The sequence below is a fragment of the Dryobates pubescens genome, chromosome 8 (genome assembly GCF_014839835.1).
Source record: "Dryobates pubescens isolate bDryPub1 chromosome 8, bDryPub1.pri, whole genome shotgun sequence".
NCBI lineage: Eukaryota > Metazoa > Chordata > Aves > Piciformes > Picidae > Dryobates > Dryobates pubescens.
The window spans coordinates 382,739-525,380 of record NC_071619.1 but is presented as its reverse complement, the minus strand read 5'-3'; the positions used below and the strand labels follow the sequence as shown (position 1 = coordinate 525,380).

Genomic DNA, 142,642 nt, shown 5'->3' with positions numbered 1-142,642 from the left:
GGTGGTGGTTTTTATCCCATGAGTGACTGGTTGCAAACTAATGGACTGCTGGGCTTACTTCTCCACTTGGTTTGGTACAAATCTCCTGCATGGCCATGCTTGTCGTTTCATGACCTGCTGTGTGCTTTGCCAGCCTGGGAAGCGCTCCCAAGCCTCCTTTCCCAAGTCACAGAGGAAAGCCACTAAACCCTGTAATTTTGGCCTAGTTGAGGACCTGTCTACTTTTTTGTTGAGAACCTTTGCAAGGGTTAATTAAAAGCCCTCAGAGTCTTTTCTCTAGCTTTTTTTTCTGTAAGTCATGCTAATAACTTCAGCAAGTCCAGGATCAGACCTTAAATCCTGCAGCCATAGGGATGGAATTCTAAAGTGAGTAAAGGCAGGAGGGTGGAAGTGACATGAATGAGAAATGCTGCTGGTTGCAGAAGAAAGAATGACCTAAAATACTGAAACCTCAGTAGCCTTCTGCCTTGCACCTCCTCCCTGTGCTGCACATGACAGCAAGGCACAGCGGGAGCAGTCTTCTGTCTAATCTTGACAGAGTTGCTCAAGAAATATCTTCTGGGGGGGATTAACTGTTCCTGAAGAGTTTTTTCAGCATATTAGATGAGAAAGCCTCTTTTTCTTTTCTTTATTTTTTTTCCATGTCTTTCTAACCTCTGAGATTTTATTTGGAAATTCCCCACCAACCTTGACCCAGAGAGTGCAGGCTCTCAGGTCCTGTTGGAAAACACCACATGGAGCTTGTCCCTTTCCTCTGGCTGCACTGAGGGAGCCAGCGGAGCTGCCAGCCTGCTCTGCAGACTCTGCTCAGGGAGCAGAGAAATCACAACCACAATACCCTTCTCATGAAAGCCCCAACCCTCTCAACAGGACAGGCAGTAAATCACTGAAGGAGGACTTCATCATGGGGGGCATCTTCCTCTGGTAGAGACAGCTATGGTGACTTCTGCAGCTGCAAAGCCTGGCTGCCTGCACTCAGGAATGATCCCAGGGGATCCAAGGATGTGGCTAGAACACATTTTGTGAGCACAGCTGGAAGTCTGAGCAGATCATTGTTGCAAGGTGTCACAATTCCCAGCTCCCTCACCCATCTGTATCTCCAGGTGCTCCCATAAATTCAGTGCTTCCTAGAATCCATGCTCCCCTGATACACATCTGGTCACAGTCTTCTTTGGATTCCTCTGGTGGCTCTTGCAGTACACCCAGCCCAAGGGTTACTGAAACTTGTAATGGGGCACTAAAGAAATGCAGGCAATGAAACTCAGAGCTTTGCTAGCAGAGGCTCTTAGATGATTTAAAGTTCAGTTTGCATAATGTATTGCCTCTTAGAACTCTCACTGCAGGTCCTGGGCTGCATTTTCCCCCGTGCCAGCTTTCTCTGGTGAAAGCCATCTAGCACAGTAAAGCTGCACAGCAAGCAATCCTGTCCTCTGGTGGGTACAAGTTATATCCTGCAGCATTCCTGGAGTTTATCTCTATCTCTCTCTGTATCTCTGTCAGTCTATCCATCTACAGGAACCTACCAAGAAAGCAAGGGTTATTATCATGTGCAGGAAAGAAAGAGCTGTATGCTGTTAGGAAAGAAAGAGGAGAATGAACAAGGTGACCAACGCAGTTTTCCTGTTCTCAGCTCAGGAATGGAGGACAGAGGCTGGTTTTCTGCCTTTCTCATTGTGGGATCTCTGTGGATAACTGGGAGGAGGCTGAGACTGTCAGGAGCCTCCAGCCCCTTGTGGGACAGTAGCAGGACAGGGCTGCACCCAGCACAGCCCCTGCCTATAGGATCTGACCAAGCAAGAAGCAAGAAATGGCCTCATCCAAACCACGGTACTTTCAGGGGGGTGGCTTACACTCTGCTACACCCCCTTTGCCAGCACAGATTGGACCATGTTATTTCCTGTCAGAAAACCATACAGAGTCATAGAATGGTAGAAGTTGGAAGGGACCTCTGGAGACAGCGAATCCAACCCCCTTGAAAAGCAGGAAATAAAAGCAGCCACATCAAGCAGGTAAAGCCTTGGCTCAACTCTGTTGTGGGCTGAACTTCCATGGGTCGACCTGACACAGGCAAGATAGTTTTTGTGGGACACACATGTGGCAAGCAGAGCGATAGAGATCCTGCAGCTGCATCCTCCTGCTTGTGGGGCTTCAGCATTCTGCCTTCCCTTGCACCCCAGAGCCCTGCTGTCAGTGATGCCTGGAATGGTGCTTGCAGTGCTGAGATTGAGCAGGGCAGTCCTCGTCCTGCGAGGCTCATAAGCAGCAGCTCATACTTCAAGACAACACTATTGGTTTGAGCTGATTCCTGACTCAGTGGATAGAGCTGAGCTCTTCTGCTGCCCGAGGAGCCCTGGGCACGCAGGGCTTGGATGTCCCTGCTGCTGGGGGAGACGGGCTGCCTCTGCAGTTACGCTTTCCCTTTATCAAACCAAGCCAGCTCTTTGTGGAGAATGTCCCTGAGCTTGCTGCAACAGTGCTTCATCATCCCCTCCAGCTCAAGTGGCCCAGAGAGTCTTCTGAAGGCACTTTCTCCTTGTCCCTAAGATGGGCAAATCCTTACAAGATTCCCTCTGGAAGTCATGCCAGGGACTGCAAGATTTCTTTCCCTGAAGAAAAGATAAACAGTCAGATGTTGAGAAGATCTACTGAGGGATAATAATAATGATAATTAGAAAAAGTATCAGAGTGTCACATTTTGGTTATTCTCCTCCACTGACTTGTAAAAAAGATTAGAAGAAAACCAATTCAACATCCACTGAGCCCTTCCATAGCTGGGAGCAATAAGGAGGAGAAGCCTGTGTACCAAGGAGAGAAATTAAACCAGATGGGAAGCCCAACTAGCAACAGGGCTTGCAAATGGGGACACAGTGCAGGGGATGTGTGCCCAGATGACTTGAATTTCTCTGCATCTAGGCCTTTCTTCAAGGCATTGTTTCAGTGCAAAGAAAACGCACCAGAGGAGGAAAGCAGTGTCAGTACTTAAAGGAGAGATTTGGACTAGCTCCAAGTAAGACAAGGGAGGGTGGTGAAACACTGGCACAGGTTACTCACAAAGGTGGTAGATGCCCCATCCTTGGAAACATTGCAGGTCAGGTTGGATGAGGCCCTGATAAATTGCTCAGTTGAAGCTGTCCCTGCTCACTGCAAGGGGAGTGGAGCAGATGGGCTTTAAAGGTCCCTTCCAAACAGAGCACTTGGATTCTCTGACCAAGGAGCTGTAGGACTGCAGGGACACTGGCTCTGCCTCCAGGCACAGAGATTCTCCTCTGGGCTGCAGGGCTTTCTTACCTCCTTGGGGATGGTGGCAGAGGAGGAAAAACTCCTTGAAGCTAATGGAATTATGCTGGGGTTTAGTGAAAAGAGAATAGAGCTGTTGGTAGCAAAAATGTTTCTTTCCCTTTCACATAAGAGAACACGTCAGCATCTTGTGAGGAGAGGGAGAGCACATTCAGAGCTTCTGGCCAAAGCCTTGGGAATTTCAGGTTCCCACCAATAACAACGGTGAGGACTTTCTGCGATAACACAATCCACCTGAATCTTGTGCTCCAGAGCAGAAGATTCTCAAGACAGTGGAAAGAAATCAGTCAGCAACTCCTTTAATTTTTCCTCTTGTCTGTCTACCAGATCAGTGAGATACTCTTGAATGCAGAGGAAATTCTGACATGAGGACTGCTGAAGCATTGCCATTGCACAGCCTGCCAAGGAAGCACAGGTGTCCCTCCAGCCCAGGGCTGCCGGGGCTGGCTGACAGGTACTCAGCACCAGAGGAAGCAGCTTTTTGCAGGGGAGCTAATTGCCAGCAATGCTTTATTATGCCCAGGGTTGATAAAAATCAGAGAGTGATTAAGAGCATAGACAAAACTTCATCCTGCCTTGGAATTAGGTTTCCTAGCTAGACTCTCAACTGCCAGGTGGATTTGATATAAGAAAAGTCAGAGATGTTCTAAAATATCATGCTGTGAAGGATATAAAAGACCACTTCAGAGTCTCTGTCCTCACTTGCTCCTTCTACAGATCTGAAGTATTTTTCTGTGGTTGCTCTGAACCTTTATCAGAAAGGTGTTTCAAAGAGACAAATGGATTAGGTAGCAGACAGAAAAGAAGGCATATGGGAGAGGATTAAAGGAGCTTTTCCATTGTAGGAAGGAACTCACCTGAGAGCAGTCAGGAGAAGCCCTTGGTAAAAATAAACCCAAGCTGCCCTTGTTTGTTTCCAGCTAATGACTGCAGAGTGCTGCTGTCAGCCGAGTGCTTTCCCCAACTCTTCCATCAGGAGCTTGCTGATGTGGGACGCCAGTCTGGCTCTGCCTCTCTGTAGAAGCTTTACATCAGTTTCTCTATCAGTAACCATCTGGAGCAGGCTAACTGCTAAGAGCAGAGGAGAAAGCAGCCAGCGCTGATTTCACTGCTTGGGTTCATTTTAAACATTTACTGCATGGACAAAAATAACCAAAGGAGAAGCCAAGGCACAGTTGGAACACAGAACCACAGAACTGCTGAGTGTGAAAGACACCTTCGGGATCATCAGGTCCAACCTCTCACCTAAAGCTCACAATCCCACTACTGCTGCTCAGCCACTGCCACTGACCCATGGCCCTCAGCACCACATCCATGCAGCTTTTAAATCCCCCACTGCCCTGGGTGCTGTTCCAAGGCTTGACAACCCTCTCTGTGAGGACATTTTTCCTACTGTCTAACCTGAACTCTCCTGGCACAACTGGAGGCCACTTCCTCTCACCCTGTCAGCTGTTGCACTTGAAAAGACACCGATCCCCACCTCTCTCCACCTTGCTCAGAGCACAGAGCACCTGGACAAGCCAAGGGAGGTTGTCCATCTGTTGAACACAGGCTGTGGTGGCAGCTAAGTATCTTGGGGAAATATGAAGCTCCACATCACCACCAGATCTCAGCACTCTTCTGGTGAAGCTATTTAAAGAAAGACTAATCCTGGTGGAATTTTCCTGTGTTCAGAGGAGAACAGTGGCAGTGTGGCATTTTGGCTGCACAGACTCTGCTGCAGAACTGACTCTCCTTTAATGTGAGACTTGTGTTAGTCAGAGGCCTAGGTAGGTGGGGACAGTGCCCTGTGCTTTCGTGGGGTCTTTCAAAATGGGCTTCATCTGGAAATGAGCAATTCCCTGAGCTTGCTCTTGGCAAGGAGCTGCTGTGTCATCTTCTCTAGTAATGCAAATCCAATGGAAATCAACCAGGTTTTGTCCTTGTCTTGCTGCTTTGCTCTCATTCCTCCCTCCTGTAAACCTACTTGAAGCCTGGCAGGAAAACAAGACCCTAGCAAATACATGAATGCTTTGCCACCCAGCAGAAGCAGCTGAGGGAACTGGGGCTGTTAAGTCTGCAGAAAGGGAGGCTGAGGGGAGACCTCTACATTACAACAGGAGACAATGAGGACTGGATCAGAAGACAAAAGGGTTTAGATCTCTTCACCAAGTAATTCATTCTTCCTAAGAAATAGCGTAACCCTTCCAGAAATTGCTAATACACTGAAAGCTTTCTCCATCATTAGACAGTTTTGAAGACCTCTTTTAAATCTAAGATACTAAATCAATAACTTTGCATTTTATTGGCTATGCACATAAATGTTATCCAAGCCAAATGAAATTAACAGGATGCAATTAAAGAGCTCAGTTTGCTCCAGCGACTCTCTTTCTTAGTAGAGACTGATCTCTGGGCACTTTCATCTAATGCTTGATGTGCTCCAAGCATCCACACACTGCAGTCTGAACGTGCTCTACAGAAATGCAGAAGATGTTGCTTAATCCTTCAGTGGCAGTCATTGAATCATAGACTAGAGGAATGCTTTGGGTTGGAAGAGACCTTTAGAGGTCATGTAGCCCAGCCTTCTTCTGTGAGCAGAGACATCTTCAGCTAGATCAGACTGCTCAGGGCCCAGTCCAACCTGACCTGGAATGCTTCCAGGGATGGGGCTTGACTAGCTTTAGTGGCTTTCTCAGCTATTAAATATGATAATTTCTGCTATCTTGGGGCCTTAAGAGCATTCTTCTGTTTCCAGCCTTATTTTATCATTATGTACATTAAGCAGTACATTAAGTTCTGCACAAAAATGGACTTAAGTGGTGCACAGGGCTGGGAAAAATGCCTGATATGCTTCAAGATGAGCACAGTCTAAAGGAAGTCACTCAGAAGATGCTGCATGTTCCTGCCCAGCTCGGCATCCTCTGTGTGATTATTGCCATGCACTTGCATGTTGCCTACATTCATTTACAAGCCTGCAGAGCGTTCTGACTCCTTGACTCCAGCTCCTCTGTGAGCTCTCGTAGGTCAGATGCACCTCCTGCTGCTCCAGCCAGGATGCAGCACCTGCATACACCAGCTGCAGCAGCTCACTCACTTGCTCACCAACTAGTTTTGCATTTGTACTTCTGCAGCGTGCTCTGCTGCGGGCCTGAGCAGAACCATCACACCAGCAATGCAGTGAATGCTCTAGAAAGCAACCAGTGAAACTCCAACCTTGGTAATACAGTGATACAGGTGGGAGAGCTCAGAGATAAGGTCATTTGTGGCACCAGTAAAGGATCCTGGAAGAAGGTTATCATGATCTCAACAATTTGATGTGAGAAGGCAAGAATGCTATCAAACAGGGGCTGGAGCTCCACCTTTCTTAGATACAAAGCCAGTGCCAGCCCAGCTAGGTTTGAGGTAGCTGCACCTGACAATCCATCCAACAACCTGCCTGCTGTGCTTGACAGGCAAATGATTGCTGTGGATGAACACAGAAACCACGCAGGGTTAGTGCTCAGCTCCTTTCTGGGCCCCATTTTGATTGTAAATGGTAATCCAGAGTCACAGTTTTCATGCTAACTAAAACCTTTTCAGCTACCAATGTTCCAAGAGGAAGAGGCTGAATGGATAGCAAGGGCATGCTGCACCTCATTAGTGGTGCTTCCCAAGCTATGGGCCTGGAAATAACACATCTATTTTAGAAAGGCTGCCTGGGCTTGTCGAAGGGCTTACATAATTCCTTCATTACCATGCTAAGCCAGTTAGAGAAATAATTAAAATTAGAATTTCAAACTCCTTAAAGTTAGTGGACCTGGAGAAAAGCTTGCAGTGGAAAAAAAATATCTGTCTAAGACCTTATCAATACAGCACAAATCCAAGAGGAATCTCAAACCCAGAAGAGCTGTTAGAGGGAAATAAGCCTTTAATAGACTGCTTTGCAATGAGTCTCTTAGTCTCCTGGAGACCTGTGAATTGAATGTTGCCTTCCCTGAGCTGAAATACCATTAATAAGCTTTCCATATATTTAAAAGAGTTAAAGAACCAGGCAGAGCCTTTGCAGGTGATACACAATTGGCTGAGCTCTGAAGTCCACAATTCCAGCACAGCAAGGGAGGGCAAAGCCAGAGCAGGCTGTGTGCAAAAATGCATATGGCTATGTGCATTTAAAATAGTGCTGAACCCAAACCCTGCTCAGCCTGAGGCAAGGATCCAGATATCCCTTGTTAATCAGCAGACACACAGATGGGGATGATCTAACCAAACACAGGCCGTGCTAGAAATAGCAGAAGTGGTCCTCTGCTCGACACAAACATGATGCAAAATGAATGCATTGCAGTCCCAGGGTAGCAATTACAGCCATGCTCATTTCATAGATGTGGCTGTCCATGGACAACTGATGGACTGGAAGCAACTGGAAGAAGTGAAATACCCAGCTAGTTGCTGGCAAGTTCCTGGCTGCCTGCCCACGCATGGCTTCTCGCGCAGCAGCAGCAGCAGCAGCAGCACTGACATCCACGCAGCGTTAGCAGCCTGCTGGCGCAAGCCTCTATTTTTGCCTCTGCTGAGTGAGAGAGAGCTGGCCCAGCTTAAAACAAGAGGAAACTGAATTACTGCACATCTAAAAGGAGCAAGTGTGACAGAAGTGATTTCTGCTCTGACGCTTCCAAGAGCTGCAGGGTGAAGAGAACAACTTGTGTCTGGAGGAGGGTAGATGTGTCAGGTGTCACCTGGGTATCAGAACACAGGACCAATATAAAACATCCTGCCTGGCAAAGTTAACCCTGCCTTTCCTCCACATAAACTGGGGATTAATCTTCAGTTACCCAAGAGCATTTGGGGACCTTTAACAAGTGACTTTCTTCTTCCTTTCAAATACAGTCCCTGCGTTTCACGCAGTCGCTGCTTTTCTCACGGCAGTTCACAGCCCTGCTGGCTGTCACCTCCCAGGTGGCATTGGGAGCAGTGGACAAGTGGTCACTCCTCAGCTTCAGTACTTTCCCCAAACGAGTTCCTTCCCACTGCTTTCTCATTTGGACACAGGTCTCTAAACCTTGCCAGGTACTTTGGAAGTCACCCGCACAGGCAAGAACTTCTCAGGACAAAGCTTTCCTGCCACCTGTAGGCAGAAGTAGCTAAGATGACATCCCTCTGAACTTGGAGCCTTCCAGCATTCCCCCTGCACATTCACCACACAGTAAGATGAAGTTGCCTCTCTGAAGTCAATGAGCAAGAGGAATGGCATAGCTGGACCTCTGCCAGCCAGGAGTCTGAAATGCAGCTCTACCCGAGCTGAGGTGGCTGCATCAGCTCACAAGGCAGCTCTGGAGCTTGTCTGAGGAGCTGTGACACATGCTTATGGCAAGCCTGGGAAAGAAGAGGACGTTGCCATCAGTTGTGGCAGCCGAGCTCTTGTCAAGGGGAGAAGCACTTGTGGGTAAGTGATGGACCCCTTTAACCCAAACATCAGTTTCCTCTCACCCTTATGACAACATTGCCAGGAAAGCACAGGAGTAGCTCAGAGCACTAACAGCAGTTTGCTGGATTCAGTTGCTGCCTGAGTGACATGTTTGCATGGGAATAACTCCAGAATAGCTATGCAGCTTGCAAACAACGATGGCATCCCCTGAGTAGGTTATTAAATGCATCAATTCCTTTTCCCTTGCTTTTCCAAAGGCAGTTCTCATTCAGCTGGTGCAAGCCACAGGTTTCAACTGCTCCTGGAGACTGGAAATCAGCCTTTCTAGAAATAGCTCCCAGGACTTGGGTCAGGAAGTGTTGGGCTGTGCTGAAGGATTCTGACCTCTGCAGATGTGTAGGCAAGAAGAAGAGCAGGGAAAGAGCTGATGGGAAAATTTCCTTCTTCTCCCTGGGACTATTGATACTGTTCTAAAGGTTGCAATGTTATGGATGTGCTAACTTCATTATAATTTCATTTTCTTTTCAGTTTTAAAAACCATGTTGATTTTCAGATTAGTTATTCTCTTACTCATTTGGGAGCAGTGAGAACAGGCTGAGAAGGGCCAAAAGGGAAAAAATAAAATCAGAGCACAAAGCTAAGATTCTTCATCATTCAGAAAAGGAAAACCACAACAAAACTGATTTGTCCTTGTTAAGAAATATTCTTTCCTTGTGTGAGAAATGACAGTGCAGTTAAAATCCATTGACCAAGCTTTGCTTTGGGCCCTCCCTGCTGTCTTTATAGGTAAGCCAAGTAGAGCAGGTTCCTCCACACACTCTCTGCTTTGGATGAACACTGTTCTGGTACAGCTCCACAGGAAGTGTGACTCAGTGTCTGCATCACTGATGACACCAACGTGGAGTGACTGCCAGCTACAAACTGTGACCCAAGCCTGGTGCTGGAATGTGTCATCTAACATCCTGCGTTTGAAGGAGTAACACAGAGGGACGAAGTTACTCTCTCCTACTAGTTCCAAGTGGCTGAGCTTCTTCATCAGCTAACTGGTCCCCAGGAAGAAAGTTCTCACCTGGTTCTGAAGCTGCTCAGGGAAAAGGAGAGCTGTGCCTTCCACCTACACACAGCCACGCATGTCCCTGACTCGAGGCTTCACGGGGCTTACAGCTGCTGCCTTCACTTCAGTTCCTCTGCTGCCCTAGAAGCCCTTAAAACCCCAGCTAGCAGGCAGGAACACCAGGAGCACCAGCCATCTGCCTCAGGGCCTGATGTTTCTCTAACCCCGTGATGCAAACTCCCAGTGCCCACCTGAGCATGGAGCATTCCCCAGCAGGGCTCTGGTGAGCAGCATTTCCGCAGCTGCTGTGGCGCTTGCAGCACAAGGGGTGCACAGCAAGGGAACAGAAGGTTTCCCTCCACAGTTCCCCAAAGTGGTAACCTGTGAGAAGCTCTCTGCCTGGCCAGTAGCCCCCAGTTGGTCCCAGTGGACCATGCAGCTTTCTCTGAGTGCAACACATGGCATCTGCTGGAGAGCAAGGGACCAGGCAAGAAACCACAGTGTGATGCTGGTTACTTGAGGAAGGAAGAGTGGAAGCTGCAGTAAAATAACTTTTGGTCAGTGCAGGTGATGGAGAAGGTTTAACAGCTGCCTCTGTACCATGACAGCCTGCCAGTCAGGGCCAGAGTGTCAGACCAGGGACTGCAAGAAAGACACTGACTTGCTGACACGTGTCCAGAGAAGGGTTCCCCAGGGACATTGGTTATCTTTGAACTCACCAAGACACAGGCAAAGCAGAAACAATCTCTGCCATGTCAATACTCCTGTTGTTAAAGTCCTGTAGAGTTTACACACTGCTGATCCAAGGAGGAAGGTGAGACAACAGGAGAAGGTAGGTGAAGTTAAAAGCATCAAACTGAGATTGCTCAGTTTTGACAGAGAGAAATTGGAGAGCTCCAAACTTCAGTGGCCAGGCAGGGCATCAGATCTCTAAAGCACGTTCAGGCTGTGCTCTCTCAGTGGTGCAAAGCCTTCAGCAATAGTGTCCTGTCTAAGGAGTGCCTTAGATGCTTTAGTCAGCTCATCAGGACAGCCTCCTATCTAGGATATCTAGGCCATACCTTTGAAAATGTCATTTATCCCAAGGAGCTATTTCATCATCCCAGTGAGACAACACGCCAAGGCATTTTTCCCCTTCGTGACAAAGACAAATCATCCATCCACGTGGCACAGACTGTTTGAAACTGAAAGGTCAACCCAAACCAGTGAAAATTTAATCAGCTTCGTGCCTTCATCCATTGCCAAATATAGACAAATATGTAAGAGGAATGGCTGCATGGAGAGCAATAAATTCACCCCTTTGTCTAGAGGAGTTCCATGCTGCGGCGATATCCCTGCTGTCTGGTACAGTATCAGCACAAATCATGGCTCTGTCAGGGGGAGCTGCTGTGCATGTGGTATGTAGGTCACAAATCCATTAGCTGGAGGCTGTTGTAGAGGCATGGCAGGAGATTTGGGTGATCCCTCTAAAAGTGGTCATTTGTGGATGGAATTAATCATTTGATGATTAGGACTGGGGCCTTTCTGTGTACAAATGCTTTGCCCTGGTGCCCAGGAGTTTATGAGGCAAAGTGAAGACGAGAGAGGCTCGGTGAGCTGATATCCTCTTTAAAGAAAGAGATTCTTCACGGTGGGGAGGCACTGGAACAGGTTGCCCAGGGAGGTTGTGGATGCCCCCTCCCTTGAGGCTGGATGAGGCCTTGAGCAACCTGGGCTGGTGGGAGGTGTCCCTGCCCATGGCATTAGGGGCTGGAGCTGGATAATCTTTAAGGTCCCTTCCAACCCAGCCCATTCTGTGAATCTGTGAAGGGGAAATAGATGTTCTGTGGCTTTGTGTGCTTGATAACAGAGCAAACACCAAAGGACTGCAGATCCCAGACCTGGCACTGTCACAGCTCACTGCTGAGAGCTGCTATTTATTACCAGTGCTTACTGCTAATTCATGATGTGGTTTGCCATTGAAAAATCACAAACCAATCTGGCAGTCCCTGCCATCAGGGACTCACAGGCAGCACATTCATCCCCTCAGCAGGGATGGAACGCACTTGGCATATCCTTCCCTCCTGCTTTGTATCAAATGAAGCTGTTGGATGGATCAGTCTTGCTCTCTAGGGTGTGCAGGATCAATAAATCTCAAAGCATTCAGCGAATCTCCTCAGGTGCAGGGATTACCCTTACATTGTTGAAATTGCTTGGGCCTTTAGAGTTGGACACACCAAGACTCAAATCAGTCATCAGGAGGAAATTTCAGCTTTCTCCTCAAATCTAGAAAGCTTTTCCAGTGGATTGTAGGTGTAACCCCCTTTAGCTGATCCGTTTTCCCTGCAAGCCCTGAGAGTTTAGCCTTACTGGTAATAATGTTTTCTTTATCTGGAAAACTTGTGCAACACAGAACTGCTTGGGGTGTGTGTGTGTGTGTAATGGAACAGAGAAAGGCAAAGCAATCAGCAAACTGTGAAGCATGGAACTAGGAATGTTCCACTTGGAGGCTGGACTAGATGACCTCCAGAGGTCCCTTCCAACCCAGTTCACTCTGATTCTACCATTCACTTAGGTCAACACTTACTGACTACCTGCCAAACCTGCTGCTTTCATCTCTCTCCTACACTGATGTGAGTGATAGCAGCACCCTATCAAACTCTGAGCCAAAAAGGGCTAGGTAAAGGAAGGGTAGATTTCAGGTCTTCAAAGAAGGAGCTCAGACATTATGCAGAGGATGCAGTAAGTCTACTCTTGATTATCCTGCAGCTGCCCTGCAGTGGAGAGCCAGTGGAGAGCCAGTAGAGCCAGTCCATAGTCCTGATGGCCTCTCCTGCCCTTCAAGATGTTTCCACCACTGCCCCTTGTCCACTGTTTCCTCTACATCAGCTCCACACTGGCCCCCTCACAAGGGGTCCACTGCAGTGTCCTCCCCATGCCATCCACAAACCTGACCTTTCATATTCCATCACAGAACCATCTTCTTCTGCCTCCTGTTAACTCACATCAATCCATTGCTGTGTGAGAATTGTCTTTTCTGGACTGCAATCCCTAATCCTTTATATCCTGATAGGAATTTCCACCTTCCCTGCCCACCCATGCCTGACACCAATGCCAGACCCCCTGATACACCAAGACAGTACTGACAAACAAAGCTGTTGAATCCAGGAGGCACCACAGCTCCCTGCAGGGCAAACAGAATGCCACTTCAGGAAGCCATCCTGGTGACCCCACAGCCTCAAGTGCTGCTAGGCAGAATAAGTGACTGAATTAGTCAGTGCCTGTGCTGCTGGGCCTTGGGTGATTTGTGCAGGATTGAACTAAGCCAAGGAGGAAGCTGAGCATAGGAAGGAGTCAGGTATCACCCTGACACCAAGTCTGCATGAGATTCTCCTGTTCCTGCCTCCCTGTGGCACCAGGATTTCCTCTCTTTTCCCTCTATCCTGCCTATCTCCAGGTAAGTCTCCCAGCTCACATGGTTTCTTCAGAGGGACTGCAGCTGTCTGTGCTTGCTGAGCTTTCAGCTAGGTCCTGATCAGGCTGTTGGTGCTAGGACACCTTTTCCAGCCTTCTACCCAGCAGGGAAACCTGACAAGGTTCTGGTGCTGTGCAGCAACAGCAAGATCTGCATCTTCTTTGGGGATGGACTTTTAGCACCACCTTTTGTGACAGGACAAGGGATGATGGCTTGAAACTAGAAGAGAGAGATTTGGACTAGATAGAAGGAAGACATTTTTCACACTGAGGGCAGTAAAACACTGGCAAAGGTTGCCCAGAGAGGTGGAAGGTGCCCCATGCCTGGGTCAGGTTGGATGGGGCTCTGAGCAACTTGATGTAGCTGAAGATGTCCCTGCTGACTGCAAAGGAGGGGTTGGACTACACAGCCTTGAAATGTCCCTTTGAACCCAAACCATTCTATGATTCTCACTCACCTCCTTATCCTACCTCTCCTAAGTGGTTTGGAACCTGTCTTGCTTAGAGAAGGGGTCACTTTTCAGCTTTGTTCATGTGGCTTTGGATGACTGCCACTCAGGAAAAGACCAGACCTATATGAGGACATGTATTGGTGTTCTGGAGATAAGCTGCTGGCAGAGTTCACAGGTAGGCCTGGGCTCTACAGCCTGAGACACTTCTCCACTGAGAGGATGTGTGGAGGTGCTGAGTACCCAGCTAAACTGTCCTGGAGAGTCACAGCTGTCCTACATGGAACCATACAATAGTAAGGGCTGGAAGGGACCTCTGGAGATCATCTACTCCAACCCCCCTGCTACTACTGCAGGCATGCCTAGAGCAAGTTGCAGACTAACATGTGCAGGTGGGTTTTGAAATTTTTCAGAGGAGACTCCACAGCCTGTCTGGACAGTGCATTCCAGTGCTCTGTCCCTCTCCTTAAGGAGACATAAGTTGCTCCTTAAGCTCGAGTGAAGCCTCCCATGTTCTATTCTGTATCCACTGCCCCTTGTAGTCTCTCTCTGTTAGCCCTTTAAAAGCCTGGTTTAAGACAACAAAATAAACCAAAAGTGGGACAGAAGAGGCCTTCCTGCAACACTTGAAGCTCTGGCAGGGCTGAGGGTGACAGCTCTGCTGCTAAGCAGATGAGCTTGGATGTCTGCAGCAAAGAGCTGCTGCACATGCAGCCTGCACAGCACTGCCAGGGCTGCGGGCACAGGGGAGGGAGCCGGGAGAGACCTGCCAGAGCACCCAGCTGCTGCACACCTGCAGAGGCACTCACCAAGCCACCAGAGATCTGCTGCAGGCTGTCTTCTGCCTCCTGATTGTGCAGGGGTTAAGGCTTGGCTGCCGTGATGGGAAAGCTGTCCGGATCGATCCTGGTCTCTCAGCATTCCCAATTAAAACTGTTTTAAAGAGACAGGAAAGGCAAACGGCTCCCTCTTCACCCTTAAAACAAGCTTAATTTTAGCACCTAATTATGTGCAACACGGACAGATTGCTGCTTCCTTTGCCCAGCTGCTGCTTGGGTTTGCTCTCACAGGATGCTCACCCTCACTGGGATAAAGGCTGTGCTGGGGTGGGGAAGAAAGGCTGTCAGAGGGCAGCAAGCCTGGCTGAACAGCGAGGCTGGCAGCATGCTGCTGGCTCTGCCACTCACCTGCTCTCTGACCTGGGGCTTGTGACAGTGGCACTTAGGGCTTTGCTTTCCCTGCCTCTAAACACAAAGGGTGATTTTCCTCCTGAGCATGGTGCTTAGAGACACAGGGCCACGAAATGCTAAACCAGAGCAGTAAAAGCATTCTGGTAGCCTAATGACAGCTCCAGAGAATGAAGAGAACCCATCCATTCCCCCCACCCCTCCACCCCCCATCTTTTAAAACACAGCTAATGAAAAGAAAGCCCCAGCCCCGGCTGGGAGCAGGCAGTGACCGTGGCAGCGATGCAGCGAATGCAGGGAGCGGGCTGCAGTGCTGGAATGTGGTTACACGGCTGTTTGCAAATTAATGGCTAAATCAATTAAATGCAAGCAGGGGATTTCTCCTGAGGAAAGCCGTCTCCACCGCCAGCAGAAGGGGAGGGGTTGTGGAGCAGGGATGACACAGTCAGGCTCGCGAATCACCAGCAGTGTGCATGCTTTAATCCATTAACGGGGGGGGTTTATCTCTGATCATAAAAAGCAGGTTACACTCGGCCGGGAAGGGAGCGAGGCTTGGAGGAGAGGGGAGGGGAGAGAAAAAGAGAGACAGACAGAGACAGAAAGCAAGAGGCAAAGAGCAGGATTCGCTGGGTGGATCGCCTGAAAGCCGGGGGCTGGCAATGAGGGCTCTCCGGAGAGCAGTTCCTCGGCACCCCCTGCGCTCCCCCGGCGGGGCCGCGGGCAGGCAGCGGCTCGGCGCTGCTGACAAGTGCTAAGCCCTCCTCGCAGCTTGATGGGCACCCCCGGTGCTGCTCTGCACGTCTCGGAGAGCGTTGACGTGGGAAGGAGCGGCGAAGGGGGGGCTGGAGGAGCGAGCTGCGGCTCCTCTAAAACTCCGGAGGGCATGCGAGGCTGCGGGCAGGCTGGGGAGGAGGCCGAGGCCAGCGCGCCCCGCACCATGCGCCCCGGCCGCCCGCGCCGCGCCGTTCCGGACATGCCCCTCCTGTGAGCGGACGCACCATGAGCATCTGGGAGGTGATCCTGGCTTTCGTGGTGGTGGTGCTGATGCTCGTGGCCCTGCTGGCCAACGTGCTGGTGCTGATGTGCTTCCTGTACAGCGCTGACATCCGCAAGCAGGTCCCAGGATTGTTCATCCTCAACCTCACCTTCTGCAACCTGTTGATGACTGTTCTCAACATGCCCCTGACCTTGGCTGGGATCATTTACAAGAGTCAACCGGCAGGAGATCACATCTGCCACATTGTGGGCTTCCTGGAGACTTTTCTCACCACGAACTCCATGCTGAGCATGGCAGCTTTGAGCATTGACAGGTGGATTGCTGTGGTCTTCCCTCTCAGTTACCACTCCAAAATGAGGTACAGAGATGCTGCTCTGATACTGAGCTACACGTGGTTGCACTCCGTGTCCTTCCCCATAGTGGCAGCGTCTCTCTCCTGGGTGGGTTTCCATCACCTCTATGCCTCCTGCACCCTGTACAACAAGAGACCAGAGGATAGGACACAGTTTGTGATTTTCACTGTGGTCTTTCACACCCTCAGCTTCCTCCTCTCCCTTGTAGTCTTGTGTTTCACATATCTCAAAGTGCTGAAGGTGGCACGGTTTCACTGTAAGCGGATTGATGTGATCACTATGCAGACCCTGGTGCTGCTTGTGGACATCCACCCCAGGTAAGGTGCTGTGTGTTCAGCACGGGGGACTGCTCACCGCAGAGGAATCGAGGACGGGCTGCAGGGTTACCTTAAATACAGTCTGATCTGTGGCATAGCAGAGGATGGGGAGGGGGAGGAAAACAGCATCCTCCTTCTGTTCTGCATGTTTCTTTTCACTCGTGTTGGGTTTTCTGGCTGCAGAAGCAACTCCGTTGTTGTTGTTGTCCTTAAAGGTTTGCTTTGACTGAGCATGCACTGTCCCTTGAGACAGCCATCAGGTCGCTGCCCTTGTTCTCTGCAGGGGGACTTAGCGGTTGATAGATTTGTGTTTTTTCACACTGCCAGCCCCAAGGGTGCTGGATCCCCAGGAGGGAGCAAGCTGGGATTGCACATGTCCCTTTGGTTGCAGTTCAGGAAGGGAGCTGGGCGCTGTGTGCTCTTCCCTTGGCAGCTCCCAGTACAGCTCCCTACCGCTGTACTCTCTCTAACTTTCCCAAAGGCAGGATTGTAGGGGGATAACCCCTGCAAAATTCATATGCTTGGATGCCCCAACTGAAATCCGAGCCAGAGAGACCTCAGTAGCAATGCCAATATGACAAGCAAGGGATGTATAGAATCTGTTTTAAATGAGAGCCCCTTGTGCCTAGGCAGAGGAGGAGAAAAGTCTCTGGGAGCTGGGATGAAAATAGGCTTGAAAGCAAGCACCAGGCAGGATGAATGTGTGCTGGGATTATGCACAAACTATACATCTTGTCTGAATAGGCTGTGTCTGGGTCTGGAAGGGCTGCAGATTTGGCTGGAGGAGGGATGGTGGGAGAGACAGCTTGCCCCGGGTCAGTGGTGAAGCTGGAGGAGAGAAAGTCTTGCAGGGTGTAAGTTCAAGGGTGCTGCTGGGCAGGGAGCAGTGCTGGTGAGGAGCTGGGGAAGATGCCCAGAGTTCAGGGGAGGAGGAAGTCAGAGTGGGCTGTGATGGCTCTTCCCATGAGATATGGAAAGAAGGAAACAGAGAGGACTGAAACAGGCACAGCTGGAAGGATGTGGGACCAGGCTGGTGGGAAGGGAGCAACAAGATGTGCCAGAGTAATCTCCCTGGGAAATGGGAATTTGAGAAATGAATCTGCACCACTGGGGCAGGTCAGAGAGGCATAGTGTGGCTGATGGATCAGCATAACCTGGCTGAGGGGCTTGGATTTGCTGGGGCAGATGGGACTAAGACCCATCCAGGACTGGCATAAAGCGTCAGAGTCAGCGAGGGAGCTGTGTGAAGGGGAAAACCAGAGACACTGGCCTCGGTGTGGAAAGGAATCAGCCTGGTTTGCTCAGGGGTGCTGGTTTGTCCTAGGGCTTATTGTGGCTGGAGTGAGTGACTGGAGAGGGACAGGCCTGATGTATTTGCCTGGAAAAAAAGGGAGACAGTGGTTTGGCTAAGTAGGGTGACAGAGCAGCTGTGAGGAGTGCATGTGGTGCTTGGGAGAGAGTCAGAGGCAGGATCTTGAGGTTCAGACTTTCTCTGTAGAGGCTGAAGGGAAGGGAAATGTCTTTCAGGAAAATGCTGGCAGTGCAGGGATATGTCTGATATAGGGGAAGAAGTCTGCCTGGAAGAGAGGAAAGCCAGGGCAGTTGAGGAGGGCAGTCCCATGCCAGGCATCCCACCTGGACATCCTCTCTCCACTTACTGTCCTGCGCTCTGCAAGCTGGAGGCAAACATCAGCTCTCTCCATGTGCAGCCAGCCAGGAGCAGAGCTGCAGGACTGAGCACATGTGTCTGTCCTCAAAAAAAGGGCACATTTTGGGGATTCCTAAGCCTAAGGCAAATAAGTCTGAAAGGATCAGAGCAGGACAGCACACTGCTAGAAGTGCAGAAACATTTGCTCAGGGTTCTCCAGTTAAGCTGTTTGATCTGATCTGTCTCTTGACCAAGAATGTGGGAGCAGACCTTTGGGCAAGCCCTGCTACTGTTTCTTGAGAAACACGTGTGTAAATCTTCCCTTATCCCCCGAGGCAGAGGAGGAAAACACTCCCCGCTCCTCCGCGCTGTCTGCTTGCTAAGCGTGCCCTGGCTGCCCTTGACTCCTGCAGCGCCGTGCGCTGTGGTGGTTGCCCTCGGGGCAGTGCCGTGCAGCTGCCGGGGCTGCTGGCACCATCTCTGCTAATGCTGGAAGTGTGCCTGGGCTGCACAGCAAACTTTGAGAAAAAGGACCAAAATCTCCGTGGTATTTATCCTCCTCTGCATTCCTTTCCTGGCCTTAGGTTACTGTGAGGGTGTTTGTGCATTTTGTGGTCACCTCACTGAGGAGTGGATTCAGTGGGGCTGAGAGATGCTACCTCCTTTCTTCAGAGCAGACGGAGTGGTACAGGCACTTTCCTGGCAGGAACCTGCATTAGTAACTCCTCTCTGTTTCTCACATCAGATTATTCTGATGCCTCTCTCTAAGAAAGGAGAGTTTTAGCTTCTGTGCTAGACTACAGAGCTGTGGCCAACTTGATCTGTAGTGGTGCTGCCTTAACTGGTGACGGCTACCATCGCTGAAAGGGTCAGACCTCAAACCCCATCTGGAAGCATGCCTGTGCAACCTGATCCAGGCGACCCTGCTTTAGTGGGGTGCTTGGACTAGGTGACCTCAATAGGTCCCTTCAGGCTCCCACCATTCTGTGATTCTGTGATTGCTTTCCAAAGCTCTGGCACTGCAAAGGCATCACCTGGAGGATGGAAGTGGTGCACCCCAGGGGCAGCTTCAGTGTTTGTTGTAGTGCCCAACAGTACAGACACAGATGATCCGAGAAGGCACACCAGAGAACAAAGTTTGTAAGCCCACCTTAGACTACCCTGGCTGCTCTGGCTTTTTGCTAGGTCTAGTTTCAATGCTGAGAAATGTGGATGGACAATTTTCTGCTTCCTGTGAGTCAGAATCTGCCCTCAAGGAGGCCTAGTGACAGGCGTGGTGACAGATGGCTTTATTACCTGTGACTTGCAGAGACACGAGTGAGCTTCTGAAGATCATTGGAGATGAGCACAAAGCAACCCCCTAAATCCCACACAAACTGGTGTGAATGTTGAGGGCACGTGTCCTTTCAAGGCAGCTAAGGCATTTGTATGCAGTCCTGATTTTTCTGGGCTTTGTTCTGAAGACCAAGAGACCCTTGGTGCTGTGAAAGGTCTGGGCAAGTTGCCTAAGCACTTGACCCATGTATTTCTCCACTCAAATTATCTCTACTCCCTTGTGGTGCATCCAGGGCTACACAGCTTACAGTCCAGTATCTCATAAACTTCGTTTAAAACACCAAACCTTCAAAGGGATACACCTCAGATTTTCCAGGACATGAAGCTCTGTAAAGGAAAGCTTGGTCAACACCCCAGTTCTAGTGCTAGTGTCGTTGCTGGAGCCTGCATGCATGTTCTTCTCTTGGTGCATGAGAGTGTGTGCAGCAGCAAAGCACCCAGCTGTGGACACGCTCTGTGTGAAGCGGGGGGATGGACTGCCTGCCTCTGTGCTCCAGGGTTTATTAGCTACGTTTGGAAAGGCTGAACTAAAGAAATTGCTTGAAGTCTATCAGGACTTCTCAAACCAAGTCAGGAGTCAAAGACGGCTTTGTATGTGTCAGTAAGTTATGGCTGGGGAAGCTGTTCGAGGCAAAACCACTCCTGCCTCTACACCCCAGCATCGCTTTTCCTGTATTGCCATGTGCCTGGGATACTATGAACTTAGTAACTAAGGTCTTAAATGAAGCTGTCAGACCTCTAAAATCATTTCTGCACCTAAAACCAGTCCAAGTTCCCCAGTGCTTGCAGACAGGAGAGCACTCAGGTTCCCCTGAAAAGGTGCAGGTGTTTTCCCTTGTCAGCTCTCATCTCTAGCTGCAAATGGCTCAGACGCAGAACACAGAACCCCAGGACAGAAAGGACCTCAAGGATCATCTGGTCCAGTCTCTCTTGGCAAAGCACAGTCTAGACAAGACAGCCCAGCACCCTGTCCAGATGGATCTTAAAGGTGTCCAGTGCTGGGGACTCCACCACTCTCCTGGGACATTATTCCGAGGGCTGCAGATTCTCACTGGGAAGTTCCTCCTCTTGTGTCTGGCTGGAACCTCCCCAGCAGCGACTCGTACCCATTGCCCCTTGTCTTCCCCACCTGCCTCCTTGTAAGAAGGGAGGCTCCATCTTCTTCTTAACCACCCTTTAAATACTGGAACATGCTGATGGGTCTCCTCTGAGCCTTTCCTGAGTGCTGAACAAACCCAGCTCTCTCAGCCTTTCCTCACATGGCAGCTTCCCAGAACGTGTAGCACTTCTAGATGTGTTGTCATTCTACTTGGACACATTCCTTAAGAGTAAGGTGGTTTGTTATTTCAAGCATGAAACCCTTTTTCTCCTGTATTTGTTCATTTTGCCAGCATGGTAGCTGCTCTGGGGACTGGCAGTGTAAGACCATGTGTGAAACAGATCAGAGGAAACCTTTCCTCAAACACAGCCAAAAGATAACAAAACTCACTGCCATGGGGGCCACCAAAGAACACAGAGCCTCAGAACTCAGCATGCATTTAGGTGATGATCAAACCCTTGCAGGTACCGCAGGCAGTATAAAGTCAACTCCTAGAGGGGGATCTCAGGAGCACAGTCTGGCTTTGGCCTTGCTCTTTCCCAAAGGGACAGTTTGGGTACAGATGGCTCTGGAGCTCTGGGAGATACAAATGCTGCTGTCCATCCAGACTGGATCCACTTCCTTCAAAATGCACAGGGGTCACACAAGCAGGCAGAGGAGGAGGACGATGGGTCCTCATGCTGTCACTTTCTTGGGAAGCAAATGTGCTGACCTCAAAGATGATTTACCTGCAGAGGAAATGTGGCCTTAGCCCCATGCTCCCATCACCTTCCCAACACCACACCAGCCTAAGCAGCTCTCTAGTGGCCTGATGAGACCACCACTGGAAATCTCTAAGGAGAAACGATTATGCTAAAATGTCACAGGTAGGAAAAAGCCCCAAGGTGTGAGAAGTTTGTGTCTGTTTTGACAGGAACGAGACTGGTTTGAGGTGAGGACCTGGACCATCACAGCTCTGTGGCTTTGTTGTGCAGTTCTGGGCTTGGCAGAGCCTTGTCAGAGCTGCCGCCCAGGGATTTATGGCCACCCAGTTCAGAGCTATGGGCTGCAGTGATTTCTCCTGTGCTGTGCTGCATGTGCAGAAGGTGGTTTTGCTGTTATGATTTTATTGTGGCTTATTGCTTATCTGGCTGGGAAGTTTCTCCTCTCTAGTACAGTGGTGTTGGAATTGGTGTTTCCAGGGAAGCAGCATGCTGCCTACCCAGCACTGCATATTTCCTACAACTCTGAACAGCATGAGGCAAACTCTGCCCTGCAAATACAGCCCACAGGAACTCAGAAAGGGGCTGCAGCTGCATTCCAGGCTAAACTGCACCATTTTGACTAGATCCAAACTGACGGAATGGAGTTGTGTACCACAGTGGGTTTGGAGGAGATGATCCCACAGTGCATCCACACTTGGTATCATCCCACATAAGCCAACAGTAGGTGAACTGGTGAACTTGTGTGAACACAGCACTTGTTGTACTGATTGATTTCCATCATTCCACAAGTAAAGGCATTGCAGTCTGCTACCTGATGTCATGATCCTTGTTCTTGTTTGTGTTGACTGTCACGCAGCGTAAGAGAGCGTTGTCTAGAGGAGCAGCGGCGGCGGAGGCAGCGAGCGACCAAGAAAATCAGTACCTTCATCGGTACTTTCATACTCTGTTTTGCACCTTATGTAATTACAAGGTAAGTACCCACCTGCAGCCTGGAGAAGGCTGCTGAGATGCACTCTTCATGCAGAGAAGTAGGGCACTATGAGCCATGAAAATGGCCTCCTATGAAAATTTGATGTGCTCTTTCCGCTCCTGAGGCAGATTGCATTTGCTGAACTAACAACACCCTCTGAAGTGTCACAGCACCTGCCCAATGCAACCCTGACGCAGTCTGGGGGTCAAAATCTGTTTGATTGTCCCAGCTGAGATGTTGGTCTCATGAGGGTGATTTAGGAAGCTGGTCCCCAGGATTTTGCAGACTTTTTTGGATCAAGGGATCAACTACTCCTTGGATTGCCTCCCTTCTCAGAGGTGATCTGCAGGGGAAGATATTTGTCTGAATAGGTCAGACTATAAAAATCTGGTCCCCAAGGTCCAGCTGAGGTGGAAACATGGTCCATGGACTTAAATGATAGTTTTGTCTGACTGGATAGAGTTTATTAGTCATAAACATCAGCTATCAAAGCTGTTCTAGCTCACAGCTGAAATAAATTCTTGTGATTTATGGCCAGATGTCTGCCTCTCTTCTGGCTTATCTTTGGAAATGGCTCCTGTGGGAAACACAGAATTACTCCTATGAAACAAACAAGAAATATTTAAAAGTGAGTGTATCCAAAGACTGTTGTGGAAGGAAATTTACAGCTTGCATTCTTTATTAAAAGCCTTAGGGGGAAATGCAATGCTGCTCTGCAGGCCACAGAGAGGGGCAGGCAGTTTTCAAGGATTGCCCACACCAGCGCTGTCAAGCAGAAATTATTTGGGCTGACTTTAGTCAAACTCAGATCCACCATGAAAAATCTTTGGAAAACTGAATTAAGGCATCACAAGTGAGTTGTGGGCACAGAGCCAAGCCCAGGCTTTCCCAGGTTAATAAAATATCCTGGATTCCTAACAAAACAGTTCCCAAGGTCTCGTAGTCCCTTAGTGGAAATGGCAACCTGCATGTCCATCGGTTTTGTGGTGCCGATCATAATAGCTAATTGATTCCTGCTGGTGGTGTGTAACGGCTTTGCAAGTACATTGCATTTGACTCTGCTTTTACCTAGTAGTCAGAAAAACACATTCCCTGCCCCACACTCTCCAAGGGTATGAAAGGAGTTACAGCCATGGACCTGTACCCTCAGTTCTCAGGCTATGAGGCATTAGAGTATTTGCTTCATCACAAATGGTTACATTTCATTTTGTGTTGGGACTCTGGAACATCATCAACAGTCACAGAGTAGCTCATGGCTTTGTCCTGAGTGATGCCAAGAGCTCTAACCAGGACTGCCCAAAGTACTCTTGTGCTTCTCCACAGGCATCCCAGCCCAGCATCCATGCCCCATGTCCCCACCTCCTCTTAACTCTCTGGTGTCCTTGTAGCCCTAAGATACAGAGGAGAGGCCAGAAAAATCCTGATCCTCCTCCCTTCAGTCTATACAAGGATCACTTACATGTTCTGAGCCTTCAGCCTGTTGAGGACTAATAGCTTTGCCACACAGAGAGAGAAGAGTCAAGATCTAGGGCCTGCAATGCATGAAGGGCTGGGCACGTGCCAGGTGTGCCAGAGGGTAAAGGCCATCATCTTCCTGGCTTTTCAGCTCTGACACCTTTAGAGGGATTGACGAGCAACAAGATATGGGGAAGTCACTCTTCTGCTACTTGCTGGACACCACACTACATGCATGGGGGTGCATTACTGTCCCTCCCTCTGCCTCTCACACAGCAGTTGAGGGGGATGAAGCCCAGGGGATTAGGAGGCTTTTGAGCTTAATCGTATAAGGAAATATTTTCTGGACTGTGTCCAGCTCTTTGCATTCACGAGACAGAAGCAGTCAATCACAGCTCAAGGCAGTGAGCAGGAGCCAGCTGAATTGCTCAGCCTCTCATTTGGACAGCCAGCTCTAATCAGCAGCATGCCTAACTTATGTTTTTCAGTGCTCCATGAAGTGAGCTCTGAAGGCTGCAGAACACAAGGTTTCACTGTAACAACAGCTTGCTGCTTATCATAGAATCATAGAATTGTCAGGCCATGGGCAGGGACACCTCACACCAGAGCAGGTTGCTCACAGCCACATCCAGCCTGGCCTTAAAAACTCCCAGGGATGAGGCTTCCACCACCTCCCTGGGCAGCCTGTGCCAGTCTCTCACCACCCTCATGGGGAAGAACTTCTTCCTGACACCCAGTCTGAATCTCCCCCTTTCTAGTTTTGTTTCCACACTAAAACAATGAGTTGTCTCTAGCAGTCCCATGAAGCAGTGAGGCAGCTGATATTACAACCCCGGCCAGATAACATCTGCTCCGGGTAAACCAGAGATTTCCAGGTTACACTCCATTGTGTATCAACACAACACCCTTCTAATTGCTTCAGTGGCTGACCTTAAGCAGTGCTCCACTAGACTGTGGTTCTGCTTGGCTCTGTTGCAGTGTGCCAGAGGTGTTATCCCATACCCTGCATTTCTAGGGAGAGCCTGGTTCTGCTTTGTGAAACTTCTGTTAGCACACCCCTGTTCTTTTGCTACATTTATCATTATATGATTAAATAACATCGCTCCAAACCTACTCTTTCCAAGGAGCTTTTCACAGGGGAAGTTAAACTAAGTCATGCCAATGTCTGATATTAATTTCCAAGTGCGGGCGTTTCATCCTGGCACGCAGGGCTGTGCTCCTGGGAGCTAATAAGTGCTGTCACTGTGTGAGGAAATTGGCTTGAAATTAAAAATCCTGAAGTAATATCAGAAGGAAATTCATAGTTCCAAGCCCTTGGGTTACAGAGGAGGATGGTGGAACAGGCAGGAGATTAAAATTCTCTTGTATCATCTCAGGGGAACAAGGGGTGAGCAAACTCTGTGTTAGAGGGGTTCCCTGCTCTCCGCATGCAGATCTTCCTGGGGTAGAGAAGCAAGTTCAGGATTCCCCTGCAAGCTTTGTTCTTACCTGTGTGTGCACATAAACACACACAGTCCCTGATGTGTTTGGTGGGAGTGACCTCCCAGTCCTCATCAAAAGCCTCAGCTGACGTGAGGCAGAGTTATTGTCCTCCTGAACAGAAAAGCTTGCAGTTGCAGTCTGGCTCTGCTGCTTGCTGTCATCACATCTGCCTCACGTCTATGTGCTGACAGGGGGCTCCTGCAGCTCTGGAGCACAGCAGAGGCTAGAAGCAGTGGATGGCAAGATTTATTGCAGGAGATTTAAAAGATTAGGCACAAGAGTTCAAAACCAGCTGCCCACTGTAAAGTATGCACCACGACCTAACTGCCAACCTGCCAGCAGGCACTGCCATGGCACTGTTGTACCAAGAGGGATTTTTCACTGGCAAGAAATATGAAAGATTCACTTTACCAACCAATAAAGTGAAAATAAAGTTGAACCAGCATCAAGATAAAATCCATGGTCAGCTTATTCATATCATAAACACCAAAGAAACAGCTAAGGCCTAATTCTGATAGCCTGGGATTTGTGTGGGGAGAAGAATAATCATAACTAGAATCATAGAATCAATAAGGTTGGAAAAGACCTCAAGTCCAACCTGCCACCCAACACCTCCTGACAACTAAACCATGGCTCCAAGTGCCACATCCAAGCCTTTTTGAACACCTCCAGGGATGGTGACTCCACCACCTCCCTGGGCAGCACATCCCAATGGCCAATCTCTCTTGCTGGGAAGAACTTTCTCCTCACCTCGAGCCTAAACTTCCCCTGGTGCAGTTTGAGACTGTGTCCTCTTGTTCTGGTGCTGGTTGCCTGGAAGAAGAGACCAACCCCCACCTGGCTACAACCTCACTTCAGGTAGTTGTAGAAAGCAAGAAGGTCTCCCCCTGAGCCTCCTCTTCTCCAGGCTAAGCAACCCCAGCTCCCTCAGCCTCTCCTCACAGGGCTGTGCTCCAGACCCCTCCCCACTAGACTCAAAGAGGAACGTTAGGAGCACAGGCTGACAGGACTGAACTTACTCTTGGGAGAACTTTGTCATCTGCCAGCTCCACAATGCAGAGCCAGCTTTGTTTCACTTCTGAACAAGATGTTTGAGCTTGTCTGAGACCCTGGGTTGTTCAGAATGCTCTCCATAACTCAGTTAGGGTCTCAGGTGCAAGCAGTGCACAACAGTTGGTCACTGGATGTGCACTTGCTCAGCAAAATATTTCCCTGAAGTGCTAAAATGCAGATGTGTGTAAAGGGCTCCCAGTGTGTGATACCTGTGGAAAAGAGCAAGGTCTGAGTCTCCAGAGCAGCACCCTCATTGGTTTCCTGGGTGTCTGTTTGAAGTGGCACACACCCCAGAACAATACATTCCTACAACATTAACAAGGGATCACAGCAGAAGAGCTTATAGCTGGGAAATAAAATGACATTGAAGAGCAGGCAGTAGAAGAGTGGCTTATGAAGGCAGGATAGGGAATTACATAGCTGATACAGTAGGATTTCACTTACCAGGAGCACTGAAATATTAATGCTCCTTCCCTGAAAATGTCTTCTTTTTGGCTGAAACTGCTCATGAAAATGGAAGCTATGCATCTAATTTCCCTCTCAAATGAGAAACAAAACCTTCTTTCAAAGGCAATAATGTGATGTGCCTTGAAAGGCTGACATTTAATTGTGCCTGAAACGGGATCGCAGGGCTCAGGCTTTCATCTGCACGTCTGTGTTGCTGCCTGGTACCTGTGAATGTCATTCACTACAGAACATAACACACAGGAAGTGCAAAATGTGAAAATATCAGGGACAGGGAATGTAATCAAAGCAAATATTTCAATTTCTGCCCATAAAAATGTAAGCTTTTACTGGAGCAGTCGAGGAAGGCAAAATTCACAGCTCTGGGCAGGCAACCCTGAAGAGTCTGTTTGACATGCTCCAAATGGAGACCGCTAACGTCTTGTGGAGGTGATTGACAGGGACTCAGGCACACATTTGTCAGATTTTGGTCACTCAAAGCATCCTCTGAATTTAATTAAACTTTATCAAATTCACATCTGTAAAGCTTTCAGTAAAAGAACCTTATGAAATTCAACATAGGAAATTTAAAATGCAAAGAAGGCATCAAATCTGTGACATGGAGAATAAGGAGAGGAAGGATGGCTCAGGGTAGATGACAAAGTAAATAGGACTGGGTAGGTAATTAATTTCCAGAGTCTAATCTCATTTTAAGGCACATTAACATTGGTGGTGCCAGCTACATTTTATTAAACAAGGGAGAACACACCGGATGGGACCCCCAGCAGCTGGAGTAGGTGATCATTACATCCGAGTTTGGGTCCTGCTTTGGAAGGGAGATATCAACCCTGAGTTACAAGCAGAGGTTGGAAGAGCAGCATTTGCTTAGTTGAGCAACGGGACCGATGGGGATGCTTTGATAGCTCAGAGTGCTCATGGTGATCACCTAAGCCAGGCAGCACCAGTGAAAGGGCAAGAGCAGCTCCCAAGGGCTTTATGGAAGATAGCCTGGTCACCTCAAGTGTCCCACACATCTGTGAGCCCCAGGAGAGCTGTGGCTGGTCTCACCAGCCCTAAAAGCACCACGGCACAGGTGCACCTCACTGCCAGTGGAAGGGATACACAACAGAGCCAAGTAACTAGCACAAGGCAGACAGAACTGTGCTGGATCACAGAAGTACCAATACTGCAGCTAGCAAAAGCCACTCTGAGTGGCTAAAGCCCCAACACTGCCTGCAGACCCATGGTGCTGAGCATGTGCACAGATATCTGGGAAGAGACTGACCTTTTGCCATGGAGTTTGCTGTCCAGGCAAACCAGAACAGGGAGGGAAGACAGAAACTTGTAATCAGCAGTGTAAAAAATGAGGGCTGCTTAGTCCCATTTTTGTGCTCAAATGACTGAGGGTTGGAGCACACCTCTCCTGTGAAGAAAGGCTGAGAGATTTGGGGGTGTTCAGCCTGGAGAAGACAAGGCTGTGGGACACCTTATTTTAGCCTTTCTGTAATTAAAGGTATCCTTTCTGTACTAAAGGTATCCTGCTGTGACAGGACAAGGGGTGATGGCTTGAAACTAAAAGAGGTAGATTTAGTGTAGACAGAAGGAAGAAATCCTTTACAGTGAGGGTGGGGAAACCCTGGCACAGGCTGCCCAGAGTGATGGTTGCTGCCCTGTCCCTGGAAATATCCCAGGTCAGGTTGTCTGGGGCTCTGAGCAGCCTGATGTAGTTGAAGCTACGGCTCTGTGAAGTTCCACTTTTGTGCTCAAACGATGACCAGCCAGTACTGCAGCCAGTGCTGCTCTGAACTACATGATGTACTGAAAGTTTATGGAATGAGAGAAAAAAGGCTGAGGTAAAACATCCTCAGCTCTGAGCTGCCTGAGGTACCAACGCTCCGGTCGCTGCTGCTGCAGGAGTTGCATGCCACACTGCTCCCTGCCTTGGCTGAAGAAACTGCATCAAGTGAAGTATTCTGCAGGAAGGCTTTAGGAACAAAGATGTTATTTGCCATCCCATAGTGGGCCTCTCCAGCAGCACGTGCAGCTGTTTGTCCCCTAGAAACATCAACAGTTTCTCAACAGCTGCAGAGTTACATTGACCAGAACTGCCCTACAGAGCTGCTCAGAGAAATGGGGAGAGAAAACCTGGTGGAGCTACCAACACTTCACTGCCAAAACCACTCAGGGTCTTCTGAAGACTGCTTCATATCCTCATGGAGCTACCCCATTTCGCACTAAACCCTTCCGTATTTATTGAGGCAAATGGTCAAGAGAACCCTTTAGAAGGCAACACATCCAAGGGCCACTCTCAGCCCCTCAGTAAATGCAGAGCTAAATGTGCAGAGCGCTGAGGCCAGGATGCTCTCATAGGGGCTGTGGAGTCCCATCCTCCAGCAACAGCCCTCAAGCTGCCCTCAAGCAGTCTTAGGTTTGGGCAAGGGGAGGGCTACGTCCTCATGCTCATGAGCATGGCTTGCTTTCATTTTCTCTTTTCCCCTTGCAACTGCCCAGGCATAAATGGAGGTTTGGGGGTGGGGGTTCATGGGTTACAGTGTGCTGCTGCTCTCTTTTAATATGAAGATTCACTCCTTTGACCTCCCTCTCTCCACAGGCTTGTTGAATTATCCTCTGTGGTCCACATCAGCTCCCACTGGGGAATCATGTCCAAGTGCTTAGCTTACAGCAAAGTGGTTTCAGACCCTTTTGTGTACTCTTTGCTGCGGCATCAGTACAAGAAGACATGGAAAGACCTCATAAACAAGATCCTCAAAAGAAGCTCCATCAACTCCTCTGCCCTCACAAGCGAGCCGCACAATCGGAATGTTTTGCAGCTGAGTGAGTGAGGAGCCTGGTATGGGACCTGCAAGGCACAGCAAACAACACGTGATGGGAAACAAAAGTAGCTGGCCTACCCCTAGTAGCTATCCTCAGCTGCCAAGGCTTTGGGAGGCAGTCAAGGACATGCTGAAGCCCAGCCTGTGTCCCTCCAGTAGCCCATCTGACACCCAAGGCAGGCGGGCTGCCTCCAGCTCTTGCCTCCGACTAAAAGAGTGCTATTGATCTGTGGTCCTGCTGGCTTTGCAAATACAAACCTCTCATTGATTTCCATCAGCACTTGCACATAAATAGAGGGTAAAAAGCTAGTCCTCAGCAAAAGGACTCATGAAAGTCATGGGAGCAAACTGATGCCACCACAAGGTTATTCTGCAAAGCTGCACAGGGATATTTGTGCTGCAGGTAAGGCTCCCTCCAAGGCAGCTGCCAGCCTGGCCTTACAAAAACCACCCCAACCTGGCTGCTTGGCTATGTCATGTGTAGAAAAACACTCAGTAAGACAATTCTAATGGAAAAATCTCTACCTAGATACTCACACAATGCCCAACATGGCTTTCAAGTTCTTCTGACACCTGTTTTGTGAACACTCCTGTAGAACAGAAGGAGATGCCCAGTTCTGGCTGGATTCAGCCCTCTCTTATCTAAGGGTTTGTAAAGTCATTTCCACAGAATCCCATTATTCCCTCCTGATAACATTTCAGGAAGGTCAAGCCAGTGGATGAGATGGAAAGGTCACAATGCCTCCTGCCTACCTTCCAGCATATCTGAGCTCTAAAGAGATGCATTTTGCCCAAAGATGCAGAACTGGGCCCTGTGCCCAGGGGAAAAAAGTAATCTATTTTTTCTGAGGTGTTATTAATCCTGTTGGTTGGTTGGGTTTTTTCCTACAGGTATGCTACTTCAAGGAAAGATGAGCCTAAAATTGGGTTTTAAAGTATAATTTTCAAAGCAGGGATGCAAAGCCAACAGATTCCTTCTCCACCGTGAAAGTGCAGCCAATAAACTGCAAGTGCAGCTCCCAGAGCTCTGGACTGCAGCCATGCAGAGTAATGCTGCCAGGAACTGCCATTCATTCACTTCAGCCTGCAGCTAGCCCAGGCCTGAGCACCAGTGAGACTTTCAAACCAGGACAATCCTGGGTGGCACACCTCCTCTTCATTTTTGTTAGGTTATTTATTTCATTGTAAGCACAGCTACAGCTGGGAGATGGCTGCACAACTGTCGCACAGAGATGGGATGCTGAAGCCGTCCTCCAGCCTCTCAGGAAGAGTTACTTTCCTGGACGCTTTAAGCTTCTCTCAGTTCAGCAGAAGCACTATGGAATGGGAAAGCTTCCCAAGTGTTTTCTTATTGACTTAGCCCTAGAATAGCCAAAGCAATAACTAGTCAGTTGTCATTTCTGCTGCTATGACTTTTAGGAATGACTGAGTTCTGAAACAACTCACACCAATGCAGTGTCTTGTCCTTACAAACCCTTAAAATTCCTTTCAATCCATTGGCTTCAAATACTTCACATTTGTAATCTGACTGGCAAAAGACTTAACTCCAGTTCTGAGCTTAATTCTGCATGTGTTTTTCCCCCCCAGAAAATGACTTACAGTCCATAAGACATGAGAAATTAACTTTGTTTTGGTGTGGGTAGGTCAAGAAAGCTCCTGCTCCAGTGGCCATGAGGTAGGATAATGAACTAAATTAGAGCATTTCCTATTGCTTGTGCCAAGTGACCACCAGCAGTCATTCTGCAGGCATCAGCACATCCCATCTTGCAAGCTCTACCACAGACAGCAGTCTCCAATAGGACAGACATTCCATTTCTTTCATACCTTACACACTGGTACAGTTAGATAATGGCTGGGCTTGGGGAGCTTCAAGGTCTTTTCCAACCCAAACCATTCCATGCAGAAGTGTCCAGTGTTGGAGTTTCTGGCCAGTTACCTTTCTGAGGTAACTCAAAGTGAGGATGAACACAGCAATGAACATGGGGTAAGACCTCAGCTGCAGGTCTGGAGAGCTTTGCCAGGGTAAGATAAGGGTAAGGGCAAGCCCATGGCTGGTACCATAGCTGCCAGGAACCAGGTTAATCTGGAAACTCACATTGTCACCTGCTTTAGCAATGGGAGAATTAGTATAATGCTGATCATCATCTACCATCTAATAACAACTTGCAACATAACTACTGCTTTTACTTATAACCTCCCCTATAATTAGAATAAAATACACACATGAATATAGTCATAGAACTTAAGTAAGTTTGAACAAGACTGCAGTCACAATTAGCCCTTGGCCAGACAAAAGTCTACCTCATCTTCATCATGTCACCTCTTAGGCTTTGCTTAATTTTCTCAGGTGCATAGATAAAATCACCCAGCCCCTTACTTGGTCCTTAAGAAATCAAATCCCCTTGATTGTATCACAACACAGGATATTACAAATCTGGTTATTAGGGAGCTTAGACTGATAAAAAGCTCTCTGGCAGGTTGTTGTCTGCTTTGCTAACACCACTTTTGCTGAAGTAAATTGCAACAAGCTCATTGCTACAGTCCGGAGCTGTGCGCAGCTCATGCCTGTGGCTGCCGCCAAAGTCAGTGGGAGGTTTGTATGTTGATGAACCCAGTCCCAGAAGGGTTTCAAACTTCACATCGATTACTCAAACAGAATAAGAAAATTCCACCCCCCACCCCCCAAAAAAACCCCCAGCCAACAACAAAAAACCTACAACCCAACCCCATTCAGGGTAGCAGAAAGCTGGAGAGGGCTACGGCGCCGGACCTGCCTCATTCCACTCCTGTACCGCAGCCAGCCCCTGGCTGATCTGTGTCTCACCATCAGCAATAAACCTCTCCCCTTGTACATGTTCCTACATTTGTCTTTCTTTCGTGGTGCCTTTCTTCTAGAGCTAATCTTCTAACAGAGGATAACTATAGCTTCCCCTCCCTTACATCAGCTCTTTGACACATTGTCATATTTCCACCATCTGAAGCAAGCGGGAGGTGCAAACGCTGGTGCCTGGCAAACTGACTCAGTCCACAGAACAACAGTCAGAGCCCAACACTTCCTGCTGACGTTTTATAAGGTACTAGAAATACACTCCTGTGGCTTGTCAAGTGCTTGATATTCAGCTGAATTCTTATAGGCGACTGGCAAACCTTCCTGAGCTAAGTGATGAATGTGGCTGTGAGTAACTATCTGCTGAGTATTCTATGTGCTGTACACCACTTTGACTCCAGTGAGCTAGGGCAGTGATGGTAAATGTAATGCACAATGCTTTATGGTCTCTGCTTGTGAAGCAGAGCTGTTCTCTTCTCTAGCACCAATCCCTCTGTCTGTGATTTCCCATTTGTTATTTAAATATTTTGGCAAACTTTTGTAAAGTGTGGCTACAGTGTGTGCCCCAAATAGAGATCTGCATGAGCAAAACCCCCTCTGCAGCTGCTTCAGGCACCAGGCAGCTCCTCGCTATCTGCCAGCCATATGCAATATCTATTTCTCACAGGCATGCTCAATTAACATTCTCTTGCTGTTTGTGAATTTGGCAGGCAGAGCACTGGCAGATGATTAAGAGAATCCAGTCCACTGTGTCATCTTGCAGACTCTGAGCTTTCCCTTCCTTTGTTTCAATTACGTAACCTCAGAGCCCTGACAGTGAACTAGGATCCTGGGTATGCTCTGGTTTTGAGCCAGTTAGAATGTGAGGATCTGGGTATGTGCAGTGGGCCAAAACCACAGGAGAAAGATAAGAGTGTCCTGGAAAAGGGTTAAGTACCAGAACCTCCTTGCCATACATCAAGGCAGCAGTTGTTGTTTCACCTGAGGGCCAGGTCCCAGCAGGCAGCTGTACCCTGGGCTTACGAATCTCTCCTCTAAACTTGCAGGGCCCTGTTTTAATGCTAATTACCAACACATAGGATGTGGGCAGGACTTGGTGAGTCCCTCGGGTGTGCAAGTGTCTGTTTGCAGTGCCAGGCAGCCACATCCTTCTAAATAACCTTTCCCCTTTTCCCACTCTTTGGCTCAGACCCCAGCAGCACTCCTCTCACTGGCCCTTCATCAGACTTCTTATAACCACCTTTATTTCCAAAAGAAGGTCAAATCTAGATATGAAAAATGTCCCAGACAAACCCTCATGAAGCCTGATGGCTTTTGCAGCCATAGCTGTGTGTGTCACAGGACCACAGGCCAGCTGAGGCTGGGAGGGAACTCTGGCAATCATCTTGTCCAGCCCCCAAGAAGTACCTCGCTGCCTCCTGCCATAGCTTACTGCCTCAGTTTTGCCAGGGCATTTGTTTGCCCTTCAGTAGTGCAAGCAAATGACCTTATTCTGCTTCAAGGCAACAATAAAATCTTCCTGTAAGAGAGATTTTTATTGTAAAGTATTGATTATTTCAGGGAGTCATCTTAGACTGAACTTCAAACCCAGCTGCTTCAGAACAACGCCTGAGGTTATAAAGCTGGGGCAGCAATGTGAAGGGGATGCTCAGGAGGCCTGGGAAGGGTTTGCTCCCAGTGATATGTGTTACTCTGGCTGCAACAGGCTTTCCCCAGGGGTTTATTTTCCCAGAGAGCTCTCCATGTCTCTCAGGCATCTGCTCACCCCAAAGAGAAAGCTAAAGCTTCTGTCCAAGCCCAGTATCTGCCACAGAGTGGGCTGAGGCACAGCCTCCATAGCAGGATCCTTGTTGGCTTGGGAAGACTAAGGCATGGGCTCTATGGGAACTACTTACACTGCTTGAGTGACCAGAAACCACCTACACCTACAAGAGCCTTCGCTCAGCTCTGATTCTCAAAGCCCAGGAGGTTTAGGCAGCTTGCAGAGTACTTCCATTCTGGACCTACACACCTAAGGTTTCATAGTTCCCTTACCCCTGCCAGTCCCAGATGAAGACAGCTCTGGTTGTCTTATCCCCCACAGTTTGACATGTGAATACCCTTGAAGCAACCCTTTGGAAGCCACTTCCTTTTCACAGCTGTTAGAGCTGCCTCCTGCCTACATTAAATGTTCTTGTCCTCAAACAAAGCCTAAAAGCAAAGCCAGAGGTTTTGCACCTGTGTCAGCTCACTGTTACCTGATCCTGAAATCCACTAAACTTTTCAGGACCTCACATCCAAGACAGAAAGCTCAGTTAGATCCTGATCTTGTGGCCACTCTATGTTTGTTTCAGCAGGTAGCCCTGTGTAGCTGGAGCTAAGCACAGGTTTATGTGTTTGTAGAATCAGGGATTCTATCTTTGTATCCTACTCAAGTCTGAGGAAGTGAGAACAAAAACATTTTAGCCTTAAATATGCTCCCCCCCATACTCTCCCCCATTTTCTTGTTATGCTCTCAGCAGTCATCATATCAAATATCTCTGATGGGTGAAGTTTCTTTCTGAAAACCACCCTGATGGCCCTTTTGAGTGGGTATAAAAGTTTACATGGAGGAAAGAGCTGCTGCAGTCTTTGTGAAATGTCTGCTTCTTCCCTGTAGTCCTGGTGTGTAGCATGTCAATATCTGTTTAGGCTGGTTGTTTTTAAGCAGGTAATGGTGAGCTGGAGAGGTTGCTCTGCTTTACCATGGATGTCTATATTTGCAAGAAAGAAGGTCAGCCCCATAGGCTGCAAGTGTACTTCAGGAACGTGTGTGTTAATGTAGCAGCTGCATGGCAGCTTGCACGTGTGGCAGCTGTGCAGTAACACAGCATCTTTGACTGCTGGAGAAATACTGCTGCAGGTGGGCTCAATGTGCCCAAAGGCACCAAGGCATCTGGCTGATTAATAGCCTATGGAGTTGTGTTAGGAAAAGGATCTCCACCTGGAGTTACCACCAAATACTGGGAAACTGTTCTCTGGCCACTGTAGATGTACAGCCACAGCTTTAAAGCAAAATCCAGACAAATAGCAAAAAAAAAAAGGAAAGCCTCCACCCCCTAGGATTTGGATCCAGCAGGAGTTCTTAGGGAGGCAGGAAAGTGATGCTTGTGCAGGAAACCTTCAGTGCATCCTGGTGAGATGTTGGTGGGAATGCAGCCTGGGCCAGGGTGCAAAGCTGGCTGGAGCCTTCCTCTTGCTGACCAGCACAGGGAGTCCTCTCAACTCAGATTGCACTGCTGCTGCCTTGGGTTTATGAACAAGAGTTGAAAGGAACCCTGTTGGATATCAAAGTGGTTTAGATTGCCTTCTGACAAGGAACTCCTCATGCAAAGTCTCAAGCTATGCCAGGGGAGGTTTAGGCTGGATGTTAGGAAGAAGTTCTCCCCAGAAAGAGAGATTGGCCATTGGGATGTGCTGCCCAGGGAGGTGGTGGAGTCACCATCCCTGGAGGTGTTTAAGAGGAGACTGGATGAGGCACTTGGTGCCATGGTTTAGTTGATGTTGGGTGATAGGTTGGACTTGATGATCTCAAAGGTCTTTTCCAACTTGGTCTATTCTATTCTATTCTATTCTATTCTATTCTATTCTATTCTATTCTATTCTATTCTAAGACAGGTAATTACTAATCCTCTGCTTTGCTAAGGTGATCAATGAGCTACAGGGAGGGGAGAAGAAAAAAAGCCAAGCCAAGCAAGCAACCTCATGAATCATATGGCTTTTGATAGATAGTGTCCTTAGGGTCACACAGGAAACACAAGGCAAGGCTGGGGACAAGTCCTCTGTGCACTGCCTCACTTCAGTGAGAGAAAGCTACCTGCATCAGCCTGAGTACAGCATGGGGCTCTTTGGACCAGACACCTTAGAGCTTCCCAGAGAAGACATGTGAAACACTCTCACAGATTGCCTTGGAGAATGGCAGCAGATAACTAAGAGGTGCCTTGAGTCACTTCCATTTATACACAGGGCAGTTTTATAAAGCTTAGAGTTAATATTTTTTCGCCCCAGCATTTTTATTTTTTGAAGATCATTTTAGGACTAAAAATGTCATCTTTGTGGCAGTCACTAGCCCTCCCCTTCTGAATCCTTGCAGCACTGCAATGTACCAGCAGCCCTTCCAGGTACAGACAGACAAACATTTTCACCTGGATTAGATAATCAGATGACTGTTTGCATTTAAAAAGACCCCAAACCTAAACCCCAGTAAATTAGGGGCTGGTTTTAGAATCCCTGCTGTAGGGACAGTGGGGCTGCTTGGGTGAGTAAGGATCATTCATAACATGGAAGGTATCAAAAGCCAGCCTGCCTATTTAAGTGTTTGAGTTTGGTTTGCAGCTAATGAGAAGCTGAAAGCAGCGAGCATAGGTGCTGTGCTACTTCCAAAAGCACCTGCCCGGGCTGGAGGGAGAGTGCTGAGGTCACCCCAACCCCAGCTGCTGCAGGCAGGGCATGTTTTGATTGTGTGGTTACAAAGATACCTTCAGACTTTCTTGCACTTTGCTTTGTTGGTTTTGGTGTATCCCAGTGGGAGGTAATTCCAGGGGCTATTCATCTAGTTTGAGAAAGAGATTAAACAAAGAAGGGCAATCTAAATAAACCTTTCCTGAGCTGCATGAACAGAGAGGTGCACAGACTGACCTGTGGTGACTCTGTGCTCACAGGTTGGCACAGCCTGGAGGGTCCCAGGTAAGCTCAGCTGCAGCAATCTCCCAATAGATAGTTCTGAGAGAAAGATTCATGTAGAATCCTGCTCTGGCAGCAGCCACACTTCAGAGCAGTGCTATGAAATAAGCCTGGAACCCAAATTCCTGCCTGATGGGGCCTGTGCTGCCTATCCTGTTTACAATGGCTTCTGCTCTGTGAAGGCATATCCAAGGCTGTAATGTATTTTTCTTACATAGAGTTAATGGTTAATACAAAGTGAGAGATCTATGTATATATAAACATACTACATGCATATTGTGGTTTTGTTACATTCATGTGAATGAAATGTGATCATGAGAAATGACCTGGTGTGAGCTAGTTTTTCATATAAAGGTTACTGTTTAAAAAAGTCTGTTTCACTTCATTGCTGCCAAAGTCCAGCCTGTGGTCTCCCTGCAGTGATGGATGGGACCTGGGCAGGGATGGGACCTGAGCAGTCCTGCTCCTGTTTGGAAAACCACTACCAAGTCCACTGCAAGAGCACATTGCTGAAGGTTGGGCTAGATGACCTCTACAGGTCCCTCCCCTGCCAAGCATTCTAGGATTCCATGATGTCTTCACTGCAATGTGAGCTACACAAGTGAAATCATTGGAAAGCCTCAACATCTGCTGCATGTTTACTCTTCCTACACACAGTCCTAGGACGCTGAGCTCTTCCCAGGCATCTTGAGTCGGTGTGAAACCAAGGCTGGGGTGAGCTGGGAGTATGGGGTTCTCTGAGCATCCTTGCCCAATGAAGTGTTCATAGAAAGCTCTCTGGAGGTTTCAGGCTCCTCCTGAACAGCACCCAAGAGGCAAGCCCTGCAGAAAAGAATTCTTCTATTGACTAAATAAAGTCCAAAGTCTTAGTCCCAAAATGTGCTCTTCTGCTGGCTCACAGGGTTTAATCATTAACTGTGCATTAGTCACAGCATCACAACTCCAGTTGTGGCTAAGCACTCACTGAAATCACAGCACCTCCAGTCCTCTCCCTGTGATCCCTAGACAGAGATTTGAGGTGAAGATTAAATGCCACACCAGTGCACAGATTGGGCCTCTTAAGGGCTCCTTTGCTTCCATTCCAGGTGTGAAATCTCTGCTGTAGAAAAGCAGAAGAGCCTCCAAAAGAGTTCAGAATTCTCAAGCATAGAATAATTGTTGATATAAAAAAGTGATTGCTTTGTGCTGTATCTTTGGTTCCCACCACCCTCACCCTCCCTGGATTTTAAACAGCTCAGCAAAGAATTTCTGTTTCCCACCCTTCTGTTTGTGCCCTCCCTTGTCAGACACACACACACATTCAGATGGTCACCACAGCTTAACACCATGCTCTCAGGAAGGCTGACAGAGCTGGAGAGGTAAATAATTTATTCACCTTCGGCTCTTAGCCCCTTCCAGTTTGTTGCCAGCAGAAGCATAATTCCATGAGAGCAATAATTCCTGGGGCTACCTATTGAGTATCCTGACTTACATGATATATGGAAAAACTAATGGTGACTTGGTTTATTCTGTTCTACCTCTGTGTCTGAAGTTGTGTGCTTCAACCCCACCCCTGAAATGTGTTAGTTGTCCAAAGTGACCCTCACTCACAAGGTTTCACTATGTCCTTTGGCTAAGCCTGTCATTCTGCCAGTGTTTGAGGCAAAGTCTCACCAGGGCGAGACCCAAACTGAACTATTTCTATGTTTATGTTCCTGCTTCTTTCTCCAGTGACCCCTCCACTTCCCACAGGCAGCCTCCCTAGATCAAATGGCTTCATTTAAAGGCATGTTACTCTGGAGCCTCACACTGCCCACAGTGATGGGGATGCTCACAGCCATTCTGGCAAAGCCAGCCCATCAGAGCACACCTTACTCACCACCTTTTCGACAAAACAAAGTCTGGTATCTCAGGAAGTCCATCTGCATTTTCTCCCTCAAAGGCTGTCAGTCATCTTCACTGTTCCCACACTCACCCCAGGACTGCCCACACTGGGTCCACGGCTTGTGCAGGACACGGTGCCTAGGCAAGGACCCAGCTTCAGGATGCCCTTGCACATCTGGTTGTACACCAGGCTCTCTCTCTTTGAACCTCTGTTTTGCAGGGAACGTTTCTGCAGTTTGTCCTCTACATGACCACATCCTCAAGATGCCACTCCAGAGCCACCCTGCTTCAGAGGGCATGAGATAGGACAACATATGTGAAGTGCATTTTCATCTTCCTATTCAGTGTAGGAGTTGCCCAGAGCCATAGGCATGTAAGATACAGTTAGTGTCATGACAATTTTGGAAGCCACTTTTCCTGCTCCTTTGAGGCAGTCTAATCTCAATAAATTATTGCAATCTGGCCTACTGACCATGCACCTGCACAAGAGTCTTCACTGGTGTTTAGGTGAGTCTACCTTGCAGGGCAGTTTTCAGCAGGGAGTTTGGCTTCTCTGGCTTTGCCTCTCTACCAGGGAGATTTCCCCTCCAGTGGACGTGGTGATCCATCCTGCCTAACACATCTCTGCTTTTCAGAGAATCATAGAATCCTGGAGTGGTAGAATCACCCAGGGCAAGCCACTCAGGTGGGTTTCAAATCTCTCCAGAGAAGGAGACTCCACAACCTCTCTGGGCAGCCTGCTCCCATGCTCCAGCACCCTCACAGGAAGGAATTTTTGCCTCAAGTTGAGGTGGAACTTCCTGTGTTCCACTTTGTGTCCCTTAGTCCTATTGGGGGTTTGCCAATCAATGGAGCACACTTCTTATTTTAGATATAGCTTCTGTTACAGCTGTTATTAATAGCAAGCAGTTGGAAGTCTTCTAGGCCTGTAAGGAAATATTGAGACCAAATTGCTACAGACAAGAGGAGCAAAAAGTTGTTTAGAGACTGCCTGAAGGCATCTGATTGGCAGGATATTGTAGTGACATTCCTCTGAGTCCAGGGAGCCTTGGAGTAAAGCCCCAGGTCTGAAGGGGTTGGACTATCCAATCCCCTGTTTGCAATCAAGAGAACATCAACACTGCATCCACAACCAGACCTCATCTGTACACCAACAGAATCACTTCCAGCTGCAGTGCCTGGGACTGGAGCATAAGAAAACAATGGTCAAAGGAACTATCCCAGTGAATCAGACACCCAGGGCTCCCTGACCCCAGGCTCCCTTGTGACTGAGCCAGCTCCAGCACACAAAAGCCTCACCTGTGGTTTCAAGCTCCCAGCGAGGGCTGCTCCACAAATCCTCTGTCCTCTTCACATTATGTCAGTGTTTTACTGCTCCCCTAGCCCTGCTGCTCTCTATCATGACCCAATTCTTGCTGCAAACTAAGTAGCTCTTGGTCTCTTTTGTTTGTGTGCAGATATAGCAGGAAGCACTTAGTCAGAATGTGAAGAGTCAAAGCTGTGTTTGCATGAAACTGAAAGGACAGAGGAAACTTTCAGATATGCCCTGCCATGAAGTTCCCCAGCCCCTTCCTCACACAGAACTCCTCTGCACAGTCCTGTCTGCAGGCAGAGGGATGGGATGCTGGCACAGCTCAGCTGCATCACTCCCAAATGCTAATGAGGCACCAGGAACAGTGCCACAGGAGGTGCTCATAAAGACCTCAGGGTCTGAGGAAACAGAAAACCTCAACAGCAAACCAACAATCAAATCCCCACAGCTTCAAAACTTTGCTTACTACCTTAGTCAAAATCTCAGCTTTTCCCACTCAGTGCTCTCCAGGTGATTATTTGGGGTGGTATTTTATACTTGATGATCTCAAAGGTCTTTTCCAACCTGGTTAATTCTAGTCTATTCTAGTCTAGTCTATTCTAGTCTAGTCTAGTCTATTCTAGTCTAGTCTAGTCTGGTCTATACCATTCCATTCCATTCTATCTGGAATACACAGAGTGTCAACATTTCTGTTAGGTGTAAAACTTGTTGAGACACAAAGAAGGGCAGCACTGTGGGGGTCCTCCTTGCCCCTCTAGGTGCTGGGGTGTCTCCAGCACTTCCCATGCCACTAGTATCAAGTAGTCAGGAAACAGAGCAGCTAAATATTCCCCTCGACAGCAGCTAGGAGCTCCTTTGCAGCTCCCAGCAGCTGGGACAGGAGTTCATCTCTTCCAAGTGCTGTCAGCTAGCAGGTCTGAAGCACTGCAGTGTGGTTTCTATAAGCAACACGCTTCTCCTTTCTCTGCATGTCCTTAGAGCAGCTCCCATTTTGCTCTTGGGTGGACACCCTTGTCTAAATGTGGGGAACATGTCCTCAAGGGGCATCATTGCTTTCCCAGGATGTTTTTAGAACATCTACATCCCCCTTTGCTTTATGAGATGTGTGAGTAGTGGCATCTCCAAGACTTCAACCAGAAACCATCTCCAAGACTTCCATCCCAAAGTCCTGCAGGAGCCACCTGCCTGCCAGGCTCTACTCCCACAGCTCTTCAGGGGAAAATGAAGGCTTCCCCAGGCCAGCCCTGTACACCAAGGCCCCAGGACAGAGCTGTTCCTAAATCACCCTCTAAGGGGATGTTTCTCTATGGTCAACCTAAATCTAGTCAATTCCAGCTCCTTACAAAGCACAGCTCCCATGCTGCCTTTGCTTCTCAGATCAGCCTCTTGGCAGTTCCAGACGCTGAAACATTGCAGGATATTCTGGAGATCAAAACAGTAATTACAAAGGGCAGGTGCTGCTCAGGAATGGTGAGATACTGGCAGAGAAAGCAACCACTGTCACCAAGCGTTAGAGAAGGATCCACCTGCACACTGTGGCCTCTAAAGTCAACAGCCAGCCTTACCAAAATGCCAGCAGCAGAACAGACCAGAAGGTGACACCAAACCTGGCAGTCCTCTGGAGGCTCAGGCTTAAGCTGAATTGAATTTCAGGCTTAGGCTTGGGCAGAAGAGCAAGAGCAGGGTTGCACTTTGCAGCGCTGACTGCTCACTGAGGTCTACAATTGCTGGGGATTTCCAGTTCTTGTTTTACCACTATGAGAAAAACATCAATAAAATCATGGATGCTATTTTTTGACAGGGTTGCCTTTCCCTTCCATTTTTCTGACACAAAGGTTGCTTTCAGCCCTTTATCCTCTGTCCTCGTTTAATCCACTTCAGCCATGTCCCTGCACCACGAAACGCTGCTGCTGATCTCATTAAGTGGCTTCTAATAATTGCAGGGTTTTAGAAAGCTAAAGACAAAACCTGACTGAAATTAAGCTTGCAATGAAAAAGAACAAGAAAAAATTTGAGTAGGAGTATGGTAATTACATGCTTATGACTGTGGCAGTAGGCAAAGGAAAACACAGCAGCAGATGGTATCTAAATGTAAAGGGAAATATAAATGATGCTGAACACAGACAGCTCTCTACATAATGAGGTACTTGGCAGCAGGTAGATCTTCCACCTAAAGGCGTGTGCCCTGACAATTCAAGGACAGGCACTTTGTCTAGGAGGGACACAGCATCCTTCTTTACTTAGATGAGAAATCTTTTTAGCAGTCCCTGTGTGCTGCAGGATGTTTGCCTCCCTTTCCCAGTCATCCCTACAATGCTGCTTGTCAATAAACTTCCCCTGGATCTGATGTTTCTCACTGGTAGCCCCACAAAACATCACCTTCTTCTGTGACCTTGGCAGCCCTACTATGGCTGCCTGCAGCACACTGAGTCAGCAGAGTTGGCCTCTTGCTTAGTGGGGAGAATAAACAAAGCACTAGCAGCCAAACCAAATGATCCCCAGCTTTTCAGGCTGTGCTCCCAGGAAGGCTGCTTAGCAATATAATACAGGTCTCATGTGAGTAAGTGCAGTGGAGGAATCAGGTCTCCCCAGTTTCTCCTATCTGTGCCTGCAAAAGAACCTGAAAGGGCAGGAGCAGCCAGGCAGGAGGTCCAGACAGCCAAGTGCTGACTTACAGAGGAGGTTATTTAGAGACGGGCAGAAAACAGGGCACGTGTGCAATCCAAATATTTCATCAGGGAAAGCTTGTGTGTCAGCTCTGCTGAGCTGCTGGCTGCAGCTCCAGGCAGCTGCCCAGACTCCTCTTCCCAGCCAGGAATTGCTGGGGGTGTGCAAACACAGTTAATAAGGTTCTTGGGCCTGGCTTTGCTCATGGTGTCAGAACTCTGGGCCACCCCGTCAAGCCAGGCAGCATCCTGCTGAAGGCATTTTCACTCGTGCTTTATTCCTCCTTTGCAAGGCAAAAGAAGAAGGGGAAGAGCATCTCCATCCCTGCACTGTCCATATTTGCAGGCAGAGGTATTTATAGCACATGTTAATATGGATGTGTTCCACAGACGCAGTCCCCCAGGGGAACACTGCCGAGGCAGCAGAGGCTGTTCGCTGTTCAAAATTTGTCAATTTTTTTCATTAAAAAATGTTAGTATTTGTAAATTATAACTAATTGCACTTCCAGTGTCAAGAGGACCCAGAGAACATTGCTGCCTGCTGGCAAGCAATGAATGTGCAGAGGCAGTGAAAGCAGCATCTCAGCAGAGCTTCTGATCACTTTAGGTTGTTTCCTTCTCCATGTTTTGGCCAACTTGCAGAGAGTTCCTCCAGGGCCTGAGGCAGGTCCTGGCCTATGGTACAAATGAGCAGATGAGACTGGGTTGAGCAGGTGGTGAAGATCCTACCTACACCTTTCTAATGTTACCTCTTCTTCCTCCCAAATTCCCTGTGTGTCCCAAACCCTGCACTCATTGTAAAGAGTTTCCTGAGGGAGGTATCACCCAGTGTGGCCCATGTGGGTGCCCAGGCTCATACTCCTTGCTCAGCTCTTGCACCATTGTTGTGTTTCCACACCACAACCTGGACCAGCAGCATCCTTCTGTGTCTCTCATCGTGCTCAAGGCTTCCTCACAGTCTCAGGCTGCCTTACAACATATTTCTCTTCCCCCTTTGAATCCCTGTTCCCACCAGCCCCTGCCATGGCCTGTAGATGGGCTGATGAGCTGCTCTTTGTTATTCTGTATGTTTTACTTCTTTTAATAGATGCAGGTGCACAGGCTGCCGAGATGCTTTCCCCAGGAGCCCACAGTTCTCAACCATCCTATTAAAGTGATTGTGTGTTTGCCATAATTTTCACATCATCAGCTGTAACTGCATGCACAGAGCTGTTGTGAACAGCTGGTTGCATTTAGCTCCCTTGGCTGTTTGCAAATTGTCCTCTGCCTGCTCACAGTATTAAGGAGCTGCTGAGTCACTGAAGTTGTTGGAGATATCTCAGATATTTTTCAGATACTTTTCAAATAGTTTTTGAGACATTTGGGGCTGGGGAGGCAACCTTCAATGAGCTGACCTGAGTGTACAGCTCCTAACGTGCCACCAGGACCTTGCAAACCAGCCCCTCCGCTGGTGGCATGCCTGGTTTTCAGGAGGCTCTGGGAGCTTCTCTCCTCACTGAAGCATGTGTGCACAGAGCCTTCCTACAGCAGCAGCCTCACAGAACAGCCTGGCTGCTAACTTGGCAGCAGCAGCAGCCATGGATAGAGTGCTGGAGCATGAAGTCACCAGACACTTGCCCTGACTCCTGCAGAGCCTCTGTGTTTCTGTCTTTCCATACCATGTTCCTCAGTCTTCTGGTGCAGCTGGTTGCTGTGCTTCAGACAGGGGAGCTTGCAGGGAGCTGTTTGGTGTCACTTGCTGTGTTGCTACTGCTTGCTTTCAACACCTTGCCTGCCTGGGCAGAGTGGCTGTACCTCTGCACTGCTCCTGCCTGAGAGCAAAGGGAAGAGGACAACCTCACATACAGAATCTCAGCAGTGTTTAGGTTGGCAAAGGTCTTTAAGATCATCAAGTCCAACTGCTAACCCAGCACTGCCAAGTCCACAACTAAACAATGTCCCTCAACACCACCTCTTTTAAATCCCTTCAGGGATGGGGGCTCCACCCCTTGCTGTGTTCCTTGCCTGTTCCAGGGCTGCTGCTTTGGTGAAGAACACTCTCCTGGTCTCCAGCGTCCCCTTCCCCTGGTGCAAGCTGAGCTAATCTCATCTTGTCCTGTCACTGGTTACTTGGGAAAAATTACTGACCCCCACCTGGCTCCAGCCTCCTTTCAGGGGGTTGCAGAGAGCAAAGAGCTCTCCCCTCAGCCTCCTTTGCCCCGGGCTGAACAACCCCAGTTCCCTCAGCCACTGCTCACAAGAGCTGTTCTCCAGGTATCCTCTGGTGGCTCTTAAGAACCAGTGGTAAGAACGCAGCCATTAGCCACCGCGCTGACTGGTGACCTGTCCTACCCTGTTGCTTCTTGCCTTGCTGAGATGTGAAGAAACCTGTAGGGTTTTGCCTTGCAGAAATAAAAGTGCTTGCCCATGGGGTATTTGAAAGGCTCTGTAGCTTTAAGAGACTCTCCTGTCTAGGAGTGCTTCCCATGAATTTCTACTCAAGAAAGATAGCTCTGGTCTCAAATTAGTCCTTTAGCTCTTCCAACACGGAATTGTTTATACCAGGCAGATAAGTGCATTGCTGGAACTAATTTAGCTTGCAGGAGTTTGAAAACTCTGCCTCTGCTTTGGGAGCAATTTGTCAGTGACTTGAAAACTACCCAACACTGCTGTGACTGCTGCTGCCACCATTCCCATCCCCTCCCTTCCCAGCCTCTGCTCACAAGAAAATAATAGAGAGGCAAACCCTGGTTATGCAGTTTCTGTGACAGTCATCTGCAGCACCCCAAACAAGTGCTGAGTTTGTGCAGATGGCTGCTGAAGGGAGGCAGCCAGAGCTGAGTTCTAGGGTCTGTGCTGTCCACTCCACAATGACCATGCCCTGCTGGACACACCAATTCTCCACATCAGTTCCCCTGCCTGACCTCTCTCTGCTGGGACCGATGGGTGTCTTTCCCCCTTTTGCCATCAGAACAACATTACAGACCCTTTCCCCACCAAAACAGAGTGACTTGGACCAGGGGTCTGTCTCTGGAGGTTACTGGCTGGTGAGTAAGATACTGTGCATGCAACTTAGAGGGGGAAGAAGGAACAAAGGCAATAGGGCATCATGTGCTGCACGATCACAGGGACCTCCAGACCAGATTGTTTGCATGAGGTCAGTGGTAGTCAGGTGGGAAGGATGCTTAAACCTCTGCTTTGCATTTAAGTTCTTGGGCTGCAGCTTCCTCGCTGAAAGGAATTCAAGAAGAGCTACTCCGGGAAGCTGATAAATACTAGAGCCTCCCACGCTCTGCTCTGATTGTGGCTGTAACGAGGCTATTCTCCTGCAGTTTGCTTTGCCTAATGTCCAACAATTGGCAGCTCTGCAGGGCTGATGTGCCCAGGGGCTGCCTACTGAAAGTCAACAGGTGAAGTGTACACAACATGCCCACACGAGGCACACAAACACAGCTCTGCTGTTCTGGTGGGTCACACAGACTCCTTTCTGCTAATTTTTAACATCCTTATTTGCTCCTTCCTCTCCCTCCAGAGGTTACTGTTTTTCTTCTAATAACAGATATTCATTTCATTTTAAACCAGGAATGGACAATTCCAGCACCCTCAGCACTTCCTGCTGCTCCTGCAGTAGCTTTCATAAGCTCAAGACCTCTCTCCATATTCTGTGCTATGGGACAGCAAGGGTTTGCTGCCTGGTGTGGGATAAACACTCTGGGAGACACGAGGGAAGCAGAGCCCTGGTTCATCTTACTCCAGGCATGCTTCATTGGCTGTCCCTCACCCTGCCTGCAAAAGGCTGTGAGGACATTGCCTCCTTCCCACCGAGCATCAGATCCATGTCACAGCACAAGCTCATCACAGGAATGCCGCTTCCTGCCCTGAGCTTTCACCACTGCCCTTCCAGTCCCCAGGTGTGTGAACACTCCATCTTCTCCTTGCTGCCAGACCCCACACCCAGAACAATGTGCTGCTTGAAAAACATGGAGGGAAAACAACGTGCCAGCACCTGCCTTGGAGGTGACTTGGACTGGAAACCTCCAAATCCCACTGCTCAGGCTGTGCTCACTGCTTTCATCCCACTGACTGCTCCAACAACAGGGGCTAGCTGAAAACTCAGGAAAAGGCAAGTCCAGGGAAGATTACTCAGGACAAGCAGAGGAGTGGAAGATTTCAGCTTGAATTCTCTGCTCTGTGCTTCAGGTTTTCTCTGAAGAAGCATTTCTCTGTCTCCCACTCTAATTTCATGCCTTTTCTAGTCTCATTTCCCAAACATTAGGCCCAAGAAGCTGGAGAGTTCTCAGCAGATTACCAGGATGAGCTCCAGTGAAGCTCTGTTGCTGTATGTTCTGTGCTGACCTGGCCCATAGTATTTTATTTATCTCACTCAGCATTAATTCTGCATTCCAGACATGGGGGGAAATTTGCTTTTGTTTATCATCCCCAGAGTCAGTACCAGAAAACCAGCAGCCAAGTGCCCAGGTAGAACCCTGCCTTTCTCAAGCACCTCCTACACTTGATTTTCAGTCTTCTATCAGCAAATCAAGACATCAATAACACGCCTAAACAATGTGATCATCTGAAAAGTACTCTCTGGGGACCAACACTGCCTTAAAAAAGACAGATTGCTGTTGAAAGCAAGATGAAAAATCCATCCATTGATTTGTGTGGAGCCCTTCATTAGCAAGAAAGTGACTGCACCGTGCTGGATGGCTCTGTACCATGCATGCCCTGCACATGACCCATTGCTGGAGCTGGCATGGTTACTGACCATACACTGCCACTGGCACTCAAATTTATGGTGCCTCCAAGCCATCAAACTGAGCCTTGGAGACCTCCTTTGAGCAAGAGTGGTGCACAGGGAGCAAGGAAGCATTGCTGTTGAATTTCAGTACCACCGGCACTGCACATCTCTGAACCATGGAGCCACAGAACCATTATGGCTGGGAAGGACTAGTGAGATCACCCAGCCCAGCTGTTAACCCAGCTCTGCCAAGTCACCACTAAACCACGTCCCTCAGCACCACATCTTCATGTCTTTTAAACCCCTCCAGGGATGGGGACTCCAACACTGGCCTGGGCAGCCTGTTCCAGGGCTTGACAACCATTTGGGGGGAAGCATTTTTCCTAATGTCCAACCTAAACCTCCCTGGCACACTCAAGGAACCTAGTTCAGCATTTAAAAGTTACAATATAGCAACAAACAACAGCAAAATGATTTAGGACTAAACTAAACAGGTAGACTGAAGAGCTTACATTTTGGCTTTGGTTGATGGTCTTGGTCCTTCAGTGCAACAACATGGAGTTGAAACGTTACTAGAAACCATGATGCTGACTCCAGTGGCCGTTCCCTGGCCAAATAAAAATGACCTCTTGCATTTGAGTCAATACCAAGCAGATCATCAAAGCAGAAGCTGGTTGTCACTTCACTTCCCATTGCTTTCCAGGTTATACTGCAAAGCTGCCAGCTCTGCTTGGGAGGGCCCGATCCACCCTCGCCACGAGTGGTTTGTGAGGCGGGTGAGAGCTGAGGCATGCCACCACAAGACAACCACACTGATGATCCCTTTCACCTGTGAGCAAGAATGCTCAAAGCAGTGTAATAAATAGGAAGGGGATTTTAACACCTTGAGCACTGAGGCCACGTCATCAGATCCCAATCCTTGCAGTAAGAGATAGATCTCAAACTCACATCCCCCTGCTTCACTCAGGGGAGATGATGCTGCCATTGATCCTTATTAACCCAGCTATTGAGCTGCTGTCACATCCAACCCACAGAAAGTAACTTCTTGTGCTTGCACTTGCTGACAGTAAGGCTGTGTTGCATTAGACCTTGAAGTGATGGCTTGTTCTGAGGCTCTGGTTTGTCCCTCTTGGGACAGTACAGAGCTAGTGAGAATGGGTGTGCTGCTGACAGAAGTGGGGCATGGAAGTCTAGAAAGCAGCTGATGCAAATCAAGTGAGAATTAATGGCTGAAGTAATGGAAATATCAGATGGCTGATATTGATTCAGCTAATAGAGAAGAATTGTCACTAGCAAACACCAGCAGGGTCTCAGAATGTATGGGCCAGGCTTGGAACAGAAGAGAACTCCAAAGAGAAGAGGAAACTTTCTAGTCATGGTTATCACATATTGCTGCTCTGAGACATCATGTATGTTACCTCAGGCACGCAGGGGAGGTGCTTCACTTCCTTCTTTGGCTGGCATAAAGCAAGGGGGATCCAGGAGAGCCCAGGTTTGGGCTTTGTTGTGTTTGGCTTTGCATTTTAGTTTCTTCTTTGTATGTGTGGTTTTGGTTTGTTTTTGTTGCTTTGGTGGTGGTGGTTTATTATTTGTTTATTTTTATCAGGGGGTGTTGTTTGTTTTGAGGTTTTGGATTGGTTTGGTTTGCTTTCCAGGTGGTTTTTGTTTGCTTGCTTGTGTTTTGCCTGGTGTCTCTGTTTGTTGAGTCTCATGGAGCAGCCAGTTCTGCCTGTGTATTTTTTGTCAGCAGCCTGGCTGGGCTCATTCCATGCCACAGAATCACCAAGGCTGGAAACGACCTCTGAGACCATCAGCTCCAGCACTTCCCTTTCCTATAGGCACTTCCCTGTCTGCTGTGCCTGAAGCTCCATCTTGGGTCTCTTTATTTCTATATGTCTTTAGATCTGTATATATTCAAAGTACCTGCTTCTAGCCTTGAAACCCACTCTGCACACTGATATTTCACCTCTGAGATGCTTCCATGCCCTGTCTGCAGTGGACATTGCAATTCTTCAGTACAGGACGAAGTGCAGAAGGATTTATTATTTAAGCTACTGGGGAGAAGCACTGATTTCACCTGGAATTTATGGGTGTTGCAAGGCAGCTTTAAACACAGCAAGAGCTTCTTCACAAAGTCTGGAAGAACTGACCAGACCTGAATGCAAGGGATGGAGCTATCCTTGCATCTCTTTATCGTTTCTCAACATCTGCTCTTCATCAGTCCTTCAGCTTTACCTACACACTGCTCAGAAAACAGAGCTTTCTAAATTGCACATCTTCCCTTAGAATACTGTGAAGCTACAAGAGGGACACTGGCAGGGCCCTGCAATGCTTTCTGGTATTTTGCTGGAAAAAACTACTTTCAGAGGTGCTGAAGCACCTTGAGAGGCCAAGTGCCATCTCCTGATGTGGTGCTGGCACTCCACCTATGCTCTGGTGACCTTCACAGGTGAAGGCTGGGCCTTCACTTGGGAGCCTGGTCCCTGAAGATCAGTTTAGTAAAGAGAGTCAAGTAAAGCACCCTGAGCAGGAGGCTGTGGGGTAGTGTTTGACCCAGGCTGTGCCAGTCACCAGGCGCAGGGGAGGGGACCATGGATTTCACTCACCGAGCCTGGCGCTGCAGCGGAGGGCTGAAGGCACTGGGAGAACTGAAGAGGCAGACGAAGGATGCAAAGCTGCAGCTGCAGGCACCTTTGTGTTCACTGCCTAAACCTTTTCCACAGGCTTGCCAAATCTCATGGTTGGAATTTTATCCTGGCAAATACACTCGTTTCACTTAGCTGAAACGTTAGAACAGAAGCTGTCAATAGAACCCCTCTGAAACTGATGGAAGGCATCAGAATGTCCTTTTCTTTCCTGCCTAATGAGCGAGGAACAGATAATGAGCACGACAACACTGATTACAATCCTCATGTGGAGCAGCAATTGAAGTCTCCATCGGAATAAGACGCAGTACTTAATCAGTTCAAGAGGCCAGAGAAGCCAGCACACCAACTGATCAACAAACTGTCCTGCAAGTCCCAGGATGGACTTGTTGGTTTGTCAGCCTCACTGAAGCTGGCTCTGCATGTTGTAAAACTGTGGCTGTGCCACTGACAGATGGCACAGAAAGGTTATGTCTGGTTCCAGGCAGGAGATTGTATCACCGTGATGGCTTCGCTGAGCATACATTTGTGGCTCAAAATCAAGTGACAGGGTAAGTGACATAACAAAAGTGTTACCTCAAGCCAGATAACCCTTAGAAAGAAATGGAAGGCTGGCAAGCAGATGGGACTGGGTGTGGGAGGGGGGTGCAAACTGGGAAAATCAAGGAAATAAAAGGATTGAGACAATACCAGAATGAAGGAAGAATCAGAGTACCATCAGGAAATTCCAGAAAGACCTAAAACTTCTGTAAGTTAACCACCTGGAGACAAAAAGCACTTCCAACTGTTTATTGAGGACTGGGCAGGTCTGGGCAAACTGCTTGGAACTGTGATAGCACAAAGCAGCACAGGCAAAAGGGCCACAAAAATGAGCCAGGAAACCACCTGCAGGAATCACTGCCTCTCTCTGTGTACACACCTGCTCCTCTAAGGAAGGATAAAGACAGTTGAAAGGCTGAATCCTCTCAGTGAGGATGGAATGGAGGTGCTGTGGGCTCCAGCTGGGTGGCTGGCAGGTGCTGTGGCACAGAGCTGTTTGTCCATCCATACTGGTGCAGCAGTGTGGTGCTGCTGCAGGAGGTGATGCTGCCACCATCTATGCTGCTTCTATGTGCTTTTACACTTCCTCCCTCAGGCTTATGGCTGCAACCCGACTGAATGGCAAAGAGAAATGGCAAAAAAAGCCACTTTTTCCTCCAAACTCAGGCATTTCCTTTCCCCCAGCAAATAGATGACAAGCCCACCTTTAAAGGTTAAGCAGTGAAAGTGCTCTGTTTCGAGTGAACTCATCTCTGCTCCCCTGTTCCTCACAAAGGTCACCCACCCACCACAGCCTGACACAACAGGCAAGGAAGTCTGTCTGGGAAACTGTCACTGACTGCTGAAATCCACACTTTGGGAAGATGTCCCAAATTCACTGAGAATAGTGAGCAGAAGTTAGAGGAAAAAACCCACAGTTGTACATTGAAAAAAAAAGAGAAATATATATATATATAAAAGAAGGGGAAGCAGTTGGTGACAGAAGCCAAAAATATGTGACAGGCTTAAAATATCCAACAAAAACTGCATTTCTTCACCAGCAGAGTCACTAACTCCATTTGCATTCATTTCCATCCCTGTGCTGTGCCCACACAGAGCTCAACCTCCTGGTAAAAGTGATACTCACATACTCCTGACAGACTTCTGGCACCAGCAGATTGAATTCAGGTTAGAGATTGCCAGGATTCACTACTCTTACCCCAGCGTAAGCAGATCATAGGATCGCTGGAACACCACAGAATGGGTTGGGTTGGAAGGGACCTTAAAGATCATCCAGTTCCAACCCCCCTGCTCTGGGCAGGGACACCTCCCACCAGCCCAGGCTGCTCAACCCGGGATGGTTTCAGTGGGTACAGTTTTCCTGGCTCCAGTATTCCCAGGCTGATTTGCAGCTACTGGAATCTGAGAAGCAAGGGTATTGTGGTGACCAAGATGGATGGGGAAAATGGAGCTATGGGGTGAGTAAAACAGTGATAATGAAACAGGTAACAACTGGACAGCTGGAGAGCACAGTGTGGATAGCCAAGGAGGAGCCAGCCAGCTCCCACTGCACCTTCTGACTGCCAGGGCTCTGCAGAGCAGCGGGTGACTGATGGTTGGTATTATCAAGGAGAGTGGAATATGTCTTGTTTTAGCCTTTGAGTGGTTTAACCTTTACTGTGTGGGTGAGACTGTGCAGCTGAATTTCTCATTACTTAGCAGAGACTGTATTTTCTTCTTTCCTATCAGGGATGATCAGAGTTTAGCAAAGTCCTCATATGAAGGAATCACCTCCATCCTCAAGCTTTATTTCCTGCCATCCTTGCAGGGCTGCCTGTTTGCCTACAACACTGAAAGGAAAAGAGATTAGCAACACAGAATTTAGAAACAATTCCCTGTTCTAAAGGTGTGGAAAGGGTTGATACAAATAGAAAGAACTGCTGTCTAGATTTATTGGTTTGGGGCTTGGATCTGACCAGGGGTTAAGCAGGGCTGCTGAGTAGTATCTCAGAGAAAATGAACATTTTCACTCCTGAAAGCGTAACTGTAGCAGGAAGCAGGACACTCACCGGCTCAGCACCAGACAAAACCTGCAGATGCCAATGAGCAAACCACATTCAACTGCTTGCAAACTGCCTGCTGCCATTCCCCCATATCCCAGAGCTATTCACACTGCTACCTGCACAAAGATATCAGTAATCCCTTCTCAGCTGCCAGAACCAAAAACCCCTCCCTCAGCAGCTGCTATACAGCAGTAGATGGCATAAAGGATGTTGTAAGGGTGAAATCAGTACAATAGAATTCCAGATGTCCATGGAATGATTGCATTGTTTGCCTCTATTACTTAAGTGCTGCTAAGAGGGAGCTGGGGTCCCACCCTGTCAGCTGTGGAAAATGATGTAGGCACTCTTGTGTTTGGTTGGAGCCCTGGCTGCCAAGCACATCGCTGTTGTTTAGTGGCACCTGCAGAACAAGCTGCAATTGGCTAAGACATCTTAGAATATGATTTTATTATGCAAGGAGCCATGATTATTAATTCTGCAGTCTTTTACCTCTTATGTGCTGATGAGATTTGCTGACAAGAAAAAGAGCCCTCGCACAGATGGCACCTGGTACTCACAGTCAGTGTTCTACTTGCACTTTATTTCTGCTCAGGTTTGAAGGATGCTTTGGTGAGAGTCTTTTCCAACAATCACAGCAGACAGGCAAAAACTGCAAGAGAATTCAAATGTTTCAAGCAGAATCGTCTTGGGAAGTGTATGCCACAGTTGCTGCACCAGGCTTGTGGAGAGCTGTTGGTCTAGCCACAGAATTCTGCCTGGTTGCAGTCCTGCTGCTGGCCCTTCATTTGGTGTCCTGAAGGTCATAACTTTGAAGCTGCTGGAGCATAGTTGATGTTCACCAGCTGATACTTTGTCCAGGGTTTCTTTACTCCCTTCTTCCCTAGCTCTGATCTGCATCTTTTCTGTATCTCAGTCCTATCCTGCTGCACAACTTTGTTACTTACAAGCCAACAATAAAGCCCAAATCCTACTTCCACAGAATCCTGAGGCCAGGAAAGCAGCAGCTGCGGTAGCTAGGTGAGCAGCCCGTGCATGTCACAAAAGATAGTGGCACAAGGTGTGCATGAGCACAAAAGGCACTTCCAGGCAGGCAAAAATTCAAGATTGCATCAGTGGACTTGTGAGCTGTGACCACATTATTGACCAAGCCTCTCCTCTCCCAGACATGATACAACTGGCTGTACCCACAGCAGAAGCTTTATTTCACATCCTCCCCCCAGCCTGGAGCCGTGCCACAGTGCTGCAGTGGTCCTTATCCCATGCCCTTTTAATGAGGTTTAGTTCACAGAGTGAAAATGCAGCCCTAAAAACCCAGAGCAGAAGCCACTCCTGGGCTCAAAGCCTGGACGCGCAAGACCTCTGTGACTACAACCAAGCTGAGAAGGAAAGCAGAGGTGAGCCACTCGCTTCAGGGGTGCCCCCAGGTTTGGTGGTGCTCGGTGAAAGGGCTTGCAGCATAAAAAGCAGGAGTGACATTTTGACACCACTCTTTATGCTGTTCAGCAGAAGCTGTCCCCTCTCAGCTTTCCTCCCACATGAGAATAAAATGCAGTCTGCCAAAACCTTTTCTGAATTGCAAGAATACACCAGCTCTGTGTGGTGGAAATGAGTTTCAGGTTTTCATTCCAAACCCCCCTTCTTTGTAGGGAGTTCTTTTTCCTTCCCCCCCACCTCCTATCCCCCCCATTTAAAAGCAATCAGAGTTACAAAGGATTCAATAACCCCACAAACGAAAACCTCCATTCCAGGTTGATGTCAAACACTTTCCCACATACCCCCTGATTCTCCTCCCGACCCAGGGCTTCTTTTGGCTCAACTCGAACGTTGTTTCTGATCAACCTTGGTGATTCTGTGATTCTGATTCTGTGATCTTCCACCAACCCGACCCCCACCCCCCGCCCCCGATCCCCCCCGCCCGCCAGCTGCACTACGAGCAAGGCACAGAGCAATATGCATGAAGAGCTGTGCTACGGAACTCTGACTACGACTAGAGCCGGGCTGGCAGGGGCAGGGCTGGCAGCGCCGGGCTGGCAGGGGCAGGGCTGGCAGGGGCAGCGCCGGGGGGCGGCGCGGGCCGGGGTCTATCGCCGCTGCCGCCACTGCCGAGCCCTCTGCCGGAGCCGCCGCACCGACAGGCTGAGAGGCTGCTTCCCAAACTTCCTCATGATCTCCTTGATCCTCGCCAGGTTGGTCTTGGAGATGGTGAAGTCACACTGCGTAGCTCCCATGTCGTAGCCAACCTCGCAGGTCTTGGTGGCCGCGGCGTAGCCCTCAGCCTTCACGCCCACCACGTATTCGCCCGGGTTGAGCAGGCGCCAGTAATCCCCGTCGGCTCCTGGGGGCAAAAGAGAGGGCTTTCAGGAGCCTTTCTCCTTCAGGAAGGCGTCCATGACAATACAGAAATGCCTGCGCAGAGGCGATGACACCACAGGCAGCATCCCTGCATCCTCTCATCAAGAGGGTGCCAAGGAGGCCGCTCCCCATCACATGCACCCCTCCTGCTCCTGCCTACCCCACGGCAAAACTCACCTCAAACCTCTTTTTCAAATGACAAAAGAAGGACAATGAGCTTCAGGCTGCCTTCAGCCTGGTGAAAGGTCTAGAGCACAGCTCTTATGAGGAGTGGCTGAGAGACCTGGGGGTGTTCAGCCTGGAGAAAAAGTGGCTGAGGGGAGACCTCATTGCTCTCTCCAACTCTGAAAGGAGGTAGGGGTGAGGTGGAGGTTGGTCTCTTCTCCTAAGTAACAAGAAATAGGACAAGAGGAAACAGCCTCAAGCTGCACCAAGCAAGGTTTAAATTCTATATTAGCATAAATATCTTCCCCAAAAGGGTTGCCAAGCCCTGGAACAGGCTGCCCAGGGCAGTGGTGGAGTCAGTGTCCCTGCAGGTATTCAGAAGCTGTGTAGCTGTGGGGCTGAGGCACATGGCTTAGTGGTGACCAGGCAGTGCTTGGCTGACAGTTGGACTGGGTGACCTTAAAGGTCTCTTCCCACCAAAACCACTCTGTGATTCTGTAAGACTTCTGTCATCTGAAGTCAGGAAGACCCTGAGGCAAAGGGCTGCTTTGTAAAGGTTGGTGATTCCTAAGGGGTATCAAGGACCTTCTCCAAACTAATTCTAACTAATGGATCAAGAAGAGTGCCAGTGGGGTACCCACACCACACTTATGATCCTGGCCAGATCACCTGGGCACATGTGTTTTGGTGCTATTTAGGATGCAAAGAGTGTGAAATATGATGTCAAGTCTCTTAGAGAGTCTCTCCTTCTACAGCACCTTACACTGGCTTTTATCACACTGATTTTCCTACAAGGATCAGTTCATCAGGGTGCTTAACCACTTGCTTACCTCTAAGATCCACCAATAGCGCTCCTGTAACCAACTACAATACCCATGCACGAGGCAGGATGTGTTTGGACAGTCCCCAGCAGTCTTTTTTCAATTGAGACTTTCGATTTTCTTCTTATTTTCCTCCACAAATATCTCAGGTTCCCCAAGCCTACATAAGGTTGCTCTTAGGCTTCTTCCACAGTATAATGGTATCTAGCAAGTATGCTTAGCTGTGGACTGGGAAAGGTGAAGCACTCAGATCTACCATTAGTTTTGCACTGTCCTGGGAAAACCCAGAGTGGAATGGAAAGGCATATTCAGATCTGCAGCTCTCTATAAATAGAAATGCAGCATCTCTGGGAAGGGGCTGGGTTGAGCTCTTTTAACACTGATGAGCACTGACAGCATTACTATCACTAGCCCTGGGTTGCTTGCAGTGCAGTGTGCTGCAAAAACTAAAGCTGATTTGCACACAAATGTTGTGTTTGGGTTGAGCTAGCCAGCCTCTGCTTAAAGCAATAGGGGCTTGATTTAAGGGTTGGCAAAACAAAAATCATCTTTGCAAGCAGCAAGCCTTAGTGAGAGCCATTGTCGACTGTGCCCTGCAGTCCCCAAATGCAGGTGTGACATCATGTGCAATGTGTTAGTTCTTGTGTGCAACATCAGGGTAGTTCTTGCACATCAGCTTGCTCCAGCTCTTCTTTCAGCCCCCTTACCCCTCCTGGGCTCATGGCCATTGTCCAGACTTCTATTTATCAGGATACAGTCATTTTTAGGAAGGGGTCTGTGAGAAGCTCTCTATTCAGTTCTCCCTTCTGTTGAGTCTGTGGCACCTTAACCAACATAAAGCATTCCCAGGCTTCTTGAGTTTATCCCTAAGAGCTGGTTTTGTAGCTGGAGCTGCTCTGGTGAGGCTACAGGGCTGGCAAAAGGCCACAGATCACCCTGTGCATGGCTGTGAACACATCCTTGCTGGGAGCCCCTGGAGTTCAAAACTGACCCACATTCTCCTGGCACATTTATAGGCAGCTCATCACAACCCCACACAGGGCCAGGGAAAAAATATTTTCACACTCACAGACCACAAGGAAACAATTAGAAAGCTGCTAGCAGGATGCACTTTACCTCCTTCCCATTTACTACTGAGCAGACATTAGAACTTCTGTCAGCTGTCATGGCCCAGAATTCAATACCAGACTGAAAGGGGTTTGGGTTTGAAGAATCAGATTAAATGCAGGAATAATTTCAGAGCAGATGGCAAGAGAAGCATAATTAAAAATACAGATGGATTTAGTAAATAACAGGTTTGCTAGAAGAATAAAATCATAGGCTGCAGCAGGAGCAGGCTGGAGGCAAACTACATCTGTCTGCACCTGTTAGGTCTGGATAAGGATTGCCACGTCTGCTTAGAGGCAATAATCACACATGGACTATGACAGCCGCGTCGCGAAGCCGACGTGTCAGACGGCCCCATAAACAGCCCAGCTAAGAGCAGCACTCGAGAAGCGTGCTAGCACAGACCTTGGTGCCATCACATGTTGTGTTTGCACGCCAATGGGCCTGATTTTACTCAGTTCAATTCATTATAAAGATCTGTCTTAATGCTTTGTTACAAAAGACTTCCCAGGAAAGGCAGCCGCAGTGCTGCTTGCTGTAACTTACATTTGCTCTGATGAACAGGCAGCCAGCAATGAGGCTGCAGTTGTAACAGACTAATTATGCTTAGCTTGGGCTGAGGTTATTAAATATTGCTGCTTCAAACTGCTTGGCTTTGGCTGCAGAATGTGTACAGAACCCAGATGAAACCTATCAAAGTATGAATGAAACTCTCTCTGACCATTGTGTGAAACTGATGTATGCAAAGCATCACACAGAAACATGCACCTGTCTGGAGCCTGGCTGTGGCACAGAATGGTTTCCTAGAGAGAAAATGTGCGTTCCTTCATCAGTATTTGCTGTGAGACTCCCAAAAGGGGCAGCTGCAGGAAGGAATCCACAAAACTGCCTCTGCACCGCCAGGGTAAGAGGTGTCTGGGTGACATTTGGTCATCCAATCAATGAACTCTTTTCCAAAGGTTATCTCATAGAGCACAGTCCTCATCTCCCCATAGCCACATGTAATCACTCAGACTTAATCAATAGTTACATCTGCATCCACAGAAAATGGAATCATTTTCCACACAGCACTTACTCTCACGATCAATGCCTTCAATTAGCCCATTAATATCATTAGCTTAGTGTCAGCAGCCTTCTCTGCACAGCAGATACATTGCATGGCCAGGAGAAAGTGAGGGGAAAAAACAGCAAAATACTTTCCATGCCTTTTGCTTGGTTGGTTTTGGTTTTATGGTGAGGTTTTGTTTGGGTTATTTGGTTGGTTGGTTGGTTTTGGTTTTATGGTGGGGTTTTGTTTGGGTTATTTGGTTGGTTGGTTGTTTTTGGTTTTATGGTGAGGTTTTTGGGTTTTTTTGGTTGGTTGGTTGTTTTTGGTTTTATGGTGAGGTTTTGTTTGGGTTTTTGTGGTTGGTTGGTTGGTTTTGGTTTTATGGTGAGGTTTTGTTTGGGGTTTTTGGTTGGTTGGTTGGTTTTGGTTTTATGGTGAGGTTTTGTTTGGGTTTTTTGGTTGGTTGGTTTTGGTTTTATGGTGGGGTTTTGTTTGGGTTATTTGGTTGATTGGTTGGTTTTGGTTTTATGGTGAGGTTTTGTTTGGGGTTTTTGGTTGGTTGGTTTTGGTTTTATGGTGAGGTTTTGTTTGGGGTTTTTGGTTGGTTGGTTGGTTTTGGGTTTATGGTGAGGTTTTGTTTGGGTTTTTTGGTTGGTTGGTTTTGGGTTTATGGTGAGGTTTTGTTTGGGGTTTTTGGTTGGTTGGTTTTGGTTTTATGGTGAGGTTTTGTTTGGGGTTTTTGGTTGGTTGGTTGGTTTTGGGTTTATGGTGAGGTTTTGTTTGGGTTTTTTGGTTGGTTGGTTTTGGGTTTATGGTGAGGTTTTGTTTGGGGTTTTTTGGTTGGTTGGTTTTGGTCCACAGGGAAAAAACCAGACAAATTTTCTGCAGCAAATGTTCTCAGAGGGCCTTTACATATGATTTCTGTCTGTCTGTAGAGGGTAGCCAGCCATCCTAATGTATCAAAGAAACACTGGAGACCTTCCAGCTTAGCTGACTTGATACAAGACTTGCGTGAACAGTGGCCATTATTCTTCTCCTGTTTGGCCTATTTTTCTATCAAGCAACTCAGAGGTTTAAATGGATCCATTTTTCACTTTAAAAGGTGTAAATGAAAGAAGACTGCTGACAATTTGCCTCCTTCCTCCGGTGCTATAGTTGTCATTTCAGCTTTTTGGCTCCAGCACACATCCTCTATTTCAAAGACTTGATGAGACATACATTGTTATCTGTACAATACAGAACAAGAGAGGGCTTTCATGCTCCCACCTACAAAGTGATTCCCAAACAGGGTGGCAGCCAAAGCCTCTCATTACAAATGAAAAATCAAAAAGACTGAAATAAATACTTTTGGTGTTCACCACCAAGTGCAGATGGCCTTGAGCTGCAGAAGCTCAGCTCTAAGTCTGGATATAAAGAGCTGCAACATTCTCCCAGGCTTGCAAGGTGGACTCTGGGATCTGGCACATTTACTGCACTTGCCACCAGGACTCCTTTCTGTGTGCAGGTTTGCTGTTTGTAAACTCCTGTTTGCTGTTTCAGGTGGCAATCTGAGAGCTGGAGATTAATCACCTATTGCATTTACTCAGCCCCGACCAGAGCAATAGATCAGTTCTGTTAACAGAGTCACACAGCCCACAGTTTATGGCAGGCTTCCAAGACTGCCAAGGCTTCCAAGACAAGGGAAAGGCAACTGATGATTTTAATTCCCTCCATCATTCCCCCGTGGTCGCATTTTGAAGTGTTTAAGGCAGAATCATTATTGCCTAATTAAATATCTGTCACTCAGTGTTTTCTTTCGCAGCAGAGACACAGCAGCACCAAAATAAAATTAATCACAAACCACGTTAGTTCAAGATTGATTATTGGCTTGGATAATCTACACTGGCAAACATTAAAGACTTGGATGTCTCTTATCTAAAGCTCTGTGATAGTTCATAGCCTAACATCAGTCACCAGGTGCCATTTTGTAGCTCAGTGGCAGAGCACATCAAAGTGTCAGCAAAAGAAAGACCTGGAATACCAATTAGGATATAAAAACAACAAACCATATCATCAGTGTTTCTGTTTCTAATGTTTAACCAAACCCAGAGGATACAACAATATGAATTGTCTGATGATTCACCACTCTGCCATAACCATACAAGAGAAACCTCCTTAACCTCCTGCAGCCAGCAGCACTTTGAGTGCAATCAATCACTGCAGGCTCCTGCTGACACCTTGTTTTGCTCTTTCTTTCCACAGGCTCCTCTCCTTGCTCTGTCCCTCTGTTGTTTCTCCATCCAAGGTGACTCTGTCTTAAATCATGGTACAGTGCCCTCACAAACGCAGCAGCCCCTGGACACTACCCCACTGCTACCTGGCAACATCAATTTCCAGCTATTACTATTAATCTTGTAATTGACCAGTGTTTATCTAAAGCAGTTCTTTATTTGGTGCCATAACTACTTTCCAGGCCATTAACCAGGCTCAGAGTTGACTCTGGGAGCATCCTGCCACATGCCTGTGCCTGGCTCTAGATCCAGCCCATGACAGCAAACAGCCATTTGTCAGTCGTTTTAGCAACACATATTGGAAAGCAAATCCCTGGGCTGACAGTCACCTGTGCAGGGCAGTGGCTCTTCTGAGCCCCATGAAATGATCTCCTGAAAAGCTCTGGTGCTTTGGCTCTTCAGGCTGTGAAACTCCCTTTGCCCTGCAACAGCTGTTTCTCCTCTGGACACAGGTCCAAACCACATTTCCGACAGGCTCACAAAGCTGTAACTGTGAACAGCCAGAGAAACACTTTCTGCCCATCAAGGCGTCACTGACACCCTTGTTTTCCAGGGCTGGAATGCTTTGGGGTGAGAGCTGCACTACCTCTCCATGAGAAAAGGAGCAGTGAGAGTTCTGACACAGCTTTACTCAGGCTACTCATTTTGAGCAGCCAAAAGGCTGTTTGCTCCCAATTTAAAGAGGTGGGAAGAGGAAGAGAGGGGCCTGTAAGAAAGATGGAGACAATCTTTTCATCAGGTGGAACTGGACTTCAAAATAAATAAAGGGAGATTTAGAAACATTCCAGGCTGCACAGGGCTCTGAGCAAGCTGCTCTACTGGAAGATGTCCCTGCTGCCTGCAAGGAGGATTGGAGTAGATGACTTTTAAAGGTTCCTTCCAACCCAAACCATCCCATGACTCTTGCCTACACAGCTGCACAATGGAAAGCAGTGGACCCCTTCTTCATGTGCCTACTTCTGCGGCACTGCCCTTGGGCTATGCACCACCTGCTGGCTTCTCTCGGACATGAGTTCCAAGCTGCAGTGAGTTCCTGTCTCTTGCTTTCAAGCCCCAGACCTGCTCTTGTGCCCTGCTGCTCCGGGGGGCGGCGTTGGTGTTTCTCACCTGTGCGAATGTCGTGGTTAACGCCTTCCACCGAAATGACAGCACTGGGGATCCCCTTCCCGTGCACATCCCTCACTATGCCTTTGATGCCCCGATGGACCTGGGAGAGGATAAACAAACAGCCCAGCAATCAGCAGCGCTGTCATTAGGAAGACTCAACAAATCATTAGTTGGATTACACTTTATTGTCTTCCCACTTCATCATTCATGCAATTTCAAAGCATCATTATTAACCCAGTGTCAGCCTCCCAGGCATCAGCTGCCTATGAATCAGCTTACAAATTCCTGAGGCATCAAATCCCAGAGACAGATAAAGGCAGCAGATAAAGCACCAGCCATAGGTGCTTTTCTTCTGGCAACGTTTTCTAGCAACCTGGGCACTCATGTCAAATTTTAGCAAGCCTTGTTGTTTTGTTCTGCTAAGTCAAGCAAACCTGTCTGAAGTGATGTGCCACTACTGCTTGTAGGTAAAGTTCCTACCACAAATACCAATAATCCTGCAATTCATCACCCAGGGAAAGACTCAGAAGCCTTAAAGTGCCTTTCAATCTGAAAGGAGCGGTCAAAGGGTTCAGAAGCGCCTCCTGTGTCCAGTACCTGCTCCATGAAGACAATGAGGGACTCGCGGTTGTTCTCCCACTCCTCGGGCAGCTCGCTCTCGTGGGGGTACTTGTCACAGCCCACGTAGATGGAGAGCTCAAAGCAGTTTGTGTGCAGGTAGCTGAAGTCATTTATGCCTGTCAATAGAGGGGACAAGGGAAATTATTTGATAGCTTCTTATAGTCTCTGGAGGAGATCTAGCATTTGATGCAGAACAATACAGGGCATTTAACCACAAGCTGGGCTTTTATCTGGTGGGCTCAGACCAGTTGTTCTCTGTCACATCCTGATTAACCTGCTGTGATTAGATAGTGTTGGATGACAGGTTGGACTCGATGGTCTCAAAGGTCTCTTCCAGTCTGGTTAATTCTCTTCTCTTCTCTTCTCTTCTCTTCTCTTCTCTTCTCTTCTCTTCTCTTCTCTTCTCTTCTCTTCTCTTCTCTTCTCTTCTCTTCTCTTCTCTTCTCTTCTCTTCTCTTCTCTTCTCTTCTCTTCTCTTCTCTTCTCTTCTCTTCTCTTCTCTTCTCTTCTCTTCTCTTCTCTTCTCTTCTCTTCTCTTCTCTTCTCTTCTCTTCTCTTCTCTTCTCTTCTCTTCTCTTCTCTTCTCTCTTTTTCTTTTCCTTTTCTTTTCTTCTCCTTTTTCTTTTTTCTTCTCTTCTCTTTTCTTCCCTTTTCTTCTTTTTTCTTCTCTTTTCTTTTCTTTTTTCTTTTCTCTTTTCTTTTCTTTTCTTTTCTTTTCTTTTCTTTTCTTTTCTTTTCTTTTCTTTTCTTTTCTTTTCTTTTCTTTTCTTTTCTTTTCTTTTCGTTTTTCTTTTCTTTTCTTTTCTTTTCTTTTCTTTTTTCTTTTCTTCCCTTTTCTTCTCTCTTTTCTTTTCTTTTCTTTTCTTTTCTTTTCTTTTCTTTTCTTTTCTTTTCTTTTCTTTTCTTTTCTTTTCTTAACTGCTCAGTGTTAATATGTGTGTTTAAGAAAATTACTTCATGTTGCCAGGAGCAATTCTGTGCAGTGACTGAAGATGCAAATCACTGGAAACAAAATGAAATTAATCTTTGCCTCTGTGGAGGTCACCCAGTGCAGTGACACTCTGTGTAACACTGCTGAAGAGCTTGCACTCACTGCAGTCCAAGGCATGTGCAGGGAACACTGGGGCTGGGTTCCAAAGGCATGTGGAGCTGTTTGGTAGCTGTGGTGCACACACTTCCCAGGGACTCTCTGGTGTGGACAAGGATTAGAGGAATACCTTGTGAATTTCCCTATGAACAGTATACATGCATGGTCACCACAAGGCCAAGAGTAGGGGGATCAGGAGAGAGGTGATGGGCAGCTTCAAACTGTGATGCAGCAAGGAGATGCCACCCACATCAAAGGACAGGTGGGGCTGCTCTCTGCCACCAACATATTCTGAGTCACCTTCAGGTCACACATTAAACACACAGGGGTTTAGGAGAAGAAAGTGTTCTGTGTTCACCAGAGAAGTAAAGGAACAGAGAAAGGGGAGTAAGCTATAAAACTGCATCTGTGTAGCCATGGAATTCCAGAGGACAAAAATGTAGGAGACATCTGCCTTTGGATCTGGAATGGCATTTGGACAAGGCTTGACAATGCAGGTGCCAGCTGCAATAGAAACAGCTCTGTCTAATACACCTATCTGCAGCACACAGCACTCTCTTCCTTTCAGCTAAGCACAGAAGCTCCGAAGCCATCCTGCAGGTGGGAGGCCCAGCTCAAAAGGAAACATCCTTTGAGGTTTCGTCTGGAGTCCAAGGTGTAAGGAATCGAAAATGGAAGCAGCTTTCCAGCACTTTCCCCAAAGGCCATCTTGGAAATCTTGCTATAATGTGAGAAATCAGGATGCAAAGCATGATGAGAAACAGGACAAAGCCATGAAACAAATCAGATGAACCAGATCCAGTATGCAGCTGTGAATAAGAAATCAAGAGGCTGCTCAGCAGCCCTACTGCACATCATCCATTAGGGTGACAGCTGTTGGCAGCACAGCCAATGTCCTCTTTTCTGGATCGATTCATAATCATCTTTCTAATAACACTTAGGAAAATTAAGCTCATCAATTGGATAATTAAGCAGCCAAGCTAGCATTTAGAGGTTCTTTTTAGTATTTGCAGAGATAGATGGAGCTGTGTGGTCAGGCATTGCCCTCAATCCTTCCCCCAGCACTACTTACCTCCTGAAAAAGTACCTGAGTTAACTCTTTAAAGGCTGCTGAGCATTGACACTACCTGGGCCAAGGGAAAAGCCTTTAGGCTGTGCACCAAAGTTAGACACATCCCTGCAGTGAAGCTGCCTGCAGGTTACACACATGCTCCAGTGAAACAGGGTCTGCACAGACACATCCCCCACTAGCTGCTGCCCTGTTCTGCTGGCACTGAAGTGATGGCAGAGGCACTGCTCACCTCTCAGTTCCACAGAGCATGTTAACCAACCAAGGTACTCACACAAGCAGAAGATTTTGAGCAGAGCTGTGATGAATGGCCCTGGTTCCCAGTCTGTGCCCCTGTTAAATGGGTGCTTCTCACTGGGCTCCCCTGCAAACCGATGCTTTGACTGCACCACAGCACACAGCTTCCCCCTGTGCTCCTTCACAGGGGTCAGGCTTAGGCATACAGTGAATGCTGCAGGCTGTAGTTGATTTTGGCAGCAGAAATAGCTGTGGAGCCCATGCACAGCTGAAGTATAAGGTTGACCAGGGCTTTTAAAAACAGGACTGTGGCATGCACCAGCTTTTGGTGGCATGTTTATACAGCTTGAAGTGGATGTGAGTGGAGGCTGGTCTGTGACTCAGCTGACCAAGCTGGAGGCTGAAATTATCATTTTCTTATCCAAGGGTCACTGGAATCTCTCCCTGCTGTTAGTGCCCTGGCTCTGACACCAGCTACCCTTTGGTGTTCAGAGGCAGTTCTCTGCTGGCACTCTGTGAGATGGCAAAGGCCTCCCCCTCCTAGTGAGTCTGGACTGGGTTGGTTTTCTCCTTGGACATACAGAATCCATAAAACGACATGAACACTTTTGGGAACCAGGAGTAAATGAAATGGTTACCACTTGCTAATGGTGCAGTCTCCTTCAGTCCTCTCATACCTGATGAAAGGCAGTGAGCAGACTTTCAGCTGGGGAAATACTCCTCATGGGATAAGTTTTCACCACCATTGCCCCTGCGATGTACACCAGGCAGTGATGCTACCACCATAGTCAGCAAGGCTTACTGCGAGAGTGGAGAGCCATTGGGACAGGTTTGCCTGGAGAAGCTGTGGATGCCCCCTCCCTGGAAGTGTTCAGGGACAGGCTGGTTGGGTCTTTGAGCAGCCTGGTGTAGAGGAAGGTGTCTGGATGAACCAGACTGGATGATAGGGTAGCACAGCTCTGGTTCTCAGTACAGAGAGCTGTGTGGAGCGCTGAAGTGCATGTTCGGGAGCGATGGGGACCTGCTCTGGGGGACCCTGCTCTGGCAGGGCAGTTGGACTGCATGCTCTCTGGAGGTCCCTTCCAACCCCCAGCACACTGAGGAACTGTGACACGAGATCCCCCCCCCGAAGCTCCACGTCCCCTTACTTCCAGCCACGGTGTGCCAGGAGGCGCCGTTGACGGTGCCGTCCTCCTTCTGGAAGTCCTGGGTGTGGCAGGCCCTGCGGCGGGCGTCGGCCATCAGGCGGTGCGTGGAGGCGTAGGAGTAGGCCAGCCAGCGGAAGACGTGGTCGTCGGGGGTGGCCGTGTAGTCCTGCGTCTTCCACGCCGACCGCGCCATGTCGTAGGGGTAGGCCACCACCAGCTCCCCTCCCTGCAGGTTGCCCCCCAGCACGAAGGGGATCTTCTCCATCCAGGCTATGATGGCCCTCGTCTCCACCGCCACCTGGGGAGCAAGGAGAGCGGGCGGCTTCGGCGCAGCCTGTGCACGCCCATCCTCCCCTGCCCGGCACAGCCCAGGCGCGGCAGCCCCGCTGCCAGCTGGGAGTGGGCAGCTGGCACCAGCTGCAGCCGGGGAGGAGGCTTCTGTAACTGACAGCCTTGTGTGGGGAGCCACCAAAGCCCCATCAAAATGAACAAGCCCTTCATGACAGCAAATCGTGGAGCAGGAGCAGCATAGAGCCAGAATGGCTCCAGTCGGAAGGGACCTTTAAAACCATCCAGTTCAGCCCCACTGCCATGGGCAGGGACACCTCCCGCCAGCCCAGGTTGCTCCAGACCCTGTCCAACCCGGCCTTGAACACTTCCAGGGAGGGAAGAAGGGAACCCGGGTGAGGACAATCCCAATCACAACTACAGGCTGAGCCACGAGCGGATTGAGAACAGCCCTGAGGAGAAGGACTTGTGGCTGCTGGTGGATGAAAAACTGAGTGTGGCAAGAATAGCACAGAAGATCCACCTTACCCTGGGGGCTGCATCAAATGGCCAGTGGGTCAAGGGAGGTGATTCTGCCCCCCTGCTCTGGGGAGAGAGTTAGGGTTAGATGTCAGATGCCCTTCAACAGTCCCTTTGAACCCAAACATTCTTTGATTCTACCTGCTGCTGCCTAATAGTTTGGCATCAAGTCCTCCAGGTTCTTCCCACAGCCCAGGGAAAAGAGGGTGCTGCAGGAAACAGTTCCCTTCCTAGGGGCTGCCTCTGAGCTATGGGGATGAATGATACTTCTGAGGTCCATTTTTATTTCCACTGACCAAAGTGAATAGCTCAGTCAGCTCTGCAGCTTTACCCACACCTTTCCCTCTTTAAGCAAGCCCCAGCCTTTGTGCTCCCCTCTCTCTGCTCTTACTCACAGTGGCATTTTCAGACAGGTACCAGTCTGGGATTGGGATGTGATGGTTTGGAACTTTTCTTTTACTCTTCTTCTGGTCTTCTGACTCCCACAGCAAAGAGTTTAAATCAGGGAAATTATTGTTGATATCGATCCCATCCTGAGTCCATCGTCCTAAAGACCAGCCCCCCAGTTCTGAACCCTGAAATTAACAAAACAAACCAACCAGGTCATTTAGAACAGAACCTAGGAGCCCTCAGCAGAGTGTTTGAGGTTGTGTCAAAAGCAATTCTGTACAGAGAAGTGACAGGATGCATGATTTCTTCAGCTGAAATGAATAACTACCTTTTTATTATTACTAGTTTGTGTGAAACCTTGAATGAGGTGAAGCAAAACCCAAGGAAAACTCCCTGAGGTTAGCCCAGCAGTTCTGGTTTGTTTTCAAGGTTTCTATTCAAGACTGGCACTCCCCTGGGTCTCACATTCCCTCCCAAGGCTGTGACTGTGACTGCTGTGTCCCAGTCTTCTACAGACTGCCCTGGAAGATTTTCCAGTGCATTTGACCAGCTCCTGCAGCTTGTCCTCCTGGTGTCTGTCTGCACTGTTCCAATGCCCAGCACCCGGCACTACCCTTGCAGCTTTGTGTGCAGGAACACGAATTTTCACGTGCTTATCTTGGTTTCCCAGGAGAAGCAGACTGCAGGGATTTTCCATAGTGGTGTTCCCATTGACCCGTGCACCTCAGCACGGTTTGTTCTGGCAGCCTTTGCAAGCTCCCTTTCCACACACAGCTCCCTGCTAGCCAGTGTCAGGTGGGATACTCTTCCTTTCAGCTTTTCTTCTCAGTAGGATGTTTCAGAGGCTGCTGTTTGCTTTGACTTATTCTTGCCTCATTTGTTTAGTTGAATGGCTTGTACAATATGATATTTGAGGGAAAGGTGATGACAACAGAAGCCTTTTTCACTCCTCTAATCGAAACCGGCTCATTGCTTGGTGTGCAGGCGAGCAGCTTACCGCTTTGTAGGCCTTGTCGTACCCGTCGGGGTTGACCGAGGGCAGGAGGTGGATCCTGGTGTCCTCAACCAGGTGCACGATGCGAGGGTTCCCAGCCAGGTATTCCTGGCACATGAACTGCATCAGCAAAAGGATGAGCTCACGGCCAAGCACCTCGTTGCCGTGAGCTCCCGCGATGTACCGGAATTCTGGCTCTCCTGTTGGAAACACAGGGAGAGAGTCAGGGCAGCAAACCAAACACCTGACGCAACTTCCCCCATGTCAGCAACATTCACTGCAGGAGAGCTGGGAAATGCCTGACCTGAGCAAATGACAGCTGAAAACATGACTGTGCAGAAGCAAATCATTACTCTGTTGCCATTTCAGAGCAGGCTCGGGGACCAGTGATGTCTGAAAGCCACTGTGTAAAACCTCCCAAGCCCACTTTCCATGAAACAGATGTTTGATGATGCTCACAACTTCAGCTTGCTACAGGCAGATCTGAACAGTTCTGATAGTCTAGAAATTACCAGCAAAACACGGTGCTGGTAGTTCTTTGGGACTGGTGGTGAGGCTCTTGAAAGATAGCCTTGAAAGGTAACACAGAAGTGACTTCTGACTTCACCCCCCCGTTCACTAACCAGAACCCAGGTTCACATGCATTGGCCAGGCTTACACTAAATGCCACCACACTGGCACTCCCCTACAGACCCCTTCAGAGGTGGTCAGGAATGGTGCCACATAACGGAGCTGCCCTCGGTCTGAACAACACTTGCAAACAGCAGCTGGAGAGACCCAAACTGACCGGGCTATGGCCTGTGGCTGGAGTCACCCTCCCAGCTTGCCTGCCCCTTTCACACTCCTTGCATGTGTTGTGCAGTACTCTCAAAGCCAGCTAAGTGGACAAGGCAGCTGAGTCATGCTGGTGTTACCACCTGAGATCCAGAGATGCCAGTCTAAGGGCAGTCCCAAGCCTGCTGAGACACCCCAGCTATGGTGTGTGTCCCTTATGGCAAAGCAGGGGCAAGCCTCAGGAGCACATACTGCACGCATGCCAGGGGGTTTATGGGCATGTTCCTTTATTCCAGCAGTGGCATCTTTATTTTCTCCACAGCAGAACCACAGACTGAGTAAGTTTCTGTTCTGAAGAACATCTCAGTAGGATATTGTATCGCAAAATCCGAGAGTGAAAGATGATTTGGGACCTCTGACCTCTCCTTGCTTGCAGTGCAATCACCCCATTAGGAAAAAACAAAGGGGGAGGGAAGCTAAACTTCTATCCGAAACTACACAAATCCCACAACTAAAATCCATTCCCCAGCATCAATTCACTTTCATTTTGTCATCACAAAGAATGAAACTCATTATCATTAAAGAGTTTGATCCCACATCCAAAATGCCTTCTATTTGTGTCCCCCCTCCTCTGCCCAGTTTAGAAACACAGAACTCAAGTTCCCCCCACGTGTGTTTGAGATCTTTGCTGCCACAGATAGAATTCCACCAGTGACAGTTATTGCAGATACAGAGAATAAGGAGAAAAAAAGGGAAAAGAGCCAAATCCCAACACCCTTCACCAGATTTAGTTAGACTGAATCCTAACCAACTTCGTGCTCTCCTGGGTTGTCCGAAATCTCCACGGCATACAGCTTGAGTCCTTGGTTGCTTTTTCCGATGTTGTAAATTCTTGTGATATTTGGGCACATTCTATTCACAGTTTTCATCAGCTGCCAACAAGAAAGCCGTTAGATACAGAGTTAGACAACACAGCATCCAAACACATCCATTATTAATCATTGCATTCCTAACTGGCTAGGGCTAAGCCTCTCTTCCGGTTGCTTCTGAGCTGCAGAAGTATTTTCAGCTCATGAACAGGGGGCTCTGCTGTCACACAAGGTGTCTGTTCACCTGGAAAAAGCTGAATGCAGCCTGCTGAAACACCACAGTGTAGGTGAGGTTCAAGACCTTTCATGAGAGGTATTTGCTGCATTTTCACAACGTGAGGGAAAAGCCCGACAGGAATAAAAGCAGAAAAAAGTATCTCCTGCTGTGCTGCCAGGAGGTAGTGGAGAATGATCAGCCAGCTGGACACTCCTTCCTGCAGCACGCTGTCACTTACTCCAGCCAGGGCTCCCAGGGAGGGGCTTGAATCCCCATCCCTGGAGGGGTTTGAAAGACACAGAGATGTGGTGCTGAGGGACATGGGTTAGCAGCAGCCTTGGCAGAGCTAGAGATCGGCTGCACCCCACCATCTTTAAGGGCTTTTCCAACCCAAAGGCTTCTGTGATCCTGTAAGTGACTTAACATGACCCAGAGTGTCAGTGGCATGGCCAGGCACACACAGTACAGGTTGCCACAGACACCCTCTGCCCAGTAAAGCAGATTTCTCTCTCCTTTGCCCTATGCAGCAGAAGGTTGTTCCAAAACAAATGAAAGTGAAAAAAAAAAAGAAGGCAAAGCTGTATTTAAACACTTTCCATAGTGACTTCTGGAGACACCTGCTTCTGCTGAGCCAGAAACCAGCCCCACAGGCAGAAATCGGACAGGGGAACATCATTAGTTAAAGCAGTGTTGATGTGGTGAAAATGGTGAGATAGATAGAACCTGAATGGTGTCACAAACACAGCAGGATCTGTGCCTTCAGCAGACAACAGATCCCCCAGACTCTGCTTGCCAAGCTTCAGTACAACCAGAATTAGCAAAGGAAATGCCACCAGCCTGGCTGGATGCGGCTGCCAGCAGCAGCCAGCCCAGTCACTGGTGCTGCAGATGGTGCAGGACAGTCAAGATATAACCAAATAGCCTCAGTGTTTATTGAAGTGCATAGGGAAGCTCATGCCTAAGGGCACAGACTTGTTTGAAGTGAGGGAGTGACACAGATGTCACCCAGAGGAGGATATCTGGAGCCTCAATTGTGCCGCTAACAATCACTTCCTCGGGGCGTTCCAAGTGAATGCTGAAACTTACAAAGAAGGCTGAAAATTCATGTGTTAGTGACAAAAAGTTATTGCAAATAGTTTTAATCTGTCTGGAGTTTTTCATTGCAAGATATTAAAGAAAGAAATAAGGACTTCACTGCAAACTGGAACCCTGGGGACTGTTAATTAGGCAAGCTTATTATAAGCAAGGGTGCATACGTTACTGAAGAAATATTGCAGCACAACAGAACTCTTTGCTTGCACAGAGCTAACCTAGAAGCAATATTGGATTATCCCAAGGCTGATCAGTTCAAAAATGCAACCCTTAGGCATATCCAATTCCCATGCCACCATTTAGCACATCGAAGCAGAAACACAACTCTCCTTGCTAGGAACAGCACGAAACTTCCTCTTGTGAAAAGCTTCACGTTTGTTTGTAATCAGCTTGCAAAGAAACTGACAGGACGCTGGGCTTGGACCTTTCTTCTCACTTGTTGGTTTCATACACAGTTTCCTCTGCAACTCTAAACACTTGTCTGAGAAACACAGGCAGTGCTGCCCTCAGTGCATTGCCTGCTTTCACACCTATGTTTCTCACCCCTGTCATCATCAGCCGTGGTGCCTCTGGTACCATGCTAGTCCCATGGAAGCCTTTCTAATGTCATGGGCTCGCAGAAGTTGGTTTGTCAGCATTTGTTGTGCCAGCTGAGACACACAGGGGAAGCCAGAGAACACTGTCTGGCATTTGATAGCATTGGATTTAAACCAGTTAATGATTAACATCTTGAGACAGACAGCCTTAAACTTTGATGGGCAACCTGCTCATAACCGACCAAAGATATCATCAATGGATATGGAGCTACGGACCTCTTGCCTCGGCCTCACAGACCAAAACTTATCCAAGGTCTGCTGTGTGGGGGTGATTGGTTTATGCCCTCCTGGCAAGATGAGAGAATGAATTCTTGTTGGATCAGACATCACATTTATCTCCAAGAGAGGCAAATGCTCTCTTATTCACCCTGACAGGGAGTACATATTACATCAAAAGGAGCTCTGTTTGAGCAGGCTGGAAGCATATTTCTGTAGAAATGTATAAATAATATTATTGCCTCAGCACTGTGCTTACTAATTCCTCTCCTCACACCCTCCTTGAACTGCAGCAGACTCCCTCCTGGCTGAAGTATCAATCACTGCATCCACCCAGCTCCCCAAGAAGTGAAATAGGGAACCTGAGCCTGTCCTCTCAGAGCTGCCTCTGAAACCAAGTTGCAGAGCTGCAGCTCTCCAGACGTGGCTGGCACTTCATGCCACACAGGATACCAAGCACAGCAATTCAGGAAAGCAGTGAAAAGTATGTTAAATGTGCATTACTAGTGAGGAAAACGCCAAGTTCAGAGTATAGTACAATCAGTGGGGATATTTGTATTGGCTCCAGTAAACTCCCCATCCCCTCTTTAATTACAAGCATGATTACTGAGTCAGACAAAGAAACTTCCTTGAGCTAGGGCCTCTGTAGTAGCCTCCACTGTGGCTCTGTTGATAACAGTATGGATATAATAATGTAGTTAAATGTTTACATGTAAATACACACTGAAAATAAACACACTCCCTCTCTGCTTTTCTCATACCCACTTCCTACAGCCACACCACAGGTCACCTGAAATGTCATGCTTTGTGCAAACTGTCACAGGCAATTGATGCCAACAGCCAGGCAGGGCTCTATTAGCAGCCAGCAGGGCTGCACAGCACTGCCACAGGGACGCTCACTAGCAGGTCCTAGTTGACAGTCCCTGTTTGTTTGTCACTACCAATTATTTACCCTATTAGTGCCTGGAAACAGACTGCGTGCAGCCTTTGAGGAAGCCTCTCAAAACTGGTCTCTGAAGGGTCAAAGTCTCCATTTTGCAGAAAAGGTGAATTAAACGTAGGTCTAAGTGGCATCTACGCTTAGAGGAGGTCAAAGGACTCTCAGTTCATCACAGTCACCTATTCTTTGTCTCCTGTGGAGATCATAGAATCATTTAGGCTGGAAAAGACCCTTGAGATTGAGTCCAGCTGTGAACCCAGCACTGACAAAAGTCACTGTATTTCTTGTTCTGCTGTAAGACAAAACAGAATTTGCCTCCTCCTTGAGCTTGGAGACTCTCAACCTGGCACTCCATGCAGCCCAGGACATTTGTGGAGTTGCTTTAGCCTTCTACATTTGGCTGTCTCCTCCTCAAGTAGAGATGCTCAGCTGGCAACACAGACAGTGCACTTCAGTTTGCTGTAATGTCATCAATTCATGGCCATAAACACAGATGACCACAAGAATCAACACCAGACTCCAGGAGTGCTTGGAGTCTGGCTTGTCCAAGGATCTGAGTCACATCCAGTCACACAGGTTTCAAAATTAGCACTCCTGTCTCCTGGGATCTGGGCTGCCCAGAGAGGTGATAGAACCATTCCAGGTCAGGCTGGGCAAGGCTCTGAGCCACCTGCTCTGGCTGAAGATGTCCCTGCTGACTCTCTCCAGAGAGGTGCTCCAGTCCCCAGCCCTCACAATAGCAGGGCCTTGTTTGTTTGTTTTTGTTGAAATCAGCTCTGGCAACTCATAATTGTTGTTCCCTTTTTGAGTCAGGAGATACATTTTGACATTGCAAAGTTCAAGGCTGATTTTCAGGACATAAGAATTATTGCAATTCAGCCCAACCCACAGCATTCTCTCTACCACAAGGAGAAGACTAATTCTGTGAGCTCTAAATAAATTCACTATTTAACACAGAGGGAACAGAACTGGGGAGAGCACAGCCCAGAGCAGTTCACAGCTGACCAGTTCTCAGCCAGTCCCCAGTTTCCTCCTTGTATGGAAATGGACATTCTGCTGTGCAGCTGAGGGGCTTTTCCCCCACCATATTTCTAACCTGCCCAACCTGTCTTTCTGCAATGAGAGCCTTAAATGCACTTTATTGTATTGTTCTTGACAGGAATTATGCCAATTGAGTTTCTACTTGTCTAATCCTTGTGCTAAGAAATCTAGGCCACAGGACATCTCCCGAAATAAAGCCCTGACTCAGTACACAATCACTCAACAAAAACCAGGGGTGAATCATGCAGTATAAATACACTGAAAGCTCAGCACACAGCAAGTGATTCACACAGTTCAAGTCCAAACATATCATCTCCAGAGCTGAAGAGGAAGAGGGTGGAAATATTCCTCCAGGACAGCCCACACTCTTCTCTGTGCTGATACAGAGCACCTCAAAAAACACCAACAAAGCCAACCATAAAGCTGAGACTTGGTGGTTAGGTAATGCTTAGGATTGATGCTCCTAAAGGTGTTCTCCAAATGATTTCATGGTTCCATGAAGCTACAGGAACAAGATTAACAAGGCTGCTAGGTTTAAAATTATAGCAACAGGATTTTTTTCTCCTTTGTTTTTGGGGGTGGGGGGATGGGGGGGATGGGGCTGAGAGATTTTGTTGATTTTCACAAGGATGAAGACAGAGTTGGACTCTGCAGAGGTTATTGTGATTATCCCAACCAGTGGAATCTAGGAGAATTCTGATTGCTAAGTCAGAATCAAATATGAAAGGGGACACCACTATAACATTCAGAGAGTCACAGAATGGTTTGGGGACCTTAAAGATCATCCAGTTCCACTCCCCTGCCATGGGCAGGGACACCTCTCACTAGCCCAGGCTGCTCAAGGCCACAACCAGTCTGGCCTTGAACACCTCCAGGGAGGGGGCATCCATGAGCTCCCTGGGCAACCTGTGCCAGTGTCTCCCCAGCCTCACTCTAAAGAATCTCTTCCTCTAATACACATAGAAGAAAAATGATGTGATGTGCAAATACTCCCTCTCTCATGTAGCATCACCTGCTTAAGGTCAGATGATATATTAAGACTTCAGGATTGTCATAGGTTACTGCTTTTAACAGATTAAACCAGAAAAATAATGATTCAAAGAAAAATAGATTGCAGGTATCATTTGATACTGTTTTTGACAGGTGTTCCCTCAGAGCTCCAAAGACTGCACCCTTCCACCTTGCATCCAGGAGCTCAGACATCAGCCTCTTTGCCTACCTGCCTCATTTCCTTGTAGTTGTGGTGCTTGAAGTCCAGGTTATCTGTGGTTGTCATTTCATTCCTTCTGTGGTAATAATTATTTGGGTCTGAGAAAAGAAACAAAGGGATTTTCACGTGCTTAAGAATTTGAAATATAAAGGTGCTTAGCCATAACACATGCAAGGAAGGTGGAAATCCAACTCCTAGTGTCCTATATGCACTGAAATCAAGCTTTCAAAAGCACAACACAACAAAACAACAAATTCAAACCATTTTTAATTGCTGGACGAATCAGCTTGTCCAGGTCATCAAAGCAGCAAGGAGGCAGCAGGGATCAGCTTGATAGAACTTCAGCAGAAGAGCAGAAGGGCATCCTCAGGCTACAGAGCAGGGCAAAAGGCACTGGAAAATAATGAGTCAGATGCAAGATAAAAGAGTGGAAAAAAATCATTTCAGAGGAAAGAGCCCCAGTAAATGTTTTGTGTCTCCCTGATTAGCCCAACAGTGCAAGGAATTCTCTAGTTTTCTCAGTGAGTATTTTCAGGCCAGGCACTGCTTGCAAAACACAGAACAGATCTCATTGCTTGCCTGTTGTGAAATTAGAGGTCTTTCTTACTCTAACATTAACAGACTCATTTCTGTAGAGCTGCAAGTTACAGTTTGTGTGTTTTGAAGTATCAGAGGAGAACAGATGGATAGAACAAGCCCCTTTGGTTTCCCTGACTTTCACCTGGGAAAAAGTAGGACAAGACAGCTAGGGCTCAGCTTTGTATTTCTGGATATGTGTGCTCCTGCCCAAGAGAAGATGATTTATTTTCAGAGATAAACAAGTCTCTTTGGAAACCATTGGACATATTCCTTCATCTGCCATACCTGGGACATCTGGAATCTTGAGCAATCATTTGTCAAACCAGTGGCTGTCAGGCTGGGATGAAAAATTGTTTCTCTTTGCACAAAATCATCTTCATTTGGTTTAAAGTGATGGGGAGGGGGGAGGGAAAGGCCGGCTATGAAGCCTCAATGTCATCCTGTCTGACTATGACACAGCCAAGAACACTCTCTCTGGAGAACAAAAAAATGATTCTCTTGAAAGAGTAGCATGCAGCAGCTGTGATATCTTTGAGGGAAGAGTAATAATTATCAGTGGGAGGAACCTGCAGATGCCATCCTGTGACAACAAACCCATCAGGAAATTCTGGACAACTCCTAGCACTTAAAACAATCCCCAGGCACAAACTCTGCACACCATCAACCCTGAAGTTTTGCAGCTTGGAGCAGAGAAGGCTGAGGGGAGATCTTAGCAGTGCTTGTAACTCCTCACAGGGTGGGTGCCAGGAGGATGGGGCCAGGCTTTGTTCAGTGGTACCCAGTGACAGGACAAGAGCTAAGGGGAGCAAATTCGAGCATAGGAAGTTTCATCTGAACATAAGGAGGAGCTTTACAGTGAGGGTGGTGCAGCCCTGGAACAGGCTGCCCAGAGAGGTGGTGGAGTCTCCATCTCCAGAGTCATTCAAAGCCTGCCTGGACATCATCCTGTGCAGCCTGCTCAAGGTCAGCCTGCTCTGGTGGGCGTGGGTTTGGACTAGATGATCTTCAAAGGTCCTTTCCAGCCCCTATGAGTCTGTGATTTTTAGGTCTGCTTTGCAGCCTAACTATGAGCTAAACTGATACAAGTGCACTGACAGCAGTGATGCTGCACAACCACCCCACTGATGCTGGAATACCAAAGTTTTAAAGGCCAACACATGCTGGTTCATAAACTATTCAGTAACATATTGATGACTGAGGAATGGAAATGCTCCTTCCAGAAAGGGACAATGTGTTCAGTGCCACACAGGCTGTCTTCACCACTGTGAAAATATCTCTCTGTGGTAAAACTATAAAAATAAACAGCACCAACCTGCCAAGATGCTGAAGGCTTTCCCTATCACCACCAGCCAAAACAGGCAGCAACCAATGCTTTCCCTAATCCTTTCACCCCCTTCCTTTCAAAGTCTGCCACTGTTGCCATGTATCAAACATTTATCTGCTGGGAATGGCTGTGAGGGCTGTAGACTTGATGGGAACTTAAAAGAACTGCAGAGCGAGAGTGATTGTACCTCTGGTCCTCCCTCACCATCTGACGGCTCCCTGGAGAAGCGACACGGGTTTTGCCAGGCTCTGCAGTGAGCCACCCTGCCTGCCTGGACTTCTGCTGCAGCAGGAGCACAGGGCAGGAAATGAGAAGTTAAAATGCTGCAAGGCGAGCAAGCCTTCTGCACAGCTGGCTGGGACTGCTGTGGCAACCTTCTCTTTAATGAAACAGAGAATAAGAGATGAAGAAACTCCAACCAGAAAAGCATTAGAATTGAAATACGCTCATTTATCCGTGGCATTGCTTCAGACACTCTCCCTTTCTGCTGAGGAGAGACACCTTTTCCTACTGCTATTCTGCCTTTGCAATGCAGCAGAGTTCATGAAGCTGCAGGGAAAGGGAGCTTGTGGCTTTCTTTGTGAAGAGGGCCAGGTGAGAAGGAAGATGTGAAATGAAAGGAAGCTTCTCTCCAGCATGAGAGCCTGGGGATGCCCAGAAAGAGACCAGTGGGGCCAAATGGCTCTGCAGCTTGGCACTCAGAGGGATTTCCTCTTCAGTTACAGCTCTGTGCAGCACCCCCAGGCACAGAGTCCTGATGCTTCCCAGTTATGATGCCTGTGTTGGTCTTTCTATCTGCTTTAGTTTGCAGTGCTCTTTTCACTGCTCTGGGAAGGTATGAAGAGAGCTTTGCAACTACTTCAAAATGGAATCAACAAACACACACAAAAGGCAAAATACTCTTATTTAGTAAACAAAACTCTATTCCCAGCTTGGCTCTGTCATGTTCCTTGCTCCCAGAGGTACCATTCTGCTGGGTCTTGCAAGCTCTGCTGTGCTGTGCTCATACAGAACTCCAAATGGACAAGATAATGAAGTGATCCTAAGTGACTTGGAGAAGTTTTTAACAAGAAAAGAATAGTCAGTGCTAAATCCTTTAGACTGTCTTAAACCCCTCCCTTGCCAGTGACTGAGTTTCTCTTCTGCTTCTGTTTGACTTGTCCCCACAGAATGGACGTGGCACAGGCAGCACACCTGTAGCTCTGCCACGCTCCACCGGCACACCGCAGGAGACTGCAAGCACTGTTCCACAGGCTGTGTCTCATGACAGCCATGAGTGTCATCATCACACCCCAAGCCAGCAGTGAAACAGTCTGCAGCAACTCCAGATGGATTCTTTTCTGGGGATGTTGCTGTACTCAAAACATCACGCCACAAGTTCAAGTCATTGTAACGCCGAGGAGAGAAAACCACCAAACTCTTAGCCTGCAGTAGTTACTTCTGAAAAGGTTTTCTACCAGTAACTGCTGTTTCTAACAATTTTGCACAGTTCTGGTAATTCTGAGGACTGGTAGTACTCCTCTAGAGTCACAGGATGGGATTGGAAGGCACCTCTGAAGATCATCCAGTCCAGCCCCCCTGCTAAAGCAGGGTCACCCTCAGCAGTTTGCACGGGATCATGCTGTCCAGGTGGGGTTGGAATCTCTGAAACCTCTTTCAGTCTTCTGACGCCCTCACAGGGAAGAAGTTTTTTCTTATGTTAAGATGGAACTTTATGTGTTCCAGTTTGTGCTGTTGCCCCTTGTCCTGCCATGGGGCATCACTGAAGAGTCTGGCCCCATTGCCTTGAGACTCACCCTTGAGATGTTGGTGAGATCCCCTCAGGCTGCTCTTCTCCAGGCTCAACAGCACCAGGGCTCTCAGCCTTTCCTCATCACAGAGGTGCTCCAGGCCCCTCAGCATTTGCATAGCCTCTACTGGACTCTTTTCAGGAGTTCCTTATCTCTCTTGAACTGGGGAGCCCAAAACTGGACACAGTAATCCAGATGTAGCCTCACTAGGGCAGAGGGAGAGGAGAACCTCCCTTGACCTTGTGGTCGCACTTTTTTCAGTGTACCCCTGGAGACCATTGGCATTCCTGACCACAGGAGCACAGGGAATATGACTCACTTTGTAATAAAAAGGAAATATGAAAGCAAAACCTTTCCTGACACTGCATGGCTGGGGCATTAGACACCTCTGGTTGATAAGAGTGAGAAAGTGCAATCCAGAGGCCTTTCCCCGGGGAGGTAGTCATTCGGTGTCGGTTTTATTCTGCCTTTGCTCAGGCAGCCTTCAAACAAAGATTTAAAGGAAGATTAGGTTTTGGCTTTGCCCAGGAACAGGCTGTCACTCTCAGGCAGGAAGTTCTCTCCCAATTAGCTGGGTGAAGCCAGTGCTGCTGCAAGCAGCATCGCCTGTAATGAAAGCCACCGGTAGGGAGTCACAGTTCCATACACAGTGAGACACCGCCAGGTAAGCAGGCAGCCTGGCAGAAAGGGAGAAAGAATGAGAACAGGACTGAATGCTGCCTCTGCTACAAAACAGCCTTACAAACACTCCTTTAGCAAGCAGTTAGAGATCACCTTTTATCCTGGGGTGGAAGTGATGGCATAATCATCTCACCCATGATTTCCTGTAGAAGAACTATTAAAAATTAAATTCCATCACACATTTATTCCATTAAGATAATTGCCTTCAATACTCCACAGTATAAATAAATGCATGAGGAGCTCAGCTAATTTTCTCTCTCCTGTCTCTGGGTGCTCTGATCATATGCTGCTGCTTTTTGATTTTCCTTAGGTCTGAGAAGGAGCAGGCAAGGAGAGCACATCCCTCGCTCTGAGGCAGTTACAAGAGGCTCTGTGTGTCCATCTGCATCCACACAAACACCAAGCTTTTGGGAACTGAAGAGAGAGTTAAATGATTGGACTTCCCCCCCAAGAGAGAAGCAGCAGCAAGGATGCTGTGCTCTGGGCAGGATTTCCTGGCATCCTTCCTCCACAGCTAAAGGTTTTTCCCTTGGTGAAGCAACAAATCACTTGTGTGGCACTGATGCAGCTGGATAGCACAACTCCCTTTGCAGAGCTGCTGTCACAAAGCAGCTGTGTGCCAAAGCCAGCCTACGACACTCCCAAAGGGTACTTTAGGAATAATGCATAAGCATTCCACTGATGAAAACCACAATCAGCTTACATAATGCCCTGTCCCAATTATCTCACCAGCATTTCCTCCTGCTTTGTCCAACTTCCCGTGCACCCAGCACATGCAGCAGGTTCTACTGCCCAGCCCTACCCAGAGGAGGGAGGCCTGGCTCTTGTTACCTATTTCCATCACATTCTGCCAGTTCTGAGAAGCTTGCTTGGAACACCACAGACTCTTATTAAGGTTTCTTCTTTACCTGGTACTCCTTACCCTCTCCTGAGCACACATGGGGTGCAGACTGCATGCAAATAGATCAGTTCATCCAGGCATTAATAAGGACACAAACTTGAAGATTACAGGCTTAAAAGACATGAAAGGGAATTCACAGCCATGACAAGTGACCTGCTCTCCTGCAACCCTTCCCTTTTCCTCTTGAGGCATTTCCCTGTGCCCCACCTGCCCATGAACTGGCACTGCCTCAGGAGAACACAGCACATTGGAGCTCTAACACACAGCCCAACTGCTCCTCCTGACATCTTGATTTCTTGTACGTTCCTGCTGAGTCTGCAAACATAACCCAAGCCCCAGCAGGCATTCAGGGAAATTCAGCACTACACAGCTTCTTTCATGGACCTTTGGGCTTTGGTTAGGATGAAGGTGCACAAACTGCCTTCACCTGAGGCTTGCCAGGGATCGTGTTGGGTGCAGCAGCATTTGAAAAGTGCTGGAAGGTCTTTACATGCCCAGCTTCCCTCCCTGCCTCGACAAGATGACTGCTGGTTCACTCCTAGTAGTTGCCTTCAAATTAATTCAGGGAAATCCTGCAGCCTATACAATGAATTAATAGGAAATATACTGCAGACAACATAATTACAATGGTTCTGTCTTGCTTTAGAAGCTTAACACTTCTGCCAGTGCCTGTTCCCATATGTAACTCTGTGGCTTCCTTGGCACAAGTGCACACAAATGCCCAACAGCTGGGCTGTTGGCTGAGTTCCCTTTCAAGAGAGAGGCCCTCACCTCCCTTAAGGTGTATCCCTGATGTCTCCCTGTTGGCTGCTACCACCTCAGGAGCCCCTGGCTCATCTCGGTGGGACTCTGGGCATGCTGCCTACAGACAGAGGTTTTATCAAAAGCAAAGAAATTCAAGGGAAGTGAAATTTCTGAGTCTTGGCACAAGCATCAGCTGAGGGAGTCTCACCTGGCAAAGGACAGCCCAAGATTTCCAGCCTCATGCAGATGCTGCCTTCCCCGAACCAGGAGCGGGGGTTGATGCGGATGTAGCGCGCAACCAGCGGCGCCGGCAGCATGTTCAGCACTGGGATCTCCTTCTCACTGTTTCCTTCAAATACCTGCAAAGGCCAAACACTTGGAAGTAGCAAAGTCAGTTCCTCAACAAAATCTTTTAGCACTTTGGGTAGCAGAAACAAAGGCACCTGGTACAGGACCAGGTTGATGGTGGCTCAGGCTGGAACTGCTCTTCAGGGAGGACCACCCTGCTGTGCCCCACCAACGGGAGCAAAGGAGCCAGAGCTCCACAACCCTCTCTACAGCAAAAGGCACTTCATGGACATGAAATGTCCCCACAGAGCAGCAGACTGACACTAACCCTTGCAGGGGCCATGCAGCAAGAAACAGGCTGGGCCAGGGCCAGGGCAGCATTTGCACCCCCAGGCAGACACGTGCAGTTGTCACAGGATATTCTGCATCCTTCTCTATGTTAGTTGATTTGCTCTCGCAATTTGTGAGACTGCTGAGAGACTTTGCCTTGCAGTCTTCCACTTGCCAACCTGGCAAATGAAAGCACCATGCAGACAGCCCCCACTCCTGTTCTTCTTCATAAAAATCTCTGTTCCATGCTACTCACCACATCACCAGATTCATTTCTGACAGCAGTCCATGCATGACTGTCATTGCTCACCAGAACTCTGTAAGAGGTCACCCAGTCACTCCTTGAAAAAGACAGAGAGTTTCTAAGTTATATTTTTCACAGCCCAGAATGGCTGCAAATTGTGTTTAATGTGATAAATGTTGTCAGACTGCTAGCAGTGGGAATCTCAGCTGGCAAAGCCATGTCAACACTTGGCTGAAAAAGTGACATGCAAGTCAGGATTCAACAGATAATTAACACAGCCTAGCACAGAGAAGCAAAAGGAACCAGGATAACGTCCTGGGATCGCAGCAGTGAGTGGCTCCTGCTCTCCTTTCTTTTGTATGCAGACCTGGGGATAAATGGCTTACCCAGAGCAGGTGTATCCAGTCTTCCAAAACTCTTATCTTTGCAGCTACAGAACTTAAAATTTTTCTGCTGTTATTATCAGAGGGGATGGGGGGAAATGTAATAAATCCTCTAGGAGAAAGCCCCCATGAATTTCAACCAGCAAAATGTCCATTTCTTCCCACACAAGAATGACAGGAGGCTGCAGTCCTGCTTGTATTCATTAGCAGGAGACAGGGGAAGAGAGACAGTTCTGCCTCTGCACAGCAAAGCCCAGCTGATCACAGTACTCGTGCACTGCTCCCATACCCAGCTCCATCTTCATCTTTCTGATGACCTGATAAAAATCCCATTTGCAGCAAAAATACCCCAAAAGCAACAAACATCTTTCATCTCAAAAGCAAAACCTGCATTCATACTTAAATTGTGCTTTGTCTGTATTCACCCAGAGAAAAGTAGAGAAGAAATCAAATGCTGCTTCCCATGTTGTGAGTGGAGGTAAAGCTGTGCAGCCTTCACACTGCCTGGGGATTGCCCATGGTAATGGTTAGGCAGCTATGGAGAAGGTGATGCCCTGACTCTCCTCTCAGATTTGTTGGGCTGGAAGGACAGGAGTCATTTATTTTTCATTTTAAAGGGACAAACTAGAATCTACCTCTTCCCTTCCAGTGAAGACCAAAAGCTGGACCAGGGCAGAACAAGGGCAAATTCATCATCCACAAGGTCAGTAGCTTTGTCTTGACCAAATGGAGACCACCTCCCTCTCTAAAAGTACCTGAAAGGAAGGTGGATGCCCATCTCCTCCCTAGTAACGAGCTGCACCAAGAGGTTTAGGGGGGATATGAGAAGAAACTCCTTCACTAAAACAGTTCTCAAACACTGCAGCAGGCTGCCCAGGGAGATGGTTGAATCCCCATTCCTTTAAATGTTTAAAAGATGCAGAGCTGTGGTGCTGAGGGATGTGGCTTGGCAGCACACTTGGTGGAGTTAGGGAATGGTTGGACTCAATGACCTTAAAGGGCTTTTCTAACCAGAATCAAAACTAGGAATTTGGGAAATAATCAGCATCATAACCATGGGAAGAGAAAAAACAGGGGGGTGGGCTGAAAATAAGAAAAGCAACAAGCAAACAACACAAGGCCCCACAAGGCTGAGAGCAAAACCCAGTGGAAGGGTCTGTGTCAGTGACTGGGCTCCCACGGACGGGGTTGGGGTGTGATGATGTCAGGGCTTGTCGGTAGGTTTTCTTCTTTGGGTTTCTTTTTGGTTGGTTGGGTTGGGTTTGGGTTTTTAAACATTCTTGGTCATTTATCAAAATCCAGCTGAAGGACCACAAGTGGCAATGTCACAAACCAAACATCTTTGTTCCTGAAGTATCAAAGGACTTTTTTTCACTTCAACTGTACAAATAAGATAAGGAGGGAAAACAAAACACATCCATATTTGTGACACCTGGAAAAGAAATCACAGGATGTCAGGGGTTGGAAGGGACCTCTGGAGATTATCCAGTCCAACCTCCCTGCCAGAGCAGCACCATAGAATCCAGCATAGGTCATGCAGGAACACATCCAGATGGGTCTGGAGAGTCTCCAGAGAAGGAGACTCCACAACCTCTCTGGGCAGCCTGCTCCAGGGCTCTCTGACCCTCACAGTGAAGAAGTTCCTCCTCCTCTTCAAAGAGAACATCACAGCTGCAGAAAGCCAGGACAGTCCTCAGCATTCCTTAGAACTGAGGATTTTGTAAGAAACTCGTGGCACATGCAGAAAGTTTTTAGAAGAAGCAGCTTATTTCTCTCCCTCTTACACTCACTTTTCCAAGCTAGGACGTTCCTTTCCCCAGGCTCCAGCTTCCCCCAGCAGATGCATATTCACCAGCAGCAGACAGTCGCCACCCGCAGTGGCCACAAGTGCCATGCTTCCCAAAGGCAGCCTGCCAGGTGACACACAGATGGGACCACAGCCAGCTTCTACAGCTGCACTACAGAAGGACTGCAGAGGGTCAGTGGATGAAACATACCAGCATAACATATTAGGTGCACAGCACATCCTACTGACTCTTCCAGCCTGTAAGGAATAAACAGTGACTTGGTGTTGAGGTGCAGACTAAAACCATCACAGGTTGACCAGACACTTCTCCCTCTGGCCCTAAACAAAAACCCATTTCTAGGAGCTTACATTCTTCCTCCTTATTTCCTATGCCATGAGGAAAACAACTTCTGCCAATGTTCTGAAGGCTGCTGGAAGTTCACATTCCCTTCAGAAGTGTCATCTTCTGCCTTGAACTCCTGGGGGTAAGAGAAGGGAGCTCTGCAGGCATCCATGCAGTCAGTGTCTGGAAAACTTGCAGAACCTAACACACAGAGGTTCTGATCAGGCAGGGAGGGGAAGTAGCCCCAGCTACTTCCACAGACACAGACCAGCAGAGGAGCAGTCATGTAATAACTCTCCTTGAAAGCTACACATGTGCAGCAGAGGAGGTCTGATGCTTCCAGAGAGCTGAAGGAAGTACTGCACACACATTGGAATTAGCAGGCAGGCTGCTTGCAGCGGGCACAATCCTGCCTGGAGCTGCAGGGCTTGATACCTACAGGGGGCAGAGGCCTGGAGTTCTTGGGGACATCCATCAGACACACATGGCAGCTGAAGAAAAGCCTTGGCTAGAGGAAACATTGGGGAATGTCACCCGTGTTGTTACCTGCTGACAAGGAGATCCATCTCCCTGGCTTTGGGATTTGCAAACACTCACTTGTGCGCTGTGGCACATCCAGCCTCTCTGGGGCCTGTCAGGGCTGAGCAATGAAGCTATCCAAGGAAAGCTGACAAAAAGCCATTAAGCTTTCCAGTAGTTAGGGTGTCCCAGACATTTATTTTTCTTTAGTATAAGCTCTTCTGAATTCACTCTGCAAAATCTCCCTGGCCCTACCATTCTATTTCTCAGCTATTAGCTGGGTTTAGAGGCAAGGAGCCATAATTCAGGGGCAGTTGTATGCCAGCATTTAGAAGAGAGAATGTGTTAATTATTGAGCTCTTTCTTGGCAGGAAGCTTGGAGTCCAGGAGTTACTGCACGACAGTACCTTCAAAAGCACTTGAGGTTACCTCTAGTTCATCATGCTCCAGCACAAAGTGCTGCTTACATGACTGCCCCAGGAGTTCCATCAATGCTAACAAAGGATCAAGAACTGCAGAGGGGACAGGAACCATTAGGACCCAGGTCCTTCCCACTAATCATCCTCTAAACCTCATGCCAGCCTGAGCTCTTCAGGAAGAGCCTGAGGAATCTCAGCAGCTCTTGAAGCATCAATTCAATTCACAGAAAATCAGTGCACAACTCCGACTACTATTCAAAGCCACTTCATGTGGTGGATATTTCAATTATTACTCTTACTAATTAGTTGAGCTTTCTCTCTAATGCATTAGCTTTAGATCAGGCTTCTTTGCACAGCTTCAGTTTTAGTTTCACATGGTGCATTAAAATGTTCAGTTTGGTCATTTCCAGGTGAAAAACAAGACAAGGTGAGGAATTCAGTGACTTCCCCATGGAGAGAGGGGAAATCTGAACCAAAGCAGAGGATTCATAACAGATCTCCTGCAGCCCTAGGCTCCTGCCCAGGGAATCAGCTTTTCTTATCCGACCACATCATCAGGCCCCTGAGCATAGGCAAAGATACCAGAGCAGCACCAGGACAATGAAGTCTTTCTGCCTTCCCTTCCCCAAGATAATTTGCTCGCTTTTCTGTATGTGCATTAGACACAAAGATGAGTCCCAGCTCAGCACAACACACAGCAAGTGCTCAATGAGAAGATGTGGATGAATGCCAGGCTTTTGGCTGCCCAGCCTCAGCTGGGACTTCTGACTATTTGGGTAGGGTTGGATCTGGTTTGCACAGCGTCTGCTGCATCTAATACTTTAAAGCCAAGCTTCTCAGTTATGGAAAGCTGAATAAGCAGAAGTGAAATAAAGCTGATACTCTTATCCTAGTCTCCAAGGACATTTTTCCACACCACTCAACCCCACATGATTTGAGAGAAAGCAGGAAGGTTGGCAGGTGCCAGTCAGCAGAAGCTCAAGTCCAGAGCGGCAGAGCTGCTGGGGATCAGATTAGCAAATAGTGCAGATGGTGCTAATGGGGATTCTACCAACGGTCACAGCTCCAGCTGAACATATTATTATGCTTCTGCTCTCATTGTAATCTGGTTTAGATGCATTACAAACCCCTAAAATGATGGAAAATAGAAGGAGCCAGGCAGCCAGCTGTGTGTCCTCCAGTAATGCAGAAACTGACAAGCCAAAACACTTGCAATGGAATTTCCGTACCTGAAGAATGCCAGGGAACCCTTGGATTAAACTGTACTCATGCAATGGAATCAGCATGCTGGCAATTAAAGGCCTGCTGCTTGGAGATGCAGTTTGTCATCTCACACAATCAAGCATAAAGCCATTAGCATTCATATTCTCTAATAATATTTATGTTGATAACATAACAGCTCCCAAAACAAGCCAAGGCAGAGCAGGCTCAGGCTCACCACAGGTAGCTCAGCAAGCTCTACCAATTAATGAAGCTCCTTCTGCTCTCAGGGATGGAGCTTGACTGAGCCAGCAAGGGCATTTTATAAATGTTTTAATAATTGAAAGCCTTGAAGGTTTAATTTTTAAAATGGCCTCTCGGTGACTGAAATTAATTCACTGCTGTGAAGCCTGCCTCTCTGGAGGCCCTATCAAAAGAGAGCTCAGGGCCAGAATTCCACTGGTTCAAACGAGGGAAACCAAATGTTTCAAAGCTTTCACTTCAGGGAGGAGAGTGTGGGGCTGCAGATGCATTTCCTACCCAACCTCTGCCACTTGCAGCCAGGTGTGGACAAGATTTTAATCTCTTTCTGACCTTCCCAGAAAATCTGGTGCCAGACGTGGGTGTTTCCTTCTGCTGCTCAGTATTAACCCAAGAATGGGTCACACAAAATTGATGCTATTTGGAATTCTTCACACAGCAGACTTTCCCCTTTCATCCTTCCTCTATCTGCTAAACCAAGCTGTGACTCTAAACCTCCTTTGTGATGTTTGAAGTTTCCCATTCTCGTGTGTGCTGATCACACCCAGATGCAGCTACACAGCTGCTGCCTCGCTGTGTCTTCTGGTCTCCTTCCTGTGAATACTGAAGCCATGATAAATGAAAAACTCTGACAGGGACAGGACCAGGGCCATCAGCTGAAAACCAGAACACAGGAGGTTTGACATGAAGCTTGTTTGCTGGGAGGGTGCTGGAGCCCTGGAGCAGGCTGCACAGAGAGGTTGTGGAGTCTCCTCTGGAGAGCTTCCAAACCCACCTGGCCAATGTGCTCCTGGACAGCCTGCTGTGGGTCACCCAGCTTCAGCAGGGGGTTGGCCTAGCTCTGTAGAGGTCCCTTCCAGCCCCTGTTGTTGTCTGATGCTATGACAGCAACCGGCAAGCACAGCCCTCGGTGTGCTCAGCCGTGAGTGCCTTTGCAGCAATGCTGCAGGGGCTCACAACCACCAAGCACACAAAGATGTGGCCATCGTGGTGCACAGAGCAGGGATGCTGACTCGGGAAGGATGCACAGGGCATGGGTGGAGAGGAAATTATGTCCCCTAGGTGCTCTTGTCCTCCTTCTCAATCATTCTCATGACAAGTCACAATGCACACGCACAAATACACAGATCAAGGCTGTGGTTAATGTGGGTAGTCTGGGGCAGCACCTGCCAGCACCCATGGGATGGATCCTATTCCTAAAGGCTCCAGCTCAGCTGTTCCATAACTGCCCATTGCAGGCCATTCCAAAGTGTACCTGCTGAGCCTCAACGTGCACAGCAGGCTCTCTCCACACACCACCACCCTTTTGCTGGCTGCAGTGGTGGTTAAGCTTAGGTTGCCCAGAGAGGGGGGAGATGCCCCATTGCTGGGTACACTCCAGGTCAGGTTGGATGAGGCTTTGGGCATCCTGCTCTAGTTGAAGCTGTCCCTGTTCACTGCAGGGCAGTTGGAATGGATGGGTCCCTTCCAACCCAAACCATTCTGTAATTCTATGAACCATTCCATGAATTCTACCACGCAGAAGCCCTTGTGGGTGGCAGTGACCTGCTCCCTCCCAGTGTTGTGTGGTGAGTCACCCAGCCCTTGGCAAAAGAGCCACAGCTGGAGCAAGAGCACCATGACAAATCGCACCCACAAGAGAACATCATCAGCTCTGACATCTTTGTCAAACTACCTTGTGAAAGCATAATCACATTGGTGGGTGTGCTGTCAGAACTCCCCCTCTGCAGGATCAGCTGAGCTGGCCACACAGCCAGCTCCCCAGCACCAGGACTGGATGGTGAGTACCCAAACCCCTGTGTAGGATACAAGAATTGAGGTGGAAAATTAACATGGCACAGTGATGGAAGTTGAACAAATTGTTATTGTGAGCTGGACAGGATTCAGAGTCTGTTCTACCATGCTCTCAAAAGCAGCATTGTACTGGTGGTGTGTTTTACCCCTGAGAAACACAGAATCTTTCTGCTGGCAGAGTCCAACCATTAAGCCACCCCTAAGCCATGCCCCTCGGCACCACGGCTACACATCATTCAAATCCCTCCAGGGATGGTGACTCCACTACTTCCCTGGGCAACCTGTTCCAAGGCTTGACTACCCATTCAGGAAATAAACTGTTCCCAGTCTCCAATGTAAGCCTCCCCTGGTGTGCCTTGAGGCTGCCTCCTCCTGTCCTGGCACTTGTCACATGGGAGAAGAGCCAAACCTGTCTTTATCACAGGCCTCTTTAAAGCACTGAAGGCCACAAGGGTATTGCCCAGAGCCTTCTCTTCCCCAAGCTGAACAACCTGAACTCTCTCAGCCTTTCTTCTCATCAGATGTGTTCCAGCCCTCTGGTCATTCCTGTGATCTCTTCTGGACACACTCTAGCAGATTCAGGTCCTCCTTGTGCAGAGGACTTTGGAGCTGGAGTCCTCTCAAATCAGGCTGTGAAAATGGCTGTTGCTCCATCTTTTTTTCCTTAAGGACAAATATTCTGCATAAGATTAAAAACCAAACAAAAAACTCTTCAGTGTTTTCATGAGGAGGTGTTCAAGAAAGATGGGAAGCTCACAGCCCTGCAGCATGTGGTCTAATGGGCATCATGGTCCTGGGTTGGCAGCTGGACTCCAGCTGATCCTAGAGACCTGCTCCAGACAAAACAGCTCCGTGATTCTATACACAAAATGTAACTCTTTGTTTGGTTTTCTTTTTGTTTGTCTATGTGCAGGTTTTGGGGGGCTGCTGGGGTCTTTGGTTTGGTTTTGGGTTGGGTTTTTCTGGGGGGGTTCCTGTTGTTTTGTTGGTGGTTGGGTTTTGTTTGTTTATTTTGTTGTTTTCAAAAAGGTTTCCAAGTTCAGGACCTGACCCTTCTGCCCAGGTTATTTCATCTGTGGTCTGTCCTATTGCTGCCAGTCTGCTGCTTCCTGGTGTGCAGAGAGAGTGCACAATGCTTTATGGAAATGCATCCTCACACACACTCCTGACTTGCTGAAGCCTTGCAGCCTCTCCTGAAACCCCAAGCATCCCGAGTGGAGCAGCCCAAAGTCTCCCACTAGCCAGCACAGCCTCTGCAGACACATGGGCTTTCTCTTGATACAGAACATGGTGCTGAATTATCAGACAGCAGTCTGGGTTGTGGGAAACATCTTTCCTCTGGCTTCTGGATTCTTGCCAACACTGCTAGGAGTGATGAATGTTTTCTTCCCTCTGTCAAGAGGTTGCATATTTCACCCTGTCACATCATTGCTTCAAATGGCACAGTTCCACAGTGCTGCTTCCCCAGCCCACTCCACAGCCTTCTGAGCTGGTCTTTAAAGATGCTTTGTAAGACTGAAGGAGATCTTCTATACATAGTGATTGCACTCGGTGCTCTGCAAGGGCTTTTCTAGCAGAATAACTCCGTGACGTATTGGCAGCAACATAAAGAATTCCCTCCCCCAAATATTCAGCCATAAACCCTTTGTTGCCCAGTTAAGGCACAATCCACCTCTCAGGGAAGGCTGCCACATGCCTTTCTAACATCACTCTCACTGTCTGTAGCCTAGGAGAGCAAACCAAAGAGCTCTGCAGAGAGATGTCACTGATGTCTGTCTGTTGACTGTTGGGTATTCATTCTGCTAAATGCCTGGAGACCCTGATCTCCAGAAGTTCAATTCATACACAGGAACATCTGCCCACTCTCTGTTAGAGCTTTTATTCACATCAGCCAGCCTTGGGCACTTCTGGATTCTGGGTATCTTCACTGTAAAAACCATAAAGACATCCTGTTTCTTTAGCTGTGGAAAACAACATCTGCAGGTCTTGGGTAATCCAAGCAGAGTGCCCTCTGTGCTGGTCAGAGAGAACTTTGCCATGATCTCAGGTATTCCAAGAACAACTGCAGTGCCTGAACAACCACAGCCCTTGAGCCCACATGTTGTCTTTGACTGGACAAAGGAAGAACTCCTCAAATTCAGTTTTTGTCCAAGCCTGGTTTTGCTTATTACAGGAGGGGAAAAGCAAAGCAGAAAGAGAGGATTCCATGTGACTCCATGGAATTCACAGCCAGGCAGCTTGAACACAAAATCTGACTCAGAAGTGTTTTTCCTTATAAAGGAAATGATTGAACAACTCCAGTATTCATTGCTAACCAAGCATGGCTCCCTTCTCTAGTCAGGTCATCTGTGCTTCCAAGAGAAGTTTCTGCACCTTGGTCTTTTCCTCCTCAAGACCCTGCCCCAAGTACAAGAGCCCTGGACAGAAAAAGCAAGGCACAGCCCACAGAGAAAGAGACATGAAAGAGGAGCTTCCAGGTGAGCCTGGGAGAAGAACAAGTGCGGTGAGGCTGCTGCTGCCAGCACAAGGTGAGAGCCCTGTGCACTTGTGAGTCGCCTGCGTGGTGGGCTGGGCAGGCTGCACCTTGGAGGCTGGGCTCACGCTTGGGCCCATGGGTGCTGGAGCATGTCCAAAGACCAATGGAGTTGGTGAAGGCTCTAGAGTAAGTCTTATGGAGGCAGTTTAGTCTGGAGAAGAGGCAGCTGAGGGGAGACCTTCTCACTCTCTACAACTCCCTGAAAGAGGATGTAGCAAAGTGGGGCTTGGTCTCTGCTCCCAAGTAGCAAGCTGAGGAAGCAGCCTCAAGCTGCACCAGGGGAGGTTTAGCTTGGACGTTAGGAGCAATTTCTTCCCTGAATGGCTGTCAGGCTCTGGAACAGGCTTCCTAGGGAATCCCCACCCCTGAGGGATTTAAAAGCTCTGTAGATGTGGTGCCGAGGTACATGGGTCAGACTTGCTGATCTTGAAGGTCCCTCAATGAAAACAATGCTGTGATTCAACTGCTCATCACCTATAAAGCTCAACACCCCACCTCCAGCAAGCCAAGCTAGATGTGAATTGGTTGTCTCTGGATAGAGTGGGCCACCAAAATCAAGCTGCTGGAGCTGCTATGAAGGAGCCAAAGTGTCGCTTCCAACACCAGCACACCAGATTTGGCTACCACTCAGGCACCCAAGCAGAGCCAAAAGCCAGACTGCTCCCAACTCAAACACTGCAGCCCTGCAGTCACAGGGAAAAGTCACTCGGTGCAGGATTCATCAGGGTGTCCTCACCTGCCCTCCCTTGTCATTTCACACCTCCTCATTACAGCGGCAGCAGGAAGCTAAGGGGGACCAGGCACAAGTCTGATCCAGGCAGAAGCCCAAAGAGAACTTTCAGTTAAGTACATTTTCCCACTTTGTTAAAGTTTCTTGTTCAGTACAAAGAGGCTTTTCTGATTCTTTGTCACTATCACAATCTGTTGAACCTAGCATACATCCTACTGTCTTGATCTTCTTTTATGTACTGCTGGGAAAGCCTCCAAGGCTTACACAAAAACCTCCCCTTGGCTCTCGAGCTTGGCAGGCTCTTGCTTCTAACACAGCACAGACCAGAGGGGTGTGGAGAGACGGCTGCATTCTCTCCTACCTGAAACCAGCCTGTTCTCCCACATCTGCCTCTTGGTACTGCCCAGGCGGCCAGTACCAGAACAAGAGGACACAGTCTCAGGCTGCACCAGGGGAGGTTAGAATAGAATAGAATAGAATAGAATAGAATAAACCAGGTTGGAAGAGACCTTCAAGATCATCGCGTCCAACCCATCACCAATCCAACACCGCCCAAGCAACTAACCCACAGCACCAAGCACCCTGTCAAGTCTTCTCCTAAAAACCTCCAGTGATGGCGACTCCACCACCTCCCCAGGCAGCCCATTCCAATGTGCAATCACTCTTTCTGTATAGAACTTTTTTCTAACATCCAGCCTGAACCTCCCCTGGCGCAGCCTGAGACTGTGTCCTCTTGTTCTGGTACTGCTTGCCTGGGAGAAGAGACCAACATCTGTCTGTCTACAACCTCCCTTCAGGTAGTTGTAGAGAGTAATAAGGTCACCCCTGAGTCTCCTCTTCTCCAGGCTAAGCAACCCCAGCTCCCTCAGCCTCTCCTCGTAGGGCTTATGTTCCAAACCCCTCACCAACTTTGTTGCTCTTCTCTGGACTCGTTCCAGCAAGTCAACATCCTTCCTAAACTGAGGGGCCCAGAACTGGACACAGTACTCGAGGTGCGGCCTAACCAGTGCAGTGTACAGGGGCAGAATGACCTCCCTGCTCCTGCTGGCCACACTGTTCCTGATGCAGGCCAGGATGCCATTGGCCCTCTTAGCTGCCTGGGCACACTGCAGGCTCATGTTCAGTCTACCGTCGACCAGCACCCCCAGGTCCCTCTCAGCCTGACTGCTCTCCAGCCACTCTGACCCCAGCCTGTAGCTCTGCATGGGGTTGCTGTGGCCAATGTGCAGAACCCGGCACTTGGATGTGTTAAATCTCATGCCGTTGGACTCTGCCCATCTGCCCAGCCTGTCGAGGTCCCTCTGCAGAGCCTCTCTACCCTCCAGCAGATCAACTCCTGCGCCCAGCTTGGTGTCGTCAGCAAATTTACTGATGATGGACTCGATGCCCTCGTCCAGATCATCAATAAAGATGTTAAAGAGCATGGGGCCCAGCACTGATCCCTGGGGCACACCACTGGTGACTGGCTGCCAGCTGGATGTGGCACCATTCACTACCACTCTCTGGGCTCGGCCCTCCAGCCAGTTCCTAACCCATCGCAGTGTGCTCCCATCCAAGCCATGGGCTGACAGCTTGGCCAGGAGCTTGCTATGGGGAACGGTGTCAAAGGCCTTGCTGAGGTCCAGGTAGACTACATCCACAGGCCTCCCCACATCCACCAGGCGGGTCACCTGATCATAGAAGGAGATCAGGTTGGTCAGGCAGGACCTGCCCTTCCTAAACCCATGCTGGCTGGGCCTGATCCCTTGGCCATCCTCTAAGTGTTGTGTGATTGCACTCAGGATGACCTGCTCCATAATCTTTCCTGGCACTGAGGTCAGGCTGACAGGCCTGTAATTCCCTGGCTCATCCAACCGGCCCTTCTTGTGAATGGGTACCACGTTGGCCAGCTTCCAGTCAGCTGGGATCTCTCCAGTGAGCCAGGACTGATGAAAAATAATGGAGAGTGGTTTGGCCAGCTCATCTGCCAGCTCTCTCAGCACCCTAGGATGGATCCCATCTGGTCCCATGGACTTGTGGGGGTCCAAGCTGCTGAGGAGAGCTCCTATCACTTGCTCATGGAACAAAGGGAAACCATGCAGCTCCCTGGCTCCCTCTGCCAGTTCTGCAGGCCAGCTGTCTGGTAGACGTTCTTTCCAGGTAGTAAAAACTGAGGTAAAGAAGGTGTTAAGTACCTCTGCCTTTTCCTCATCCTGTGTTACAACATTTCCTTCTATGTCAACCAAGGAGTGGAGGTTGTCCCTGCCCTTCCTCTTGCTATTAATATATTTATAGAAGGACTTTTTGTTGTCCTTCACATCAGAGGCCAGTTTAAGTTCCAAATATGCTTTTGCCTCCCTAATTTTCCTCCTACATGCCCTAGCAACCTCTTTAAACATTCCATGGGTTGCCTCACCTTTCTTCCAAAGATGATACACCCTCTTTTTTTCCCTTAGTTCAATTAAAAGTTCATTACACAGCCAGGCTGGCCGTCTGCCCCGGCGGCTCCTCTTCCGGCACATTGGCACAGCCTGCTCCTGAGCCTTCATCAGCTCTTTCTTGAAGCAGGTCCAGCCCTCCTGGACCCCTTTATTTTTAAGGGCTTTCTCCCAAGGAACCCTCTGAATTGTTTCCTTGAGCAACCTGAAGTCCGCCCTCCGGAAGTCCAGAGTGGAGGTCTTCTTGCTGGCCCTCTTAGCTTGACTGGTTCAGGCTGGATGTTAGGAAGAAGTTCTATACAGAGTGATTGCACATTGGAATGGGCTGCCTGGGGAGGTGGTGGCGTCGCCATCACTGGAGGTGTTCAGGAGGAGACTTGATGGGGTGCTTGGTGCCGTGGGTTAGTTGTTTGGGTGGTGTTGGATTGGTTGATGGGTTGGACGCGGTGATCTTGAAGGTCTCTTCCGACCTGGTTTATTCTATGTATTCTAGGAAAGTTGCATACTCCTGTTGCAGGGGTTCAGGAAGCTGGGAAGGTGCTCAGGGAGCAGAATGGCATCTTTTGGCATAGCCTCTCATGTCATAAATTGTCCTTTTCCATACCACCACAGTCAGAAACCAAGTATGAGAAGGAAGCTAATCAACCTCCTTCCCTTCCAGTGCCCAGCAGAGCAAACCAGTCACCGAGGAGCCTGCCCACACCGGTGGAAGTCCTACGGACTGTTTCTCCTGTGCTGGCTCACAGCAGGCACTTCATGGCACACAACTCCTGTGACTGCAGTGAGGTCAGCATCTCCTGAGCTTCCACAGGTGCCTCTGAAGCCCACCCTAAGGCAACTTCTACACTAAGCTCAAGGCCTCTACTGTTGTCTGGATTGGATTTCCCTTTGCACAGCTCTTGTCATACCAGGATTTTGTTTTAATTTCCTCCTCACTTTCCTGACTGCTGGAGGAATTGGGGTAGGAACTCATACAGAGATCATCTTTCAGCTGTAACAAGATGAGTAACTCAGAAAGCAGCATCTGTCATCTTCCTGAGTGTGATGTTCCCTGGTGCAAAGACCCTGGAAACCCCAGGACAGCACTCCTGGCCTGGATGAGGGCTGCATGCATCAGCACAAACATCTCCTTTGGTGCCTCAGAGGGTATCAAGCAATTCTTGAAATCTGAGGACTTCCACATGCAGGAGCAGAGCACACAAACATCAGCTACACTGATTTTATCTGCTCAGCTGGATGAGGAGAGGGAAGATGAGTTGGTCTCCAGGGAAGCCAGTCCCACAGCCAAGGCTGTACCAAGAGAAGCAAGCGACATGGTGGCCATCACATTCTGACCAGGGAAGCCACCTCCACTGCAGTCCCTTGTCTGTAAGCTGGAGGTAGAGAAGGAGCTCACCCCTTCCTTGGGCTGTTTCTCCCCATTCCTCCAGCCTCTCCATGGGGCAGAGCTCAGCCTTACAGGATATGCTTTCCAGCAGACATTAGCCTGGGCCTCAGTGCAACTCATCCAGGTCAAACCATCTTTGCACCCACGAGGCAGAGCTGTGCCTGTTTCTCTGCTCTGAGTAGCAACCCAGGAGGAGCCTCCACTTGCTCTCCCTTCGCCAACCCTGCTCTTACTGCAGCCCTTCAGGGTTTTGCCCACAGACTCCTCATGGGGCAATAGAGCAAAAGCAAGAGCAGGTCACTTAAAACCCAACCAGCCAGACGACTGAATACCAACTACAAACAGTGTCAGTCCCTGCTGTGAACTTGCAGTAGAGCTGAACTACGAATAGAGATATGAGAAGACCAAGCAGTGCAGCACTGGTGTGGACAGGAACAGCAATGTCAAGAGTGTGAATACAGAGCAGAATAAAACTTTGCCACAGTAATTATCTCCCCAGCACAGAACAATGAAACAAATATAGAAACCTTATTGCCAAAGAGGCTCTGATCCCACAGCAGCACTCAAAGAAATAAAAACCCCACCACTCAGAATATTAAATTATAGTAGAGGTAAAAAAAGAATCTTTTCTTACAGTGCTAAGTTCTCTGGTTGGCCTTTTATTACATGGCAAAATGGTATTATGAAGTGATGAGAGATCTGAGCAGGATGGAGCTGAGCTTGTGCCTCTCCTGCAAACTTGGTCAAAAGGCCTAGCAGCACACGTGGGGTTTGTTTGCTCTTGTAATGCAATGAGGCTCAGCAAAAAATGGAGACTGGACCAACTTGTGAAGATCAGGAAAGCAGGAAAGCATCATTTCTGGGCCCTGTTTCTTCCAGCTGCTTGCTGTGTCCCTCGTGCACGGCTCTCACCTTATCCACAGTACTGTGTCACAGAGCAACCTGGGCAGCCACACTCAGGAGCAGGTCACCAATGAGTAGACCACAGAACCATAACATTTTAGTTGGGGAAGACCTCAAGGATGATTGAATCCAACCATTGCCCCATCACTGCCAGCTCCATCACCAAGCACAGATGCACACAAGTCTGTGCCACACACTCCTTATGCAAGCAGAAAGCTGAGAAATGCTTGCAGCTGTGGAAGCGAGGAGCAGCGTCTGACCAAACCTGAGCTCCTGGGCTGAGCATGTCTGGATTGCCTCCTCAGACTCTGGAGCAAGGCAGCTGCCCCATTCGTGGCAAGTAGCCCTTCCTTAAAGGTTCCTAGCCAGCAGGGTCAACTGCACAGAGCATACCTAGCATCAGCACAACACAACATGCCTGCTGCCCACTGGAGTCCTGGGCAACACACTCTGCATGGCAGGGAGGTTGGATTGGATGATCTCTAAGGTCTCTTCCAGCCTAGGCTATTCTGTGGTTTTTGGTTATATTCTCGATTCTTCTACAGAACAAAAGAGTAGAGATGTAAGTTTGCTTTAACAGCTCATTAAAAGAGAAGGTTGGTTTGGAACTTTACCAATTCCTTGGTGATTGCCTAAGTGTTAGGAAATGCCAAAGATCACTGACCAGTCTGAGATGGTAAAGCAACACATTAAATATTGGAAAAGAATTAGGAAGTTTAACACAAGCAAGCTTGCCAAGCTGAGGCCTTCTAAAGGTGCATCACCTGAGGGCATTTTGCTGCATCCTTGGCCAGAGGTGAACAAAGACTACAGAAATCTGCTACCTTAAGCCTGCATTTTATGTCCCATCACACCACTTTGTCTTTTACTGTTCCCCCCTCCAGCTGCTTGGTGGCCACACAGCATTTCCACCCTTTCTTCTGCCCCTGAAGCAGCAAACCAACAGAAGGCAAAGCTCAGGATGCCACGGAGAGAAGCCAGGAGGTACTTACGACCAGAGGGAGTTCCTTCCCTGCGTGATGACACCGGTGAACTTCGTCAGCCTGCGAGCATCCACCTCGATCCACTGGTAGGGATCGTTTCTGCCAGCACACCAAGCACCATCATAAAAGTCATTTTCATTAACACCTGCCTGAAAAGAAAGCAAAATTGGCTTCATCATCAGAACCAAGAAACTGAAGGTCTCTCACAGGGAAGGGGGTTGCCAAAGCCATGGAGACATTGTTCATTCCACTTACTCCTTTGGCTCGGGTTTAAGACCCCTGAGAGTGTCACCCTCAACAACTACATGGAGTGACCAAAGTATTTGCTTACTCAAAGTGGGGAGGGAAATTCTGCAGAGCCCCTTTGAAAACAAAGAACCATTACAACGACATTCAAGTTAGAAGGCATGAACAGACATTCAGGTTGGCCCACCTCTCCATGCTGTGGCCTGGTAAAGTCTTTATCCAGAAGAAATATCCACATGAGTTATGAAAGCCCTGAAAAGCCAGTCCCAATCCATGCCAGTAAGGGTCTGTGATGGAGCAATCTCCCTCCTCCTGAAAGCAGCAGCAGAGTGCAGTGCATATGGACACAGTAGTACTGCCTCCCAGCAGTTTTTCAGTCCCAGAACGATTATTTTTCATCACTGAGGTGTCAAAGGTTAACCATTCAGGTACATCCAGTCGTACTCCAACTCGTGTACCAGTCCTATCCCAGTTTATGCAGGTAAGAACACCACCAACAGCCTCCTCAACATCTGCCAAAGAAATGGCTGCAGGGGATTTTGAGTAAGCTCTGTCCCAAAGCCATCTGAAATAGCATTAAAAGAAACACAGCCTCCGAGGTCTTGAGAGATTTGTCTGATTACTGAAGCCCAGGAGGTGCTTGGCACCAAGCTGGCTACAACCATACAGAGCACAGAAGCTTTTCCATATGGTCCTCTGCAGCTGTGTGTATTTTCACACTTCATCTGTGTGTAATGAGCATTTGTCACTGTCACCCATGCAATTCCAAGCGTGGATATTCTTAACTATCTCCCCAATAGAAATGAGTATGGAAAACTTTCTAAGTCCATATTAGAGAGAGATCTTACAGCTCTGGCAGACAGCTGCTGTCTGCTCAGCGGGACGCCTGCAGCTGGTGCCTGTGTGCATGCAGAGCAAATGAAGCACCCAAGGGCACAACTGTCCATTCCATTTCACTTGTGGACAAAAGCAGAAACGTTTCTCAACATGCAGTGTCTTCCACCCTCCCCACATTTTCGATCCAGAAAAAGGGACTTTTCTCTGCTGCACCCAGATAAGTTATCCATAAATATGCATGTGGCAAACTGTAATTCAGATAAACCCAAACCAGCTGCTTGTGATGTACCCAGAAGCTAAGCTGAGGGGAAAGCAAACGTTTACAATTCCTTTACAAATTATAGGACTCTGATTTTAATTCACATTTCTCTTCTGAGTCAAACATGTGCAAGGCAGAATAAACACCTGCTGAAATGATCCCTGCTCCAAAGCTTTGTTCCATAATGAGGGGAACAATATCACTGCCTAAAGGGATTCAAATGAAGACAGAGCTTTCAGTCTTCCAGCACAAGCCACCTGAAGCCGCAGTGAAACCATACCCAATATCAAACCACTTCTGCTTCAATTCTTCTCCATTCCCAGCGGGGTGAGCACAAAAGCCATTTGGCCATAGGAAGTTTGGAAGGAAAAAATAGAAAAGAAAAGGAAAAAAAACCAAACCAAAAGTATTACTCATGCTCAGTATTTATAGCAACCACTGCCAAAAGAGAGGAATTGGAGCACAAGGGCTGAAAGCAGAACCTAAATGATTTTGCCGTTTGTGTTTTGATGCCGGAGCTTTTCACAACCAATCGGTGAAACGAACAGAAGAGACCAAGAAGCCTCCTGCTGACCTGCATACAAACGACTGCTTTGCATGGCTAATCCCCAGCGTTCTCTGGACTTCTCCCACCAGGAGAAGGAGGCAGAAGAAACCTCACTTGAGTAGCAGGGTTTCACCACTGCACAAGTGACAAATACTGATGACTTTCACCCCTGAAGGCAGAGTCCCTCAACCAATATTATTTCAGGCTATGACTTTTCCTGATGAAGTTAAATTACACCTGGTGCTGTAAGTGAACTACTGGTGCTGTACTGCAGTTGCAGGGTGGATCTCCAATATACAGGACTCCAGTAGCAGTGCTCCTGCTCTTTAGGAGGTCCCAGCACAGTCATCACATTCATCAGGCCTGGGAGCAAGCCCAGGTCCCCCGGAGTGCAAGGTCACAAGAGGAGCAGATCCTAGAAGGCCCTACCCAGACCTGCTGGTCCTGTTCTTCTTCAGGATAAAGCAGGCACCAACTGATTAATTCTATATGCTTCAAACAATCTGCCCAGCAAAAATAACCCTCAGGAGCCTCTGAAAAGCTTCATTATTGTGCAGAGTGGCTGTGAAGTGAGGCAGTGCCAGTTACCTGGGGTGAGCTCTAAGCCTCTCAGCTGACTTTGCATCAGGTGATGAGGTTGAGCAGAAAGTGGATTTTGCCTTTCCTTAGGGAGGAACAGAAGAGTCATATGAATGTCTTGATGGCACTGTGGGGATACCCAGACCATGGCACAAGGGCAGCAGCCCATAGAATTGCTCATCACTTAGTGCTCTGGTGAGACTTCACTGGCACTTCTGTCTCCCAGGCTTGGGCCCAGTGACCTTTTTTTTTGCCATGTGCAGTACTGAGCAGCATGAAAACACAGCTGCTTAACCAGTGCCTTGTGCCTCTGTCCAGCATGCCACAACCTGCCTGGCTGAGCAGCAAACAAACCCCCAGGGCCCTCATTGCCCATCTGACACATCAGCCCCTCTGGTACCTGTTCTGTGTGATAGCAGCTACCTCTGAAACACTGCTGAAGTGCAAGGAAGTGCAAGGGAGTGCTGAAGTGCAAAGGAAAATCATCCACTTACACCCAAGGTACATTTAGAGTAGCCATAAGGGGGGAAAAAAAGAGTTTCTACCACCAAGGTGGTGAGACTCTGGCCCAGCTTGCCCAGAGAGGTGGCGGATGCCCTATCCCGGGAAACATTCCCAGTCATTCCTGGCTTAGCTGAAAATGTCCCTGCTCACCTCAGGAAGGTTGGACTAGATGACCTGTGAAGGTTCTTTCCAACCCAAACCATTCAATGGTGTTAAGCAGACATCCCTGCAGAACCCACATGAACCTCCTCTGCACACCACTTCTGTGTTCATGGGGCTTTTCCTAGCAGAGAACATGAAGTAAAGAAGCAAAATGCCTGCCTCAGACCTCAAAATTCAATCCGAAGGCTGCAGAGGAGATCTCACATCACACCCAGCCTGCTGCACCTGCACACTGGCCTGGGAAGGAAGGGACAGGTTCTACCTCCCTGTTGGTGTCCTGCCACTTACCACCAGTGGCTCCGTTGTCCATGTGGCTCCATAGCAAAGTGCATTGAGCTTTCTGGCCAACATTAACTCATCAAAACAAACAAGGGAACAAAATAAGGGAGGGGAAGAGTAGTTTCTCTCCCTGGAGGGAAAGCGTCTGAGCTGTTTGCACAGAGACTCCAAAAGAAGCTGAGGCAAGAGGGGAAAGTGCAGAGTTTCCTTCCAGCAGCTGGCCACCATCACACCATCACGTTGCACCATGTGAAATTGCACTGCTGATGAGAGCTCATCCTTCCCAGTCCATTAACTGGCAAAAACCTTCAGCTGGAGAAAAAAATATCTAATGGAGGGTAACAAATTAAACTGTAGAGATTTTTCACTGTTAACTTGGTATCAGCATGCTGTTTATTACTTTGAGATTAAAATGTACCTTGTGATGCAAAAGCAATGGATTTACCGTGGCCAAGACTGTAATTCAGGAAGCAGCACTAACAAAGGGGGGAATGGAAACACAAGGAATGGGGAAATGGAGTTGGGCCCTGCAAACCATCAAAGCACATCTTCAGTCCTAAACAAGAGAAGCTAAAGCCAATTGTATGCTACTGACTTCTGAACTGAAGCATTCTTTGGTACTATAATCACTGCCTCTGAGACCCTGCCTTAGGGCAACTGCTTCACTGGAAAGCACAGTTTCAATTAACCACTGCCATTAACGGCAGGCAAACAACCAACATGGAACCTGCTGTGTGGGCTTTGCTCCGGACTGACTGCTAAGGGAGCTAGGAAGGGAGCCGTTCTGGGCTGCCTCCACCCTTGCTTCGGATTTGCACCCTCAGCATATGAGGTGTGGAGCTTTTCTCTAAGCCCCGCAAAGCCAGGGGCTGTCCATCAGCCTCCTCCTCTCCCTAATCCCGGTGTTTCCCCTTCATTTGAATTACACGGGCTGACAAAGCAGTCAGAACCAATAACCATCCCTGGGTTCTCTTTGTACAGCAGCACAGCCTCAAGCCATTCTCCCACTCTGAAGAGCAAGAGTGATGTTACCTGAATGTTCAGCCTTCCTCGGTGTGCCCCCAGGCCGTAGCGCTTTGCTGTGGAGGCGTGGAGCTGGAAGTCAGTGATCTTTAATGTCTCCAGACCAAGTGGAGGACAATCTACAAAACAAAAGATTGATCAAAAAGCAATTAAGGGAGAAATCCCAACACAAAACAAACAAGTATTCAAAGCTCCTGGGTTTCCAGCGTGCCAAGCCGGGGTCCTCAGCTGAGGTCAATGAGGAATGGCAGCTCTCACAAACCCAGTGAAGCAGAGCTGCCTTACCCCAGAGGAGGATCTGGCTCTTTGAGAGGCTCACATAGTTATTAACTGCTTGCTCTGTGCTTCAGTTTTTCACAGACATGCAGAGTATTTCCTGGAACATGATTTTTAGTACAAAATGGCCTTCCATTTTACCCTGTTTGGGCTTTTTTTTCCCTTTTCCCCATCTCTTGATTAGATTTATTATTCCTTTTCACCTCCTGCATTCATTCCAAGCTACTGTATGAAGTTATGTTTCCAATTAAGCTCTGTTCTGGAAATGGCAATCACTGTCCCTCCTGTTGCACAATAGCATCTGTTACAGAGCGCTGGGAGGCTGGACAGCAGAGCTCTGTGGAATGACTAAGCACAAAGAGGGCAACTGTGAAACAAACAACTCTTTAAGTTCCAAATTGGGCAAAGCCTTGAAGAAAGAAAAGGAGGAGGCCATTATTTCAGCAGCTAGTCAGCCTGCAGCAGACTAAAGTCTGGAGTTCTGAATTTGGAAGATAAGATGTTGGAAAGAGTCTACTTCATGATTATGAGAAACATTCCTGCTCCAAAATGACCCTGGCCCCCACAGCATTTTAGTCCCTGACAATGCCTACCACGTTTACCCTCAGAATACCCTGGTGAGGAGAACAAAAGCACAGAGAGACACTTTAGAAGCACCTAAATTGTACAAGAGAGCACAATTTAGAGACCCTGAAGTAATCGTCAGCTGGAACTGACAAGTCTGCGTTGGGCAGAGGTGGAATGTTGTGCTGCAAGTGTGATTTAAGTCAGGTTCTGGTTGGGTTAGACCAGACTTGCACTGCTGCAGCCATATTGCTTTGTGGGTTGGATAGAGGACAGACTGTTCCCCGCAGTCAGATGCAACCTGCACAAGGAGCTGTGGCAGATACAGGAGCTGGGCAGCAGCTGCTTTCCAAACCAGGCCCTTCCAGTCCCCAAACTCTCCCTCCTCACTGCCTGCCTGGGACTGGGAGCTTGCTTCTGTCACAGTGGATGGAGAATTGCTGAAGAGCTCAGTGCCATGCTCTGTACCTGTACCCCACTTGCAGAGATGCTTTTCATCACTCACCAAAATGTCAGGAGGGCAGGCAGCTGACAGTCCCACCCTGGCCATGTCTAACTTCCAGGTGTGGTTTTGCATTACAGCATCACAAGCTGAAGAAACACAGGAGAGTTCCCCTGCTAGCCCTTAGCTCCTAGCAACCCAGAATCCCTCAGGAAGCAAAGCTCATATGCTGTCAGTTCACACTGCTACTTCTTTGTTCATCCTTAGAGCCATTTGGCCCTGCATTTGTGTAAGAACTTTTCTGTCAGAAGCAGTAGAGACAAATGCTAAATGTTAGTGTGTTTTCTGAAGTACCAAGAGTGATCTTAGCCTTATAGGAGAGACAAAATGTGGACAGTTCTTCATTTCAAAGAGCTTTCAATTTGATTACCCAAACCAGAGAAGAGACAGGATGTATGAGGCAAGGCAAAGGAAGGAATGGCTCAGAGGATTTGTGTGTCGTTGGCTGATTGTTTTAATTGCATTTCCTTAAAGAGTGTTTCATCTTTCATTGCGTTGTGACTGGGAGAAGTCTCAAGTCTCTGCCAGGTCTCTGCCAGGAGTAAGACTGGGCTCTCAGAGCAGGCAGGAGCGCCTGTGATGCTGTACAAGTCCCTCTGCAGTTGTGAACAGCACACTGCCCTTTCTCAGTGTGTTCACCCCTTACTGTACTGAAGTCATCAGATCTTTGTCCTCAACTAAATAGTATGCAGGAAATCCTCTCCTACTGCTATTGCTATGACTCAGTAGAACACCCAGCTTGCTTTCTCTGCAGGTGAGGCAGACGTTTTGCTGTCACTTCACTAACTGACCAAATCACATAAGAATTTTTGTTCTCATTGTTAAGAACAATCAACCATTTTGCTCCAAGACTTGACTGAAAATGAATGCAAAGCCTTTCTTTCACACCGCTGGCCTCTCTTTCTCCACTGACCATCCTGAACCAGGAAGGGAACAGCAGGATTCTCCATAAGAGCCTCCTGACCTATGGATGCGTCCATCTGTGCAGCCCTGCACAGGGATCATGCTCCTGGAGACATCAAGCCTACTGTTTGCAGTAGCTCTGAGATATGAACCCTCTGTTGGTTTCCCCAAGAGAAGATCTTTGATTTTACTTTTCAGTGAAATTAGGTCTTCTGTTTATAGCCAGAACATTTATAGCACAGGGAAATGAATTTTTTCCACATCCCCATGAATTGCACCATCAATAAAGTGCTGCAAGCAGGAGCACATGAGGCAAAGCCCTCAGTCTGCAATGGATGGAGGTGGTGGGGCAAATGCTTCAGCACAGCCTCATCTGATAAAGTTACTCTCTGTAATACAACACATTCCACCTCAAGCTGACAATCCTCTACTGAGCAAAGCCCTGAACCACACAAATCCTGAGTCATGCTGGGGATTCAATCTTGGATAAATCCTTTTGTTGCTTTGTGTCCTCCCTGCTCCTTAAGGCTACTGGAGATAATCAGGGAAACCTCTTCTTGAAAACCATACAGGCAACAAAATTGATTTATGGCCTTCATAAAGACTTTAGCTTTTAAGGTATTGCTTTAATATATTTTATTTAACTTCAAGAATGAAGCAATGAAACATGCCACACAATCAATCACTTTCCTCATGGTTATTGTATGCTCCATGCTGGTCTGCAGAACACCTGCAGAAGCTGCAGGAATTGGGTAGTAGAATGATCAGAGCAGTTCCTACCTTATAGATTCAGCTGCAAATCACCCAGCTCCTGGGCATTTCTTTGAGAAAGTGATCATTATAACACAGGGGAAATGCACTCTGGCTTGGGAAGGCCTTTTAATCCACAGAGTATGTACACAACAACTTACTAACAACAGCAGCTAAAGCCTTTATGTTTTAGAGCGGATGGACAGCAAGCATCAAGGTGCAGGGAAGAGGCTGAGCTACGGAGATTTCTCTCTTCCTGGCACACAGCCAGGCAGGATTTTGTGTGTGTTGTGCAACCATGAATTCACTTTATATACAAGCCATTAATAGGATGTCTGGATCAAATTAATTAATTTATAGACCTAGAAAGAGATGGGGCTTGGATACACTTAGTAACCTTTGTGTCCTGAGCAGTGAAGTTTGCATTTCAAAAGAGCCTTCCCATTAACTGTGTTAAATGGCTGTACCTCAGGGGCCACTGTTTTCAGTTCTGGTTCAGAGGCCTGCATCCCAGCTGAGGGCAGCAAGGGATTCGTGGTGCTGCAGCACTGCTGGCCATCACCTTTCCCTTGAAGTCAGCAGGGGGAAACACTTGAGAATCACTTCAGTCACTGCCTCCACTTTTGAAATCTGAATATACAGTTCATAATTTAGTTTGTCTGTACCTGAAGGAGCTCCTGATCTCCTTCCTCAAGCCAGCATCAGCCCAACTTGCAGTCTCAGGGTGGCTCTGTGCAAGGGTATCAGCCCAGGCTTGAAAGCAGTCTCAGCCTCTTGATGGCTCTGCCCTACAGATGCAGCATCTTCCACTGAATCAACAAACCACCTTCTGCAGAGCCATCTTGGTTGCCTTTACACCTGCAGTACCACTTCAGCTGCTCTGCTGCAGCCCCAGCTGCTCTGGATGATCCAGCGCTGTTAACAACATATTAATGCTCTAAGCAGAAGATGTATGTATGAGCAGGGCAAGGAAAACACTTCTGATCATCTTTATTGCCTAAATTCCTAATTTGTTTTATTTTCCCCTGGTCTAAACAAACATTTTCAGGTAAGCAGAGATTGTCTTTATAGCTTTTGTATCTAATAAGGGTGCATTTAGCAAATCACTCTGTGCTCCTCTATCGGAGGCAGGGCAGACAAATGGCTGCTTTATGCAAGGAATATTTCCCATCAGTTTAGGAATATATCCATTTTTTCAAATGGAAAGGAAAAAAAAACCCAACTAAAAAGCATCATGTTTCCTCCTCACTTCAGTTTTTAGAGCCATACTTATAATCATTTTCAATTCCCACCAGTCTGTGCCTGCCTCACTCCTCATGCACAGGGATCCTCGGCTCCAGAAATGGGGACACACCAGCCTGGTGCAGCCTGACAGTCGCCTTGGCATTTGGAAGCAGGATGCACTCAGGCTGTTTGTTTTCCATGGCCCCAAATGTGGTTTTGCTCCAGGTGCTTTGTCATTTTCACATGGGTTAGGGTCGCCTTGTGCTTCCCAGTGTTTGTGTAGGGACAAAGGGTCTTCACAGATACAGAAGTTCAGAGAAGACAAGAGGAGGTCAAGGCAGTGCTGGCAGTTCAGTGCCAGGAGTTTTTGTTGTAGCTGTTGATGTCTGTAACTTTGCATTTGAAGCTTGAGCTTGCACCACTGAAGCCTGCAGAAGAACATGGAATCATAAGGTCATAGAATGGTTTGGGTTGGAAGGGACCTTCCAAGCTCATCCAGCCCAATGCCTCTGCAGTCAGCAGGGACATCTTCAACTAGAGTAGGTTGCTCAGAGCCCCATCCAACTTTAACTGGAATGGTTCTGGGGATGGGACTTCTACCACCTCCCTGGGCAACCTGGGCCAGTGCTTTACCACCCTCAGTGTCTAGAAATTTCTTCCCTATTTCTATTCCAGATCTCACCTCTTTTAGTTTCAAACCATCATCCTTTGTCCTGCCCCAGCAGGCCCTGCTAAACACCCTGTCCCCATCTTTCATACGGGCCCCTTGAAGCACTCAAGGGCTGCAAGAGAGTGTCCCTGGAGCCTTCTCTCCTCCAGGCTGGACAATCCCAAGTCTCTCAGCCTTTCTCATTATGGTAACTCTGCAGTCTTGCCAGGGTGACTGATTTGAGCCATGCGTTGTCCATCAAAACATACTCTGCCACTATGACTTTCAGCATCACCACACCCAGCAGCACAAGCAGGCACTGAGGTATCTTTCAAGATGATGCTGGTCAGTTTAGAGGGTCAAAATCACCTTGCACATCTTGGTTTTAGTGTGGCCAGGGTCTGCCAAGTTGGGGGTAACAGTGACCAGCAGTGAGCCACTGCAACAGAGATGATGCTGGAATGGAAGCAGGCGTGGTGCCAGCATGGCATGCTCTGCAATGCTATTTCCAGTGCCCTTGGTGTTCACTAAAACCACCATCTGCTTCTTGCTGTAAACCCATTTGCCTGTCAGGCTTGGCTACAGACTCACCCCTGCTCTGGAGGCCTTGTTCTCTGGGTACTTCACACATGCCTTGCCTACACAGTCTGGTCAGACACCTCATGGCAGTTCCATGTAATATGACAGACTGAGCTTTAGGGTTTGATTCCCTGGTTCTTTTTTGAGGCCATCCCAGGGTAGATACAGGATTTAGGCCTTGTTTAAGCAAGCTTAGGGTTAAACAAGATACTAATCTGTGAAGCTAGAGATATGGGTGAGTTAAGAACAGCATTAAGCATCCATTGTGGGGGATGAAGACTAACCTGTATCATACTGCCCACACTACTCATACGTCCCTATGGTATTAGACAAACCATGAGAGGTGTGGCAGATAACTCATCTTCCCTGGAAAATTCTCATGGAACTCTGCCAGACTGATTCCTGTGTCCCAGGTAAGACTTGGGTCAGCGACACTCAGAGTATTGTGCTGCTGCAATGCACCTGAGAGGGGAAGGAACAGCAAAATCACAGCTCTGCTGACAGGCTGCTGGCTGAGAATAGATTTGAACTCCTTTCCTGTGATGGACAGCCTTTGTGGGGGCTGCATTAAACAGAACATGCCTCTCCATTTTCTAAATAAATGGTTATATTTACAGTCCTAGGACATCTGTGGGGGGAATGTGGTCTAGCTAAAATCTGCTGTTTTGACAATGTGATGGTGAAGGTGTGAAATTCCCACAGATGTGCATGAGTCACACTCTGTGCTGGCTATGGCCCAGCCTTTCCCTGCAAACAGGTCTGTGGATCACAGTCTGACTCTGTGCAAGTCTGAAGTGCTCCTAGAAACACACACTGGGTTCCTGCCCGGCCTGAATGCAGCCCTCGTGCACCACAAACTAGCCAAAACAGTACAGGCAGGTGAAGGTTCTTGAAGCAAACATAGTTTGGGTTTATTTGCTTTATTCTTGTAACCCCAACAGGTAAGCAATAAATCCCATATCTACACAGCTACACCTCTCTATTTATACACACACAGATGTACACATCTACCTATCTATATCATTTGTGTATATCCAGCTCTTAAAACACTGAATTACAGTCTCAAATCAAAGATCAAATAGAGTCAAACAGATCCCAAGACAACATTAGCTGTTCTCTAATGTGGCATCACAGCTGTGTATTTTCTCCAGGACAAGCAACAAATGCTGTTACTTTACATACAGTTTGTATGCAGGAGTAGAAGAGAGAAAATTCAGCAATAATCTTATAATACAGGTATCTTAGAAACATAAAATGTTTTGAGTTGAAAGGCACCTTAAAGATCATCCAGTTCCAACCCCCCCTGCCATGGACAGAGACACCTTCCACTAGATTCAGGTCTCTCAGAGCCACATCCAACTTGGTTTTGAACACCCCCGGGGATGGGACAAGCATAACTTCTTTGGGCAACTTGGTTTTGGCAAATAAAGAATAAGTTAAGAATTCTCTTCATCCTCTAGGACAGGTCTGAAACAAACCCAAGCATTTCTGAGCTTCAGAAAGTACACTGTTGTTTTCTCTCATTACTTTTCACCTTTCTCCTCCCTCCAAGCCTAGCCTGTGAGTGGTTCTAGATGCAAGAAGAGAGTACATTTAGCAGGCAGAGTTTCTGTTATTGCTGGCCCAGCTGGCAGCAGGGATTTCTAGCAAGCTGCTCCCTGGGACTGGCCAAGCTTTCAGACCCAAGAGGCTGATGCAAATTCCTGATGATACCTACATCTTCCCAAAGCTGTGTGCTGCTGCCACGGTACAGCCTGCTTAGGACTGATGATGTGGACACTGCAAGAGCCCAGTGCCACTTGCACAGAGCCAGCATGCTTGGCAAAGAAGCTTTCCCTTTATTCCTCCTGGCTCTCTTTCTTGCTGCCCATGCTCCTTCTTCTCAGGGAAGCAGCCATACCCATCTGTGCCTGCAGGCAGCAGCCTCCTCCAGGTGGAGAGATAGGTCAGCATGGAAACACAGCTCTTCCATGTCTTAAACTGGCTGCTTCTCTCCTTCCTTATGTCTCCTCAGGCAAAGAGAAAGGCAGAGAGGAGAAAGGAAAAGAGAAGGTGCAGGCAGATACACAGGGAACGCCACCTTACTGACCTGGAGTGGGGGAGACAAGGGTAGGAATCACACTGCAGCCCTAGTCATGGCATCCAGGCCAGTGACAAGAACAGTGATGGAAAGGTAAGCTGTATGCAGTGTGGACCAGCAGCATATGAAGGTGCCTCAGCATCACCACAGGCAGAGTGCAGGAAAAGCTCCCAGACGTCAGTGACACTGGGCACCCTCTTTTGATAGCCAAAGCTGACAACTGTCCTCTTTCTTTACAAAGGAACACATGTATTCAGTTGCTCCAGCAGAGCAACTTTGCCCTTAATGGCCAAAGCCCCCCAAATATAGCCTGAAAAACAGAAGTTCTTAACTTCTTCTGATGAGCTTTGACTAAGGCTGAGGCCTGTGCTATGGACTTTGAAACACCACCTCTGAAGTTTTTTCTGAAGCACAGAGTGAAGACTTTCTGCAGTTCCAGCTAAAGCCACAAAACTGAGTGCAGGCATCAAACATGAGAACCATCCTTTTTTCCCCAGAGCCAAACAAACAGCTTAGCCAAACAATGGAGCAATAAAAATCTGAGACAGACTGCTCATGCAGTGCCTTGGTACAGGACTGGAATTACCATTAGAAACACAGATTTGTCCAATGTCCTCAGGCCACAAACAGCTGAAAATATCAAATCCCCAAGGGATACTGAAAGACCAGAGCTTCTGCAGCAAGAATATGAATTGCAGCCATTACAGTAACCATTGAAACTTGGAACACCATTAACAAGTACAACCCCAAAATAGCTCTTTGGGATAGATCCCTGGCTCAATAAATGGCACCTTCAAAGTGCTGAAGTTTAACCACTTCAACAATCCCATTTGAGTGTACTTTGCCCAAAACACTACAACTGCATACAACCAGTTCCAGGAGTAGAAAATTGGCTTCTGGTGCAATTACTTTCCTCCCCCTCCCCAAAAGCTGTAGTAGTAACTCTCTCCAGAAGTAGATACATCCACAGCTAGGTGCAGCACATGCACTGTGCAGTTGTGACAGCACAGCCAGGAAATTCCTTAAAGAGAAACAACCTGGGAAATGCCCACAGCCGTGGGTATGTACATCTGCCAGGACTTCTGCCAACTGTAAGGATTCTGCAGCAGAGCCACAATTTTGGAACAAAGCAGGGATCCCAAACAGCACAAGGAAAGCATCCAAGAGAGAGGACATAGTAAGGGGGGGGGGGGGTGCGGGAGCAGAATTACACCCCTGAGGCTGTAGTAAACCTGCTGGTTAAAGAGATGTGAAGAGCTTCAGCAGTTCTCCAAGGGCGCCTAATTTCACTGCAAGAGCTGGCACTGCTGTGATACCAACCAGCTCTCACCTTCTCACTTTCCCCAGCACACATGGAGCCCACACACACACAGAGGTGGGAAAGCTGGCGAGGCTGTAAAGGATGTAAAGGAGGTCTGGTTGGTAGTGAGGAGCCATTGCATTTTATCACCACTACTACAGCTACTTCCACTCCCGAGTGCTAAATTTATACTTGGGAAGGACTCAAACCAGCCTCTTCCCAGTCAGCACCACATAAGGTTATTCAACTGGAATCAAGTTAAGCTCTAGCACAGACCAAACTTTCCTGTAAGGTGGCAAAGCTGCTGGCAATGCTGGAGAAACAGGCACTGGCTTCCTTTGGTGAAGCAGTCCAAAGCCCAGCACAAGGAAATCAGGGGTGAAGACAGAATCACTTTACTCTTCGGTTGTGGGTCCCATAGTAGGCTGTTTTCGACCAGCTTAGCTCTCTCACATTAGCTTCTGATGGGAGCCAGCAAACTTCAGAGCCAGCCTGATGAAGCAGCACGAGCCATGCCTTTAGGCAGCAGTCATTAGTCAGCTCAGCTGAGATGTCAGCTTTTGTTTTCACCATTAAAACTAAAAGTACTCATTCAACAACAGGACAGAGAAGAGGAGTCCATATCTGCCATGACACCAGGTGGATAGCAAAGGATGGCCTTTCCAAGACCCATTCCCTTTGGCTTGTGAAAAAATAATCCTTCTCAGTTTTAAACCTTCCCAAAGGATGTGCTGCTACTCAGAAGTGACATTAAACTTTGCCTGCTCCGTGTGTGGACAAGCACACAGCTGCAAACAAACCTCCACACACAAGCAAGAAGACCCTCAAAGGCAGCCTGACCATTTTAGCAGAGGTTGTCAAGCCAACTGTATTCATAACCCTTGCAATTAATTTCCCTTCTTCTCTTGCCAGCTGTAAGTGCTTGGACTAAATGGTCCTAGAGGTCGTTTCCAACCTAAATGATTCCCCAATGCTAATGTGCTGCCCACTATGGTGGAAAGCCACTGAGGGGGTGGCAGTGAGTGCTCAGCCCTTGAAGTTTCATTTGTGAGTCATCACTCTGCCCAGGCCAAGCTCAGTTGCTGCTTCATTCTCCTCCAGCTTGCACATCTGGGCTAAATACTCAACCCACAGAGAAAGCCTGTGACAGGAAATACCTAAAATCCATCCAGCTTGGGTTCCAAATCTTTTACACAGGGCAAGTCTCAGCTTCTTGGGGGCCTGGCATGCCTGGCAGTGAGCTGGGACATGTACATGACTGTTTTCTAAACACACATCTGTTGTTATTATTTGATATGAAATACTGAGAGGAATGAAGGAAATCAAACACTTACCACAAAGCACAGGAGCCACAGTGGGCAGCCAATGTTTGCAGAACAAAGCTGTGTGGTTACAACTAACCTGAGCTCCAACTTCGTGCTCCTTCCCAAGCCTGAGAAGAGAATCAGTTTCTCTTCTAGAGCACAGTAAAATAAAGCCAAGTTTAATTGCTTGCTTTTCACTGCAGTGTTCTTTTTGATGGAGCTTTGTTTTTTTCATTGCCTGGTTGTTTCAGGTGCAGTTCTAACGAGGACAGTGCTAAGAAGCCAGGAGTGGCCAATACATTTAAAGTCCCAAACTGGAACACTGTTTCAGTGAGGGGATAAAAAGGTTGGCCAAGTGCTCACAGGAAATTGCTAGAAGTTGCCTGGATATACCCAGAAGTCCTGAAAAGCGAAATATTTAGGAAGTCATATAACAGAGCTTTCTTCTTGCCTTAAAGCACCCTAGGTCCAAGCTGTTGCAGCCTTGGGAAGCCTCCTGAGAGCAGAGCATTTAAGGGTTCAAAGCAAAAAGGAGTAAAACTCCCAGAAACGATGAAATCTCCAAGATCTGAGAAAATGAAAGCCAGGCCTGGGCTGAAATGTCTCTACCCACATTGAAACATAAGGGAAACCAGAAGGAGCAGGGAAGTGGAATTGCTGGGGTGCAAGGAGGGTGCAGGATGGATCCTTCTCCAGGGAAGAGGTCTGTGACTGGAGCCTGGGGTCACTGTGGGAACACAAACCCCAGGGAGCACAGGAATTTCACTGGGAAATGCACCACTCAGGAAGAAATCTAAAGACAGAGTCCAGCTTGCAAAGGGAATCAGTTATTCCCCAAAGGAGTTTCTGGAGAAGGGATGAGCTTGAAGGGGCTCAGGAAATCCACGTCTGCAGTCAGGCTCTCCCCTTTCCCGCACCTCACCAGCTCTGCTTCCTGTAAGCTTCTGCTCCTCTTCCTAAAGCATTTCAGCTTCCAGATGACTTTCCAGCTTCCAGATGACTTTCCAGCTGTCACTTGTCTGTTTGGCAGAGGTCTCTTTGCACATTCCTCCACTTTATTTACCCCTCTCTATCTGCCCTCAAACTGGTCTTGGAAGATTGAATTGAGGGAACTAAAGAAAAAGAAAACTTGAATAAAAGAAGTATCACCAGGATGCAGTTCATATCTTGTAGACTTCCACAGGCCTCTGAGCTTCCTGCCTGCAAGAAGAGAAATGCTCAAAATGCCATGAGGAAGACGTGGCTCCCATTATTTCTGACTGAGCAGGAGGAGGAACGAGGGGTTCAGCAGGGACACTGCCACGGAGCTCCAGCTCCATGGCACAGAGCAAAGGAACTGAAACAGTTCAACAGAGGTTCAGACAAATAGCTCAAAGGGTGGGCACCTCTCCAACTCAAATGACTGAGTGTTCAGAGGTCCTTCATCCCTATTCCAGCTTCCTATGATCTTGTAGCTTTATGCTGCCTGCAAAAGCTTCCCAGAATTCATTCTGTATAAACATCTTCTCTGGTTTGTTTAGCAGTTCAGCAAGGGTCCAGCAGAGGATCAACATCCCAGGCTGAACATTCACCTCAGAGGAGGTTTCAGTGATTCAAAGCTCAGTGTGATAGAAGCTTCAAATGATACGAGGTGAGTCTTTGGTGGATTTTAAATTGCATGCATAACCAGAATCATAGCATTACAGAGCAGTTTGGGCTGGAAGGGACCCTAAAGATCATCTACCTCTAACCCCCCTGCCGTGAGCAGGGAAGGAGCAAGCTCATTGAGCCTCTTGCTCAAGGCTGACAGCCCAAAGCTCCGACTGAAGGTGATGGATGAACCAAGCAAGCTGCTTGAGTTGAAGAAGTCCCTGCTCACTGCAGGGTGGTTGGACTAGGTGACCATGAAAGCTGCCTTTCTCAAACCATTCTGTGACTCACCTGGCAGTTTGTGGAGCTGGTGAGGACTGCTCAGAAGAGCATTCAGATACACCCTAAGTGACAGGATTTGCAGAGTGATGTTTGAGCAGTGCTCAGCAATAGCCCATTTGTCACCAAGAGAGTCCATGTCTCCACTGCAAAACACCAATGTGCTAAGTGCGGGCCATGATCTGGGGCTTTTCCCATCCACAGCAGCTGGAAGCATCTACTGAGCATAGGTATTCTGCACTTGGAGAGCTGTGGAATAGAGAAAGCTTCAAGACAAGTTTCTCTGAGAATAAAAAAAACCCAACCCCCCAAACCCAGCATTTTCCAGCTTGCTAAGTGGGAGGCAGAAGATGAGATTCAGGATTAATGAAGAGAAATGTGGAATGGGTTTGCAGAGGAATAGCTCTGTGCCATTTTATCTGCCCTGATTCAAAGAACATTTTAGCTGCATGACTCCATGCTGGCAACTTTTGTAATCATAGCTTGCAAAGCTTCCCACTGTGTTCCTCTTCTAAAAGTGCAGGGGCTCTACACCACCATTTAAGCACCAACCCCCCGCCCAGTACCTCCTGGCTGTCTGCATATCAGCAATATCAATCTGCAGTATTTTGCATCCCACACGCTGCCAGCCTCCAGCATGCCCTGGGCTCTTCACCAAGCAGACCTGCAAGACATTTCCTCTCTCTTTGCAATTAATAATTCAAAATAACACTGAGTGCTTTCAGCTGCTGGTTGGAAGCTTTGCTCTTTGTTCATTGTGGACTTGCACTGTTGCTTGCAAATGGACATCTCCCATTTTGTGCAGAAGTTTTTCAGATACTAAGCAACAAGCAGGAGTTCTGCAAAACGACTGGATCAAGACTGTGTTGCCTCTTACATTTTCTTCTCTTTTGAAACAAAGGCTTCAGCCCAGGCAGAGAACAGATGCTGCTCCTTGTGATCCCAGCCACCAGATACCTCAACCCTCATTCCTCCTGGGCTGCATGCTTAGTAGCTGAGGAATTAATCTTTTTTCTCCTCTGAGCCTCATGCATTCCACCCATGTCCAGAGCTCTGCAGTACCCTGGATCACTTTGTCAGCTTTTTCAAAGGTCTTTGCAAGAGGACTCACAGCTTGCTGCCTCTATGTGTGATCCTCCAATTGCCTGTTCCACTGCAGCATTAGACATTTCTGGACCTCTTTTTGTCACATCTGACAACATACCTGATGCAGAGAAACAGGATCAGACATGAGATATTCACCTGACCAGCCTGCAAGAGGTTTGGACTACAGTCCCCTGCTGGGATCTGAAAGAACCCAGAGCAATCTGAGAAAATAATATCTGCCAGAAGAGCTGTAAGATGCTCTTCTCCTTGCCTTAGCCATGGTGTGCACTGGACCCTGGCTACAGCTGGCCCTGGCTACTCCTCCTCTGTTCACCAGCATCGTAAGAGCATTGCTTCACCTTAGGAAAAGCCTCCTCCTATTCTAGTGACATGCACTGCAGACAGGGGCATGCCCCCATGCTGTTGGGTCCCTGCACCCTGGAGCGCAGCCAGGTCCAGATTTGCTGTGGGAAACTCCAGCCTTCCCTCCAGCCACAGATGTAAATCACACATAACCCTCCAGCCATGGATATAAAACACATATAACCCTCCAGCCATGGATGTAAAGCACATATAACCCTCCAGCCATGGATGTAAACCACACATAACCCTCCAGCCATGGATGTAAACCACACATAACCCTCCAGCCATGGATGTAAAGCACATATAACCCTCCAGCTGTGTATGTAAACCACACATAACCCTCCAGCCATGGATGTAAAACACATATAACCCTCCAGCTGTGTATGTAAACCACATATAACCTTCCAGCCACAGATGTAAATCACATATAACCTTCCAGCCATATATATAAACCATATTTAACCCTCCAGCCATGGATGTGAAGCATATATAGCCCAGACATGCTCTTGGCAGAGTTCTCAATGGAATTTTTGTCTGGAATTTTAAAGTGTGTAAAGAAAATGCAGTTAAAATACTCTGTGGGATAAAACTGGGTCTGTCTTTTGGAGTAGGGTACTTCCCACCCAGACTGAGATGGCAGAGAGAATTCTGTTTCTGGAATCTTTTCTGTAACTTCTCAGTACATAAGTAATGAAGGGGAAAACCAGAAAAATTGTCTTGTAAGAGGCTGAAGCTCCAAGCTCTGCTTTTAGGCAGTCACATATGAAAGGCTTTTTGGGTGAAATTGAAGTTTCTGCTCTAAGTCAGTGAAAAATCTTTGAAATCTGGCCCTGTGTTCAGACATCCTCTGTCTGTGAATAGGGCAAACTCATTACACTGCTGAAAAATATCCTGGGTTGGGGGAAGGCTGTTAAAGCCCAATCTGGCATGATGGGTGGTTGTAATGCTGATGGTAGGCAGTGCTTGCATCCAGATTTGAGATCAGCTCTTCTAAGATGCTTTGAACTTCTCCTTTCATTTGACAGATGTGTTAGGAGGACCCTGAAAGTAGAGAGGAGCCATAAAGCTGTCACCATAAAACACTGTATCTCTGAAGAGAAGAGCATAAAAATACTCTAATTTCTGGGAAAGGATGAGAAAGATGTTCCTCTGTCTCTGCCACTGCAAACAAAACCTTCTTCCAGCACACTGGTGAGTGATGCACCCAGGCAGCTGACAGCAAATCCTGGATGTGTTGGAGGAAGGAGATGCTTGGCTTTGCTCCCTGCTCTCTCATCAAACACAGCTCCCCTTGGAAGGGCAGACTCCTTTGCCTTGTAAAGGTCATACCAGGAAACAGGTAAAGGGCAGATCTGGAGCAACAGAGACCTCAGACCTCCTGAGCCCCTCCATAGGTCAGAGAAAACCCTGGAAGTCCAGCAGAGATACCTGAGGTTTCCCTTCAAGTTCCCTCTTAGGTCCCAACCAGGAGGCTCAACCTTGTAGAACCAAAGAGAAGGGAAATGACAAGAAAACCACTAACCCTGTGATACATGGGAGTGTGAGGAAGAGGTCACCTACAGAAAGCACTCCAGCCTCATGATCTAAGCAAGGCAGATTTCAGGAAGCTCTGTTAGCCATTGTCTGGATGAGCTATTGACACCCAAAAGAGAGAGGAACAACCTAAACACAGGACTCTGGTGCTCAAACCAGGTGAAGTCTCACTAAGGAACAGTTGAAGGCTGACCCCAGCGCATCCAGTAGGACTGTGAAATCATGGAATCATTTTGGCTGGAAAAGACCTTCAAGATCGCCAAGTCCAGCTGTCAAAGTGAGACACAGTAGTGTCTCTTTCTTCCTGCCACGTCAGGCAGATCTGCCAGGCTTCAAAAGTGAGCATTTGCCTGCCTGTGCCTCCTGAAGGGATCAGCACAGTGCAAAGGTCCAACAGAGCAAGCTCTGGGAGAAACATTGCCTCCAGATGGGACAGTGGAAGAGGGCATTGCCCCAGGTGGCTAAAGCACTGTCAGGGCTGTCTGGAACTCACATCTTGCAGGGAAAGCTGCTGAACCTTGAGCTCCTAAGGCACACAAGTAGGGCCAGCCCATGCTGTAGGAGACAGTTGGTTTTGATACATCTCAGAAGGGGCTGATTGCAAGCTGGAGAACAAAGATGAGTGTGATCCTCCAACCCGAGGGCTAGGGGATGAGGAGACCTGCCCTGATGATTATTTCAATGAACAAAAGAGAGATATCTCAATAGATCAATCAACTACAGCTTCCACGGCCACCAGCAGAACAAGTCACTACCTGGGGCTATATTGCTGCTCTCTCAGGCTGCAAGCTGCTCTCAAGCTCACACCTCTTTCCCAACTCTCATATCTTTAGCAGTTTATGGCTCTGAAAATGCACATAAGCCTTCACTATCGGCTTCATGAAGTTACACTGTGAGTTGAAGTTGCTCCTTGTGACTTGTGCTGGTTACAGGAGAGCAATAGTGTTGCTAGATACAGCCCCTGTGTGATTCACAGGCAGCACAAGGCTGATGTAGAGAAGCACAAGAAGGCTGTCAGGCAATGACTTGGAGAAAAAGAGAAAAAAGGGGGGAAAAAAGACAAATTAGACCTGTGATCAACTGAAAAAAGCCAAACCAGAAAGTTCCATTGGTCAGGCTCACTGTTCACTCTGAAACTGATTGTGGCTGTGTTGGTAGCTAGAAACTACGGAGGAGTACAATGTGTAGTAGCAATAAGCCATGCAGGCTGCCAGTACAACAACTGTAGTTAACTTAGGCATGCAACAACTACTGCAGTCCTTGTTTGTCCTGCTGGATGCAGCAGGGCATTTGCAACCAGAGCATCCTGCTGATGCTTGTGTGCAAGCAGGGGCAGAGCTCTCTTGTTTGCTGTTATTTACAGATCTGTCCATCTACAGGATTGCCATGGTGTAAAGAGCAGATTCATCCTGCTGAGCATCAGGCATGAACAAGGTCCTGGAGCCTCTCTGGTCTGCTGAAGCTTGCCAGCCTCCCTGTGATCTTCCGCAGCACCCAAGCCCAGCAGACGTGCTGTGAGCAGCCCACACAGGCCAGGCAGTGCAGGTTTGGGGCTCACTCCTGTTGGAACAGAAAATCACTCTCTCCCTCATCCAAGACTCAAAGGTGCTGAGGAACACAGTTCAGGGGTGAAGCTGGTAGTGTAAGGTTGTCATTTGGACTTGATCTTCGAGGCCTTTTGCAATGCAAGTGACTCTGTGATTCCCTCATTCTCTGATTCCCCAGCTCTGACACACCAGTGGTATTTCATACAGTATTTACCAGACACTCTTCTAAAGTACACTTTGCACTGTACTGGACCTGAATCCCATGAACAGCAGAGGGCCTTCAAACACCCCTCCAGAATCAGAAAGTTACTTTAAAGCCTCTTTTTGTTCAGCAAGAAATGATGTGGATTGCAGTGGCAAGAAGGAAGGCAATTTCTCTCCCTGAGCTCTCCTCCTCTCCAGTTAACCTGCAGTAGCAGGGTACAAATCCTGGCTCACCAGTGCCACTGTGCTGCTACCCACCAAAAGAAATACATCCTCCATCCAAAGGAAGACTCAGGTATCCACCAGCAGATTCCCCAGACTGTCCTTGGGGCTCTCATTCAAGCAGGGCTAGGGAGATTAACAGCTCAGCCAAGGAAAGAAGGTTCTCACACACTTCCTCTGATGTCTTCATAGGCGCTCTGACTCTCAGAGTCACCATCTGGCACCTCTTCATTCCCTTCTTGTTTTTCTCACCTTTTTTTTGTTGCCATTTTTAGCTGTGGGTAGGAAAGAGAAGCATTTTTTCTTTTACACCTGTCAAGTTGTTTTAGCACTGCCTGGTGACTGCACAGAGAATAAAATGCCTTGCTCCTCTCTGGTGATGATCCATCCCTTCCAGCACACAGCATTCAGAGTGCCCTGTTTCTCCTCACAGTGAGATGATAAAAGCACAGAGGAATGGAATCATAAATGTTCCTTTTGCTGTGCTACAAGGAAATCAGAAATAGTTCCATCAGAAGTAATGAATGCGCCTTGCAGTGTGAGTTACTAATGGTTTCATGGAGGTATTTTTCATTACTTGATCAGAATTGTAAAAAACCCATCAAATACCTTTTGAAGTCTATGGAAACAGGCAGAGAAAGGCTTCCAAAGGAGCAAGGGTAGCCCCTGGAAGAGGTAGATGTGCTCAGTGATCAGCTCAGGAAAAGTGATGGCTTAGAAAAAGAAGTTCCCATCAGGAAAATAGTGTTAGAGACATCTTGGGCCTGGCCACAGCATCCTCTAGCCACCTGTGTTCATGCACTCTCTTCTTGCCAGGATGTGGACAGCACACAGGCAGCTTACTGAGAAATAACCTCTCCACTCCAACCTGAGCAACCACATCTTCTTGAAGACACCCCTGCTAACCACAGGGGAGCTGGACCAGATTGCCTTTAGAGGTCACTTCCAGCCCATAGCATTCTACGATTGTGTGATTCTACACTGGAGACCTAGCTGCACAGATGTGCTGGCCAGGACCATCCCTGCAGGAAATCCCCTGCACAAAGGAAGGAAACTCAGCTGCTCACCTTGATTCATGTCTATTGGATTGAACTTCATCAAGCTGTCCGTTGGGGCAGCTCCCAGGGGCAGGAAGATGAAAGGTGATTGTCTGTTGCTAAGATGAGTGATCATTCCTGTCACCTCTGCTCTCCCCCAGGGAATGTTTGCTTGATCTGCTTTTAGGGCTATGCAGTGTTTTGAATGTGTAATCACTGCATTGAAAAGGGAAAAGCACTTTGGCTACCGCAGCGTTTGGCTTGTTCCCATTCTCCCTGAGTGCCCCAACCAGATGCCACAGGGTGGCACACACTGATGTGTCCATGCCAAGAAGCCTTGTTTTATAGAACACAGGCCAGAGACTGGACAAGGCCACAGCCTAACCACTCCTTTGCATACTGACAACACAAACAACTGCTAGGTGTGAGAATGAGGACCAGACCTCACCTCTGCAGCAGACAGCAAGCCCCTTGGTAGTCTGCTTTTTGCGTGGACAAGGAATTGGGCAAGACAAAAATCCCAGGAAGAAAAGGCTCAGATGTTGAAAATGGCAGAAATTCCTCCTTTTGCATGAGTGGAACTTGATGATCTTCGAGCTCTTTTCCAACTGAAGCAATTCTGTGATTCCACATCTTTCACCACCTCATCTTTTTGACAGGTTTCAAGTTAACACAGCTGACAGAAGGCTCAGAAACCAAAAATAAGTGCAGTTTGGCTATGAACCGTGGGACTGACCTGTGCAGCCAGCTCACTGAAGAGAGAATAACTCAAACCCAGGGCTGAGCTGAAATCAGGAGTGACCTGTGCTATGCATCTCAGGAACAAGGCTGCACTCAGGTTCATACTACTAAAATCTACTCAGAGAAACCATCCCTTTTTTAAAGAGGTATTTTTCTCACCTGAAAAATTAGTTTGAATTCAGAGAAGGCTGCTGGGAGAATTGTCATGGAAAATGGCCTCTCTGGTATAATCAGATGTGTTTATTCTGGTACTTCTTTTCTCTTGTTACATTATTCATTGAAGCCATGGGTAAGGAAAGATGCTAATCAAAAAGCTGCAGCCAGTTTTGAGGGCACTGCTCATTATTCATTCTTAGTCATCCTTTGTGCTCTTTTGCTGTGCCATTCTCTAAAGGATGGGCTGATAAATGGAAGGGCCCTGTTCCGTTCTAGCATTCCACATGTTTGCAGAAGTGCTGAGGAGAACATAGAGGCTGGTGGATGAAAGCAAGCTCGTTACAAGCCACATGTTTTCATCTTTGCTTGTCACAGCTGGCAGTCAGGATGTGGTGCAGGTCATATTAAAATTCATGGGATATGCACCTAGGGCCAATGAGTTCATTCTTAGCAGTTACTAATAGAAGAAATCTAAATAAAAGCTTTAAAATCCCAACCTCCATTCTAGGTGGTAGCAGTGCTCCACTTTCCCTGAGCTGCTCAGGAAGGGAAGGCAGTTACCAGGCTACTGAGGGGCTAGGACACCATAGTGCTGGTAATGCCACAGCATATGGGTCCCTCTCTGCTTATTGCCTCTTTGCTCCCCCCTGAGTCATGCACCACTGAAAAGCCTTCACTTCAGGCCAAGCTTATGGGCTAGGACTGGGGCCACAGAGATGATCAGAGGGCTGGACCACCTTCCTACGGGGACAGGCTGTGAGAGCTGAGGCTGTTTGCACTGGAGAGGAGACTTTATAGTGGCCTTCCAGAACATGAAGGGGGCCTACAAGGAAGCCGGGGATGTCTGACAAGGGCTTGTACAGACAAGGTGAAGGGGAATGGCTTTAATCTGGACAGGAGAAGATTCAGTCTGGATATTATGAATAAACATTTTACAGTGGGGGTGGTGAGACAGTGGGACAGGTTGCCCAGGGAGGCTGTGGCTGCCCCCTCCTTGGAAGTGTATGAGGTCAGGCTGGACAGGTCCTTGAGCAGCCTGGTCCAGTGGGAAGTGCCCCTGCCCATGGAAGAGTAATTGGACCTGGATGATGCTTTAAGGTCCCTTCCAACTCAAAACACTCTGATTCTATGTCATCCCCCAACTTTTGTTTAACCCTCTGGTTCGGTTCCCTAACCCAAGAGTCTGTTTCCTGCTCCCTCTGAAACTCTTTCCTGTTTCCAGCTCTAGCCCCATTTCCCTTCTTGCCTCAGCTCCTGACAGGCTGCTGACAGCAGCTCCTGGCTCTGCTCCCTGACACCCCCAGGCCCCTCACACGCCCTGCCTGGCTCTTGGCCCTTGTGCTCTACTCACAGGCACCTCACCAATGCTTCGAATGACTTCTTCCCAGCCAAGGCTCTGAAGTACTACCCCATGTCCAACATGCCAGCAAAGTTCAACTAGCTGGACCTCAAATGTCTTTGGGAACTTTGAAGACTTTCTTTGCTCTTAGACTTCCTCCTAACTCTCTAGGCACACCTTTAGCCTGTCTGTTTTCAGCCTCCCCCCTTTTCATCTTTGCTTTAGCTAATCCCATCCAAACCCCAGTCTTGGCAAGCCATGGTGACTCGCAGGGTACCTTTTCCTTCTGTGTTTGCCTCTGTTCCAGATGGAAACCTGGGATATCTGGCTGCGCTCTTCTTAAGTGCTTTCAGCTGTGAGACCATGGAACCACAGAATTGTTTGGGTTGGAAAAGACCTCTAAATCACTGAGTCCTGCTGTCAGCCTACCACCAGCACGGCCATTAAACTATGTCCTGAATTGCTACGTCCCCACGTTTCTTGAACACCTCCAGGGATGGTGACTCCACCACCTGCCTGGGTAAACAGTGGCAGGTGTCGCATCAGCCTCACATATCACCTCCTCCTAGCTTGTGTCTGGGGGACAGAGTCACCATTCAAGCGCCAGTGACGCCATGGGTTTAACTTCATGCCCTCTTCAGGCCTTCATCACCATTTTGCACCACAACCTTTCCACATCTCTGTCATTCAGCTTTTCCTCCTCATTCCTTCACTGAACAGTCTCGAGGCCTTCATTATCTCCTATCGTGATAAATGCCTCAATTAATGTACTATCTGTTTATTTTTACACACTCAAGCTCTTTCTGTGAGACAATTGCCACGGTTGCTAGCATTGGCCATTTTAGCCTTTGCTTTCCCTTACTGACTCCTCAGATGGGGTTCAGTGAAATCCTGCTCCCTACAAAAGATTCTTGAGCCCTATACAAAAAGGGAAAACAACCCAAACAAACCAAACAAAACAACAACCCCAAAACTTTAAGAACTACCCTGTTGAACAGGGGGCAACACTACACAGAAACAGCAAATACAGGGCAAATAAACGGTGTGGCAGCTAAGAGTTTACTCAAGCCTGGAGGAAGGAACAGATGTGACAAAGGAAACCATGGCTGCTACACAGACATACAGGTTGTATTGCACAGAGATCAGTCACTGGAGGACCTGTGAAGTACAAAATCACTGTGCACTAAAAGCCTCCCTCAGCACTGCCATACACATAGACATCTCCAGAGCTCGGTCTAGGGACAGTTCTTTTTAATACCTTTATCAGTGACCTGCATGAGAGAATTGAGGGCACCCTCAGTAAGTTTGCAGGTGACACCAAGTTGGACAGGAGCATTGATCTGCTCAGAGGGAGGGAGTCTCTGCAAAGGCATCTGGACAGGCTGGGTGGATTGACCAAAGCAAATGGTGTGTGGTTCATCGAGGACGAGAGCTGGGTCTGCACTTGGGTCACAAGTCCATGGACACTTGGGAAAGACTGGCTGGAAAGCTGCCCAGGAGAGAAAGCCCTGAGGGTGCTGATGCACAGCTGGCTGAAGGTGAACCAGCCTGTGCCCAGATGGCCATCAGCACCCTGGCCTGTGTCAGAGAGAGTGTGGCCAGCAGGAGAAAGGCAGTGATCACCCCTAAGGGAGAGGTTTAGATTGGGCGTTAGGGAAAGTTTCTTCACCAAAAGTGTTGCCAAGCCCTGGAAGAGGCTGCCCAGGGAAGCCTTCGGTGGAGGGGTGCCAAAGCCACGGAGATGTGGTGCAGCAGGACATGGTTTAATGGTGGGCTCAGCTATACTGGGTTAACAATGGGGCTCAATGATCTTAGATGTCTCTTCTAACCACAATGATTCCAGGATTTGTGATCCTTCCTTTGATTCACAAAGGCAGTCAGAACTGAGCTATGGCCAGAACAAGAACTACTGTAATAAGTTTTGTAAGTCAAAGAAAAAACATTTCTCAGTTGTGGCAGATTTGGGCACAACAGAATTGACAGTGAGAGTCATCCAGTTGTGACCCACAGCAGTGTGCAGCTCTGAGCAGTGTTTGTGGGGACCTCAGCCCCAAAAACCTCTCAGGAAAGAATTTCTGCCTGTATGTGGACAGCCCCCCCCACCCCATGTGCCAAGACCTGCCCCACAGATGGCAGCTTAAGCACCATGTGTTCAACTCCATTAAAGGCCTCCTAAAAGGAAAACATTGATGTTAACAAGACTCCTTCCAAAGAGTGGAAAGGGGTTTGGATGGCAGCCTAAACAAACAAGGATGGAATTAGAAAATGGAACTATATATACAGAGGAACCTGTCAGTCTTAGTGTTTACCTTCCAAGGGTGACCTGGTACCACTTCATTTCTGGGTCATTCGAAGGGAAGGAGGCAGAGTGCTACTTTTAACTCTTTGAATATTTGCAAATATGGATGTTAATTTTTAAAACCCCAACCCAGCAGTGCAGCCCCACTGGTATCAGAGAGATTTCTGTCCACATTAACACTTGCTCAGCACTGGGGAGGCCACACCTCAGGTGCTGTGTTCAGCTCTGGGCCCCTCACTCCAGAAAGGACATTGAAGGGCTGAAGCCTGTCCAGAGAAGGGCAATGAGGCTGGAGAGGGGTCTGGAGCTCCTGGGCTATGAGGAGGGGCTGAGGGAGCTCAGGGTGTTCAGGCTGGTGAAGAAGAGGCTGAGGGAGACCTCATTGCTCTCCACAGCTCCCTGAAGGGAGGCTGGAGCAAGCAGAGGGCAGCCTCTGCTTCTCGGTGGCAAGGGACAGGAGCAGAGGAAATGATTCCAAGCTGCACCAGGGGAGGCTCAGGCTGAATGTTAGGAAATACTTCTTTGTATTTCTCACACACTGGAGTGGTCTGCCCAGAGCTGTGGAGGAGTCATCATCCCTGGAGGTGCTTAAGCAGCATGGACCTGGTGCTTAAGGACACAGTTTAGCGTTGACCCTTCAGAGACAGACTGGATGAGCTTGGAGGTCTCTTCCAACCAGATGTATTCTGTGATCCTGTGATATTCTCAGCACCTTCAGGAATTAGCTTAATTAGACTGAGTCTATCTCATCTGCCCTGTACCGTGTCCTTCAGATCGCTGTGTCTGACTTCCACTTTGATTCCAAGCTGGGGCTGATCAGTACCAGCTGCTCAGCCAAAGGGCAGATCACACGTTCCCATTCCTCTGCTTTCTTCATCCCAGCTCCCAGACAGGCTATTGTTTGCTACATCTAATTAATCCCACATGCCCCAGCTGCCAGCAAGCTGCACAAACCCCTGTATTTACTGCATGTCTGATAAATGGCTGCCAGTTCTGGATATCTATATTAATAGATGAATGCACACACGTGTGCACTACCAGACCTAGAGTGGCCAGCTCTGGACATCTGTTTGGCAACTGCTACTACCACCTCTAGATGTTCTCTTAACAGGTTAAATGTGAGATGTTATTGGCATGTAATTGTCCCTATAATATAGGTGATTAGATAATACAAGTACATACTTAACAAATATATAATTAATAATAGCATAGAGTCATAGAATGCATCAGGTTGGAAGGAGCCTTGAAGGTCATCTTGTCCAACCCCACCCTGGGGTGAGCAGGGACATATTTAACTAAATGTTAAAGTCTGATCTTGAATATCTCCAGGGATGGAGCCTTTACCACCTCTCCAGACAGCCTGTTTCCATACTTCTCTACTGTGTATCTAGTGGCACTGATGCCACAGTGACACGGCACTAAGTGCTGCAGCCAGCAGCACCTGGCCTTTGGCAGAGGAGGAAGGAGGTATTTCCACTGTCATGACCAGAGCTTTTGACACTGTCTACAGTAAAAGTTGCCTGACAGTTGCTGCTAACCCTTCCTGTTCTCACTGACATCCCTACCAAATGGGAACTGTTCTCCCGGCTGGGTGTTTGCCTTAGGGCTTATTTTGGCTGTTCAGTTCAAGCAGTTCAGCTGCTCCTGAGGAAATCTGCTGCTTTCCCATACTGAAGCACATCTAACAGCCAGTTTGCTGAGGTGGTGTCAAGCCTCTATGTGCTGGAGCAAGGAGTGCCAGTGTGGTGGTGGTGAGCAGCTGTTTGTTGTATCTCTGGCTGTTTTTTCAACAGCTCATAGGCTTTAAAGCCTCTCACTGCACATGGCTGGTGAAGGCTTGGAGCCTGGGAGATGGGCTCTGTCAAAAGAGCACAAATCTGCTGTAGAAAGCGGGTCTGACCTATTTCCAGCTGCTTTTGGTGGTGCCTCACAAACTTCTCCCATGCTCACCTTGGCCTTGTGCTTAGCCATGCTCAGGCAGAGGAGGAGGCTGAGGGAGGACCTCACCTGACTGCAGAAGTAAAATGATTCCTTCAACTCAGACTGTAAGATAGGGTGGAAAGTAAAGAGCAGGCAATTAGAAGATGAAACTTCCAGAAGCCAAAAGGTTTACACACAATGGAGTGTTTTCTGGGGAAGGTCTGAAGAGGTCATTTTTCTCTTTCCAATTCCATAACTACCTATATAGAAAAATGGATTCCTAGGAGATTATCACATGCAGACAACCTTTAAGAACTCAGTGTTCTGCTCTGGTAGGTCATCAGGGTCATGTGGGTTGAACTTTGTACTGCTGTGTCCACAGAGCATAAACCAAACCAGGTTTGGAAGGGATGAGTGCTCCGTCATGCTAGAGGTAGCTATTGATATGCCTGCTGCCTTCAGGTGCCCAGCAGAGTGGCTGTGGAACAAGGAAGACACTTGTCTGTAAAGTAAATGACCACTGCCCTCACATACTGGATGCTATCCTCACCACTGTCATGTTTGGTGGAGTGTGTGTGGTGCCATGGTGCTGGGGAAATTCAGAAGCAGCCAGTGAGGAAAGTGAAAGCAGAGCTGAACTGCAGAACAGCCCATGGCAGGCTGGAAATCTGTGTTGGTCCAGAAGAGAGGAGATTGCTGGCTCCAGAAGAAGCTGTCTCCTGAAGAAGCAAAGAGCTGGTCCCTAACTGGGCATTTCTAAAGTGCACAAGTTGCCCATGGTTAGATAATAAACCAATAAACCTAGTGAGTCAGCCCTCAAGATGTCCAGCTTGCAAGCTGCTGTGGGCACACAGGTCACAGGTCTGCTGCCCCAGACAAGTGATGTTTGCTGTCAGCCACCATGTCAGCCTTGAGTGACACGGGCAGCACAAAATGCTTGCCCCACAAACAGTTCTTCAGATTTCAGAAATGGCATCTTATTATCATTATGAATTATGATAAAAGCTCCCTTCTTCTCTAATCCAAGGCTAATTGATTTCTGCTAGTGCTGACACGAAATCACAAATGCTTTGCTTACTCTCTGCTCTGTGTGACTGGGGAAAGCCAAAGCCACCCTAGAAGCCTTGATCCCCAGTGCTGATGTACTCCAGGAATTAACAACTCGGCGTTGCAAGCTTGGTGCCATAGCTCCAGCTGTTAAAAGGTTTTCTTCAGAAGTAAAGGAGAGTTCGGTTGCAGCAGAGTGGGATTTTACAGCTCTGACGTTTATGGGGCAGCCTCACTCTTTAAGGTCCCGAAACTAGTGAAACACCTACCATACAGAGATTACTCCCCTCTCAGGGTGCTCAATTAGTTCTTAATAAGAACAAATGGATGGCAAAAGTTGTTCGAGTACCTGCAAACAACTAATTGCCTGTTCTCACCCCATCAAAGCCAGAGAACAGAAAACTGAATTAAGGGTGGACTGTTTCACTCTCAGACATTTCCGCTGCTGTTTAATGTCTTTATTTTACAGGTCAGCAACTAAACTGAGCCTGCTGTGGCTTCGTTTCGTGACAGGAAGATCTTTGCTCTGGAGGGATTTAAAGTGAAACCTCAAAGTTCACAGGTTTAAAAGTAACACTAACTTAGGAACTCCTCTTAGACTAAAATGGCAAGGGATAAAGTAGGGTGGCACCATAGACAGTAAGCTTTCACTACAGAACCTGTCTCAGTTCTCTTACAGAACATCAACATTATCGGCCAGGCAGTTGTCAGGTGTAATTAAGAAGGAAAACTCCATGTGCAGCATAATTAACACATTGCCACTCTGAAATCTCTTTACTCGATAAGGGAAGGGTTAAGAAGTCTATGGAAGCTGTGTAGATCTGTTCTGCGGGACATTAAAAGTTGATGAGCTGTCACCATCACCACGAGCGCGTTTGTTACGATTACTAAAGCTGCCATTAACTGATCCTCATTAACGCTAAGAGTCACCGTCAGCACCAGATGCGGCGGGCTCCAAGCGCTGGAGGAGGAAGTTGAAAGTTACCTGGTGGAGTTTCGAGAATGGCTTTTCCCTTTTTGTTGCCTTTCTTCGGTTTTAACTCTTTCCTGCTCGGTTTGAACCCTGGGCGCTCCTCAGTCTCTGCAGCACGGATAGGTCCTTCCCCTCCAGGTTGCTCCGTGAAAGGAAAAAACTCTTCCCCGGGATACGGAAAGGAATAATAATGATCTCTGTTGCTAATCTCCTGCAGGTAGTAATCCTGATCGTCCAGGTGGGCGGCCCCGGACACGTCCCCCAGCAATGCCAGCCCAAAGGCGCAGAAAGCGAGGCAGAATTGTGCACAACATGAGCTGTGCTTGCTCAGGGCAATCATCATCCGTTGCTTTTGCAGAAGTCCCCTCTGCAAGTCCCAGAACTTTTATCTGGAGAGCAGAGAGCCCTGGCAGCCAGTGCCCCTCTCTGCAGGAGCCACAGAGGGCTAGAGGAGCCCGCTGCAAAACTGCCTCCGCTTTGGGCTGCCTGCGCCAAAGCTGCGAGGAGCGCAGCGGGACGGAGGGGGCCGGGCGGGAGTGCATGTGATCCTCGGGCTCCGCAGCCAGCCAGACGGACAAGGGCTCTGCTCCACCGGCATTTGGCAGGTGGGCTCGGCAGGGCGTTTTGTCTTGCTGCCTTCCCCTCCTGCGTTTCATTTTGTTGTTGTTGTGGCTGTTGCCGCTCTCTTCCAAAGGCAGAGTTACACTTTCCACTAAATCCCTGGAGAGTCTCTTTAGTCCTTCCCTCGCAGCCGATCCGAGAGAGCATTTAGTCAAAGAAAAGTAAACTTGGCAGCCAGCCTTCTCTCGGCCCGCGTTTCCCTCCCCCGGGAGATGCTTTGCAGATGGGGGTGGGCAGGCAGAGCCGGGGATGAGCCCTGCCCGCGGCAGGAGGGGTTCGGCCGCTTGGGCTTTGACCCTCGTTACGCACCTGGATACTTGTGGCACGGGTCTGTGACAAATAATCCTCGTTCTGTACCTGGCGTGCTATGTTCCCTTTCACAGTGGTTCCATTTTTGTTTTCTTTTTAGCTTTTACAGATGTAGAATCCCCCCCCCCCCCCCCCCCCAGCACCACTCTCAGCGTCCCTTCCTTAAATAACTTTATAGAATCATGGGTTGGAAGGCACCTTTAAAGGTCCAGTTGCCCTTGCAATGAAGGGGGACAGTTCTGTAGATAAGTTGTATAGAGTTAGTATATAATATATTCATCTTTTATATAAAAATATAGATAATTTTTTTACTCTATATGTACACACACACATACATACAGTTCTAGTGGCAGGGGGGTTGGAACTGAGCGATGTTTGAGGTCCCTCCCAGACCAACCCATCTTGTGAGTCTCTGGCATAACTGATACTGCTCAGCCCAGAGCACGTGTGTATTTAAAAGAGATTTTTCCTAGGCTGTGCAGGAGCTCCCTGCAGGAGCCCAGCTGAAGGCCAGAAAGGACATGTTTCATCAGAGGCCCTCTTTATCACTCTTTTCAGAATGAGCCTGACTTTTGTTCTCTCTGAAATATCTTCCAAACAGATTGGGATGCGCTGTGCAATAGCATCTACGCTCATGCAGCCCAGTGCCACGAATGGGATCAATCTGTCTGAGAAGGAAATCTTCTCTTTCATCTTTTTGCTATCTCAGAAATAGACTTGTGTGCTGAAGGAGCTTGGCTTACATGAACTATGAATCCTTACCCACATGCTGAAAGCACTAGTTCACGTTTTCACCATGGTGTTGGGCTTGCCACTGTCCACTCAGCTAGCAAAAAGTGTCCTCCTGCTCCTTATCCTTTCCAGGCACATTTTGTGTGTTTCTCATAACTTTAATACCACAATGAGCATAATCTAATATCTCAGTACCTGTATTTTTTTGGTATACTTCTGTCCTAGACAGAAGTCCAGTCCCACACAGGATGTGCTCCTGTGTGACCTGCTCTAGGTGATCCTGCCTTGACAGGAGGGGTGGACTCAGTGGTCTCTGGAGGTGCTTCCAACCCATAACCATTCTATGTTTCTGTATACTGAATGGTCATCCTTTCTGGCTTACTTATTATCCCTAGAGCAATGCCATGATTTTATTGTGCATGTTGTCCTTCCTCTTAGATCAGTGCAAACAGCTCTTCACTGACACTTCTCACTGTTCCCATCCTCCAGCTTTATGCTTTTAACAATCTGTTGATTAGAATCTGAATGAAAGATCATTTACTTGTTCACTGCTTTACTGGATTATAGACATGCATATCTTACATATAATTGGAGGGAAAGCTGCTTCACATCCAACTTTCCAGCCAGATCTGTCTGGAGTAGATGTCTGTCTGCTCTGGCACGGTGCGTAGTGCCAGGCTGAAGACCCTGGATATCCCAGCTTAGCAATTTCACAGGTGTTCTTCCTTGGTTTTCCCTTTCCAGAGTATCCAGGCCTCTCCTCCCTTGGTCCCAGTTTCTGAGGGCAGAGCAAAAGCTGCAGGAAAAGGCTACCACTTTGGTACTTTCTGCACACAACCACTTTTTTTGTGCAAACACTGTGGACATACACCAGCTTAGAAACAGAACAATAAACTTTTCCACCACACCATTCATGACTTTGGGCCTTTCTGGTTTGGGTCTTTTTTGCTTTGCTGCAAAATGTTATTTAACTCGTGGCAGTGGTGGAAGAAGGATACAGAGAAACAGAAGAGGGTTTACATTTCCAAATGCAACAAGAATTATTTTCATAACACAGAGAGCCAAGTGTTCATCAGTTAAGTCCCTGAGGGGTGGGATTTGGGGTGTGGGGTGTGTGTGTGTGTGGTGTCTTCATTATTTGCTTTTGGCAGCCTTCCATGTGTACTTTCCAAGGATGTGTGTGTGTAAATGTGGTATATTTCCTCTGCTTTGCAATGCTTTGTCTGTAAAGACACAGCCACGGGGCTTGCTGGGGTTTGGGTTGCTTTTAATGAATCCTATATATTTTTACACAGGTCATATGGGGTTTGCACCTCTTTACTAGATGACTTTGCATAGGAGCTGTATATGTGTAGAAGCATGATGATAGATTCGTGTAGCATAGCAGCAAAACTCTTCTCCTGCCAACCTCGGACAGGTTCTTATTTGCTACAGATGAAGATAACTTTAATTGGCACAGGTCTCCAGTCGAGTGTAATCCAGATCACCCTTCACAGGACCTTATCATTCACGTTCATGCTGATGAGGTGAGGTGTTGATGGTGAAACTAGGGGCCACATCCTGTGCCAGTGGTCCTTTCATCTTGCCCCTAATCATTCCTGAATTTTGTAGCAGATTCCAAACAGATGCATCAAAGCAGAGAAGATCTCAGGGAAGCTTCCACACGTTGCAGTTAGCTGAGAGTGCCTGCAAGGGCTGCTCTGAGGGAAAAGGTCATCGTGTGAGATGGTTTTAGTTCTTAGAGTGGCACGGGAGCATTAAGTTCAACAAAGGCTCAGATGTTTTCAGCCTGAGGGCTGTTCCTTATTTTCGCTTGTGAAGGACCACAAAAGCTTTTAAAAACTTGCAGCTGATGTGGAAGGAGATAAAGCAGAGCAGTGTTGGTGTAGAACAGCTGTAAGGAGCATCACCCTCCCCTCCTGGGTCGGTGCCAGTGGTGACCTGCAAGTTGTTCCATGCTTTGCTTTACATCTTTGTGCTGATGCAGTGAAACACAGCAGACTGCTGTCTTCAAACGATCAGGGCTTAGCTTCTCTGTTCCCAAGAAGTATTTCTTTGAAAGATGAGGGTTTACCCTCTGAGCTATCACTTCTCAAGCCATGCACTTTGAGCCAGTTTCAACAAAACCCTTGATAAAGAGACTCTCCCAACTCACCCTCACCCCTAGGCACAAAGGTACCTTTAGCCTGGCTAGTCCCCATGTCACCCCTGAGCTGGCGATGATCAGGTGCCAGCAGCCTGGGGGCATACCTGAGCCATCCTTTCTTGCCCTTCTTTTTCCTTGGAATTGTGTTCCCCAGCTCTTGTTTTGAAAAACTGAGAGCCCTGTGGCTGTTGAGCCTGAAGAAGAGCAGACTGAACAACAAACTAGAACACAGGAAGTTCCATCTGAACATAAGGAGACATTTTTTTTTCTTGTGAGGGTGCCAGATGCCTGGAGCAGGCTGCCCAGAGAGGTTGTAGTCTCCTCCTCTGGAGAGATTCCAGACCTGCCTGGACATTGTGGTCCTGGGCAGCCTGCTCTGGATGAACCCGCTTTAGCAGTGGGGGTGGACTAGGTGATCTGCAGAGCTCCCGCCCAACCCCTGCCTTTAAGTGATTCTGTGGTGCACCCTTTTGGCAAGATATGGCTTTACTGGAGCTGGTGGTTTGTGTCTGGGAGAATTGGGCTCTACCTGTGGCACATTTCCCCTCACACCTCTGCAGCTTTTTTGCTCTGTGTCTGGCTGTCAACCACAATAACTTCATGAAGTTCAGGTTGAGGAATGTGTTTGCACTGAGGAGGAGCAGAGCTGGTTGCCTGAGCACTGTCCTGATTCAAGCTCTTAGTTTGTATTTATACTGTACCTTGCACGTTCATGCTTCCAGCAGACTCCTGCAGCTTCTCCTTTGGAGTGTGTGCATCATTTGTGAGTTGGAGAACAGCTTTATGTTTGGAAGGAAAAGATGAAGGAATAGGCATCCCCCTCTCACTGCCATCTCAGGGTCACTTTCTGAGGTAGGACATAAGGTTTCTATATGCCTTGGCAACAAAACCACACCAAAAATAACTTCCCAGCAGCAGCGAAGTTTCTGCTCCCTTGTACCTCAGCTTGGTAGCAGATCATGGAGCACAGAATGGAGCAAGACAAGCAAGGTACACTTCTTAAACAGCCATTTTCCTGCATGAATGAAGCATTTGGCCCTGCTGTCAACAAACCCTCTCAGAGGAGGTGGGAACCGGAAACTGACAATGGGAAATGCAAAAGGTGTTTAACATTTCTGTGTCTCTTAGGTGCCGGTTTCTTACAAATGAGACAGAGACAGACACTAGTTAGGTGTCCTTCTGCTCACCTCTGGGCACCCTTGGGGTCTCTAGACATTTGCACTTGTTGCTAAGCCTGTTTGCACTTGTTGGTAAGGCAGATCCTGCAAAGAGTGGCTCTTACTGCAAAAATGTCTGTTAATAAACCCAGGCTCTCATTAGGAGGTGTTTCACTCATTTTAAAGAGGCGTTCGACTTTAGAGGGAGCATAATGATTTCACCAGGTGAGGGATGTCCAAAATATGTGGGATGTTGATGTTGCCCCCTGAGTTTATCAAATAATGGTACAAAACCTGAGGGAGTCTAGAGAAGAGCCAGTGATGCTGGGCTCCTTCATGAGCAGCCTGCTGTTTCCTTTAGCTAAACAGATTCTAGAGTAAGCAGATGGCACAACTGAAGGCAATTGTTTCCTCCAGCAAGTGCTTCTGGTAACTGGTTGGAGATGCAGCATGCACCCTACCTGGACAAACCAGCCCTCTGCAGTCTAACTTTTCTGCTGACAACATGGGCTTCAGATAATCACTCAGCACACTGCTTCCATGCTTGTGTCTGAAGAAGGGGCTCCGATTGCCATGGAAACAAAAGTTCCCTTCTCTTGTATACTTCCCTGAGCTATGACATCATTTTCACTAGCTGAACACTTTTCTCAGCAAGAAGTACAATTGTGGGATTGTCCTGCTTTGAGCGTCCCAACCTCACCCTCTAGGTGATGGCTCTGTTCACAGCAGAAGTGCTTTGTGTGTGGAGCAGAGCCTGGACCCATCATCACTGTTATTTGGGGCTGTTTAGATCAGATACACCTGCACCAGGTCATTCCTTCTGGAGAAACAGAAAATCTCTGTGTGCTCTTTTCCAGAGTTGTCTTTACTTTGTCATTCTGTGCTGAGCAGATGAGTAGCAGCAGCAGCATTTTAAGCAAGCCAGCATTAACCAGTGACATAAACAAAGCCCCAAAGAATGGTTGGCATTTCTGCAAGGAATGCAATAGGGTTTGGGGTTTTTTTGTTATGAAGGGGACAGCATTTCCTCATGCCCCAGGATGTCTGTAGGTTTTATGTTGACAGTACATGGCCCTGGCATTTGGCAGCTGCTGCCAGATCAAAGCCAGCAGGACTGTCGCTGGGGAAGGCACTGAAGAGGTTTCCTTGTGATTAAAAAGTCTATAATGCTAGCAGCACAAAAGGAGAACCCAAAAGACTTTTTTTCTGGCACTATTTATTTTTGGTTGATTTATCAGCATTTGAAAGACTGTAGGTCTGCCTTAGTCAATGGTTTAGAGGTTCTTGTGTTGTGGAAAAACTTATGTACATCTTACTTTAGCTGTGAGACTGAGCCAGCAGCAGGACAAGAGAGATGGGTGGATGACAGCAGCTTTATGGAGCAGTTGGAGAAATGGAATGCAATGCTCCCAGTGTGCACACAGCCAGGCTGTGGGGAATATGCAGTGGAAATGTCCTTTTTGGTTTGCTCCTAGGAAAGCAGCCACTTCCAGCAAATTCCCATGGACATCCCCCCTTGCCAACGTTCACATTTCGAGAAGGAACGACTCTCACATTTCAGTCTGGTATTTCCTGGACCAGAGCTGCTGTACGTGTGCCATGCAGAGTGTGAGCAGTATGGTTAACACATTCCAGGCAGCAGCAGGGAAATGCAGAGTGGAGTTTGTCTGAAACCTGCTCAAAGGTCTCTTTCCCTGGGCTTGCTTCTATGCACACAGCCTCAGCGAGAGGACATGGAGAAAAGCCCAGTGGGAACTGAAGGGGACACATAAATGCAGTAGCTGCTTGTCATGCTGAATGCAATAGAGCTGGCAAATGCTGCACCAGCAGAGAGTGGTTCCTAACATTTCTGTACTTAAGGATTGGCTTTTAAAGAGAGAATAGCAGGGAATTGTTCCTTGCAGGTACAAGTGGCTGTGATTCCTGTGGGGTAATGAATTCATGCAGTGATACTCCCACAGGAACACCATGTCTCTGCACAGCTCGTGTCCAAAGCCAAGCAGATCAACTGTAATTTAGTGGAGTTTCGTTATTTATATCTAATATCTTTGTTTGAAGGTGGGAAGAGCTGGTTTTATTTACCTTCATAATCATATGGTTTTGGCAGGATGCTGGAAGTCCCTTCCATAAGGCACTCGCTTGTTAGAACAGTGAAAGTGCAAGAATTCAAGGGAAAGAAGAGCTCTGATCTGAGCTTTGTCTCACAGAAGCCATCAAAGATCCCTGTCAGACTTACATCTCCAGATATGCCAAGAGCATTTCACAGCTGTGTCAGCAGCTTGTTGGGACGTGACTAATAGCCATTGAGATTGGCTCGTGCCAGCATGTTGGGCAAAGCTGTTTGAAGGGGAAGTGCTGGGCTCTAAAGATGCAGTGAAGCTTTAAGGCCTTGCAAATGTTTATCAATAGGTGGTATCAAAGAAACTATAAAGTTACAGGGAGGGTTTTTTGCCATCTCCTATGACAAATACTGAGTTGTTTGAACTATAAATCACAGACTGGGTTGGGTTGGAAGGAACCATAAAGATCATCTTGTTCCACCCACCTGCCATAGGCAGGGACACCTCTCACCACCCCAGGCTGCTCAAAGCCCCATCCAGCCTGACCATGAGCTGCAGTAAGACTGGCATTGAAATGCATCAATATGGTTTTCCACACAGGTCCTTGGCACTAATTCTGCCAAGGAAGCAGGATGGTGACCATTGTATTTTTTAATCTATTTTAAGTATTTAATAAAAATAATAATAATTTTAAAAGCTCAGATTGAAAAGTACCTTTGGGAGACCAACATCTCCCTTCTTAATCTCTTTGTATGATTAAACTGTAAGATCTCTGTGGCAGATTGTTTCTCACAGTGTGGCTGTATATGCCACTCGTCAGTGGGTTCAGCACTGCTAGAGATCTCCTTGGCTTCAGCAGAGAGTGCCACTGACATTTGGGGTACTGAATTTGGAAATATTGACCCTTAGCCAAATCCCTCCCCGTAGTGCAGCTCAGGTGGGCTTTGCTCCCTTCACAAGCCCAGCCCAGGCAGATTTTATTCACTGTGGACAAAATCCTGGCAGAAACTCCCAAGAGGCTCCAGGTGATTTGCAGGGAACATTACTGAAGGCCTCTTTGTCAGCAGATGAAGAAAAATGAAAGCTTAGCTCCCCTGTCTCCAGGGAGCTGCTTCATGCAGTGCCATGTTTTGATTATTTAATGCTGAGTGGCAGCATTCAGTTTTAAGGGCACTTTACATCTAGTTCAGATGAGCTTCCAGTCACATGAGGTCAGCATGTCTTGTCAATTCTGGGAGGCCCTTGCAAGCACTCCTCTGAAAACTGTGATCATATCAATGTCTCACACCCTCCCTGTACATCTGGGTTACCTCCAACAAAGGTGTTAGGGCAGCCTCACTTGTCCATCCTGGCTCCCCCAGGCCCCACAGGAGGTTGTTTAGGTAATGGGGACTTTGGAACACCCGTGCTGTTGTGCTGCACTGGCACTGAGCTCTCTGCTTCTCCTCCCGCATGTCTGTCCATCTGCAGTGTCCTTGTTGCCTGTGATGGATTGCATGTGAACCAAATGGTGGCAAATAAATTCCACTCCCACAGTATAAATATTGGCTGAGCAGTGAGAACGTGGCCAAACTGGTAACCTCAGAGGCAGAAAGCTGACAGTCTAATGATGTTCTGTTCTGTTTAGCTGGCTGACTCCTCAACATCCAGACCATGTCAGACCGACCCAAGCACATGATTGCTCTTACCAAGATTGCAGTCTGGGGATGTGGAAGAGAGCTAAAGGACTGGAAAAGGAGGTATGAAGAAAACTGAACTCACTGTGGTGAGCAACCGCAGGCATCAAATCACTAGAGAGGAGCAGCCTTAGGCATCAAGTCATTAGAGAGGAGCCATGCAGGGGACACAGAATGGACACGAAGAAGAAATTGTGCTCAGAATCCTTTCTGCTGCATGTGCTACCTGCAGCTCAAGTGCCCCCAGGACCCTCACTACAAGTTTAGGGGTTTTTCCTTGTTTCTACATTTTCCCAAAGGCTACAGTGGCCTTCCAGTCCTTCCACTGCTGGCCAGAAGGTTTTGTCTGGTGGAAAATGCCTCATCTGTAGAGGGATGCTTCTGCTGCTCTTTTCATGCAAGAGTCAATGACAGTCCAAAGCTGCCATGTACCCCAACTTGGCTGATGTGTGTTTTCCATATCCCTCCCAAGGCTGACAGGCAGGGCAGGAGAGCAGCCTGATGGAAATGAGCTTGCAGACAGGCAGGCAGCATTTCACAGAAGGGGAAGGCTTGTGTAGGCACGTTGCAGTTAAAGCACACAGATTCCTCTCCAGTGCAGAGGGAAGAGGAAACTTCACTCACCAGACCTGTCCTACCAATGAAGTTGCCATATGGGGGTATGGTCATAGCTAAGAACTTCTGGGCTGTTTAACAGCTGTGAGCATTGTGATTGGTTTCACAAACTACCCTCAATGCAGTCTTTGGGACCAGATCTTCTTTCCCACTGTTTAACCATGAGCTGAGCTGTCAGACAGGCTTTCTTCAATCCCAGAGTTACAAGAGGTTGGTGGTCACCCCCCTCCCATAGTCATACACCTCCTCACGTCCCAGCACTTCCCTGCAGGGCAGCATTGGTTATTCAAGACACTCAAGACCCCCCCACAAACAAAGAGGCTTCCAGTGCCTTCCTTATCCTGTGTGAAATGCTCCACAAGCCTTCCCATCTCTGCAGGCACCTACAGCCTCCAGGAACGCAGAGTGAACTGTGTCTCAGCAACCTGAGGGCCAGCACAGCAGGCCAGAAGGATGTGATGTGCCTAGAAAGTCTTCTGCTGCTGCAGCAGATTTATCTTCACCTTGGTAGTGGAAAATTAGCTTCAGAGGTTCAGGTCAGCTGGAGGATCACTTACAGCTACTTTCTACATGGTTCACTTCTGACTGTGGTCCATCAAGCATACCAGACTAATGGACTGCAGGGCAGCAACCTTAGCTTCATCTTCTTTTATCTTGGAAAATCTGGGTAATGGCATTAAGTGTGTTTTTCCATAACTAATTTGTATGAGGAGGTCAACCTCATAATTGCAGTGGAAAATATTTGTTTCTCAGGATTCCACCCAATCCTCTGTAAATTCCTCCTGCCTACTTGTCTAAGGGTGTCATGAAAGAAAGAAATACTTAAAAGGCAATGTTGAAAATGCCCTGGGAAACACCAGCAGCTTAAAACAAAGCAGTAGGGTAGAGAAAGGCAAAGTGAGAGTCAGGAAATTCCAGACAGGCAGCCAGATTCCACAAACAATCATTGATCTGGGGAAAAAAGACCTTGCAGTGTCTGCGGCTGTCGGAAGTGGGTGTCGGTTGCTGTTGATCTGCACTTTCTAGCAGTTCAGTAGCTGCTCCTGTGTTAACAGGAGCGCTGCCCCTGCCGCTGCTGCGGAGCACGCCGCGCTGCCACCGCTCGCCCAGCCCGGGGCCAGCAGCAGCGGCGCCAGCCGCAGCCTCCTCCTGCCTGGAGCTGCCGGCAGCGCGGAGCCCGCGGCCACAACCCCTGCGCGGACATCGCTCCCAGCTCTAATTTGCAGCAGTGCTCTTGTCGGAAGGGCCTAATGAGGTGGTGTTTACAGAGCCCAGCTCCTGCATGCCAGCTCGGTGCTGGTGGTGCGGCACTGCCCGGCACACAGCCCCGCGGTGCCGCGGCGCTCAGCCAGCCCTGTGCTCCCTTATGCCAGGCTGACTTCCTTCAGGCTCCATCAATTCATGGTCCCCTCGACTCCTGTCTCAGCTCCCTTTCGGGAAACCCATTTGTTTTGTCGGTTTTTCCCCTTCCTGCTTTGCGCTGTCATTTCACAGAATCCCAGCATGGTAGGGCTGGAAGGGACCTTTGGAGATCATCCAGTCCAACCCCTCTGCGAAAGTGTGCAGGCAGGTTTGGAATCTCTCCAGAGGACACTCCACACAACCCCCCCACAACCCAAGCCTGCTCCACTGCTCTGTCCCCTTCATGTTCAGCTGGAACCTCCTGTGCTCCAGTTTGTGCCTATTGTCCCTTGTCCTGTTGCTGGGCACTGCTGCAGAGGCTGTCCCCATCCTCTTGACACCTGCCTTTTGGATACTGAGCAGCATTTCACATAGCTCCTTTCTCCATTTATTACAGTGCTGGTCTCCTCAGCACCTCCATTTTTTCCAGTCACTGCTTTTTGCTAAGAAAACAGAATTTAACCAGAAGGTTTTGTTATCAACCCAACAGCTATCTCTGGACTTTGCAGACTGACATTTCTGCTTGGCCTGTCAGTCTCTTTCATCTCCTTGCCAGAAAACAAGTATCTGTGCTGTAAAGAAAGGTTTAAAATGGGACAGTTGTGGTCCTGGTTTCTGTGGAGCAGGCTGTGATTCTGCTTCTGTAAATAAAATGCCAAAAGGTATTAGTTGTGGAGTATCAGAAGTGCCTCTTCGTCTTCCCACAGCCATGCTGCACTCTTTCAAAATCAGGTTCAGGACCCAAAAGAAAGGAAACTGATTCTGCTCTGATTTTCTCCCTTTCCCCAGGCACAGGAGTGCTTCTTGTCTCTTTCCCCTTTGTCCAGCTTCTTTGCACTAGCAACCACACGTGGTTCAGTTTGCTCAGAGCGCTGTCCAGCCTGGCCTGGAATGTTTCTGGGGATGGGGCTTGTGCCACTTCTCTGGACCAGTGTTTCACCACCCTCTATGCAAGGAATCTTTCCCTTCTATTCAGTCTAAATCTCCTCTTTCAGTTTCAAATCATCACCACTTGTCCTGTCACAAAAGCCCCTACTGAAAGTATTATCCCCACATGATGGTGACTGTGTCAATGTGTGACTCTAAGGTATACTGCATGCCCTAGATACAATAACCTGATCATGAAGAGTGTTAAGAAACACTTCTCTGCTGAGCAGCAAGGATGAAGCTGCCAGCAGGAGTGAACTCTGCCAGCAAAACACGTTTTGAAGGCTAATGTCGCTGGACAGGCTCTTGGAGAGACCTCAGGAGAGGGAAGGGGTGGATGTAAGAAAGAAAAGGAAGAGAAAGGAGAAGTCAGGTTTCTGAAAGGTACAGAGCTCCTGCCTTCAGAGCTGCTGTCACAGGAGGACCACAGCTTGGGCTTCTAGGTAGTTGGCTCTGTCAGTGCTGATTTCCCAGAGGCACTGGCCATGAATCCTTGCCATTTTAGATGTAAGACAGATTGTCAGGCCTTTGCCCAGCATCAAGAAGAAGGTAGAGCTTCTGGCTTCCTGAGCCTGATGGACAGTGTGCCCTGGGCACCACGGCTGCTGTCTGCTGGGACAGGCCGGAGGCACAGCAGCCTGACCTCCTATGCAAGTGCTGATAATGAGGGTTTGGAAATGAGGCCAGGGGTTTGATTTTGTCCAGACAAACATGATAATGATGTATAACTTCTGCTTTCTCCACACTCAGCATCAGTTCAGGCTAATTCTGAAGAGGAGGCTCATGATCTGGATGGTAAAAATTGTTATAATTGGATGTCTAACTTCCCTGAGGGGAAGTGGCTGCTCTTGGACAACAGCAGCAGGAGCTCCTAAAAACGCCTGCTGCCACTCTGGAAGGGTGATGTCCCCAAGGGTGCTGTCCATCAGCCACCCCAAGCTTTCCTCAGGCCCTCGGTGTGTGCTTCGGGGCAGATGTGCTGGGGAGAGTCACTGTCAGTTATTTCAGAGCACTTCACCAGTCCCAGCTGCTTCAGGAGCAGTTGATGGTGGCAGCTCGTGGTTTGTGTTGTTGAACACCAGGTTTCCATCCTTTCCCCCATGCTGTTCATGGAATGACAGCATCATAGAATGTTTTGTATTGGAAGGAACCTTTGAAGGTCACCTAGTCCAAGTCCTTGCAGTGAGCAAGGACATTTGTAACTAGATCAGTTTGCTGAGAGCCCCATCCAAGGTGACCTGGAATGTTTCCAGGGATGGGACATTTCCCAGGCAATGAGCTGTGCTGTACTTCCCCCTCTTCCGTTAGTATGCTGGTGTGGAGTCTGCTGCTCCCTGGGCTCACTGCATGGGCATGGGTGGCTTGGAGCTTCCCAGCTGCTTTAGCCTCTCTCATTTACAAGGGCATGTAGTGGGAGCATGAAGGGTAGTGCCTTTAAACTGAAAGAGGGTACATTAGAAACAGATACAAGGAAATTCTTCACTGTAAGGGTGCTGAGACATTGGAACAGGTCTCACAGAGAAGCTGTGGATGCCACATCCCTGGAAGTGTTCAAGGACAAGTTGGGTGGAGTTTTGAGCAACCTGATTTAGAGGAAAGTGTCCCTGCCCATGGCCTGGGGTTTGGAACTAGATGACTTTTAAATCCCTTCCAGCTCAGCCCATTCCATGATTTTCTCCAAAGCCTGTGGGCAGCACTGAGCAGGGCTGTGTGCAGGCAGACACCAAGTAGCTGCATTCCAAATATGTCTCAAAACCAGAACAGAAATGGTGACAGTTTACATCCCATAATAAACCCCTGCAATACAGATTATGATTGATACCATCCCGTGGTGACTCAGCTACTCAGGAGGAGCCTCCCCAGGTGAGTTCTCTGCTGCCTGTGCAGAAGGCAGCTGTGGCTGTGGGCTGTTCCCAGCAATCTGAATGTCAGACAATGAAGGATGTGGGTCAGGAAATGGGAGGAACTTCACACCTCTGCAGCCTCCTTATTCTCTGTCATGAGCCATGCCAACTGCAACAAAGGTTATTAGAGAAGACACTCTCACAGTGTGGATAGAAAAGCCTAATTAATTAACAAAACAGGCTAATTAGAGAATTAAACTGGAGTTTGATGACAGCATCCTGAGAACTAGTAAAAGTAATCACGTGCACAATGAGCATGCTGTGAAGATCTGAGACAATAGATTCCAACTCTGGGGTCTCCTTTGAACATCAGGAAAAGCAGAGGAAGATCTTTGTGATCAGGTCATTGTTCAAGCCAAGTGAGCCATGGAGATCTCTACAGTGACACTGGTGACAGGGACTGAACCAAGGTCAGCCTGTGTGGCTTCAGGGACCCTGTTTGCTTTCAGCTTCTTGAACACTTCCTTGAGATTACCTCAGGCGTGCTGGATCCATTGTAATTAATGATGAAAGCAGCTGCAAGGAGCATCCACATTCATCCACCCAGCCTGCAGCACAGCTCATGCTGAGAACCAGCAGTGCTGCCACTGCCGGCTGCCTTGGAC

General features: G+C 48.1%; 2 protein-coding genes across 2 annotated transcripts; one reads left to right on the top strand and one right to left on the bottom strand.

Annotated features, from left to right (window-relative positions):
- The first annotated feature begins 15,435 nt into the window (after positions 1-15,435).
- On the top strand, positions 15,436-31,558 carry GPR26 (G protein-coupled receptor 26). The gene is made up of 3 exons (XM_009910400.2): positions 15,436-16,487; positions 22,130-22,243; positions 29,289-31,558. The coding sequence occupies exons 1-3, from the start codon at positions 15,820-15,822 to the stop codon at positions 29,518-29,520; spliced, it is 1,014 nt and encodes a 337-aa protein (XP_009908702.2). The 5' UTR covers positions 15,436-15,819; the 3' UTR covers positions 29,521-31,558.
- A 23,212-nt stretch (positions 31,559-54,770) lies between these two features.
- Positions 54,771-128,863, bottom strand: CPXM2 (carboxypeptidase X, M14 family member 2). The gene is made up of 13 exons (XM_009910425.2): positions 128,502-128,863; positions 101,993-102,102; positions 97,557-97,696; positions 81,899-81,983; positions 81,233-81,383; positions 75,015-75,103; positions 69,633-69,756; positions 68,054-68,250; positions 67,062-67,241; positions 65,860-66,157; positions 62,295-62,434; positions 61,698-61,797; positions 54,771-55,162 (listed from the first exon to the last, which is right to left on the bottom strand). The coding sequence occupies exons 1-13, from the start codon at positions 128,830-128,832 to the stop codon at positions 54,909-54,911; spliced, it is 2,199 nt and encodes a 732-aa protein (XP_009908727.2). The 5' UTR covers positions 128,833-128,863; the 3' UTR covers positions 54,771-54,908.
- Between the last annotated feature and the right edge of the window lie 13,779 nt (positions 128,864-142,642).

Excerpts from the sequence above, each read along its gene's own strand:
- GPR26 (XM_009910400.2), top strand. The coding sequence starts at position 15,820 with ATGAGCATCTGGGAGGTGATCCTGGCTTTCGTGGTGGTGGTGCTGATG. Across the intron at positions 16,488-22,129 it reads CTTGTGGACATCCACCCCAG|CGTAAGAGAGCGTTGTCTAG; the intron begins GTAAGGTGCTGT and ends ACTGTCACGCAG. Across the intron at positions 22,244-29,288 it reads GCACCTTATGTAATTACAAG|GCTTGTTGAATTATCCTCTG; the intron begins GTAAGTACCCAC and ends CTCTCTCCACAG.
- CPXM2 (XM_009910425.2), bottom strand. The coding sequence starts at position 128,832 with ATGATGATTGCCCTGAGCAAGCACAGCTCATGTTGTGCACAATTCTGC. Across the intron at positions 68,251-69,632 it reads CCCAGGAGAGCACGAAGTTG|GAGAGCCAGAATTCCGGTAC; the intron begins GTTAGGATTCAG and ends TGTTTCCAACAG. Across the intron at positions 61,798-62,294 it reads TCATTGTCTTCATGGAGCAG|GTCCATCGGGGCATCAAAGG; the intron begins GTACTGGACACA and ends ATCCTCTCCCAG.